Raw genomic sequence first — 141,856 nt, 5'->3', positions numbered from 1 at the left:
ATTTCAAATAATACTGTCTTTATCAGGGATGAGCTGTCATCCATAATGCTGTATTTTACAATGGCTTTGACTCAGTTTTCACAGCATTTCAATGTGCTAAAGTCTTAACACAAAATGTTACACTAATCATTTTACCCCCCAAAATTACATCTTTTTAAAATCTGGTATCAGAGCATCACAGTATTGTGTTTGTCACTGAATTGTCATCATTATATTTTAAAATAAAACGGTTCATATCAAATATCGTCAAACAAAAGGTTTTCCATGGTAATTCCGTTAATATTATACAAAAAGGAATAAAAAAAATAAAACGTGCAATAGTCATTGACTTGAACATTATGTATTTATTTAATATAATATCAGTAATAATCTTTATTTATACAACTTTTAAAAAGCAAAATCAACAAATTATGAAATTATAGTTTTATACTGTAACAGATAACACTAGATCTAATTATGTACAATATGCTGCGTTACTGTAAATATAAATAAAGAAGTCTAGAGTCTTTACACCCCAGTAAATCTCTCATTCTTATAAGTCAAAATAATGATTGTGATTTCACTGCATCACTTTACTTTCTCACCTAAACCACAATTTACACAACTGTAACAGACACTCAGATTGAGATTTAAAAAGTAAATATCTAAATAAGGAGGAGAGCATGTGATTTAGTGTTTCCCACCTTGTATGTGAGGACAACATTGCAGCGTTGTGAAAACTGAGCCAAAGAAATCAGACGATACTGTAAATGCAAACACTCAAAATGATTTTGTTTTATCATATCTGTTCCACTACTGATGGCTAGTACAGTGTGCTGTTAATATGTGGGAGATAAGTTGGGTTTTTATCTTGAATTTATCCTTTTTTATTCCTTATTGTAGAGATGACATTTCTTCAAGTTGAGACCAGAGTTGTTGGGTCTGTGTGCCTTTTTTGTTTCAATCGTATTTGTTTATTTGTTGGTATTTATTAGTGTCATTACTTTTTAAACATGCTAAACAAAGTTGCTAATGAAAGATAATGGAGAACACTGTACACGGAAGCTCTTGATGCACATTAGAATCAGTTCAGCTTACACCCCAGGTCTTTCTTACTTCACTTCATCCCTAGAGAATCGGTGCCCAAGTTTCAGCCATTTTACTTCATCAAAAACTGCTTTTGAAGCTACATGAAATAATGTTGTTGGCCTTTGGTCCCCCACCCACGCACACTTTTTTTTTTAGGATATTCAATCTTCATCCTGGGTTTTCATTCATTCTTTATCTTAAACCTTTATTGTCCAACTGTAATGTTTACAAGAGGTTTAAACGCTGCCTGATGTGTTTAGATACGATTTGGTGCTTTGGAGACTGAAATGGTAACAATGGAGTGTTTTAATCATACTTTTCATGGTGGGCCAAACAAATGTAAAGATATTCTGTCAAAGAGCAAATTCTGATTTTGTTGAAATGTCTCCTTCTACTTTACAAAAGTAGCCAGTTTGACAGAATGTGATATGCAATCAAAAATGCATTACTTATAATTGATGGTTTGAGTTTGAAGATTGTTTTAAAGTGTGAGGTCTGGAGTGCTCCACTGAAGTGATCTTGCCTTTAAAGAAAAAACCCTAAAAGAACACATTTTCCTCTCCATGTTGAACATTAAACTGTGACGGTGCTGGAAGGTTTGTAGGTGCTGATGAAGACATTTCATAAAACTTAGTGAGGTGTGAGGAAAGCTGGTGAGGCCCATAACGTGTCAGACATTGTTTCCTGAGGAATGGCTTGTTGAACAGAACAGTACACATTTATTTTAGGTTGCAACACAATGGAAGCACTGAGTCTGGGGTCATTTAATTTGCACAAGCATGCTGTTAATGTGTTCAATTAATCCAGTGCTGTCAGGAAGGATGTGGAGGACTGATGAGTGCGGCTTTTGTTATTATTATTATTATTCATTATTATTTTATTTTATTTTTTGTTTTCTTGATTTAGAATTGGATTTATGGTGTCAAGGGAATGGTCCTGTGCCATTTTGTACTCCATATATAATGTTTATATATTAACAATCCCTCAGCCAACCACTTCAGATTTAAAAAAAAAGAAAAAAAAGAATGAAATTGCACTCTCATAGATTATACTTGATACATTCCCAGTGGGTCCATAAGAGAGGTTTGATGTGTGGCCAAAACTGTAAATGAAAGTGTCAGTGCAAAGTTTACTCTCAATAAAAAGAGCTGAAAGTGTGAGATTTTTAAGTGCTCGCTTACAATGATTTCCATCTCAACAAAATTTGGCTAAAGAAAGAATAGGCTGCTGCTGCTAACACTGAAAAGGGTAATACTTAATACTGCAGCGGGGAAAATACCTAATTAAATGAATCTTTAGCTACATCTACTGGCAGCCAGTAGAAACTACAACAACCCCAGCAAACGTGGATGTTGGCACAATACTTACTGGGGCACTTGAATACAACAGAGCCATTGTTGGAGTTATTAGTAACACCGGTGCTTTTCCTGCTGTGAGATAAAAGGTAGTTATAGTTTTCAAGTGCTCACCACATGAGTTTATTTACTGATTTATCTGAATACATGGAAACATACTTTATCAGGGAAACTATCACATTCATATAAATAATGCAGTGTGGTTTAATGTATACCTGTAGTGCAGCTTTAAAATAGATAGAAACCTTAAGACACTGTGAGACACATTTGATATTTTCTCTTCTTTCCCTGTTTTAAATACTGTTCCTGTTCACAAATATGGAGCTGCTATATGTTTTTATTGTGCACTGCAGACGTGTGTCCACTGTTATACATTTTATGTTATAGCAATAAAGTTTGGGGAAATATAAGTTAATTAGATTACTAATTAAAGTTGAAACTATAGCTTGTGTATACGGGGTTATCTTATATACAATCACTATAGACTATAAAAGTTACATACAGTGTGTTTTAAACTTGATAAACCTGTTCATTACTCCACCGTCAGGGGGCGATGTTGCCATTAGCGACGTTTCCGCTTTACTGTCGCTCATTTAATGACGTCGCATAAGTGCGACAGAAACGTACACCGTACACCAGCGGCCTGTGTTTTCACTCGATCGCTGTAATTTTTTCTCTTTGGTGGAGGATTCCTCTCTGCAGTCCGTCGCCATCATGAAACTAGTCCGGTAAGTGTTTGTTAGAAGTCCCGGTCTGTGGATGTCGGTGATCTGAGCTGATGAAGATGACGCGAGGTTGAAGGATGGATAGAGATATAAACGGAGAGACTGACGATGATGATGATGATGATGATGATGAGGCGGGAACCCGTGAATGAAATGAATGGAGGCTGTCCGGTGTTACAATGAGCGGACGGCCGGCTCGGAGATATTATTATATTATATTATATTATTATATTATATTGTTATTAAAGGTTGATTAGTGCATTATCTGTATTATTTCTCCAGGTTTTATAACCGAGCGGTTTTTACTGATCGCAGAAACAAACGTACCGAGGTGAATGTTAGCTTTACTCACAGGCCCTGTCTGTGTTTCATCTTCTCTCTAGTTAAATTCACTTTGATTCAGGCTGCAGCCACTAATGTTCTCATTCATTTATTGTTGTTTACACTTTAAAGTTGATGGGGGGGGCTTTACGTTGTTTTTGTTTTGGTCCTGAAAGCTGCACAACTTCTAGCTAACAATTGGCTAGCTAGCTAACTTGAGGCTAATCCTAACTTTCTTCGATATGTAACGTTGCTGTTGAAACATTATCATTATTAGGAAAGGATGAGCTCAAAGAGAGATGTTTACACTGCAGGGTTGTTTGGTATTCGCAGGTTTTTGATGAAACTCAGCCATGAGACGGTCACCATTGAACTGAAGAATGGGACCCAGGTCCATGGCACCATCACAGGTAAGAGCCAGCTGGTGCTTTATTAAAGTTACTGATCTCTCTCTACTAGTGACACATCTGTTCTTCAAAGTTCATGTTCAGATTGCATCCACAGATGATACCAGATGTCCTGTTGGGAGCCAGTTTATTAGGTTGACCTAGTTAAAAGCTAATGTAGCCTAAAAGAGCTCTGCAATAAGTAATCTCCTCATAAAGATTGTAATCAATTGTTTTAACAGTTTTGAGGTGTAATTCTTCTTAATTTACATTTTTAGGCTTTAGTTTGTTCCTATTCAATTAAATAAAATTAAATTGTTTTGAATGGTGTATCACTCTATTCTCTACCAATACATCTCTTGTGTTTTCTTGTTTTTACTCCTCTTCCAATTGGGGAAAAGTGAACTTGTGATTTAATAGTCATTTATACATTTTTACTTGGAATGAGAGTAAAACAATAATTTCATCACAAATCTTTGATGCCTTGTAACCATGTGACTCCTGTGCCGAGACGTCCTTGAAATCACCATTTTAGATTTGTAAAGTTATCATAGAGCTTAATGAACACACCTATACTGATCAGAGAGAGATTTATGCAACTCAGACTGCTCGACATGTTTGGTTGCGTTCTGAATTGTGCTTTGTTGCACCATTAAGAGATTCTACGGGGAGGATCAGCAAAGACGGGATTTTCATGGTGGTAATTTTTTATATTTTTCATCTCCTGTTTCTTTTCTCTTTCAGGTGTTGATGTGAGCATGAACACCCACCTGAAGGCAGTGAAAATGACCCTGAAAAACAGGGAGCCCACTCAGCTGGAGTCACTGAGTATCCGTGGCAACAACATTCGCTACTTTATCCTTCCCGACAGCCTTCCCCTGGACACCTTGCTGGTTGACATCGAGCCGAAGGTCAAGTCCAAGAAGAGGGAAGCAGGTGAGACATACATCCAGGTGTTCTGCAGAGGAGGGACCATAATACAGCACACTAGTGATATGTGGCTTCCTCTTGTTGTATTGGACAGTATATTTTGTGCCAGAGCATTTCGGCAGTTTATTATAGAGTTTTATATCAGTGCATGGACATTAAAAAGTTTGGGAGGGGGTTTGTTTGAATCCTTTCTTGGTAGTGAAACCTTGGTGGTTTTTATGTCTTTGTGCTGGTGATAGACATAGCCACAAGCTTTATGTTCTTGGGTTGTCTGTCCGTCCCATTCCTGTGAACCTGATATCTAAGCCTCACCCCCAACACCTGGAGGGAGCCTCCTCTTGGACTCAAGGATGAACTGAGTAGAATTTGGTGGTCAAAGGTTAAGGTCATGTGACCAGTGCTGGAAATTAAGAACGTTTTTATCAGAATTGATAATGGTATTGAAGCACAGCTGTCATGGTGAAAAAAAATTCCCTTACATTGATTTAGGATGGTATGCAGTTTTTTTTGTTTTCCTAATTACTTTGAAAGGGGTACGGTGAGATAATGTTTGATCTCAGTACCTGCTTGTACTAATCATCTGCACTCTCCCTCCTCCTGCCACCCGGGTCTGTGACCCTAATTAACTTTTAGCAAAATAAAGTCGCCAATTGGTTAACATGTTCAGCAGAAAGTTTCCAGTTAACAGGGTCACTCATCAAACCGACACACGACCGAGTTGCGGAACACAAACACCAAAGCTGTGGCAAATTGGGAAAATTAGTAAACCAGTTGGAGTTTCCAGTTCAGGGGTTTTTTCAGAGCGATTGAGACTTTGTCCTCTGTGGTATTGTAATCCTGGGCTGTGAACAGCACTGTGTTTGATACAGCACTACTGCTGGAACAAGTCTCTTCAGTCTTGGTGCCCTGTTGCCTATCATTTAAACATACTAAACATGACTTGATGTGTTAACACCTGGTTGTGGTTGTAGCTTGGCATCTCCTCAGCTGGCTTGTACAAAGCTTGGTATTATATTACTTTTCAAAATAAAACTCCCAATTGTAGAAACAGACAAAATGAAACTATTTAGTTACGTAGCCTACTTCAACTATGGTAGAAGCAAATAAATCAAGGGAAAGGGATCAAGTCAACAAAATCTGGCCTCTGACTTACGGATCTATGCGGAGGTCGACGTGGGGCAGTGGAGCCATGCCTGGTGAAATCACGGCCTTACAGTTGACAGTGATGCAGGTTGAATAGGATACATGTATCTTGCTCAGGTTTTAGTAAAACCTTTTTGTTTCCATTTGGAACCTACACATTGGTTTGTACTTAAAATAATTTCTTTACCTTCATGTGTAGCAGGGATTTGTGTACTTTTAGAAAGTGACCTCACTAGTGTAGGACTGTGGTATTCTGTGTGAATGTTGCTAACTATCACCCGTCTGTCTTCTCAGTGGCTGGACGGGGACGAGGCAGAGGACGAGGTCGTGGCAGAGGAAGAGGACGAGGCCGGGGCGGCCCGAGGAGATGATTGCCAGGCCGCACGTTTTCAGGCTACCACCTCACTGTTTGTACAGGATTTTTTTTTTTTTTTTTTTTCTCAGAGGAAACATTTTGTGAATTTCCATGTGTTTTTGTTCAAGTTTTTTTTGTTTTTCCTTATTTTGTACATTAAAAACCTTATGAAGAGGATACATTTGACTCTGTGTATTATTAACAACGTTAACTGGGTTTGTTTGTCACTTTGTTAACTTAACATTGTTTTTATTACATGGCTGAATTTAAATAAAGTGGGCCTCTAAAAATTAAATGAGGGTGGGGTTGTCATAAGGACTCAAGGAGAGCCTGCTCTACCAGGTGAGCTCCTAAGGCAATGCGAAGCATATATAGTTTTAATTAATAAATAATACTAATAAAATGTCTCCATTTGGTACATGTCATATAATACTACCATAGACTACCTTAAATTGCAGTTTCCATAAAACTGACAGTTTGGTTAAAAATCTGTTTTGGCAAATAAATTATATATAAAACCAGAGCTTATCTAACCTTTACAGGTAACTGGGGACTGTAAAATACATTTCATCTTTAGATTAAGAACATTTTAAAGGCATTAAGGGTTGTTGTGTCAGCACTAGACTTCCAGAAGAGACCGCAAAAGATCAGCATTTGACCCGGAAGTAAATAAAAAAAAACCCACCCACACAAATATTAACGTTACTTAACTGAATCATCAAATATTTGTTAAAGAGAGTCGCAACGTCTGTATATTTCCTCACCGTGTATATGATGGTTACAGTGGGTAAAGTGGTCGGTTAGCCCTTAGCTCTGGTTAATGCCCGCCTGTGCTTTCAAACAGCTGGTTAGTAAAAACGCTGCAGTCAACAAGAGCGGCAGCCGCCTGTAACCTTTCCTCAATATCTGAGTTTGAACTAGCAGCCAAGACGAGACGAAGACAGCCTGTGGGCAGCGTTTGGATCCCACACATCAAAATCAACCCGCAAATATCAATCAGGGTTTAAGATCACGGTGAGCTCCTATGTGTCTATATCAAGAGATGTCTGGTGCTGCCGTCGGTCGCTTCATGTACTTCGCTTTCGGAAGCAACTTATTGAAGGAGAGACTGCAGCTGGCAAACCCCTCGGCGACATTTTACTCCACCGGCCGACTGAAGGTAACGAATCACTTTGTACAATGAACCGGCTTTATTTTGTAGTTCCCCCCCCAACTTTAATAACTCAAACCGCGTTCCGGTCCTGTGAAACAAACCAAACGCACCCAGGTGGTGTTGAGCTAACGTTACTTTAGTGTAAATATGAGACACATTGATACATTTTAAACATTCATTCATTGAGTTAACTCACCTACACTTACCTGTCGGGACGGTGAGTCGAGACAATCGTTACGTTAGCATTTCCTAGCTTAGCACCATGGTGTCAACGACGGAGCATTAAACAGAATAAGCTAGCTCGGTGTAAACACTGTTGGCCGTGGATGTATCAGACTAGCCCGGTTACTTTAGGTGTAATGTAATTGTGGTGACATGGTTATATGGATATATTCGTTATTTTAGTCGCTTTCAGATGATTAACTAACGTTAGTTGTCTTAAAGAGCAAAAACAAACCCGGGACATCTCTGACGGTCCACCGTCAGCGGATGGTAACCATAGTGACAGCGCGTATGCTTAATACCGGTCCTTCTTAAAGTGGCCTCATAATGTGTGGACAACATTACATTATCATATTACTCCATCTAAATGACTACAGTCAGGGTTGGGAGGCTTTACGATTACTCATTTAAAATGTAGTCTGTAACTTAATCCAACTTGATTACTTTCCCGTGACTTCCGGATTACCTCAACGCCAAATATGCAAATAAAGATAAAATAAATATCATTAAGATGACTTTTAAGACCACAGAACTATTTAACCGTAGATAAGAAAATGTAAATAAAGATGTGACTTCTGCTCAGTGTATTTAAGAACCCGTTTAATAGAGCAAATTCAGGCAGCAGCCTACAGGACATTAATAAAGCTGCTCTGTACTGTTAAAGACAAAATAATGGCAACATTTCTATCCAGTAAAAGTATTTTTACTGGAGGCCATGATAATGAATTGGGCAACTGTAAGATTAGATATAGTTTCACTCAGTGGTGGTGTGAGATTTGTAATGTGTATGCACATGCACAGTAATATATCATTCTCAAATTTTAAATGTATTTGATAATTGTAATCCTGCTAAAAATCCCCATTTTAACGAAATGTAACTGTAATCTGATTACATATTTTTTCCCCCTGTAAGCGTAACATTCGTTACCTTTTGTTTTTGTATCCTGTGCTACATGTAATCTGTTACTCCCCGAGCTCGACCACAGTGAAGCTTTAGCACCTCCACTCCAGAACCAGCTGTAACAACAGGGGAGCGTACTGATGACCAACAGTAAACAGGCTCGCTGGGGACACTGCTGAAAACACAAACACAGCAACCCCTCTTCATGTCATACTGAAATAAAAGCCATTTTGTTTCAAATGCACAATGCCTCTTTTCACCTTTTGTCCTTTACCCCCTACCCGCATCACCACCCGCTGTTTGTGTGTTCATACAGGACTATGAGTTGAACTTCGGCCTCTGGGAGAAAAATGCACACACCACTTGGCATGGCGGCGTGGCCACCATTGAGTCCCATCCAGGGGAAGAAGTGTGGGGGGTAGTCTGGACTTTGAGCGACGAAAACCTCACAAGCCTAGACAAGTGAGTCCCCTAAATGCATCACCGTTAATGAACCAAGCAGTTAATGTTTGTCGTTTTTAACCAACACAGCGGTTGTTCTGTATGTGTCCTCAGCCAGGAAGGTGTGAGCACGGGGAAGTATTCTCCTCTTGAGGTTTCAGTGGAGACCGATAAAGGACCGATGCTCTGCAGGACTTATCAGATGAACAATTTCCATGCCTGTCCTCCCTCTCCACAATACAAACAGGTGTGTACATGTAAACAATGGTCCAAAGACAATGCAGGACTATAAGGAAAATAACTTGTTTTCTGTGGCTAAATGTTAATTCTGTCTCAATTCTGTGTCTTATATAAGGTGGTGTGTCTGGGTGCAGAGCAGAACGGACTCCCAGTGGGGTACCTGAAGAGGCTGGAGGCCATTCAAACCAACGACTACAGTGGCCCCTCAATCCTCGATCAAATCAGAATGAAGTAGAGACTGAAAGTTCACATTACTGACTTTGGAAACATCAGTTGACGAAACAACCTCACCACAGGGTCCATTTAGTCGTTGTTCAAAATACATGAAGAGCGAGAAATAGCTACTAAGTTGACCTTTGGGTGGTTACCTTGTGCAGTTTCTGGGGCTTCAACCACATTTCTGTCAGTTATTACTTTAATCAGTAGTATTATAGTATGATTACAATGAAATGGTACTAATGTAATGGTAATGAAGACTGAGACTCAGTTAACAGAAAGTGGAAAAACGAACTAGGTAGTTAAGACAGTAAATTGGCACCACTGTGTGGCCCGAAGTGAATAAGGCATGCATTTGATAATGAGACATTTAAATGGGCTCAACACATCCCTGATCTTTTATTTTGAGCTGCTATTAAGGAAGTAATTTGAGAAATACGTTGACTGATAAATTTCAGCTGAAGACTAAATGTGGCTGGTAGAAAATTGTTTAATTCCATTATTTCTCAGGGGAATATTAAACACTAATGGAACTTTTATTGTGACATTATCTTCTATTCCTGCTGATAAAAGGAAGAAAAGGTGGCCAGAAGTCTTTTCAGTTACACATGAAAGAAATGAAATACCTTGAAGTGCTTTCACACAGCTTGATTTAAAGTTAAATTCTTTATTATGAAATGAAAAATAAAAATGAATCATTTACGTAAAAGGAAACCACTTTATTTTATTTTTTTTACAACACAGTGGCCTTGGACAGAATGAGCATTTGTACCTCTCCCAACATTTTTGATCCTCTAGGAATTATAGAAAATACATGTATAGTACAAAAAAACAGCTGTCAGGAGAACAGAAGATATATTATATGTTGAACACCCAGTAACATGTTTTGTGTTATGTTGAATCTCTAGGTAAATTTCCACAAGTCTATGCAAATATGTAGACTTCACAATGGCACAAATCATAATTTCACCTGACAATAAAACAAAGGCTCATGCAAGCAACATGGTCATAGATTTATAATAATCAAGTGTTTCATTAACTCTGGGAATTGATCAAACCTGTCAACTCAAACATTTTGTACATTCTTAATAATTTGGCTTCAAAACTGCAAAATGAACATTCGGCTAAATTGTCTGCAGAAGTTGGTGAGCAAGAAACATTTTTTTCCCCTTAAAGTGTCTAAATGTGGAGGGAGGAGTGATGTGAACAGTCTGAAAAATAAAAATAAAAACAATGAGAAAACAACAAAAAAAGCTGTGTGCATGAATCAAATAGGTCCAAATATGCAAAACAAAACACCAATTTATAAAGGAAAGCCTAACATAATCAAGTCTACGTTGAAGTGTGCACTTATGTCTTGATATTAGACAAGCAATGGTGTAGGAATCACAATTTTGTACAGATGGGTTTAAATAAAAGCAGCTACCAGGAGTAAATCCGTGCTTAAACCGTCAGAAGCCACCATTGAATGAGAGATTGTAACCAGCTAAATAAATACTGTTGCAGCTCAACCGTCTGACACCATAATATCTCACAGACAAATACATCTGCAGCTTCATTATTACGTTCTAAATGAGCATTGCAACGTGGCTCCGCCTTTATCTGGAAATCAGGGTTACTGACAACATACCGTCAAACGAAGCACTATTAATGAAGGCTACATTGAGAATCTGCCCTCGCTAACTTGTATGTTAGGAAATGCTTTGTATGCACTGCATGATGAACTCTAGTAACTGTTAAAAGGCCATTATTAAAGTATCTGTGTTTTATTCTGTTTTTAAATCAGGTTTAACATCTGCATTTGCATTGTTTGCCGTTTTCAGGTTGTTCTATTTTCACACATTTCAGAGCTCATTCCATCTGCTCCACCGGTTCCCCGTCCGTAACTTTCTCATTTCCACTTTCATCCATCGGCTCTGGTCCGTCCTCGCTGTTTACCATCTGCTCTGTCGAGTCAGCAGGTGGCTGCTCCGCGGTGTCCGCGGCCTGATGTTCTGGGATGTCGAGATTGTGCTTGACTTTGCTCAGTTCTGTCATGTTGAAGCCGAGCAGAACGGCAGTTGTGCTCCTCTTGAGACTCTTCATGCACTTGCTGCGCTTCTTGCTGAAGTGGGCCGCCAGCTCTGCTTTGGTGAGGGACAGCCTCCTGCACAGCTCGTCAGTCTCGGCTTTGGTCGCGTAGGGGTTCCGGTTGAAGTACTTGGATATGAAGTCTTTGCGCTCCTCGCCGCTGCGGCGCTCAACTGGGGTGGGTTCCAACACCAGCTTCACCGCAGGGTCGGCCTGAATCACAGGCTCGGGCGGGGGCAAGAACTTTTGCTGCTCTCGCTTCTTGCGCATGGCCGCTTTTTGTTCCCGCTCTCGTGTGTTGGCCTCGATGACCTGCCTCCACGCAGCCTCCAGCCTCTTCTTAGACTGCAGCTCTGCTTCTGTTTCTGCAGGCTTTGCGGTGGGTGCAGCTGAAATCACACGAGCTGGAGCTAACGTTTGTTTTATAGTCAGCCCTTGTGGCACTTGGAGGAAGTAGAGTCCGGATGGCTGACTGAGCTGCTGAGCGGGTTTTGGCGGCTGCTGCGGTGCTGCCGTAGGTTTCTGGGGCTGTGGTTGTTTTGGTGAACACCGGCATCGCTGAATGTGAAGCATCACCGCCTGCTGGGTGACCTTTCCTGTGTACACACCATTACAGTATATGCACTTGAAAGCCTCGGTCTTGAGGATGGCATGAATGGTGGGTGCTACAAAGTGTTTTTGTCTCAGGTGCTGAAGGTGTTTGGAATCATTCTGAAACTTTTCATCACAGAAGGGACAGTACGAACTGTTGATTTTCACAGGGGCTGGGCAGATTTCCGGTTGGCTGCTGGGCTGCAACTTAAAGAAGATCAGATCGAGGGAATTCGTGACCAGGGCAAGATTGACCTCGGTATCTCCTAGGACCTCTTTCGGTGCTGTGGTGTGGACATCAAAATAAGGAAACAGGATTCCCCCAACACCTTTTGAGTAGACCCTGTACTTCTGTCTCAAAAAATCACAGTATGCCTTACTTGTGGGATTGTGCTGCTTTACATGCTCAGCAAGTTGTTTGATTGAAAAGAACAAAGCTGAGCAGTACAAACAATTCAGGCCATGCAGCAGGTGCTGGAAGACGCTTTTTTCTGATAGAAGAATTTTGCATGTTAGACATTTGACAGTTTTGTCTGGCATTTTCTTCAAGAACGCTGCTCGTGCCGCCACACTTTCTGACTTGGTTGTGTTGGATTTTGTCTGGTGAGCAACCTCCGTGTGCATGTCAAAGACATTCGAAGGGAAAAGTTCATTGCAGAGGGGACATGTAATCCATTTCTTAGTTTGTGGTGAAGAGTTACTTGTTTGCTCAACGGCCTTGAGAGGGGTGCTTGTGCTCTGAGAGGCCGGCACTGCTACTTGCAGTGGAGCAAATGTATATGTGGGCATGCCATTCATCTTGTTGCCAGTTGGGATCAGGTGACTTAGCAGTGATTGTGAAGTCAGCATGGTACCTTGTAGGGTGATTTGGTTTGTTGACGCGTTTTGTGTAACCACAGCAGGCTTAGATACAGTTCCAGGTCCAGCTGCCATGTTGGCCTGCACTCCTGATGGAAGAAGCATTTGCTGCGCTTGTGGAGTCTGTTGTGGCTGAGCAGAAGCAGGAGACAGAGCCACTGGTGCCTGTTTCAGAGACATATTAGACACCGTGGGGAGCTGGACCATAGACGGTCCATGGGGCAAAGCACTTCGGAGGGCTATCGTGGCACCAGGCTGGAGCAAACCTTTAGCTTCAGCGCTAGCTAGCTGAACTAGCGCGGATGCTTGCGGGGGCAGAAAAGCTTGGTTGGTTCCAGGTGCACATATCAAAGTAGTACTGTTTGTAGTTCCTTGTAACTGCTGTAATGCCACCACAGTCCCAGCATGTTGGCCATTACTTGGTAAAACCAAGGACTTACTGTTGAACATTTGAGGTTGCTGTGGTTTGGGAGCAATACTTGGGAATGTCACAAATAGTCCGTTGCCATTGGGTGTTGTTTTAATGGTGTAGTTCTTGTTCTCATAAATCATACTCTGCACCTGTGTGCTGACTGAATAGTGCGATGGCTCAACCAGCATGTGATGCAGCATTTGGTCTAGGTTTCCAGTGTTCACCCTACACACCTTGCAGCAGTGGACCTTTACAGATGTGGTGCCTTGAAGGTGTAATCTGTAACCAATATACTGTTCCGCCAAACTTTCCAGGTGCTTGAGAATGATGTGCTTCTTCATCGCGAAGATAGAAGAGGCCGGGAATCCGCATCTTCGACAGTGATACCTCTCGTTTCCCCGATGGGTGGGCGCCAACCCTTCCCTTTGAGGTTGTATGTGGGTGGAGAGTTTAGCGTGGAAGAACAGCATGTGCTTCTTGACAACCTTGGGGTGGCCAATGAAGAGGCACTGGGAACAGGGGGCCAGCGCACAGAATGACTGCACATATCCATGGCAGCGAGAGACGTGGCTCCTGAAGTTGTAGATGTTTTGGGAAGAGTACTTGCACAGGTTACAGCACAGAGCTCGAGACCGATAAGGCCACTGAATAGAAAAAGAGAAAGGAAAAAAAAACATGTATTTCAGTGAACTAAGTTACATTTTGCACTCGGTGTGTACAGATTATATAAGATTCATACCAACCTACGTATTATAAACAATGTGAAATGACTAGTCTCGTATAGGTTAATAGGTCAGTAAAAATGTTTTATTATTTAACAAACACTTAAACCAGCAAATAAACTCTTTTGTTATTAGGTGCTTATTATTACAAATTGTTAACAGGAGTTCAGTGTCATAGTCACCTTTTTCTGTAGTCTGCCGTTGTATGCGAAATCAACCCACTCAGTTTCCTCAAAGGCTTCATCTTCATCTGAGTTTTTCTCAGAGGTTTCATTGAGATTCTGCAAAATAAACAACACAAAAACAAATAAATCTGCAGTATTTGAAACAGTACCACAATGTAGATGTGTCCATTAAAACTCAGTTTTTTTTTTAAATTAATAAGGAATAGTATAATAGAAATATAATAGAAATACAACATGATGTACTGATGGTAAAATGGTAAGCAAGCAGTTTAAACAACAAAGCATCATACAGCATGAACTGATCCTGTTTGCATTTGCCAATTTATAACATGTACTTATCTAAAATGAATGCAGTGTAATTTAAAGTATAATTACCCTGCAATAAGTCCTACCTTCATGAAGGTTACAGTGTTCAGTTTTTGTAGAAACAGTTTTAGAGGGCAGCTGATTCAACTGTATGCTCAGTTTGGAGGCCACATTATGCTGAGAGGTGTGTTGTATAAATTAAATAAAAAGCACCTCTTTGTATATTGCAATACTATTCAGCACTACCACAAACTACAGCATCCAAAAGTGACGTTTAAGTTGAATAAACACCTCTATAAAAACAACTTCCACAAAATCTTCATGAAGTCAGAATTATTTGCATTAGTGGATGTACCTGATCGACAAATATCAAAATAAAATCAACAACAGAGTGCAGGTTTCACATAAACCTTTAATCTAAAGAGTTAATAGCAATTACAGACATTGTTATGGTGCAGTAAAAAGTTGTGCTTTCTTCTTAAACGTAGAAGTATAAAGTCACATGAAATGGGTACCAGCTCCTTCACCTCTGTGTAAAAACTTGTGTGCTCATAGATGCAGTGTAACTGACAAATAGTTGACACAAGTACTGAGTTTCTAAATTTTAAACTAAGCCACAAGCTACCAGAGTCAAGTATAAGATCGCTGCAATCTCAATAAAACAAATCAGGTGTAGTAGTGAGGTAATGCATTTATGCAAACACAACAAACTAAGCTGGGCTGTGGTCAATGAATCTGTTTCACTTGTTGCTATGAGCGGAGGTTGAGATAAAATATTCAAATATTCAAACATGAAAATCAAGCTGCATCATCACATTAATGGAAAAAAAAAAAATCAGTGCCATAAAGCAGTCCTGCTCACAGATTTGCAACATTATCCCAACAATCACAGAAAATCAGTAGACATGACATCATATAGTCCAACCCCACTTGTTGCCATAACAACCAAAGAAAAAAATAACCCTGTGAATGTCATTCTTCCAATGTGACCATCATCATATCACATTCCTGCCCAGGGCAGAAAATAGCAGTGTGCTAAAACCTGGTACATCACATCTCTGCTTGTTTCTTATAAAGTTAATGTTCTCTGTAATGTTGTCCAAATAAAGACATTCAGATATGATTATAATATGTTTTTAACATGGCTGTATTAACATGTTTATACCTCCTACTTTAATAAACTGTATTTACCCATAAACTGTATATAATTGTTCAACGTCATTGCATTCGTCAGCATGAACATGACGGATATTTTCACCTTTAAATCAGTATTAATGATTAGTTAATTAGAACAGGTGACAGACTCCAATTCCTGACCCATGTCTTGCACGCTGCTATTATTGTCGTGTTTATCATGTTTGTTGTTTTTAAACTCTAAAGTATGCCTTTAGTGTAAACAAACTATTAGCATTGGATCAACAAGCAGAGTGGGAAGGTTGGGACAGCACTGATTATATACATAAATCATCGAAAAGACTCTTGATGAGAATAGTGTTTGTAACGTTTTCAGCTATTGGGAAAAAAAACCCAAAAAAGAGTGAGCTACCATAAACATATAATACAGTAAGTGAGCTTATTGAAATGGTTTAGTTTATGCGAAGCATTAAGTACCCTTATATACCAGCTTTAGATAAGACCCAAATCTTAAAAAGGCATCTTCAGTTGTTTTACAAGATAAAACGTACCTTCAGCAGGTTCTGGCAGTCTTCCAAGCCGATCTCACTTAAGATGTTTTTCACTGTCTTACGTGCCTTTCGGATCTTCTCAATACTTCCAACTGGAACCTGATACATTATTCCCCAGAAGCCTTGTAAAAGAAAACAAGTTCTAATGTCATGGACCATCAACACAAAACACGAGATAAAACCTTAAAACTGAATCTTTTATTCCACGTATTTAGAGTATATTCAAATATAAGTCACAATCCTGTCACAACATTTCCCAGCCAACGCCTAAAAAGAACCCACAATGGGAGTAAAATACTCTACTGCTGCTTCAAACACAGTTGTTTGGTGAAGGGAGACTGCCTAAATGAAACACAGCAAACAGAAAATGGCAAATACTGAGAGGAAAGGCAAACATAATCATATATATATATACACACATATACACACACGTGTATGCATATGTACATGTAAACCACCAAGCCAGCATGAATGTCAACAAGCCTGCCATCTAACTCTTAATAATAAATTAATAAATGTATCAAACGCTTAAGGTGTGCCATTTTATAACGACATACTGCATACAAACACAAAACTTAGAATAAAGGTTGATTGAACATCCCAGTAGTGAGAATAACACTAACAAATTAAACTGCAGAATAAAGATAACATCCCTGCACTTAATGATGCTTTGTTATAAACAACAACAACAACAACAACAACAACAACAAGCATCACTGTATCTGGATATATATATATATATATATATATATATATATATATATATATATATATATATATATATATATAAGCATTGTGTTAATACACATAAATAAGATAACACTACTGTGCAACAGCTGATTTCATCCACACTGCGAGTAAGTCTCTATGTTAATAATATATGATTACTAAGCCATGAACTGTCGGGCATGGAAAAACTTTGCGTGTTCAGTGTGTGTTTTAATTTTTAAACTGAAAATATGTCCCTTCACACAAATTGCCATCCATGCTAACCCTCAATGTGTGTGTCTGTGTGTGTCAGTGTGTGTGTCAGTGTGTGTGTCAGTGTGTGTGTGGTGCCCACACTGGAGTGATTATAAAGCCCCTGGTAGCACGCTGACAGCGACAAGCCGGGTCACTAAGTCGGCCACGCCGCTTCTTCCTACTTGAGGATGCCCACAGCTTCCTCCCAGATATTTACCTCGTCCAATATTCAGTGTAGGTTAACGTTAGTTGTCGCTGTGCCACCTCCGACAAGGGCTAACGTTTTCCACTTCCACCGGCCCTCAACTGTGTGTCGGTGAGCTGCGTGTGATCCCGGAGCTGCACACAGATCCTCATCCGAGCAGCATCCCGTGTCTGCACGCGCCGCTGTGGGAATAATCTAGTCAAATACGAGAGGTGATGTTTGCGAACCTCCTCTGGTGATAAGTTATTTTTGGTCCAGCTTTTGTCCCTTTCTTCCCCTGTTGAGGAAAAAATGGCGCTCAAGTTCAGGATCTGACGTAACGCTCCTAATTTGCATACTGAACGAACCGACCAATGGGAGCCCGTCTGAGCCTAAAAACTGAAAAGCTTTTTTATTCTCTCACCAAGACTGTCGGCCATTGTTAAAGAGAGTCCGGGTGGTCGATATTATAATTATGTTTTTTAATTTCATGTAATAACTGCCTTGTTAATTGGACTTCTCTGTCCCACAGCAGATAGCTAGGTCGAGGAGGGGGGCGTGGCTACTGCAACCTGGCAGTCATGTGGTACAGGCCAACCAATGAGCTGTCGAGAAAATGAGCTAAATGGGCGGTCCTTGTCGCGTGACGTCACATCATGCTACTTTTTTTAACCAATTAACTTGGACCACCATTTTGAAAAGGGGTCTGAGTGAAAGTGATAGGTTAGATGTGTTTTAGCTAGCCTAGCGTAAAGTGTTGGGAGTTTTTAATATGCTCCACGATTACAGGAGGCCCACAAGGCTAGCTACCAGCGTATAGCGATTTATGCCAATAACGAGGCTTAATCTCAGATTTTTATGCTCATAACCCACTTGTAAAAGTCGGTTCAAACCTTTTTCAGTCAAACAATCTTTTGTTTCCGACTGCCGACTTGAAAACAAGTCACCTGTCTGAATTTACGACCTAGCAAATAACCTTTACGAACAAACGTTGGGTTTGTTTGGAGACGAATCGACAGTTCACCAAGGTGTCAGTGTGACGTTACTCCGGGCTAAAGCTTGTTCGTGATGAACTCGTGACGTATAATTTCTCACGTTGTTTGACTACACAATCATTTTAGTAGCTATTTCACAGTATTTATCCACGGCCCCTTCATGTTGTAATGGGCCATTGCAGTTCCCATATGACAGTTTCTCATCTGTCAAAATCTTGACTTTTGTTGACATGAAGCAGTTGTGATCTAAGTTAAAATGTGACTAACACGATCATAACTAGCGCGCTCGCCCTCCGGTCAGGCAACGTAAACCAGGAATGATGTAATATTTCTGGGGCAAACAGTGGAACAACATGAGGAACAAGAGTAAAGTGTCAACATCCATGTTGGACTGCAGCATTTCTTACCAAAGCAGAGCAGTCATATCCCGAAAGTAAGACTGCTGAAGGACGACTCAGTTATATGACATCATCTTTAAACCCAAAGAAGGGAAAGAGGTTTATTTTTTGACTGTGAGATTCCCAGCATGTCAAACCAATACAGTGTCAATTAAACCAATCAGTGAGCCACCAATCAGAATCAACCACTTTCATTCATGCTTTCTCAGTCACACTGAACAGGCTGTGAATCAACAGGAATTACTCCTCAGGCATATCATTTCTGATCTATCACCTCAGTGTTGTAACCTTGAAATTGCAAAGTCTGTGTGTGTGTGTGTGTGTGTGTGTGTAGTGTCACTTTGTGTGTGCTTTGTTGCTGACAGACTAATAATGCTCTACTATGTTATTATCATCATAGCTTCCACCACTGTCAAACACACCATGACCATATCGTCTACATGCCCTCTCTAACATGCAGTGAGCGGTGTTTGAAGCTCCGCTGATCTATTAGTCTTATTTTGAATCTCATTAAGATGCAGCCACCTCTAATAAACATTTTATCATGAAACGCTCAATCGGAGCTATAATGCCTCCCCTCAGAGCAATGTTTCCCTTCACTTGGTAACCTCCTCTCACATACAACACCAAGGAAATATTCCAGTGGCTGTAATTCATTTTGAAGCAAGGTTCTCCAGAGGAAATCAATGACGTGTGTACATTCATCTTTCCTTGTTACTCTAATGATGCTGAGGCTCAGTGAGTAATGGCTAAAGCTAACTGCTACAATATTTGCCATTGGTAACATATGAATATCAGCACTGAAATCATACTTTATAAACAATAATTGGGCAAAGATCTTATTGAGAGCTACGTAGAGCACACAGGCAGGTGAGAGTGTCTTGTTCAGGGAAGATAACGTAAGTACAGTGAATCATATTACCAACAATTCACTTTTATTCTAGAGGAAAGGCAACCTGATCTGAATGTTCACCTCTAAATGTCTTTAATTACTGACTTTAAAGATAATAAATACATACTATAATGTACAGTGGCAACTGTACATTCTGAGCTCTTTAATCGTTAAACTGTGATTGAAGCATATATTGTCATTGAAGCCCACGAGCATTTAGTTTTCATTGAAACAAAACACAGCAGCAGCTGGCTTCACTGATTAAATACTCTAAGATGATGCTGTAGTGCTCGCCTGTAAACTGATGTCTACTTCAAGATGGATTCAAATTTTCTCTTTGAGACAAGATCCTTTCATCAAAACACATGGAAATACTCTGCTAGTACACTACTAGGATGATAATGCTTTTCAATTAAAGTTCAATTAAAAGCCATATGAACTGTTACATCCATCAACGTGGAAACAGAATACCTCTCTGGTTTTATTTAGCTATGTCGGGCTGAGGAGAGCTAGTGGTGTCTGGGTAAAGGGAATTAATAAATAACATCACCTTAATTTAATGATTATGTGATGTTGAAGTAGTAATAGATTGCAAAGGTTTGCACATGACAACATCTACTATTTTTACTGGTTACAGCAGGAAGTAGGATCTCATGCCTGGCTGCAAAATACTGAGCCTAAGCAGCCCTAAATCTGGATTACAGATTGTTTCTAGGACATTCAACAAAGAAACAAAGAAACATGTGGTTCTTAAATACGTTGGAAACTGTTTCAAAGATCACACATACACAAGATAGATAATTTCAGTCAGAAATGTATTAAATTAATCACTTTCATTACTTTAACAAGCACAATTTACAGTCAAAAACAGGCTATGGTCCATTAGTGCCTTAGACAAGCAAGTAATTAATACATTAGTCGTTTGTAACACAGGAGGGCAGGATTCTTTAAAAACTGCAGTTAAGTCAGGTCATCTTTAATATTATTAGACGTGAGACATTTAGCTGTACATGAGACTGTGCATTATGCCCCTCATAACTTTAGAGAGGCATGAGGAAAAGTCTGGCATGTTATTTGTCATTTGCGCGGCCTCGGAGAGGTCTGTGTACAACGAACACGTCTTTCACTTGAGAGAGATACGGATGTGTATGTCCACATCCACCACGCACAGATCATTTATGTTAGAGAGCACTCTTCAGAAATAGTTCCTGTGTTGGATTTTTCAGATCCTGGGAGAACGAGGACCAATCCCTTGGTGAGAGACACCAATGTGAAGATCTGAAAAATCCAGGGCTGCGTTGCTAAATGTCACAGTATTTCTTTAACCTACAAAACATTTTGTGCATTTTAAACCAGATTAACCTCCGTCTATCACAGGCGAGGAGTGCATTAGGGTGTATTCATGCCTTTCGAGTAAAGGGAAACCACTGAGGTCACAAATGGCAATCACAGCACACTTAATCCAGGTAGCGTTAAAAAACACATCAATATCTTATCAGGAAAACACTGTTAGATGGGCAAAACACACTTAAAGATGGAGCTTTAAATATGCCCCAGTAATATCTGAATCCAATAAATAAAAATGCATTGAAGTGAGCTGCAATAAAGAAAGAGGTTACATCATTGTCATAATTTCATTTAAACTATGCAAAGTGAGGGGTCTGAAGTACAGAATCCACATGAGGCATTGATTCTTTTAAAACAAAATCATCTACAGACAAAATGTATTGGTGTTGAACAGATACAGGATTTACACGACTGTCAACAGGTAATTAATAGATAACATGATTTAAATCAATTGTACATTTTGTAAACTGGATTTGATTTAGGAAACAAACCACCCCAAACATGTTGGGGGGGCGCCATCTCCAAAGAGTCGTCCATTTTGTTGCATAATGTCATTTGAGCTTGGGCCAGAGTTCTTTTAGCTGACAGATTTGTTTTTGAGTCCATCAGAGGGAGGAGCAAAAAAATGAAGATCTTCCAGATAAAATTTTTGACAACTGAAGTATTGAACAACCAATTGTTTCTAATTTCGAGAGGTAAAAAAAGTCGAATTCCTGGAAGAAATAATAGGACACTGCATTTTCCAAGGTGGCTGGAATGTTGACCGCATTAAGCCCCTCGTCCCAAATACCTCACTGACCCCTCCTCTCACATGGTGAAAGCAGAGGCTAAGGAGGATCTGTGCAATATAATACGGGACAGGGGCGGAGTGCAGTTACACACTGTACTGGACCATGGAGAAATTCTTCATGGCACTGTCCAGTGCCACACCCGCCTCCTGCATTTCGTACCTGTGGGCAACACCAAGAGTCAGAGTCAGTTTTCTCTAAATCATATTCTTACTACATTTGTATTAGTGGCAAACATTCACATGCTAACTCGCTCCACACTCACCAGTCAGAGGTGGAGACAGTGTAGTAGATGGGCAGCTGGGAGGAGCTGAACTCCTCCAGGCCGCACGCACCCATGTTGGAGAAGAGAAGCCAGTCTCCCACGCTGAGCTCAGGCAACAGGCAGCGCTCCACCACATGGTCCAGCTGGTCCAGTGAAGGGCCCCACAGGCTGCTGGGATATACCGCCTCCTCAGCACACAGCACATGCTGGAGAGAGGAAACAGTGTCATCAAAATAGGAAACATTCAGAAATGTCACTGACGGCTCTTCTTCTGATCAAGACCTTCTGTTACAGTTAATGACATCCCCACGGCACATGTAAAATTATACCCTGCATGTGAAGTGCAAGATAGTAGAAGAGCAACAGGATTACAGTCTGCAACTCAAGATATTATACACCGTAAAAATAACTGATGCATCATCGTCTACAAACTGTATTATATTATTAAATTATAATGGAAATCCAAACATCTATTACTTATTAGCTAGCAAGCAACCTAAAACTGGATAGTCATTATGAACCAACTAATATATGGTCACAGCCTAAAACTGCACCAGGGGTCTGGTGTGTATGGAATAGATAACAGTCCTGAAACAGCCCTGTTAATTTTTATTATTTTTATCATATTAGTAACTTCAGCTCCAGTTTTACTTAATGTTGTGTAATTCATGTCACTTTTGAGATAAACAGCATAGAAGAGGAATTGCATCATTAACTGTCACTGATGAGTGACCCAGAAGGGTTTTACGATGGACAATAATAAATCAGTATCTGAAACAATTCTGATCCTACTTCCTTAAAATACTCATAATGCATGACCCTTTTCCCCCCATCTCAACTAGAGCTGCAATCAGACGCTTCATTCAGTCCTGAATGGGGTTGACTCTCTTGGGTGGAGCCCTACTAACCTTGTGCACTGACGGGGCAGCGATTGAGTTTCCCAGCAGCTTGCGGCTGAACGGGCCATAAACACCTTCATTCATGTAGTACAGGAACTCGGAATCTTCATTGTTCTCACCTGTGTAAATATAGTGGGTCAGACACATACAAACTGTATTATGTACAAACTGGGGACTTGGAATAGGATGGTATGTAATAATTATCCAACACACAAACTATTCTTTCTTTTCTAAGACAGCATATGATTATCTGCACATATTTACAGCCAGGGTGCAGAGACAACGGGTATTTCAGTCAGATTTAACTGGATTACAGAGTACAAAAAGAACCTCGGAGAGAATTAAGTTACTCACCTTGAGCGAGGCTGTCCCAGTGGCGGGTCACTACTTTTTTGCCAATCACGTTGACAGCCAGGCTGAAAGCTGAGGCCACGTAGAAGCTGCCTGGCTGGGCCAACACTTGCACACCAGACAATGGGCTGAAGTAAGCATCCAGCAGCGGCCTGACTGCAGACTCAACCTGCACACACAAAGTTACAGCAAATACGCATTCAGAGGGGGTTTCCAGAAACACAACAAGTATGTGCAAGAACTTAGATTTTAAAGTGGAAAATTACTGGATGTGTGCTGTTGGTGACAGGCAACTGATGTGACTTTTGAGTTACAAACATCCAGAGTTACACTTGTACTGGCTGTTTACATCGCTGTCTAGCTAGGTGAACGAAAATGTCCTTGAATAAACTGGTCATGTCTTCGATCACGTGTTGATGGCTAAAGAGAATAAAGTAGCATATAACTACAGTAATATTAAAAGTGAAGTTCTGTAGTTTCACTTGTATTTTTCAGTTAGGTTCAGATTGTTTTAAGGCAAGTCTTTGCAGAACATATACAATGTTATTGTTTCTGATTTGACAGGCTCTCTAAAGGTTTCAATTAAATTTGATGGAAACCACAGGCATGAGCAAAACTGGTTCAGCTCTAAAGGCTGATTGAAGCACCCACAGTCATATCACAGCTGTTGACTACTTACTTGTTGGAGCTGAAACTCTGAGCCAGTAAATCCACCACCAATGTCCAGGATGTTCATGTTAAAGCCCAGATCCACCTGAACAGAAACAGCAAACAGTCATTTATTACCCTTAATGAAAAAGAAAGTGTACAAAATAAAAAGGTATTTAGGACACAGAAAAAACCAAATTCCTACTGATTTATAATTTTTATAACTAAAGATATTTTCTTACCCCCATGTCAAACACACAGCGGGCATCTGACAGTGCATGGGTGTAGGCCTCTTGCAGGTCTTGGCAGGAGCTGGGGATGTGGAACGTCACCCCAACCACCTGGACTCCCAGATCCTTGGCCGCTTCCAGCAGGTGCCGGCAACTCTTCAGAGAGAAGCCAAAAGCCATGCTGGTCTCAGCCGCGTGGGCCTGGGTGGTCAACTGCAGCAGCAACCTAGAACAGACAATAACATGAATGAAACATCCATCTAAGCGAGATTATTAAGTTTTTGACATTAGCCAAGCCTCTCCCAATCTTCTGCAGCCAAACATGAAATGTAAAGCACTTCCCTATAAACAGTAATTACAGTGACACAATCTTCAGTTTTATAGAGGTGTGTGAGGATTCAAAATATGAAAGGAAAAAGTTTTGCTACTTAATTGATATCTTACTTCGCATTAGGGTGCAGCCGGGAAATCTTAGACAACTCTGCCTCGTTTTCGCACACAAGATGCTGGATGTTGTTCTTGGCAGCGTGCTTGATGTGTGCCAGCTGCTTACAAACACCTGACAGAATGATGCTTTCTGGTGGCACGCCGTGCTCCAGCACCAGGCTCACTTCCGCCTGGGAGAAAGAGAACACACATTAGAGAAATTAATGCCACAAAGTCCAAAAGCCCCATCAAAACAATCAAAAAGGTACCAAGTGTGTTGCATAAGTTGAAAGGATAGCAGTCATTAGACTAGCAATCAATTGAGTGCTTGTAATGAAATTGCCCCCAAATGTCAAGTGCTTTCAGTACAAAATTAAGCACTGTGACTTATAAATATAAAAATCCAAGCTACCTGAATGTGATTATGTGAAGTTTGAAGCCTACCTTGTTGGCACAAACGAAGCCCAGGCCCAAGGAGGCCATCACCTCTATGACAGCGGGGCTGCTGTTGCACTTGACTGGGTAGTAGGGCTGCAGCTGTGGCACTACACTCTGCCAGCACACATGCTGCCGCATCAGGGCACCGAGGTCCCCCACCACGAATGCACTCTTCTCCACCTGGGAGCACCAGAAGATTTAAAATCAGTAAAATCACTACAATAACAGTACCACTGACTTACAGCCTAACAGATAAAAGTGAAAGCAATTTGTAGCATTTGGGGAATTTCTTCCACCGCAGACTGAAGCTATTTACAGGCCCTACCAGCTGAACTGACCTGAGCCTGCTCGCAGATGTGTCCGTCAATGACATCTTCAATGGTCACTCCTCCCTCCAGGAGTTCAATGATGTAGCTGGGTTTGTCAACGAGTCCTTTCATCTCAACCGTATTCCGCTAAGCCGACAATCATAAAGAACAGATAAGCAAGTCAAGGGGTCACGACTGAGCCAATGGGGTCCTGCCGGTATGCAACAAACTGGAAAAAGAGTGAGACAGACTGTTAATACCACCACAACACGCTTTTTTACAGTAATTTAAGCAGATGAAATACACAAGCATAGCGTTGATGAACTTCTAAGATTAACAGCTACACATGTGAATGTAATCCTCTTGAACAAACATATCCTACTATCTGTGAACCCAAGACTTAACTCTTATTTCAATCATGATCTGAATTCTTTCTAAACAAACTGCAAGAAAACACAACTTTCTTTCTTGTATATTAATAGGTATGAACTCCTCTATGAGCTTTTGTTTAAATATACTGACTTCCTATGAATCTAAAAAGAAAAAGAAGAAAAAAAACACATCAAACATCACACCCCGGTTTGCATGCCAAAGTCTACCCACAACTTATCCTGAACTTTGCTACAGGTGTGTGTCACACTAGTCACTCACATGGACAAGTCAGGAGATGGACCTGTCCCGCTATCAGCTAGGATCCCAAGGTGGCTCAGCGTTGAAGTCAAAGTGCTCCCGGTAAAGAGCCGCCCCTAGGCCCCCTGGGTAGCGCTCATACACCTGTACAGAGACAGGGGAGCCCTGAGGGACAAACACACACAACATTAGACATATATACATATATATAAATGAAAGAAACTGTACCATGCGTTTATCACAAGCGAAATCACATGAAAAGCAGCGCCCGTGGACAGGCTTGACAGTCACTTTAAATCGTATGGCACTACAAAGTGAACCGCTATTATCTATGGATTCACATTTGTTGTCACTGTGGTCAAAATTTCACCGACATAATCGATATGTTGAGTCTTTTAACCCAATAAACCAAATCAGCCGCCTGATTTTAAACACTATTAGTCAACATGACGCGCTGATTGTCTATATAGCGGCCGACTCAATAGCGTCACAACAAATTAAAAATCACTGTTAATGCGTCACCAAAACAAACCATGAAACCCTGACGCTACGCCACACGTATGTGATTTACTGTCATATATTTAACGATAAAAAGTGCGGCGGCATTTGAACATAGGAAGCGCCATTGCGAGGAAACTGCGCCGCTGAGAGATTCCTGGCAGTGAGAGCTGCTCACGTAGAGCCGCCGAATGCACGTCGAAGGAAGAAGCTTCAGTTAGCTCTGTATTTTGTTAATAACCCCCAAAAACAACCCTCAAAACTGATACAACACGGGGATAAACACAAGACGAAGGTGCTAAAATATCTTAATAATCTACTAATACCGTTAAATGTAACATTTAGACACGTTAAAACCACTGAATTAAATGAATCGAGTCTGTCATGTGCGGCAAGAAGGCAGAAAGACCAGCCCGCCATGTTACGTCCGCTTGCTGAATCCAAGGAACTCAAACCGAAGAGTTTCGCTGTACTTACGTGAGATAACGGCCAGAATGTTTTGGAAAATCGTCTTCTCTTTTTCGGCGGAATTTTTAAAGAGTAGTGGGCACAACGATATAAGAAAGAAAGAGGGCTGTTTTGGCCATATGTGTAGCGGAGGGACGGGCTGTCGGTTGAGTTGCGTCTTCTCTGTCGGCTGATGGGTGGAGGACTACTGAAGCCGAGCAGGGGAAGTGGAAAAGGTAATCAACCGCCCGTGGGCGGGGCCTAACGTTCAGTTCCACCAATGAGCGTTCAGCATTTTTGAGAACGCACCAAATATGTATTTCCGTCTATCGCACAGGCCGCAGTAGGTCTGTGATGTTACATAACTGTAAATTTTCCGTAAATGGCCACTCGCTTCAGTCAGCCAGGCCGAAGGACCTGCGCCGCTCCTGTTTAACACGGGACGATACACTTGTACAATTCCAGCTGCTATTATATATATATATATATATATATATATATATATATATATATTACTTACAGCTATACCGTTGGTTGTAATTCACCCACAGCAACAAAGTTAGTAACTGTGCCAAGTAACCAGATGTCCTGTGACAAAATTAAAAAACAAAATCTGTTAAATAAAGCAGATATTTCGCCATAGAAATCCACATTTTTGTATGAACTTGCCTTTGTAGACTTTTAAGATGCACTCAACAGGCAACGCGTCCAAGTGGGTCCCGCATGAGTCTGCTGGCTGCTAGACTGAAATTCCTAGAAAGGCTCATACATTGGCCTTAATCAGGTGATATTTGTAACACTTCATTGCCTGGATATCTGGTCATGTATTTATTCATTTGTTAATGTGTGTTTGTTTGTTTGTTTTCTCTTAAATTATTTACAATTTATTTATTCACCCCCATGCAGTGGGGGTTCTTGTTTGTTCTGTGAAGAAAAAGTTGCTTGTAAGGGTTTAATTTCGACTCAAATGTTTGTCCATCCTAACTTTAGAACAAATACAGATAATTAAATAATAATAATAACAATAATTGTTGTTGTTTCATTGTTGTTTAATCTTCTTCCCAAGTCTGTCTGTGAATGCAAGCAGACTTTTGTCCCTGCTTTAAGTCACATGTCATTCACACTGTTTCCTCAATAACATTGCCCTGCGCCCACCATATGTTCATAGACATCTTTACATTTAGTGAACGCAAGGCCAATATTGTCATCCCTGATTTTTCTTTTTCTTTGTTTTTCAAACAACATTCATGTGCATTTGAAGACATTTCTCAGCATAAGCACAGGCCTCATGGCTAGGGAAGTTACGAGGTTGAGAAAGTCATGGATCAAAAAGCCTTCTGTTTATTAGAGTCACAGTCAATTACATGCTATTACTGTTTTTTTACAACCTTACTGAACTCAGCACATGATATAACACCTTTTTCTGGATATTCCCAGAGACCTTAATCAATTTTAAAACAACGGCGTGGCACTGACATTCACAGCACAGGGAAGACAAAACAAAATATGCCCGTCGAGTTAGTGGATATTTTGACATTCACTCTGTTCCTGTTTGTGTCTCATGGAATTTGGGGGATTATTGAGATTCAAGAGCTTATTGAATATTTTGTTGATTAGTCCTTAAGCCTTTGTCACACTCACTTCTAGCCTGATTTCCACTCTGAAAAGGGAATGTTTTATGCAATTCAGGAAGAAATTCATTTTGCAAAATTTATCTCATTAAGCATGGTGGTCAGGAGTTCAGTACAACGCTGAATGACTGGCAAGATGAGCACAAAACTCAGCCTGCAGCCACCTTAGTCGTATGACTTGTGTTGTAGGACCGGAGCACTGGAACAACACACTGCATGGCTTCATCTGTGTGTCTATAGCTTTCTGGTTGTCCTATATTATCTTGGTTTTATGACAGCCAGTCCAAGGGACACTGTGTTCACAAAACAACATGGCCTAGAAAACATTGGCTTCCAAACAACAAGGAAAGTCCTATATGGAAGCATTCTGGCACTGATCATCTGAAGCTGGCCGACAGTCTCTAAACTATGTTTATAGACCAATAGACTGAATTAAATGTGTAGATTCATGCTGTAAGGACATGCTAATGGCCCCTGAGGTACAGACTACAGGAACAGCTAATCAAATTGGGCCATGAACTCCTCATTTTTGAGAAATAAAGTATGTCTGGGAACTTGTAACTGGCTTCTAAATCTATTTGGGACTAGTGGGACAATAAAGTCAAGGTTTATTTTTAAAGTAATTGTGTGCAATATACAAGATAAAGTGACATATACTGTAGATGATAATAAAAACAAGGGGTTCAGGCAAGCTAAATGTCAATAAAATTAGATTCATTATAATGATATCTTAATGTTTTGTTACAACAATCCAGTGTTTGTCAGAGTAATGTTTGCATTCTTTCTGGTTTTAGTGAACAGATAACAGAGGTTCAGATTACGACTGTACAATTATAGCACTCACTGGTGAAAATTAACGCTTTGCTAAGGATTTTAAATGAATACAATGCTGTTTTCTTTAATACCGTCACAATATTCTATCAAAACTCTAACAAAGGGTAAAATAAAAAGTTGAATTGGGGCCAAAAAAGTATGTAACTATGTGCTTCAAGGTTCACTTCAGGGTCCACGAGGACAGGAGTAAATTAGATTTTGCACTTTAGTTCCACTGAGTTCAGTTAAATGCCTTCACTGTCCTCAGGAAGGAAATTTAATTTGCAGCTAGAAGTAAAAGATATAAACAAACAACAGTATAAATAGACTATTCTTAATACACCCAGCATTCCCACAAAGCCTAAATAAAACATTTTCCAAACTATGACTAGTTAAGTAAGATAACTTATGTAAGTGTGAAATATTAGAGTTGCTGTGAAGTTGCTGTAACAATAAATATCAGTAAGGAAATTCCCCAAATATATCAGTACTGACATTTAATAACTGCTTTTTTTCAATGGTAAAATTTCCCACATAGCACATGTGTTGTTCACAATAGGGCTTTTTTACCGCACACTTTAGGACTGGAGAAAAGCACAGGTGCTGCTATTAACAATGAGTATGTTCAATTCAAGTGTCCCAGTAAGCACAATACCAGGACTCTGAAACTGAAGCAGCTAAATGGAATTCAACCATCATCCATTTTATGATTTACACATTGAAATGACAAAATATCTTCACTGAGAAGTTTTTGTATAAATAAAATATATTTAAAAACTCTCAAATATCAGTCTAAAATCCATCACAGGTCAGACTCTAGTATAGTAAATAAAGTAGTACTAACTATAATGATAACACTACAGAAGTACACGTGAAGATGTAATCAAGTGAAACTCTCTATCTTTATACTTTTACTTTAGGATGACAGTTGGAGCTGATGGAAATATAAGATCATAATGTGGCTTTAAGGACTAATGTCCATTCGTTTCTATCAGGATAATGGGCAGGGTTGTTGAGGAATTACGAATAGATGAATCAGTCCACTCTGATGAAATCTATGGTTTATTTACTGCCACCTTGAGGCAGTTAACGTAATAGTAATGTAGTAGTTGCATCTTACCAGAAGAGGTCGATGTTGAGAGGTACTGACTGAGAACAAACACAACATGCTGCCTTTAGGTACTATCGGAAATACAGCGATTACTTATTTGACAAAAATAATGCAGCTGAAATGAATCATAATTTCCAGCAACGTGAGATAATTATAACGAGTGGAGAGCAAGTAATCACATAATAGGTGGTAAAGCCTCTTTTCAATGATGTATCCTCTACTTGTAGCTAACTATCTCAACTAATCATGTTAACATTACTTTTAGCCAATTCATCTAGGCACTATCCCGGCATGTATACTAGCTAGTGTTATGGTAACATTGCTCTGCTAACTAATTTAAGCACACTATGTGGATATATAAATATGTTTTGTTTTTTAAAGAAACAAAATCAACTCCTTCCAGCCACTCAACAGATGCTGTTTCTGATTTTAAACTTTATTAAGTCTCAAATAACAAACAGGCATCATCAATGGATATGGATCCTAAGCATACCTAACAATGAATCCATCCAAGCAGCATAATATTAACAGAAAAGAGAGATAAAAGGGAAAAGGAGATAAAAAAAACAAATAACCAAAACAAAATAAACAAACAAAAAACATTTAAAATATAAGTTAATTTGTTTAACTTACAGGGGCTTTATTTAATATATTTATATATTTATATATTTATATATATAAAGCCGTTTAGAAAGTGTTACGGAACTTGTCTTTTCCAGTTATCTTCAGGATTTAAAGGAAATCTTCCAGTCATTTATAAATGCCACTAAGCTTTTTCTGATTTTACATCCGGACACTGAACCCAACGAGAACTCGTCGGTCATGTGAAGGCAGTGTAGTGCGCAGCAGCTTGTGCGCAGACGCACATCTACTGTCCTGATCAGCTGACTGTGAGCGAGATGCTGTGTTGAAGGAGCGTTGAGTCTAAAAACCCGCTATTATCCGAGCTATGTATGGAAAGCTGCGACCATTTAACTGAACTACACCGTGTGGACCAAACACTGCAGCCGCTGAACACGTCGGTAAGTACGGAAATTCACCGATTACTTACGTCGTGACAGCGCGAGACTGCAACGCAAACAAGCTCGTGCCAGCTGCAAGCTAACACTGAATTTAACCATGTAAGAACCAGCTTTATATTGCGGTCTGTCAGTGGGGTTTTATTAGAAACTGTTAAATAAAGCGGACCCAAAGAGCTGCAGCCTGTAGTCGTGCAGTGTTCCTGGTGTTCAGTTCAGAGGATGATCAGTATTTAGCAGAACAGAAACTGATCATATGACAGTCAATCAGCAGACATGGAGACTGTCTCTGTCTCTGCTGTGCTTTACTGATGCAGTGTGTGTGTGTGTGTGTGTGTGTGTGTGTGTGTGTGTGTGTGTGTGTGTGTGTTACAATATGTGTATGATTCCTGCAGGAAGACTTACACCCCTGTTGTGCAAAAGTAATAATAGCATAATGTGAAAATACTCAATTATATGTATAGTTATGCATTTAAAATGTTATTAAAATAAATGTGCCAAAGTACTGTCAGCAAAATAAACTAAAGTACTAATTTCACTGGATTGTTTAGTATAATATATACAGTATATATATATATATATATATACTGTATATATGTTATGTGATTATCATTACTGTTGCATTAACATATAGGCAATAGTTTAATGTCAACAGTTGAGTAGTTGAGTACCAATAAGTTGGTCATGTGTTCTGCTTAAAATGTGCTACACATCCAAAGTTACTAGCAGCTGTAATTGTTGGATAAGTATAGTGGAGTAAAAAGTATAAACCTTTGAAATGTGGTGGTGTGTAGTCGAGTATTTAGTAGCATAAAATGGAAATACTTCCTCAAACCTGTGCTTATGTTGCCACAGAAGAGTTTTATGAGTTGCAAACATGTTTGTTTATCTACAAAAGTGAGTCAGTAATGAGCAGTGTAAACATGTCTGTAACAAAGCAGAAAGGAGAGAGGGAGAGGGACGCTCTTCTGTGGACAGTTGAACCACACCCGGCCCAGGTGTTCCCAGTGGTTGGGTAAATGTAGTCCTACGTATGGCTGCTGTTATGACTGAAGATGTGCAGCCTGCATGTGTGAGATGAAACATTTGGCTTTAATTAAAGGGTCTACCTTCTGACGTTTTCCGCTTTGTTTTTGGCAAATCCAGCAAATGAAATGCTCGACGATTTAAAGTACTTCATGATATTGATGCAATAATCATAGAAAATACAATAGAGCTCTACTAATACTCTCCCTCATGCTCCACCTTCAGTGACTTCCTCACATCAAAGGCCCGGTGGACGAACCTCTTACCAGCAGCCATGGCAGAATTCTGGTTGATCTCCGCTCCGGGGGAGAAGACGTGCCAGCAGACCTGGGACAAGCTGATGGTGGCCACCGCACGCACCAACAACCTGTCCGTTAACAACAAGTTCAACATCCCTGATCTCAAGGTTAAACGTTCATCTGTATTCCCTACAACAGAGGATCCACGCTCACATAGTCGGAGTAGTTAATATCTTTGTGTGTTTTGTCTTTAAACAGGTTGGAACACTAGATGTCTTAGTGGGTCTGTCGGATGAACTCGCAAAACTGGACACTTTTGTGGAAAGGTAAACTTTGGAAATACCAAGATCTACATCTATGTGTGACTTCTAAGTTGAAAGAGTTTGTATTTGAGACTCATGAGTTTAGTTTTGTGAACAAACAACCCGTTTTAGTGAAATTCTCTCTCTTGTTGACCCGTGTTGTGTGTCAGTGTGGTGAAGAAGGTCGCTCAGTACATGGCCGATGTTCTGGAGGACAGCAGAGACAAAGTCCAGGAGAACCTACTTGCTAATGGAGGTAATCACCGTTAATCATGGATTACTGTATTCAGATATACAATCATTATAAATACAAAGCCGATGGAAAGGTGCCGATTAATGCTGACGACTTTAATCTGTTTGTTTTTACTCTCTACAGTTGATCTTGTCACCTATATCACCAGATTTCAGTGGGACATGGCTAAGTATCCAATCAAACAGTCGCTGAAAAACATCTCCGAGATCGTCTCCAAGGTGTGTTGGGATGTTTGATTATTGTCCTGCTTTTGTATATATTGTTTTTATTTTAATAAGGCAATATCATTGACATTAAGATCGTGTTTGCAAAAGAGACAACGTAAAACAAAAATCACCTACAGAGATCTAACATAGCCAGTAACACTAAAGTACATACACAAACAGCATCATGAACAGATCACATATAGACATTATATATTAATCTATTTTATTATCTCCTATTTCCAGCAAGCGACTCAGATAGACAATGACCTGAAGGCCAGAGCGTCAGCCTACAATAACCTGAAGGGAAACCTGCAGAACCTGGAGAGGAAGAATGCGTGAGTACTCTAACTATAACATTAATATTTGCTATTTTTATACTCTAATTTGATTACCGGAGCAATGTCTAAAGCCAGATACTGTAGCACTTTTTTTTTAGCTTGATCACACACAATTAGCTTGTATTTGATCTATTAGTTGTCTTCCCATAAAAGAGAATGATGTGAACCCTCGAGCACGAGAAAGTTTTGGATCTTAAAACGACAGAAATCTTGGACAGAGATCTTTTTCTGTTTCCTGTGAAAAGCTGTTTCTCTCTCCTCCGCTCACTAGGGAGTAAAAACTCACATTACGTTGCTTCCTCAATAATATACATTTTAGACCTCATCCACTTCCTCTCTCCATGATTTCTTCGTGTAGCTTCTAGACTTCTTACATGACTTCCTCTTACCAAATTGTAGATGTATAACATTTTGCAGCCTCCCTTGGATAATGTCACATCTCTGCGTATCACTAAAGAAGATGTGATTTGTACAGTACTCCTGTATTTGGACTCAAGTAGCCTGCCACTGAACTGCATATGTCGTCCTTTAGGGGGAGCTTGTTGACCAGGAGTTTGGCTGACATAGTGAAGAAAGAGGACTTTGTATTGGACTCAGAGTACCTGATTACCATGCTGGTGGTTGTCCCAAAGTAAGTACACCTTCATCAGTATCTATATATCCAATATGCATTTATTTTGTATATGATTTATTTTTTACTTATTTATTAGAAAGTACACTTTTAAAGGTGTAATATGAGCTATATGCGGTTGTTCACTCCCAGTTCAGTGCTCCAGAAGCTCCTTCACCCTCATAACTGAATACATTTTATCCATGGAAACAGTTAAATTGTAATTGTAATGAATTTCAAAACATCAGTATTGGAGTCAGTCTTAAAATGTAAATTTTTTTTTTATATAAAATACATTGCTGTTCTCTTTCCCTTTCCACCCTCACCAGGACAAGTTACACAGACTGGCAGAAGACGTATGAAACCCTGTCAGAAATGGTGGTGCCACGCTCCACTAAGTAAGGCGAACCAGAATTTACGAATGATCAAACATAGGAAGACGACCGTTTGTACTCTGTAATGTCTCTGGATTTAACAGCGTTAATGTCAGTATGCCACATACAGACAGAGAGATATAGGACACTTTAATGTTGCCAGTGCAGCCCAGTGTTCGTAGGTATCTTTTTTATGTATAGACTGTAGTTTGTGTACGTTTAAGTCTTATTTCCTTGAAAAGTGTCTCAGACCAGACAGTTTGCCTCACGTTGTCACTTTGTCACCTCTACAGGGGGTTTAGCCTTTTGCTCGACTCTGATTAGAACTGGAAACATTTCATGATTTGACCTGTAAAAAGCAACTGACTCAGAATAGAATAGGAAACATTATGTGATTGACCTGTAGAAAGCAATTGACCTTTTGCCAATGAGGCCAGATGATCTGAGGCATCGTGTTCAGGCCTTTGGACGGACACAGCTCAGTGTGGTGTGGTAACCTAGCAACCTCTATTTCCAGAACAGATATGGAGCACTATCTGCTGATGTGACCTGGAAACGGGAAGCAGCTACAGCCGTGGAGGTTGTCCTTAACCGAGAATTTTTAATGATCGTTTCATTGCTCATTCGTTGCATTCAAAGCCCGGGACAGATCGAGTGCTTTGGTAATGCAGATTTGTTCTCTAAGTGCAGATACTTTCTTTATAATATCTATAAATGGTGGTCCAGCAAACACGGTTGGTTTGTGTTTATTACAACAACCAAAGTTTTTGTGAGGGGGAAGCCAGTGAGGGATCATGTCCTAGCCCTGCATTAGTGACTGATACTGAGAAGAAGTAGCTGGTCACACCATGTGCACTAAAGAAAAACTAACTTAATTTTCAGTGGAATCAGCACAAACAGCAGATCTGGAAAATGGAGTAAGCTATCATATGTGACCTTGCTCTACAGGAGTATAAACTGCTCCACACGAGAGACGAGGCATGGTCCGTTGTGGGACAACAGTGGATTGTCCAAATATGTTAGAGTTAATAAACTTTGTCAGCCTATTATCAGAGGTAGGCGAGGGCACTGTGATGATATGTAGTGCATATAAGTTTGTGAACCAGTAGAGATTTTGCCATACTCTTCATGTGGTTGTAGTGATCTCTCTGTGTTTTGGGCCATTATAGGAAAAATTGCTAAATCGATAACTATTTTAACGATGTTATATATGCTTCATTATGATTAATTACTATGGCAACCAGCATCAGACTTCCCCATGTGGTTATTTTGTATATAAATGTAATGGCAGAATAATATACATTGGATTATTGGTTTATAATTATTGATGCATAAATGTGTAAGGAGCACTAATGTTACTAAAGGTGGGGCTAATTCTAACTGCTTTATATACTGCTGGGTAGCTCAATCAATACATCATAATTTATTATCTGATTGCATTCTGCATTAATAATCTGAATCTTTAACTGGTAAATAAAGCTGTCAAATAAATGTAGTTCAATAGTATAAAGTAGCATGAAAAATACAATTACATGAGTAAGTCTACTTCTGCTACTGGTGACAAGAACCACAGTACAGTGGAAACTGAGGAGAAAAGAAAATGTTATTGTTTGTTATTTATGTTCTTCTTTATATTAAATGGCTCCCGCTGACGGCATTGTAGTAGGTAGAGAAAGGAAGTTCTGTGATGGTGAAACTCAAATTTCTTTCACAAGGAAATCCTTTTAAAAACCTGCTGAAATGTGTCAAACATGCTGTTTGTGTCCTGCTCTCATCGCTGATCTTGTGTCCTCTCCTCCAGACTGCTGTTTGAAGACCACGACAGCGGCCTGTTCAGTGTCACTCTCTTCAGGAAGGCTATAGATGACTTCAAGCACAAGGCCAGAGAAAACAAGTAAAATATTCCATTTTGGTTTTATCATACAACAAATGAATTTGAATTGCAGATTATGGTTTTTTTTTGTGTGTGTGTTTTCTATGAATGATGTTCGTTTCTCCTTTTAGGAAATCAACCTCATATAAATAGTAGTAATGATACCTCGTGGCTGAAGTGGGCTACCTATTTGTAAACTAGCTTGTTAAGCTCTAAAAACAGATTCTATAATAAACACAATTTTGTCAGCACTCGGTGGTCTCTCCAATTAGCACGACAGAGGGATCTCATTATGTGTGTTTATATGAATGTGTGTGTGTGTTTGTATCTAGGCCATTTTCAGGAGTGCTCTTGAGTGTGTGTGTGTGTGTGTGTGTGTGTGTGTGTGTGTGTGTGTGTGTGTGTGTGTGTGTGTGTGTGTGTGTGTGTGTGTGTGTGTGTGTGTGTGTGTGTGTGTGTGTGTGTGTGTGTGTGTGTGTGCTGACTGCTGACTGCTGATTGCCAGCTCTCTGCTGTGTGTCCTGACCTAGGTTTACAGTGCGTGATTTCCAGTACAATGAGGAGGAGATGAAGGCAGACAAAGAAGAGATGACACGTCTGTCCACTGACAAGAAGAAACAGTTTGTATGTTTTTCATAACAAACAGTACTGCTCGCTAAGTAGGGAGGGAAGTTAATGGACCTGTGCAGGGTGGTGAGAGGAGGGGTTAAGAAGCTAAGAATGTTATGCTTTATAGATATTTGGCTGCAGCTGTATGTTTATTCCTTATTCAGTGTATAATTGAGCACACACAGCCCTGCAGCTAGCCTTAAATAAAAGCTGAAAGACTGATACCATTGATAAAATATGCTTGCTGGTAAACATCCAGAATGGCAATGCTCCATTTCAGCAAGTTTACAGGTATGTTATCTGTTTTAGAAATTCTTTAAAATGCTGTTTCTATCCACGCAGGGGCCTTTGGTACGATGGCTGAAAGTGAATTTCAGTGAAGCCTTCATTGCGTGGATTCACATAAAAGCGCTGCGTGTGTTTGTGGAGTCAGTATTGAGGTGAGCAAGTCGAGACTCAGCAGTAAAGTCATCATTCTGCTACTCTTTCTGTACTTTGGTAACAACAAAAGTTTCCCCATTCATCTGTCCAAGTGCGTTTTTCCGGATACGGATGGCCTGACAGACTTGTTGTGTTTCATAGATATGGGCTGCCTGTGAACTTCCAGGCAATGCTGCTCCAGCCCAACAAGAAGAACATGAAGAAGCTGAGGGAGGTGCTGTATGACTTGTACAAGCACCTGGACAGCAGTGCTGCCATCATTGATGTAAGTGTACAATTATTGGAGGACGTCAGGACCAGCTCTGTGACATTTATCATTATATACAGGTTCTTAGGAAGACTTAAGCTATCCTGGTATGTCCTGTGGTATTTACTTAAGGATTATTTACTGATGCCACAGATTGATTTTCTCCAAAAGTGCACTTTTTGTAAACAGACATGAGTGAAAATCAAAAGATTAGGGAAACAAATAAGCCCTGTAGCTTTGTAAATCTACTGGTTATTCAAAGTATCTTTAAAATATGGATACAACCACGAATTATATGTGTGTGTAATTCGGTATCTTCTGTCTTTCCTGCAGGCCTCTATGGACATACCAGGGCTGAACCTGAGCCAGCAGGAGTATTACCCCTATGTTTACTACAAGATTGACTGCAACCTGCTGGAATTCAAAGTCTAGATACATTGCCATCATCATCATCATCATCATCATCTCTCGCAGTACGCAGTAGTGTTACGCTTTAATTTATTTCAACTCCCACCTTGTTTCTTCAGTTTTTTTCACCTTTGCGTTCTCATCCACATTCCTGGGTCCATACTGAATAAGTCGTTGAACTTCTGTTCTTATATCCTTCATAAATATGGGCCCCTCCTCTTTGTCGTCACTTCCTCTTTGCTGTAAAAGTGAATCGCTTCCCAGTTTGTTCCCACTGACACGGTTAACATTCCCTCATGCCATCAAAGGACGTGTAAAAATGCTGTATTTTTATTGTTGTTGGGGTTTTTTTTTTTTGTCACCCTACTTTATTTTAAGCAACAAAAACGGTATATATGTGGGTGAAATGGGGAGAAAAATAAATGTATGTTAAATATAGTATTTATTTAAAGCCTCTAAAAATCAGTGACTATGTTTTTGTGTGTTCAGTTTTTGAAGGTGATGTGTTTTTAGCTCCATGTAAGAAATGTCTGTTTACAAGTAGATGTTGACCATTGTTTCCCCAACTAAAGCTATAATCCTGTGAAATACTGAGACAAGGTCATTTTACAGTATATAGAAGCAATATGTTTGCTGATTGTATGCTCCTATAATTTCTGTATATTAAGCAGTTTGAGAACAATAATGATAGGTCTATGTGCAAATACTGTATTGTCAGTTTGAAAACCGAACCACATATTTAAGATAAATGTGAAAAATAAATACTCTATGTGAAATATACTTGACTGGGCTGACTGTGCTTTTTAACTTTTTAACTTTGTATAAATAACTGGATATATGGATTAATTAATTAATTAATTAATTAATTAATTATCTGTTCTGTTCTATGTATGTGTAGCATGAAGGATCTAAAACATTTTCTTTGTGCAACCTTGGGTTGTATAATGGTAAAATAAAAGGCCTTGTACCTTATAAAAAAAGATATAAGCCTTTTAATTAAATAAGAATAGAAACTAAATTCTGCTGGACGCCATTCATAATAGACTTTTTTCTCTTTGTGCTCTGTGTATCTCAATGATTCTCCACTAGATACTTATTAATAGTGTTGTTACCCCTTTCTGATAAAGCTCCCTTTATAAGTTCTAACTAATGGTTTTATTAATTAGCAAATTATTTAGAACGAGTTACCTAAAAGCTATTAATATGAACAATTTTGCAATTGTATCCTCCATGCTTGCTTTGGTCTTTTCAGAAGGACTGCTCCAATGGATCAATAAGGAGAAATGTTTTAAAAACATCTTAACCAAAATACATTTCTAACAGCTTAATATTCACAACTACATGATGAAAACGGTAAGATTCCTTTGAACCAACCAACCAGAGCTCAGACAGACAATTAAATGTTGAGTCTCACTCCCAGGGTGTCAAATTTAGGATCCTGGGAATGAGACTCATCTATCAACTATCTTTAAACCACCAACAAAAAGTTATTTTCATAAAAGTTACCTACTGCAGCTGTAAGTACATTTAATCAATCATTCTTACATACTAAAGTTACTATCAGGTTTTAAATAGGCCTACAAGACTTTTACTTGTAGTGGAGTAAGGATCTGAATATATCTTCCATCCCTGCACACAGTCCTGCTGTAAGTACAGACTGGAGTATAAGCAGATAGTAAATGAGAATATAGTAAAACACAGTTGTTATAATATAAAACGTGTCTTCAAGTCATAACTATTGACAAATCACTGATACACATTTTAAAATGTCCTTATATCTGCGTACAACTACATTATAGTGTAAGTTTTAACACTATAATGTAGTTGTACTCTTGTATTATTCTTAAATTGGATCCTCATTAGCGTTCACAAAGTGGCTGCTATAGTCTTCCTGGGGTCCACACAGAAACAATAACAATACAAACAAACAGCAATAAGACAGGAAAATGGAAAGCAAGGTAAATGTAAACCTCAGAAACTAAGTAAAACGATTCTACACATGACATAATAAACAAGGAAAAACAAAACGAAACTATTTATTATACGTTCCTATACAGAATACTAAATAATAAGTGTCCCATGATTTTAATTGGTACCATTGCATATTTGTATGATGATGATGCTGATTTCCCTCCCAGCCAATCAGCGGTCAGCCTGGATGCAGGTTTCACTCCCCCCTCTCCCCTCCCCTCCGGGTGACGCAGATACCTCCGGTGTGTGTTAATGTTGGTCAGCTGCTGTCTGTGGAGAGCAGCATCACCCTCCAGCAGCAGCAGCAGCAGCAGCAGCAGCAGAGACTGATGATGGAAACGGAAACACGGTTGGAGCTGCAGTAGAGATCCGGAGAGGAGGATGCTGCGGCGGTTGTGAGGCAGTCCGAGCCGTGTTTAGCCCGTGTCAGCTGCACCTGCCGTGGATGATTTTCCCGATGGGTTGTGGGGGGAGTCGGGCGGACGCGATCATCGAGCCGAGGTACCATGAGAGCTGGACCAGAGAAACGGAATCGACGTGGCTTACCAACACGGACGTAGAGACCTCTTTACCAGTAGCCACCAGTAAGAGCATCCGTCGCCTTCATTTGTCTGTTTTAACCAGAAAATGCATGTATCTAAGGCCAAATTACATCCAAAATGTACACAAAAATGATAGATTACAACAAATAGGGCTCATAAAGAAGCTAAAGGATCCACTCAAAACACATCTACTAGCTGTCAACTCCCTGACATAGCAGTGGTTTTTTATATTTGTCATTGTTTTATTGATTCAGGACCAGAATCTGGTTTTAAAGTGATAACCAAAGCCTTTATCTGTCCTCCGAAAGGTAAAGCTCTGGAGGCCAGCCTGAGGGAGAAGAGGATGGTGACCACAGGCACCCAGTGTGGGAAGCAGGCCCTCACATCCACTGGCTCCAACCACCAGAGGAGACCCAGACGCTCCCTGACTGATGTAGGTGTCAATGGTAGCAGGTATTGGCATGTCTGACTACTAAATATGAGCACCAGCAGCCTATCTTTACTTCTTATGTGCAGTCTGTGCAAGTCCTTCTGTCAGACTCCGGTTGTCAGTAGTTCTCAGTGTAGTTACAGTGAGTGCAGGGAACAGCAGGTAAGTCAAACAAATCAAAATCAGGCAACAATTAAAACAACAAGTTGAAAAATGATACTTAGAAGGAGGAAGGACAGATAAGCAGATATGTCTTGTGATCTGAGACGATACCAGCAAGATTAACTCCATGAAATAAGTCTGTAGAGATACGATTGAAGTTTGCCCAGAATGGCTTTAATACATTTACAGGCAACATTTAAATACACATATAGACATTCACAGACAAAGATAAGCAACAGTATTATCCTCAGGCTAGAGCTGATCAACCATACAGAGTGTGGATGGACATAACAGTGTCACTGTGTACACTGTATGCTATTAACTTGCACTATTATTGATGAAATGAGAGGATTTGCTACTTATATGGCAGGAAACTGGCTATATTTGGGTTTTTTTTCCCTGACATTTTGTTGACTAAACGATTAAAATAAACTGTAGATTCATCAAGAATGGAAAAAAAATATTAGTTGCAGCCTTATTCCAAAGTGTGTGGGCTGTCACAGCTTAGTCATTTAGTGAACTAAAGTGAATGTCTTTGTGTTTTGGCCTGATTACAAAGTAAAATTAATCGATAATAAAAAGAAATTGTGCATTTCTGAACGAATAGAGTATATGTACAAGCAGAATAGCGCTTTTTCCTAAATATCTTAAATATGGATGTATTTTTCAAGGACAGTGAACACAAAAGTGGAGAACAATTAGTAATATGAAAATGATTCTTCTTCTAACCATCTGCTTCCCTAATCTTTTATCTTGAGAGCTAACGTACACTGTTATATGCTCCGGATGTATAGACACTTTTCATCTGCATGTTTTAAATTCAGTTTACAATCTGTTACTGAGGGCTGGGTTTGTTGTTCTTTAAAAAATGTACTTAACATTTAAAAAGACCTGAAAAATCAATTCCTCTGTCCTAAGAAATTACATTTTCACGGACTCTGAGATATTGACTGTTGTGTTTTATATATTTAACCTTCCACTTATGGGCAGGGCTTCAGTGACTCAGGTCTCAGTTGGACATCTTTGCCCACTCGCTCTCCGTCCAGTGGGATGACATTTAAATGACGTGACATTCAAAAAAATCTTACATCTTTTCTCACAGCAGACCACTCGCGACTCCAAAAGGAGGGCATCAAAGGAGGCCGGTGCTCTGTCTAAGGATGGGCAGCCTGTCAGCATCAACAGCAGTGGAGACGCCGAACCTGGGAACGTGTGCGATGAAAGATGAAGACAAGCCAAGACTCTGTGAGGAGGAAGATGGCCGGAGCTGTGAGCGGTTCACCAAGAGGATGGGGATGGTGATTTTGCTGAAAGTGTGTGGATAATGTGTCTGCGAGTGACTTTTTTGCAAGATCTCGGTCGTCGATCTCAGCGATTTACAACATAAGCACCTGCGTATGTCTCCATCCAAAGATCTCGGGATGCTGCATCTTTGTCGTGCCATTGCAAATGCATGCGTGAAGCAGAGAGTGGGTCACAAACACGTGTTCGCGCTCTCCACCATGCTTTTCTCCCATGCTTATGGTGCCGGTCAGGGATTGTGTCACTGTGTTAAGCCATTTTTAAGAAAAACGAGAACAGACCGTCCCATATGCACATGATAATCACAATCTGCACATCAAATGTTTTTTCTGTGTGGGGCCTTCCTAAGGAATCTGCTTCAGTTCTTTGTGCAAGTATATTCCTTTTGTTGTGAATGAGAAACAATAGTGTGGGAACCAATGATAATGCTGTTTAACCTCAAGTCAATGCTGTAAATGATTTTAAGAAGACCCTGAAGTGCTGTTTAGAAACTGAGATTTTGGAGGTTTGAAGCTTAAAGGTGAAGGACTGTCTTTTCCAGCCTTTGCTGATAGATAAAGAAACAAACACACCCGCATGTGCCTACAACTCATCTTGATCTGAACTGCTCCTGTTTTTATTTGTTATTTTTTACTTTGTTCAGTATTATTATATCTCCTCCAGTTCTCTTACATCTTCTTTTATGTTATATGATGTTACCCTTTATTATGACGTGTCATTTGTGTGGCTTAAGACTGATCTGCATGTGTAAATCAGTCTCCAACTGATTCAGCTTTGGTGACCAAATCTCTGGCTAAATATAATCACAAGCAAGCTGTCTGAAATAAAACATTTATCCTACCTGGTACACATGGACATAGAAAGAACTGCACTAAGAAATACATTCAGGGGATAAATGCAGATGATGAGTTGGGGTATTGAACTATTTGAAGACATTAGCTATTGGCTATTTGAAGAAAACCATTCATTTAACTTGCTGGACAGTAATTGGAAGGCAATCTATATTAAATTCAGAGTCGGACCATTAAATGCTTGTGGTAACGTGTTGCTTGTCAAATGTGTACAGGCCAACTTTTGTGATGGAAAACAACATTTTAACATACAAGATCTGCCACATTTTCTTTCTTGTTTGAATTAAACAATTAAAATGAATTAAATTTGTTGTCAGCTTCTTAAATTGTGAAACCCAGGAAGGAGTGGTACGTGCAGTCATTTCTACAGCGGACTTAATTAACAATATCAATAGAGCAGTATCATCATGCTTAATGTAATTCTTTAATAATTCATGGATGTGTTTCTGTGAGTTAAACCTTTATTGATCTCCAGCGAGGGGAAATTATACTTTAAAGACCTGGTTTAATAGTTGTAGATATACAGTTCTCCCATTCTCATATAAGTTGATTACAGTAATTTTGTTTACTCACTATTATTGTGATTTAGTCCAAAATCCTTAAAGAACATATTAGAGTGACCATCTACACAAAATAGACTTTCATTATTTTCTCATTAAATAAAATACACCACCTAACAAAACCTTTATGAAATTCTAACCCTTATGTAATCATTTTGTTTAAATTGTTGCCCTTTTAGATATTAATAATTTGGGACTTAATCAGATCTATTAGCAGCCATTAGTCTGTAAACTCTGACTGATAATGTAATATGATAAGATAAATAGTTCATGGTATATTCTGTAGTAAAAGAAGCAGCCCACTTTCGAAAGTGATAAGCACAATGTGATATTAATAACAGGCAATGGTGAAAGAAATATATGTATTTTATATATTATTGTTGGGCTACTCAATTCTAAGTAAAGTCTCTTTAAAAGTAAATTATCCTTATTATGCAGAATTGCCCCTTTCCCAGAATGTAATTAATAGGTGCATTGATCACAACCTTTGTTCTTCTACACATTAAATTCTTTATTATTATTCCATACTATGTTTTTGTCACTTAACTACTGTAAAACTTATAATATATAATATAACAATAATAGCCCTGGCGTTTATTTGCTTAAATCACTGAACTCCCCCTGCCTTTATTTGGGACAGGCGTTTCATTCCTTCCTTTAACTAAACTAACTGCTGCTTCTCTTGAGATTTTGTTCAGCAAATTTGACAACTAACATGATGATTGTGATCGCTTCAGAGGTATTTTTCCTTCTTTCTTGTTTACCATGTAAGTCAGAATGAATTAACGTTATACTTTGTTGTTGATCGTTTTCGTAAAATATAGTGAGCAATTGAATTGTAGAGAATCTATAACTGATCTAATGATGTGCAGCATGTACATATTGACAGAAGTTTAAACATTTATATTTGTGTAGGAGATTGAAACGACTTAAAACTCGCTCAAGCGCGCGACCCGTTGGGTTTTAAGAGGTTTTATACATCAAAATAATTTCTATAAAATCCAGACCTTTGGATTGGTTTATTTGTCAAAACGTGTAGCCACACCAGGCTTTTAAATGGGACCCGCGTCTATTAGGGACCCTGCTTTTATTGGAAGTTTTACGGAATTTCTACATTTTTCAACGTAGAAACCAGAAACTAAATTTAAACAAAAACATTCAGATCAATTAGTACTTTTCTGCTAGCATTCAGATTTTTGATAATTCTCATACTTTCCGAAATATTCCATGTTTTCCAGAAATTCTTCCTTATTTAATGGCCTATTTTCAGCTACTCGGCTGTGGCTCAGGAGATAGAGTGGGTCGTCCCCTAATCAGAAGGTTTGTGGTTCGATCCCCAGCTGCTCCTCCTCGTTGAGCAAGATACTGAACCTGAAAATGCTTCCAGTCGCTGTATGAATAAATATCAGTTTCTGTTGGTGATGGGGTTTACTGTCACCGGGTGAATGTGGCATGTAGTGTGAAAGTGCTTTGAGTGGGCAGACTAAAAAGTTGTGAAACCCTAGAAAGGTGATATACAAGTACAGTAGCAATTAATACTTTCAGGTAGAAACTCCATTCAAATGTTCCACACCTTTCCTTTATTTATCGTATTATTCAACTGTTATTATCTGTTAAAACTGCTAAAACGACAGTTATACATTCATTCACACACTTACTCACATTATCTGAGACTCCCATGTTAGTGTTTATGATGTGGAATGAGTTGAGCTAGAGTGGGAGACGTAACAGTCAGTGGAGAGAAGATACTCATCTTAAATGTATATCTTATTAAAATACAGTATTTTCTTCCAGAACAGTGAGACGCATCATTTCACTCTCTGTGGTTCCTCATCATGGACTGAAGGAAGGAGTCAAAGTTGGCCCACAGATGGCGCTCACACCACAATACTGACATCAGTTAGTTACCCACAACCACCCTGTGATAAACTAACAAACAATTAACAGCAGTTCTCAACAACAAATAACACATTTCCAAATGGAGTCTCATGATCAATCTGCAGCATCTGTAACGAAAGACAGAAGAAGAGACGATTGATTGAGTGTTCAATGTTTGTTTATCACATTAAACTCCAGCAATCTGCTTTCACTGAGTACATCTGCTATATGATATATGTGTGACTTCCTCTGTGGAAGCACGTCCCGGTTCCATAAAATATACTAACAATCAAAAGGAAACTGCACAAATGTTGAGAGTGCAGTTCCTAAACAAGAAATTGATGCATGAAATCACAAGTAGCAGGAGCCACAGGAACAATCATCCCTGTAGTCACACTCAATTTGGCCTTGGACAGACATGTCAGAATCAGAATCAGAATCAGAAATACTTTAATAATCCCGTGGGGAAATTACTTGTCTGCTATATCTAAATGAATATAGAGCTTTGGAAGAGCTGTAGAACATGTTCATGTTGTTGTGTAGTGTCCCACAGACCCCAGTGCTAAATCCATCCCTTCCCCCCAGCTCTGACTTACCATTTAAATCCATTAACACTCAAGTTTAAGTTGCTTTAATATCGGGAAAATCATCTCATTCCACCCTGTTTGACATCTTGTTCCATCTTTTCATTGGAGCTATATGATGTTTACACTAAGTTTAATAAAAAAAAAAAACAATTTCAGTCTGACATGTTTGGAATCTTTGGACACTTTGATAGCTCCATTAGAATTAATTTAAAGTTTACAAACCTACCTGTGCTAGGGCTGAACGATTAATCCTCTCTAAGTCACCATTCAAAAGAGAACAATTTTCAAATCACAAGCTGCCTTTTTAAACTGTAACTTACATACATTACACAATTGTAGGTGGTGGATCATTTTTGTAATTATTTATATCAGTGGTCATGGTGGGGTCGCAAGGCCTTCTTGATTTTAAGGCATGCTAGAAAACAAAAAAATATAAATGTAAATTGTCTAATACAACACTGGTCAGCTGTTAGGGACAAGAAAACACTTAATTTATGAAAAAATAAGTATACATGACTGTTAAAAAGGACAAAAAGAATTAACGTTATACTAATAATGTGGCCCTTTGCTGTGTTATATATATATATATCCTTTTTATACAATTGTATAAAAACGAAAATAATTTGCTCAAAAGAAATCTAAATCACTCCTGTCACACAAACGTCCTGCTGCTTTGAGTTCACTATTTGGGTTAATTGTACAGTTTTTATGTAATATCTATAAAATACGTCACTTATACGGAGATCGTCAACTTATTCAATGATAGAAAAATGATTTCTTAAGGAAAAAGGTAGGGAACACACCTGAGGGCGGAAGCTCTGTGGCGCATAAAATGACGATTTCCGCATGAAATTTAAATTGATGGACAGACTCAGCCTCTCTTTTTCTTTTTTTTTATTCCTCGACGAGCCTCAGCCGGTCATGCGCAGTTAACCGGCGGGCAGTGAGACCACGCGGAACGTGCTGTGTGTTGGCTGTCTCGCGCTGGAGCCGTTGGTGCTCTCCGTTCTCACCGGAGATTAAAGCAGTTGATTGGGAGGTTAACGTCTGACCGTGTCGCTGAGTGACTCTCAACATATCACCCGACAAATTCGCTTTTTTGGGGGGTTTTTTATATTTTTTTCCTTTACGTTATGTGGTTATAATGAGGTGAGGATGGCTAAACGACCGGGGACTGACGACGGGATGTTGACTTCGCCGACCATTCTCCGGGATTTCGCCGCCGATGTGAACGCCGGGGACGTGAACATGGACTGCGGCGACGGAGCCGTTGGGGTCTCCCTGGAAGAAATCCTGAAACTGTACAGCCAGCCGATAAACGAGGAGCAGGCGTGGGCCGTGTGTTATCAGTGTTGTCGGACTTTAGCGCAGAAACATAGGAGGAAAAGCTCCAAGTCCGCCGGTGCTTCGGCTGTCGACTATCCGAGGAGGATTGAGGGACCCGCGGATGTGATGATGTGGAGAGACGGGACTGTCAAACTGCACTTTGAAGGCAGCACAGGTAAACGAACCGAGCCCCTAGCCAGGTGTTTGGATCCACTAAAAACATCTGTCTGGTTGTGAGAGGCTGCGCAGCTGAACGACAGAGACCGATATCTCAACAGGCTGTCAACAATGAAGCATTTTTTCCCTTCACACCACTCACAGGCCAAACCGATGGAGCATCCTTACACAGAGGCCATATTGTTGTGGCTGTCTGCCTCCAGCCATGTGGTGAATTTGTTTACAGACGCCCGATGCGGTTGTTAATAATACATCATAGATCACTGCATAGCTGCTGGGGGGGATCAAAGACCTATGAAGCCGTGTTATCAATTATTAACAGACAGGGTTTGTTCTCACGACAGAATCCAATATTTGCATTATAAACACGGCTCATATTATTGCTTCAATCAGACGGGGTGTGTTAGCAGGGTTGCATCAGAGCGGCTCGCTTTCGGGGGGTTTGAATACTTTGAATTAGGCTCCTGCAGCGGTCAGTTAGCTACAGTAAACAATAAAACCATGTGATGCATTCAAACTGCAGAGCACCTTGGGTCCAGTCCAGAGTAAAGCTATACAGCGAGCATCGCGGCTACACTGAATAAGTGGCACAAAGCCAGACACAGATGAGTCATATTGCTGCTAACTGCCCCATTATTTTGTGTTGTGACATTTAGATAAAGGCACAGATTAATGTGGGAGGAGGGTCCCTTAGTACATAGCAGGTGCTATGCGTGTAGGCTGTATGCACCTGAGGTACATTAGGAAACACGGTTTAATGTAGATTAGTTAAAATAGTAAGGTATAGTAGAGCCACTCTATTGTGGTCTGCAAGGTCCACTATCATGCAGGTTTGTGGTCCACCTTCACTATTTACCTCAGAGCTGAAACATTTATAGATTCATTGTTAGATCAGTTGATTAAAAGGAAATTAATAATCAACAATTTTGAGCCTTTTGAAAGGATTTTAAAATCCCTTAAACAAACATGCCAAAATTACACTGAAACTAGTTTCTCAAATGTCAACATCTTGTATGACATTAAGTTGAAAACCCTTTTGAGCAAAACAATATGAAGATGTCACCTTTGCCACTATATTCTGACATTTTATAGACTTATTGATTAATTGTTAATGAGAGGAATAGGCAGTTTATTGACTCTATTAAAAGAGTCCAGTCCAAATGACTTAGCCCTTGCTGTCTTTTAATATTATAGCCTAGCATAGATTTACTCTTGGGATTCGAGTTAAAAGCAATCAACTGCTGGAAAGACTACCATTGTTCACGGCCCCAAGGACCGCTTGGTAACTCTGGTGTAAAATGATTCTAGATTAGATGTCAGGACTGAGAACTACAACTGAGGCCGTGTAGTGTATTTTTTTTATTTTCTTTTTTTTCAGAGCACATTTTCTATTCAAAGGGGCTTCCAGCAAAGCTTGTTTCAGAACCCAGAGTGTGTAGACAGATGTACAGAGTGTCTCAACGCCTTGTACCCTTAACTGCATGCCATTAATATGTGAGAGATATAGCTGGGAGGAAGAGGAGGAGGTGGAGGAGGAGGTGTGGCTGTCAGCATAGCTTCAGGCTCTGAGGTTATATCCTATCTCTCCTGGGAACTTTATTAGCCACCTTTCTCCTTATTTTCCCCTCCACCAGCACCGATCTCGCTTCTAAACTAACCCCTCAGTCCAGCTTTCCTCCATCTCAGCATATTTAGTTTGGTGTGTGTGTGTGTGTGTAAATCACACAATCGGTACAAACACATTCAGCCAGTTCTGCTGAGAACCTTGGCACAGCCAGAAATAGAACAAACGTGATGATTAGATCCACAGACTTTAGAAGTCTGACTGCAGATGAGTTTGTAGATTATGGGGAGAGTCCTTTGCTGCTCTTCTGGCTAGCGGCTGGGGTATTTTTGTACAGCTGTCCTGATTCTCATTAGGCCCAGCGATGAGAGAGACGTGAGACCTATTAAGCTTTCGGTAGCCCAGCGATAAGAGGTTTCTCCCCCAACAGAAAATCAATGCTTTTGCAACCTACGTATGGTCTGCACATGAGTCAGGGACCAGGTGGTCCAACACTGAGCCCTTCGAGCTCCCATGGCCGATTCTTGCTGCTTCCTCCCGTCTTGCTGCTTGTATCAAGATGTTGTCTAGAGCCACACACTGCTGCGGTGGTCAGCTAGCAAGGAATCTGAGCCATCAGAATCAGGCTAATAAGCAGCACGGAGTCCAGGTCGAGTGTTATTTAAGAGGCTGAGTGTTATTTAAGGCTCAATTGATGTGAGATTCCCGCTGCTGCTGCCGCTAGATCAATTCACATGGAGCATAGGGAAGAATATATTTACTCCCACTCCAAGTTGCCTAGAGAAGGGCCGAGCCTGAATGCTGCATCAAGATGAGACACTTGTTTGCCCCAAGATGTTCAATGATTCATACCTACAGTATAGAACAGAGGAATTTGGCGCATGCAGTATTTTAACTGGAATGTTATTCATACAGTTGATTTGGTTAATTGTGTCGTTGAATAGGTTTAAATAAGGCTGGAACTCCTCCTCTTTTTTTTTATTTATGAATGTGTTTGGAGGCCAGGGATGGGTAAAAGTTAAAACATTGCAAAGTTTAATCTGGCAGAAAAGTGCACATCTACCCATCCGTCTCTGACTCTCTGTGAAACCCTTTCAGCAGCACAGAGGTTGATGTTTCTGTTAACAGGATAGTCTGGGTGACACCGCCGGCTGCTCCAAATATGCCCTCTGTGACTTACTTTCCCTAGGACGGACAAGGGCCCTGGCCAAGCCATCTCTCCTTGGCTGCCTGGGACAAACAGAGGACCTAGTGTTTCTCAGATGAGTGTTGGTGGATGACTGTTTTTTTTCCCCCTCACGTATGTTAGCTTTAGCTCATAGTGACCTGCAACGAATTGAGCCACGCTATGAAACAAGTATTTTCCGTGAATGTCTCGCGTGCAACTACGACAGAGTAGTCCTATTTAATTGGAAATGACTCAGCACTTCCTCAATTGATGGAATTTAAACTGAAATGGCACTTGTAGTATCATTCAGATATGGCCCATCTGATCTTATCCATATGCAGTGAGCTAATTTTATACTCTGGACTGGTGATAAAGTCTGCAGATCTATCAGTCTATTTGTACTTTGACCCCTGACGTTACTCTAACCGGCACTTACCCTTTGTTCCAATCACTATTTGCAAGTCAAAGGTTAAAGTAAACTCTGTATGTAACAAATGTAATATTGTTCAGCTGGGAACTGAAAATGATTCAGTGTGGGAAAGAGATGTAATCTGTGTACTTTTGAACTCTTACATGGAAATCTAGATTTACAGATATGTTGAAAAGCCAGCAAAAGAACAAGAGATAAGATTATCAGAGCTTTTGTTTTTTTTCTTTTGTCCAATAATCGAAAGAGAAAGTTGAGGTTTTCCATCCATTTAGGTTCCTGTTAATTGTTGCATAGTTGAGAAAAGGCGTATCGTGAACTGCAAAGAATAATCAATCAAACGATCAAGGTTGAGTTGTTTCCTCCTTTATTTTAACCTTTCATTTCGAGAGGGGCTTCATGGAAATAAATGAAATGAGTGCGATGGTTAGATGTTTTTCTTCCAATTATGAATGAACAGTCACATTACTGTAACCGGCCCCTAGTGGCTAGTTCTGACACCTCAATTTGCCTCGAGCACTGTGCGGTATCTGCAGAGAAAACATAATCATTTATTCACTCGCTGGTTTTACAGTCACGTTTTAGTGCTGTCGGGTAATCATGCTTTTAAATTTAGCATTCCATTCACACTCCTGGTATGTGAAGTTTAATATTTCATGTTCTGTAACACTGTGTGAGGCATGTGTTTTCTCTGTTCACTTTAAAGATGTTTTGCATAGCTGTACAGAACACGCACATAAAAAATAATTAAGAGGGTGTGTGCGCATTGCTGATGTCTGTTAGAAACAACCACTTGCACACTAATAAGTATCCACAGTGTTTATGGGTGTGAATAACTCTCTCTCTGTTGTGTCATTGCAGAAAAATATGGATCAGCCCCTACGTCATTAGAGGTAAGTTTCACATCACAGTTGCCTTAGTCACTCTACAGTTCCAGCTGTTCTATTACACTAAGGATAGAATATGCTGTTTTTTTTACTCTTGAAAGTTTGGGATCACTTATCATGGTAACACAGACGAAACTATTTCAGAAACTGTTTCCACAGCTTGCCCACCACTGACGCTATTGGTGAGCAATTACACCACAAGTAGGATGGTGCTGCCACTGTGTCGCAATATTGTTGACTTTAGCCTTGTGAAAAACATTTTCTCTATATCGAGCCACATGGAAGAAGATATTTAGATCATTAACCATCAATGCTGGGGAAAGGTCGTGATATTTTCTTGTGCGTAGGGGCCTATTTTCTCTTCAGATCCTAGTTGGAACCTGCTCAGCAGGTACAGATGGCAGCAGGATGTGCTTTCTTGGATTATCTGTGTGTGTAGACATGCACACACAAAATAAACTTACCTCTTAATAAAAACAAACATAATTGCAGCACCTGCACAGAAAGTTGTATCCATGACAAAATATTTTTATTTGTGGGTGACGGCGGCATCCTATAAGTTAACATTTATCCAAATATAACAACATGCATTACATCTGTCCAGTGCTTTGTCCCAGAAATTGAGCCCTGACCTGTGATGCACCAAACACGAGTGAGTAGGAGTGAGCTCTGCACAAATGGTGCTCTTTATTCTGTAGTTATTGTGTGTGCCACTCTCTAATGCAGAAGGACCCTTAAAAGAGAGCACGTCTTTGTTCTTCTATTTTCGTTCATAAATGCATTACTTTTTATAATATTATACACTCAAACATCATCACCAAAACCATGTGAAGAGGACATGTGGCCAGTATCTGTTTGGTCAAGCAAGGTAGATTGTAAAACACTGGGAGCAGTCATTATGTGTACACAGACTAATTACACAGAGAGTCCTCTGTCAACTACGATCCGTCTGATCATCCTTCATGTTTGTCTTGTAGTTCATGTGATCATAGGCATGCACAGTATGTGTGTGTGTTTTTGCGTGGCTTAGTTGGAAACAGAATTCCTCTGCCTCAGCTGACAGAACCTGGATGAAATCTCATGGTTGAACAGTGGGCTGCTCAGCCTAAATCTAAGCCATTGCTTATAGCACCTTACTACGGATAAACAGGGTGTGTCTGCCTTGTTGGTTCTTTGGTAATGCATAACACAATGGTTATTTTAGTGCATTAGCGTGACAGTCTTCCAGAATCGACCATGCGGCTACACCTTGAGGCCACTCCCTTGTTTTAAAAAATGTATTTATTATTTTTTAGGCTCACTGATTGATAGGTGAAGTACAGATATAATCACTTGTCACTTGTGTGAGCTCTGTGTTAGTGTCTTTGGCTTGTTTTTCCAAATCAGATTTTGGTCACGTGTTAAAAAAACAATGGCAATGTTTGTTTCAGACTGAAATGTCTACTGTCAGCTACTAGTACAACTCAAAGTGCCCATGGCCTTAATTATGTATAACTTTAAACCTTAATATAATTTAAATGTGTGAGTTTATTTCTGCTGTAAAGTTACGGAGGTTGATCACTTCTGTAATCTGCCTCAAGTGGTCGTTGGAGGAACTGCAGTTTTTCTTCTGTGTTGGCTTCATTTGCCAGCCATGGAGGTTGCCGCTTGGTTATAATTAGCAAATGTTAGCATGCTAACATGCTAAACCAAGATTGTAAACATTATACCTGCTAAACATAGGCATGTCAGCATTGTCATTGTGAATATATTAGCATGCCAAAGTCAGCATTTAGCTGTCTATAAATACAGCAGAGAAGCTAGCAGCTCCAGCTAACAGCTATAGTCTTGTTTCAGCTGTTCTGTTTGATTTGTTTTGAATTTTGTTAGTTCTTAATGTAATTTTATGTTCTGAGAAGCTGTTGACTTTAACTGGAGCTAGAAATTTGCACGGGTGCTTCTCCTTGACCATATTATCTCCTGGTCATTTGGGGTAATTTCATTAAGTGCACACAACAACTCACACATATCACCCTTTTTAATTGATGATACACAGCAATAATCTCTCACTTTTTGGCCACAGTCCTTTGTCCCTCGTGTTTTGGCCTTTGACCAGTACCACTCTCTCTCTCACACACTACTGTGCTTCTACACACTTGAGTCTTTTGGAGCTAATCAGTAGCTTGTATTGAGTTGACCCACTTTCCCTCACTTGCACCATTGACGCTTTGTTAGGATGATCATCAGTAATGTCAAACAAGATACTGATTTGTTACTTTACATTAAAACTCTTCATGAGTTGGCTTTTCTCTTGGTGGTCGAGTATTGTCATTTTCATGGTTGGTAGTAAATATTCAGAGGACAAGAATTTGTGTGAGACGTGCACCTTCTGTTGTAGCCCTGAGGACAAGCTTAACCCACTTTGTCCTCATTTGAAGATTAAGGTGAGATTAGTTGTAGTTCGTATCCTATTACAGGTTCTCCTGTTTGTGTTTGTGTCTGCTCAGGTCTCTGTAGCTCAATTTTGGGCCAAGACAGTTAGTTTGCCAGCATCATGCACAAGGCGAAGCCTTGGATTTTAAATGGATCCTAATAGATTGATTTTAAGTTAAGGTAATCAGCAAATGACAGTTAAGGTGTTATGATCTCATTCTCCAAATAATATGGACAGATAACACCCCCAAGTTTGAAGCATTCACTCCCAGACCTGTTTTTTCTTGTTTGAAACTTACTTTCCAGATTTATATTCTTGTTATCTTCCTTCCAGATGGTTAGAGCTTACATATGTGGTTGTTTGGCTCAGATTCAGTGGAGTAGTGCATATTTTTGCATGTAAACAGTGTACAGTACGGTACTGGCTTCCACGCTGCAGCTGGTTGAACCCCTGTTCAACCAGCTGCCTGTGAGGCTTCTGTGTTTTAATGCGTGCGGGTGTGTAGAGCCTATACCAGTCACTGCAGGCAATGAGCATCATCTCTACAAAGACCGTTTCTTACTCTTGTCAGCTCTGATGTCGGACTACACATTTTAAGAGGGAGAGACGTAATTTTTTTAAACATAATTTTTAAAAATGGATTTGGAATTTTAGTAAAGATTTTTCTGAATGTGTGTTTTCACTTTTATGTAAATAAGTACATAAGTACATTGTCTGTGGCTTTTGAATTCAGACCAGTCCCCTGAAGTGACAGACTGGCACCCAGTTTGATCCCTGCGTGCCTGTTTTTACCAGTGACCTCATTGTTACATCCTGCTTTTATCCTAATCAATCAATTGATTTTTGTGACATTGACAGCTTCACTTAAAAGCACCCGTGCGGCTCATATTACAACCCAGAGGTTCAATTTCTGTCGATGCAGGGATATTCACAGCAAGCACAAAACCACAGGAATGAATTTATTAGTAGTCTAGGGCTATTTGAGTCAGGGTATTCTATTTATATCCATCACAGAAATATATTTCTCATTTCTGTGGTTCAGTCAGGCCTGAGAGATGAATTTAGTTTCCTCTTCAGACTGTCAGTTTATGATGTTGTCAGATATTTTGTCACAGATATTTTTTAGTAGCTGCTAGAAAGTCCCTGTGTGGTTTTTGGAATAAGACAAATGGGATTTTTGTGATGAGCCAGTACTTTCATGGAAGCTGCCAATCAGATTTGTGTGGCTTTTAGAGCCACTGTGGGGACTCTGACAACATTTTAGGCCAAACTCAGTTGGAGGAACTGTAAGTTACAGACGATGAAAACAAGACTATAGGTTTGATTTTGGCACATACAATAACTGTCGTCTGCACTATGTGTTGCTAAGGCTATTTATAGGCTTTTTATTTTTATTTTTTTGTAGTATCACATGTTCTCAGTGTTGAGAAGGCAGACAATTTCTCAGTTTTATCAGTTGTGATGCTTCTTATTTTAAATAACATTCTCTGTCTTACCTGCATCCACAGTGTCAGCTTTTATGTCTGTCACCCTGATACCGTGAGATTATGACACATATTTTCAGTGATGGCGCTTCAATCCAGAGGGGCATTTTATCTGTCCTCAGCATTTTCCAGTTGACTTCATAGATAAATGCAGACTTGACAGTTTTTGACCAGCAGATATGAAAGAGAAGCATCATGTTCTGTCCTGCTATGAACTCTGGCATTGATGCAGCAGACTGGAGGAGGCTGAGCATCCGCTCCTGTGGTGAAGACCTCTAGATTTTTAGCTCTGCTTATGTAACTGTCTGTGTTGTGATGGCTTTGCTCTACTACTGCAGTGAATGCTGAAGGCTGCTTAGCTGACTGCTTTGAGAACTCAGATAACCACAGTGATGCCTTGGGCTGAGTGTTAACTCGGAGCCAAAAATTATGCCAGGTCACTTGCTGTAGTCTGTGAGAACACAGGCCTTTGTTTTCAAATGAATAGTGATATTACTTTAACTGTAACTCTATCTTAAATCTCCCTTGCTATTAACTCATGAGCTATATTAGAATTTTCCATATCCATATGTCAACTGATGTGAATTGACAATTCAGTAATTCATTCATTATAAACTGACCTGCGTGCCAGAAGACTCAACTGCACATAAGCCTGACTTCTTCCTCTCTTGTGTGTTTGTGTGAGTGGTAATGGTGCTCTTCAACACAATCCACTCATTCTTTGCCATCTGCGTACTGGTTGACTCACTGATGCTCTCCCCATCATGGTAGCTCCTCTTGTACAGCTTATATAACAGAATATGTATATGTCAGTTTTTCTGCCTAGTCTTGTTTTCTAAGATGATTTGTCCTTGTCCTGTTTTATCCCATATGAATCAACCTGACAGTTTATATGAGCTTTTTGGTTTTTGTCCTCAGTGATGGAAAATAACAGTTAGTTCCAAGTAAAACATGCAGTGCATAGGAAAAGAGGAAAAATATTTTACTTTATTTATTTGACCATCATCTAACCAGGGGTAGTCACATTGAGAATGAATCACTTTTCCACCAAGCAAGTTCTGGTCAAGAAAGCAGCACATGCAGTGAAACTCCGCCAAACAGTAGCACGCAGCCATGGGGCCGAAATCACCAGCGACAGCAGCATTTATACTCGTGAGTGACCAAACTTGGTTCCCTGTCTGAGCTGTTTGGCCCGAAAGGAGACCAAGCAGATGTTTTTAATTATGTGTCCCTCTCATTTTTTATTTATTTTTTTGGTTGTCAAAAGGCCAGTGTTTACTAATTGTAGAGCTTGGCCCATTTTAACTGGCTAAGTGGTAAAACTACTTTTAATTTTGTTGTGTGGCACATAGCTTTACCAAGGCCATGTTTTGAAGAAAAAAGGTTCCCTTCAGGCACAAGGATTTTCTTACTATTATTTATTAACTGCTAACTGTGCTTATTGGGAACTAGCTCAGTCAATGATGTTCAAGATTTGATATGAAACACTGCGTTCCTGCAGGAGACAAAGGTTAATCATGAAGAGAAGAAGAAATTCACTTTGTATTCATCATTGATTGTCAAGATTATGCCCCTGACACTGGTCTTAATGGGAGAAGGAGGTTCTCTAGTATAAAATAACTCATTGTTGGAAAACGAGCCTGAAGCACTTCTTTCCCAGGCAATGATGTCATGCAAGAGCTCAGTATCGCTATTTGTTTGTGGAGTGTGAGAAAAGTTGATTCTGAAGGAAAACCATTCTGAATGGATTTTTTGTGTTACACACTGGTTGTGATATTTGTGTATTTAGTAAACGGTACATGTGTCAGTAATGCCCAAACACTAAAGCTGCATTAAATCTCTGTGATACTATGTTTTTTTTCGACACCCAGATGACTCATCTTGCTGCATTTCCTAAGGAGCATTTGGAAGCGTAGGTGGTTTCCTGCGTTACCTGTAGTTGGCTAAGACCACAGCGTTAGGAACATACTGTATGTGGGTTTCATCAACCATGGCAGACTTCCAACTATCCTGGGTGGAGCCTGGTTTCAATTAGCGGTTTGCTACCAAACATTTCTGCCCATGCCTGAAACCCTGCAGTGGATTTTCTGGCTGTCTTTCCAAACTGTTTATTTGCATACTTGATCCCCCTCCTTCCTCCTTCCTTGTTCTTTGCTTTGCATCCTTGCCTCATTCCTTTTGATTCACAAGTGTTCAAAAAAGATAGTGATGTCTAATTACAAAACGTAGCTGTCTTCTTTTTCTTTTTCCTCTTTCCTGTTCTGCCTCTCAGTCAGTCTGGGTACTGGCTACGGACACCTAAGATGCCTCTTCCCCGTTCCATCTGACTTAAACTCATAGGGGACTTCATTCAGTTCCTTCTGCCTTCCCTTGGATTTTTTTCTACCTATTTATGTCGATTTAATTATGTCTACCTATTTAAATTGAGTCCAAGCGGTCATTGTTTATAATCTTGAGCGGCTAAATCTCGGATAACATAAACCAGATCATTGCACTGAGTGCTTTAATTAATGATGCATTGCACAGCAAGCCTTTCAGTGCTAGCTACTGTTGAACCACTGGCCAGTTAATTATTACAAGCCAGTTTGTGTTGGAAGGGAAATTGGATTTAAACAATAACTGTTAAATCTACTCCTGCCTTGCCAGAATGGCAAATGTCCCTCAATTGGAAATCTAGTCTAATGCTGAAATTAGACATTGGTACAAGAGGATTTTCCACACTTGACTGATGATGTTAGTTTAGTATACATGGTTTAATGTAAACCTTTGCGTTCCTGTTGCCCATGAATGAGACCCTCTGTTATTCCGGCATTCCCTCGTATCTCCGCCCACTACAGTGCATGTTGTCCTACAGATGGATTATAAGGTTACATAATGAGACGCTAAGGAATAGGATATTTATTTAAGCCCTGGAACAGGATTATCAGCTGCACACACACAGATGGTTGATAAATGATAGTGGTACGACACCGCAAACTGATCTTTCTCCAGGAAAGAATAGGATCAATAGGTTAATGGAATATTCAGAATAGAGGCTGTTTAAGTGGTGATATTTTTATTTATAGACACTGAATAGGAATCTGACACAAACTGACAGTTCAGGGATTTTATCCATAAAGAAGAAAGTTAAATTAAACTTTTCAATGGAATAGCCCCACGTTTTCGCTGTGAAAATAATGAAAGGGTTTGAAAACCCATTGTATTAGATGAAAAAACATTGTCAGAAAACTAAAAACACAGGTTTTTATTACCTCATGAAAAGATGACATTTTTGAGATACATGATTTTCACAGGACAGCGACGTCATGCTTCTCAAAGTCTCAAGAACAAACTACAGACAGACATCTTTGTGGGGTTTCGTCCAAATGTGAGGGCTGCACTTCGACTCTATATTGCATGTCAGTTACATTATGTCAGTAATGATTATTCACCTCGGTTGCTGAAGTCAATGAGCCCAAACATTCTCAGTCAACACCCTTCCCTTCTGTGCGCTACACTCCCAGACACCACAGCCAGGTACTGTTCCCTGGCAATTCTCCCAAACACAGCCAGCCATGCCCGTCAACACCCGCTTCACCCACATCAACCTTCTGCTTTATTTGGACACCTCCCTTTTTCAACAATGTCGCTCCATTCCTTTCTGGATGAGAACATACAGTACAATAATGACTCAGTATTGAGCACTTAGAAGCACAGTTAGCTGATCATTTTATTACCTTAACTAAGCCATTTCAAAGTAGCTTTGAGGTGTTGCTTGTTGTTACCACATTTAGACCTGCAGTGCTGCCATCTTATTCAAAGAGATGGTAGAATGCAGCTTAACTTGACAAGTAGTGATACAATTATCTTAATATTAAAGATCTGCTGGAATTGCTATCAGGGCTAATAATGCCATTTTTTAAAATGGATTAGCATTGGTTGTAGTATAAATTAAATTCTAAGTCTATTCAGATCCATTGTTTATTGCCATTGCATTGTTTTGTGGCCATGCTCTGTTGTTCTCTATAAAAACACTGCAACCTGTTCCACATTGTAAACACAGAAACTTAGTTCACCACAGAATGGCACAAGCAGATTGCAGCCAGCAGTTACTATGTCCACATCCATGGCAGCTGTACACTAACACTGGATGCTGGATATTCTAGAAAACAATGGAGAGCACTCTACAAAAATCTGAATATATTTCTTTGGAGCCTGAGAGTGCAATGTAGAGCTGTATTACTGTATGTTGAAAATACAATTATAAAACATAAAACAACTAATATTGGGGTCACAGGCAAACAAACTTCACAGCCTAAGTTAGTGTGATATCAGACGTGATTCTCATTTCTACTTATGTCAACTGACCAAATGGTTGTGCCACAAAAAAAACACCAATCAAATTATGAACTACAAAATGCTTTTCTCAAGAAAATGATTGTCTGCTTGCTCCTGACGATTTACATTTGAAACATTTGAAATGTGGATGTTGAATTGGCAATTAAAATGTAAATGCTGAAGGAGAAATCATGTTTCATTTAAAGTTTGAGCTAAGTTGAAGCTCAAAGTTTCAGTTAAAGTGAAAGTCCTGAAGGAGATTACTTTTATTATTTCATTATTAATTAGCTGAACATTATATTCAACAAAGGCCCTAATGACTGAAACGTGTACAACTCTAGACACTCCTTTGTAATCATATTTTAAAAGGTGCTATCCAGAATCCAGGTTTAGTGCTTTATTGTCAGAATGTGTCCTTCCTCACTGAGCTCTGGTTGAAACCAGTTGTCCTACAGATATGAGGCTTCCAAAGGTTGTTGCAGGTCTGCTGAATCTTGAGCTCATTTTGCTTCCAAACACTTGTTGATCAGAGAGCACTGGTTAGATTAAGTTGTCTGGAGAGGACATGGGACAGCAGAGCCAACTGTACATGCTGCAGTGAAAGAACAACTTTGTCTCATCGCAGCCCGGGGGTGGTTTGAGACATTAAGATGAGTTGGAACAAGCTGCAAAAAAAGATAGGTCATACTCTACTTATTAATGAGGGGAAGCAGTGATGAAATAAAATCATGCCCAGATTATGGTAATAACCACGCCGTTTGGAGGAACACTGTGGCCTCGTTTCACATCTGGTTTGAGGACACAAACTGTCTTCTTGTCTGCTCAGGTGAATTGAGTTTGTTGTGGATAGTTGTTTATCTAACTAAGATAGGGGTGCAATGAAATTGGGTCTCATCCAGGAGGATGTGCTTGTGTGCCATTAATCATAGAGCAGCAGGGGCAGAGAAAACATAATGTGGCGTGTAGTCTGTCAGCTGGAAAGAACACATCACAGCAAGTAAACAAATCAATGATAGTGGACAGGGAAATACTACTACCATAGTAGTCCCTCAAATTGGAACATATTTACTTAATTGTCAAGGTGAAGAAGAGTTAATGTTGTATGTGCACCTTAATGACATTTATGAATTCACTGTTTTATTCACCATGCTTGCACCAAAGCAACAAAATGGCAAAAATGGCACTGAGCAGGTATGACAGTAAAAAATTGTAATGATATTTATATTTTGTTATTCTTTGTGTATTTCATGTCTAACTTAGAAGAAAAAGATCTGATATGGTGGAAGGCAGTGAATGTCAAGCCAAATGTCAGTATCGTGACAATATGTGTGAACGCGTGAATCCCTTCGAGACTATAAATGTGATGAAAGGCTCCTATTAAAAAAAACTAAACACAATCCTAAACTGTTCTTTTTTGTTTTTCTTTTTTTAGAAACTCAAATAAAAGGAACTATTTTGAAGCCTAGGAACGTCTATAAAACAGATTTATTTTCCAGTGCACAGTAATATTCTTCAACATCCCATTTGTCCATTGTCCCACAGGTTATTGACTCACTGGGTGTCATGATCTACAAAGCTCTGGACTACGGCCTCAAAGAAAACGAGGAGCGTGAACTCAGCCCGCCTCTGGAGCGCCTCATCGACATGATGACCAACACCGAAGAAACTGAGAGCGACCCTTGTCCCGACGAAGGCTACGAAGCCACGGAGGAGGAGGATGAGTGTGAGGAGGAAGAAGAGGAGGAAGAGGAACCTGTCCCCGCTACCACCAGCTCAGTCAGCAGCATTCGCAGCTATCGAGATGTCATCACGGTAGGCTGTCGGGGAGATTGCAGAGCATGTCATGAATTCTTAAATTTTGTGTTTTTCCCATTGAAGCTGGTTAAAGATGCACACAGAGCTCGGCTGGAGGTCAACAGTGCAGATGGCAATAGTTGAATCCTCACACACTATTTGCTGCAGTGTTTCAATCAGTCATGTTCGAGGGATCACGCTGATCCATGACGGATCGAAGAGGCATAGCAAATTATTGAAGTTATCTTGGGCGTATTGAATGCACAGATTTTTCTTTTGCTTTTAATATCTTCTCCTTTATCCAGCATGTTATATATGCACATTTTCCCCCACATTTTTACATCAGGTCTGTTAACAGAGCAACGCATCCACACATCATCATCACTTCAGCTCCAAACAAATTCCCCCAAGTGGCTTCTGAATATGAGACTGATAATTATAGCTGTGTAAACACACTGGTATTTGGGGAATAGGCTTAGAAACTTTCACAGCCCGTTCCCTCCATATAATGAACCCGGTGTATGACACAAATGTTGGGTCTGTTGCTGCCAGTGCGTGTCTAGCCTGGCCCCTAATTCCTCCAACAATCATTCTCTTGAGTGTAAACTGCAATATGTCGGTATGACTTCGCTAGATTGGATAACTGCACATTCCTGACAGACCTCCTTCCTTTACTTGTACTCTGCTCTTCTGTCAGGCAGTGGTGGGTTGGGTCGATTAGGGTTCAGTGAGACGAAAAGCTGACAAAAGAGGACCGGACTCTCCAGTGAAGCATCTCACAAAGAAACTAATAGTTAGACGCTGAATGTGCTGGATAGGTTTCCTCATTGCTTGAGTGAAATGAAGTGAAGTGAGGAGTGGCTTCATGAGCATCCTCTTACCAAAGCTGTCAATCTGGAGTTTGGATTGTCGTTCATTATTCAACATTAAATCTCCAAACTATGACATTGCCGTACTTGTATAATTTAATTATCTGCCAGTAGTTTCTGTGGCAACTAACTTTTGCACTAAATAAGGTCTTCGTGCCCGATACAGATCATTGTTTTTAGTAGAAACAGTGCAAGCCACTGATGCAGCAGTATTTTAAAAATGGTGGTAAAGACTCTCACTACTCACTCAGGTGTAAATTGTGGAATTTCCCTTCAGTCGACGAGGAAAACAACACTTTCTGCTGTCTCAGACATTCCTGTGGCTAGCCAAGCCCATCAGGAGAACATGAAAATATGTCATTGGTCTGGTTTCCTCTTTTGTGTCACTGGAGATAATTTGACAACACATCCATTACTCAGGCAGGCAGCCTGTTATCATTACAATCACAGTCAAATACCTTAAGGGTCAGAGCTTAAAATGGTGCATTAGGTGATGCTAGTTAGGCAGTGTCACAACAGGACAATCAGGTTCATGCTGTTAATAGTTCTGGTTTACACAGTTTCACATTTTTAGCCACGCCATGACTCTGTGGGAATGTCTGTTGGACCACCGCTTTAAAATACCCAGAAGAACTATATTGGATGGATTGACATGAGATTTTCTACAGACAATCATGGTCCCAAGAGAGTCACGCCTACTGACTTTTTAATGATGCCCTGACATTTCTTCTAGCACCACCATGAGGCAGACTTTTATTTTGAATTTTGTTTTTTAAATGTGTCAAAAACTCTGGATGAATTATGCACAGACATTAATATCACCCTTTAGGATGAACTGTAATAACTTGGGTTTTCCATTTCCACTTTCCATTAAGTGCATTCATTTGTTTTGAACAAATACTTCCAAAACCAATGACATTCCCATCAACTGTACTTTGTGGTTTTAGTGCTAATTAACAAATGCTGCATTGCATTATTAAAAGAAAAACAAACCCAGAAAGGAAAGCTATTGGATAAGAAATATGCAACACAAAAGCAGCTTAAATTGCCTCAGAAGTGTTGTCCTCTCTTCAACTGTATGTCTTTATTTTGTGTGTTTGTTTTTGCCTTTTTTTCTTTTTCTCTTGATGTTGGAAAATAATTGGCTCTGTGTAGATGATTTCTTGATATTTACATTATTTCCAAATGTAATAAATAATTGGTCACAATAGAAAATCGTCTTTCTTTAACTACATAAGAGATCTTGTATGCCCTACTTATACCGGATACTACTGTGCTTTATGTTGGCCATGTTTAATTAATGATTATGAAGTATCCATATATATATATATATATATATAACCCATTCCTTCCCTTTTTTCCTGTACAGCTATGTTCTTCCCACCTGCCCAGCCCATCAGACGCCCCCAACCATTACAAAGCCGTGTGTCGTGCTCTCTATGCCGAGACCAGGGAACTACGCACCTTTCTGGAGAAGATCAAGAGTGCGAAGGAGGTAAGACACTCGTGCATTTGACATCTGTGAGTTCTTGATAAATCACCATAACAATTGATGATACACTTACATATGAAGTGAGTCGATTAAATCTCTTTTAGAAATATTGAGTCACTTCCTACACTCACCTATGTCACCCATCCACATTCCCAAAGTGGAGTAATTTTGACTCATACCTAAAACATTTGAGTCATTTGCACGTCACAAACCTATCAAAATATAAAATAAATTGAAAAGGATTAAGATTGGAGTCACAGAACAGATAAGAGGATAAGAGAAAGTACCAAACTCTCTTGTCCCTGGGATTTACCACTCCGCTTCAGTATGTGGATTTACTGTGTAGAATTCATTTGGTTGAATTAGGATGTTAGGCCAACAGGCTCGCTAATGCTGGGAAAGGAAAATACCAGTGTGGTGCCCAGAAACTGCACAATAGCAACTAACAGCCCACAGAGTGGTAATGGTCCAGAAGGATTGAGACTGCGTGGTTGTCCCTATCTGACCTCCTTGTCAGGCCAGTTGAGAACTGAACATTGGTTACACTATTTGGCATGAATTTAACTCTACACGGACATGATCTGGCATCCTGTTTCTCATGTCGGTGTGTGTACGACCTTATTGGCAGATTTATTTCTGTAAGTGGAGTATTGGTGTTGCAGTAATTGAGTATTAGATTAGTGAGGGACTCCAGAGCTTGTAGAGACAGACTGTTAACCATCTGGTAACCAAAATGTGCTGGAATGTACATAAAAATCATTAATTGATCATTGTTAGCATGAAAACATACCATGAAAGAAATACAGCATGGAAGATTTCATAAGCAGCTTGAGCAGACTCTGATAAAACAGATGTATCGTCACAAAGTTCACAGTTTGTTTTAGGCATTATTGACACAAAACCATGGACTCTTTTCTTAAAATGAGAGTTCCACAACTTCTGACAATAAACCTCCCGCTATACCTTTTTGCACCTGACAGTAATAATGGAATGCATACATTTTGATGAAAAGAAGAAAGACTTTGTGTAAAGTATAGCAGAGAGCTGGTGGAAAAACATTTCCCCAACCCAACTCAAGCATTTAAGATAAACATCAAGTGGAACTTTTTTGTTCCCTCATTGAGTTTTAGAGAAGATGTAGCCACGTGACGGCTTGTCAGACAGCGTAACTTTACTGTACAGTATGTACGCACTCGTTTGCTAAGTGCTGGCTGTGACTTCTGCAGGAGACATGATTCATGCAAACAGTCTTATGTAATATATGGTTATAGAATCAAGTTTAACCTTATTACAGCAGTTTAAGCAGCTTACAGGAGGGCACCGCCAGGCTATAGGGGCCGCTTTGCACTTCCTGTAGCACTGAATGTTACCGGATAATTGCTAATGAGTAACCATACACAGTACCACTCATCACACATGCTTACAAATTAGGAGGTTGGTCAATGAGTCTTTCTTTCAGTGTCTCTCACTGTTGTTGTTTTTCTCTCTTCTCTGTCAGTGTCTATCGGCTTCTCTCGTCTAGAAATAAACTGAACCCGTAGTTTGTTCTGGAAAGTGTCAATGAACGACAAGTTAACTGTCATGGTTTATAAAAGGAGGGAATCCTTGCTAATGAAGATGATTTGCAGCCAAAATGCATTTGGATATTAGAAGAGAAAGTTCAGATCAGCAGAAAAATAGATTGGGTTGAAGGAATGTGTTTCAGCAGTAAACACGGGTGTGGATGAATAAGATGTGTGGATGATAAGAAGGAAAGCAGCTGCAGCTGTCAGCAGGAGCCTTTAGGCGTTCTTTCTCTGATCTAAGGCTGATATGGTAGATCATGTTATATATATGTTAATTTAGCCTGAAACAACTTTTGATTAACAAGAACTTAACTTGAACCTCTTAGATTTTTATTTATTATAAGTGAGTATATGAGTATAAGGGCTGCACAATTAATCAAAATATCCAATCTCAATATGGCCGAGTGCAATATGCAAATCGCACAAGCTTCAATTTTTTCATAAAGGTAAAAATATGTGACAAAACAGTATTAACTGAAGTACTGTAGTGCTAGAATATTTGACACATGCAGCTGTCTTACAGTAATCAATATAAAAAAATATGTCAACTCCAGTCCAATCCTCAACCATACTCAGTTTGACATTTGAACTAGTCACCCAAAACTTTCAGTAACTAGCTTGTGCAGTGAGGGTTCGGCAGACAGACAATAATAGCAGCCATTAGTTGACTATTGGGTTCTTTAATTCTTTCTGGGACGCTGTCAATATAGGGCGAGACAGATATTGACATGGTCATGTGAAACAACATCCATCGATTCATTAACCAGACTGTGTTGACATTATGAGCAGTTTGCCATAGACCTCAACTTTATTTCAACCATGGCTGTGAGTGCAGTTGTGCAACTACTGAACATCATGACATTAGGATTTTTTTTTCTATTTTTTTCCTACTTTTTAACGTTTTTCCCATCCCTTTTTAGAACCTTCGGAAAATGGAAGGTGACACTCGGGAACCTGTGAAAGACCTCGATGAGCTGCAAAATTCAGATTGGGTAAGAACTACAGCTGCTACTACACTGCTATATTTTAGCTCTGTGACCATGTGTTGTAATTCTATAATATGCTGTCTGATCATAACTGCATTAAATATGAAATTCAGCCTTTTTGTCGTCCCCAACAGGCGCGGTTCTGGGTGCAGGTGATGCGAGATCTACGGGATGGTGTTAAGTTGAAGAAGGTTCAGGAGCGTCAGTACAACCCGCTGCCCATTGAATACCAACTTACACCATATGAAATGCTGATGGACGACATCCGCTCCAAACGCTACAAACTACGAAAAGTCATGGTGAGAATTTTACTAACCTGCACAGACACACCATAATCATATATTTCTGTTTAGCTGTTGTTGATCTGATCTGATAATGGTAGCTTCCCACCATCCTCTTAAGTGCTGTTTTTTTTTTCTTTCTTAAAATCATGATCCACATTAAGTTTAATGTTGTCATTCCAGGTGAATGGGAACATCCCACCAAAGTTAAAGAAGAGTGCTCACGAGATCATTCTTGAATTCATCAGGTCGCGACCACCTCTCAACCCTGTGAGTAGCATACAACATGGTGTCAGTAATCTGTCAGAGGATACATTCACATTGTTGAACAATTTAAGTCTTCAATAAGTTTGTATGGAGAGAACTTCACAATTTTAGTCCAAACAGTAGTTAGTATACAAGTACTGATATCTGCATTTCCATCAGAGTGAAATTTCAGTTTGGCAACATTTAGAGAATGGCTGATATGATAATTATCATCCGTATTCAGCCGGGTTGGGAAAACAATATTTCGTTGTCAGTTGTTAAATGAGAACACAGACATTCACAGTAGAAGCCAAATGACTGGGTGTGAATGATGGGCAACATAATGTCACAGGCATGCCCATCATCACATGGTGGTATTGTTAACAAAGTGATAAACTAACAGAATAGTTGGATCATTTCATGCAATTAGAAAGCACGCACTCAGAGGTATGAGGGGAAAATTTCACTTTGGTCTCCATGGTGATGGCAGTCATGTGCTAACTTGTGCGGATGTCATGTCAGGTCTCAGCCCGTAAACTGAAACCCCACCCGCCACGTCCCCGGAGTCTCCACGAGCGACTGCTGGAAGACATCAAAGCTGAAAGGAAGCTCAGGCCCGTCTCACCAGACATGATCCGCAGAAGCCGCCTAGGTAAGCCGCTGACAGTTGCACACACGTACTGATGTTTGCATGCTTACATACATGCAGAAATGTCCAAAAATGTGCAATGATCTCCTGGGCATAACGCACACAATGCATTGGATGATTTGTTCAAACTATTAAACTAAACTTTTCTGGTTTTCTCTGAAGAAATCCTTCGACTGTAAATTTACTGCATGACTGCTCTTTATGAGCCCAACAACCCCTCCACTCAGGACAAAAACCATTAACCATGACTTAATCATTCTTAACCACATCCATCATGTTTACTGTTAACAGCCCTCTTCCTACATTGATCTGTTCACTTAACCGGGAGTATCTTAGTGTTTAAACAAGGATCACTTTGACTGCAGCTGTGAGCCTGCAGGTGTTTGCTAGACCTGCTAAAGTAACTGTTGTGGTTACTTACAAATGTTCTCTTCGACTGATAAGTTCTTTGGTTTAAACTGAATGGACATTCTTAATATGATTCCAGTATGTAATGCCGCCCTCCGTGGTTAGCTTTATAAATAGAGGTAGATAATCCTTTTGATCTACAGTTGTTGTAATTGGCCAATTGGATATAATGTTTCAAACCATTTAAGACTTTAATCAGATCAAAACAGCAAATATTTTGTCAGTCTATACCATACAGTGCTCATATGCCATTTACACAAAATGCCTTTTGTTAAGGGATTTAGGAGGTTAACATGGAGCAGCTGTTGCATAACCACACATATGGCAGGCTATACGGGTTCTCTGAACTGTTGCTAAAAATAATATGGTCCTTTTTTATAATCTTTTCAAGATTTTCAGAATATGTTTTATCAAATCGGATGATTCAACAACTTTAAAATCCATTTTAACTCACATGGATTTCTTTTTCTCCTATTTGCTTCTATTTCCTTTTTTTCTCCAAACACGGGCATATCTGTCAGTCATGCGACCTCTTAGCATGTCTTACAGTTTTGACTCATCAGGTAAAGTTTCACGTCACCTATTGTGTTCCTATTGTCGTACCTTGTGTTTCATTCCAGGCTATTTTAGGATCCTGATTTAAACACAAACCTACCCTCTTCTTTTTCATGCTGGTGACACAGTATTGTCACTTACCTACAGCTACTGTCCCTGAGGAAGAGATGGGTCTACACAGTGCAACCTAATCTCAGGCTGTGAAATGGTCACCTTAATGTTTTTTGCTGGGAGGTGGAATAAAAACTGCTTCAGGGCAGGAATTCTATATTTTAGGTATGTTATGAAAGAATGATACAAGTTTAACAGGGTGCCCTGGATATAGTAGTTAGTCAAAAGCACTGTCTGTGGTCTAGGTGATGAGGGATAGCCATTGAGCCAGAGCCAGTAGGATGAGATTACAGATCATCGCTCTGCCTCTGCTGCCAGTTTTCCCTGCTTGTCACCCTAATCCGCTGTCACTGTGGAATATGGAAAATTACATAACACTCGTATCAGCAGCCTACCTCAGATAAATAGTTTAATGGCAGATGACGGTCTGAATGTAGCCCTGGATTCTCACAGGATGACCATAATCCAGATGAATGTACGGGAATAACCTTTTGCACTGTGGCTGCACACATTGTCTTTCTCTGCTTCCCTGGCACTCCCCTTCACTCTCCCGTCCCCTATGTGTGAATGTAACCCACTATTACACACCACCCCCTCAATTCACACCTGGTCTGACAGATGCTTGTTGCTGTCAAGTCCTCCCTGTGGTAGCAGTTTGGTGTTAGGGATGGAAATCAATAAATTAGTAAATAATGTGTGTGGGCCTACTGAAAGTTATATTTCTTTAATTCCTTTACAGGTGCAGGGAAAAGCATCAGCACTCCTCAGGACTTGTTCCGCAGCTCAGGTAAAGCACTAATGAAGCATCAGTGGTGTGATCTTTTGTTTTGGCCTCTGTCACAAAATACATATAAGAATTTTCAGTCAATTTTTCCCTTAATTAAATGATTGAGGACAGAATCTGTAACATAAGCATATGTTTGGGGCTTATCTTGGTCGCCATGTGGTCCGCGTAGACTCTGGCTGTGTGATGCAGCAACAATACAAGACACCCATAATTTACACAGGAGACATGATGGCCAGCTGTTAAGATAAGGAGACAGGTCATGATCATTTATGGTTCACTTGTAATACAACACTGTTCATAACCAAAATCGTATCGTTCACCCGCAGACACTCCTGATGCACCCAGGAAGTTGGCTGTCAGCACCCAGTCTCTGGCCAGTGGCACCATGGGACCCAATCAAGGTGGAGCGCAGCCCCTCAGCCAGAGGAAGAGGCTGCTCAGAGCGCCCACGCTGGCTGAGCTCGACAGCTCTGAATCTGATGTAAGATGTCTGACTCTGAATGGCTGTACTCATAAAATGATCATTGATCCAATTACACTGGACTGGATTTTGTTTTGCCACGCAATATTTAAAGTAATTTAAAGCTCAGTATCACCTAACTAAATATGCGTTCTGATTGACAGGAGGAGGCCACACGGAGCAGCTCCAGTATGTCCACATCTTTGATAGAGGACACGTCACCAGAATCTGTCATAGGGAAGAAGGGTAAGGGCTCACCTGGAACACCTTTTGACCATTGCAAAACATAATTCACCAGATCTTCACCAAATTTACTCTTTAGCTGTCTTTTCATGTGTTGTTCTCCTTTTGTCTTGTGTTTCCAGCTCCTCCAAATTTCCTGCCCGTCTCTGCCACCCCTCAGCCAGAAAAGCGTCAGTCTCCACAGAGGCGGCACTCTATCGAGAAGGAGGCCCCCACCAGTGTCCACCCCTTTGCACCTCCATCCAGACAGACCTCCAAGTCTTTGGTACGTCAACTGTAGAAGCTATTTCTATTGGATTATTTATTAAGGCCTGTTAATGGATGAATTAAATCTTTAAAGTTGAAGACAGATTTCTAACATCCCAACTTTTTATAAACATTATATTACTTCCATAACAGATACTACTATGTCAATTATAAATACACTTACATTAGTGATTAAGATTAGATTAAGATGATATATCATGTTCTTTATCGATATAATTATGATTATTCTCCTTAAATGCCATCAGGATCTCTAATGAGTAAGATGTTAATCAGTCTGAACAATCGTAAAAATATAGTAGTTCAAAGAATTTAGTTCAAAGTACAAAGAATTTGTAGAGTAACAAATCATACAAATGGACTTGATAGTTTAAATGAACTCCGGCTGAATCTACAAACAACCTTGGACATACAATAATATAGCTGTTGAATTTACTCCCGTCCTGTGACTGGTCATTTGTCTTCCATGAGGTCATTGGTTGGTGACTCTGTGTCGGTCGTATGATTCCAGGCAGCGAGGTTGATGGATGTAATTGAAACCACAGGACAGGCCGCTGTATGAAGGGATTTAGATGGAATTGGTTCATTCTCACCACTTGCGAGTTTAATAGCAGACTTCTGGCGCCAAACCGGTTCTCCTTGTTCCAACCACCCAAAGATTGTCAAATCAGAAAAAATGCAGTTAAAATCCTGGAGGAGATGGCTCTCCGGGGATAGGTTTACATTATTCTTTTACAGTATCTCCCTCTTAAAATTAGCCACCATTTCTCTTATGTTTCTATTTTAATGACCAAAGGAAAGTTAATACTGAGTATATCAATCGGATATTGCTGATTATTCACTTTGAAAGCAATAGCATTATTTATTAAAAGTAACATTTTTAAGTTATTGACTGTCCTTTATGCATTTCATGTTAGTGATTACTTCCTGTCTTGTTTTCTAATAATTAGAATAAAAATGTCTGTCCGATTGAAGTAATCAAAAGCAACATTCACAGTTTTCTAGTCCTTTTCATAATAAAATCAAATAATAATTTATTTCACCAGGAGCCGTGTTTCTTTTCCTTTTTTAATACAAGCACATGTTCAAACATGAGCTTCTCTTGTAGATGTAAAACAGTAAGATCCTTGTTGCAGTTCCCCTCCCTTTCTGGTACTCATGTATGTTATATCTTATTAAAATGTTTAAACTAGTCAGCTGTCTTATACCAAAGACTTACTTTCCATCACTTCCTGTTTTTATATAATGCTGCAGCTGATTGAGGAGCCCAGTGCCAAGGTAACTTGGTCAACCTTTTGTCTAACCATTACCATAAGCCCTTTTTTTTTTTTTTTTCTACATTTACCTTCATTATAGCATTTCTTCTGGGACAGATTATGGGAGACACAGGAAGCAGTGATGTGTAAGATGTAGGTGTGCACCATCAGTAGACACCAGCTGTGATCTTTTGTGACTGTGAGAGAGAAGACAGAATGAAATCACGAAATGAGGAAAGCTGCCATCTCAATGAACGACCCCTTTTGAGAAGGATGCTGTCAGATGATTTTTCTGTCATGGGACTTCCTGTTATGAAGTTCTGCTTTAATGGATGAATACACACAAGATGAAATAACAGTTAATTAATGTTATGACCTATGAGAGAGTTTGTGAAATAATGTATGAACTCTTGTAACTCTTCCAAAACCTTAGTAAACATTTATTTTTTGCTCAGTTGTTAATACCAGATTTATCATTTGACATTTGTCAGTCTCTCAAAATGTCCTCTAACAGATGTAGTTCTTGTATTAAATGATATCAAGCGTACTGCATGTGATTAGCTTGTTGGAATATAAGGTCCTGCTTCTGTTTGAATGTCCTGTTCCCTCTGTCTGCTGGTCAGGTGGAAGCTGCCAGTGGTGCTCAGGGCACGGTATGTCACTGTTACTGCTTATCATCAAAGGCACAGAACACTGTGTGGGGAACCCATCCAGAAAACTGTATAATTCAATAGACTTGTTTTAGATGACTGGGTCCATTTGTGTGAATGGGAGATCAGCGGCATAATGAAAATAGCTCAGGGAAGGTTAAGAAGAAGAAAAGAGTTGCAAAATGATCTGTAAACATTCACAGCAGAGTCTGACATTTTCTAATCCAGGCCTATGGAGATAAATGATTGGAGAAGAAGTTCCCTGAGCAATTTTCACTTCTGAGGAGTTTGACTTTGGGTCGATTGGCTCTAAAGTTGAGACAAAAGATAGATGATTATGTTGAAAGTGTAAGCTCCCAGCTATGTCACAGATCTCCTGCCGACAAAAGCTTGCACCATGATGGGGTCCACTTGCAAATTGGTTGAGTTGAAATAGTGATAAAACATTAATTTGTATGGAAAACAGTCATAGTATTGTTGAAGGTCCATTTAGTGTTGTTAAAATTAAACATGGTTCAATTCACCATGTTGAGCTGCCTGACTTCTAAATTTAGAAACAGTTATCTGTTGAAGCTGTTTTTTGTTAGTTTTTAATATGGACCTGTGGTCAGGAATAAGGAAAATAGAATAATTGAATGAAGTAAACTGACTGCCAAAAGCTGTGGACCACCATCATGACGGGTGTGTTGCATCACCAGGATGCTGTGTATTTCACTGTTCATTGTCACGCTGTCATGTTGACGGGAAACATCACATGACGTGGGTCACAGAAAGCAAAGAATACCCGTGTTTTCACCTTCACAACCTCATCGCATGCTTGGTATTTTGGTAAAGTGGTGTACAGTGGTTGTTTTTATTTTGGTGAAGTCAGTATGACTGCATTGCTTGGACTGCGCATTTAGTCACATTAACACCTTGTTAGTCTCGTTGGCAGCAGGTCTCATCACTTCTTGCTGTTGCACGGTTTTGGGTTATCCGTATCCTGATCTGCATATGTGAGGGTTGGTGTGTTGATGTGTTTTTTTTCTCCAGGAGGAGTTCTGTTACCCGGTGGAGTGTCTGGCTCTGACGGTGGAGGAGGTGATGCACATCAGGCAGGTTCTGGTCAAGGCCGAGCTGGAGAAGTTTCAGCAGTACAAAGACATCTACACAGCCCTCAAGAAAGGAAAGGTACACACAGCATGAAGGGTTTTTGTTATCAGTGAGACAGTTTTCCTCACAATTTCTTATTTAATATTATTCTGTGCACCTCATTCACCTCAACTCCTGCTCTCCTCTTTAGCTTTGTTTTTCGTGTCGGACCAAGAGGTTCTCTCTCTTTACCTGGTCCTACACCTGCCAGTTCTGCAAAAGGTAAATTCAGTCTCTGTTACTAGAACTTTTCAATTTAAAGGCTTTGATAAGGAAGATAAACACATGGAATAAAAAAAGTTATGTTTTATGTTAAACTGTCCATCATGAGTCAAACTATGCACTAGAAGTACAATGCTAAATTGGTGCAGTACAGTTTTAAATATAGCATCTGTTAATTTTTATCTTCTCCAGGCCTGTGTGTTCGCAGTGCTCTAAAAAGGTAGGAAGCTCTTCGCTCACATTTAACACACTTTTAAACGCTCACTTTAGAATTGTTGACACTCTTGACACCTGTATGCTGCACCACGTGCACCCACAGGTGCTTCATAAACTACATATACTGTACAGTTTGTTTTTAACCATTTTGTGTATCTTTTTTACCTTAGATGCGGCTGCCGTCTAAGCCCTACTCCACATTGCCCATCTATTCTTTGGGCCCCAGTGCTGCGGCTAAAGAAGAGGCGAGTGGAGCGTCTGCCCCTGCTGAACCAGAGAAGCACCCGTTTGGGTCCGGACATAGCCGACACAGCCTACGCAGAAGTGTTTACAAGTATGTTATTGTAGAACAGTTTTTTTCTGTTTCTTTTTATTGTTTGTTTACACAATAATACAAGTCAAAATACATACACGAAATATAAGAACGGAAGGAACCTCGAAAGGCTTATTCAGGGTCCTCCCTAAAACCGAAAAAACACATAGCACAAACATTCTCTATATATACGACATAGACAAGCATAAATGTAATGTAAAAGAAAATGTACATAGTTAAACTGAGGAAATATGGTCAAAATGCTTTATCAGATCAGTTTATTCATTCTTTCTTTCTGTCCTCAGGTTGTCTAAGCACAGTAGTAGCAGTAAAGAAGGCCGCTCACAGGATGAGCCAGAGCTGCCCAAAGAGCTTACTGAGGACTGGGTCACCATGGAGATCTGTGTAGACTGCAAAAAGTTCATCACGGAGATCATCTCCTCCAGCAAGCGCAGCCTGTGCGTGGCTACCAAGCGCGCCCGCCTCAATCGCAAAACCCAATCCTTCTACATGTCCTCATCTAACTCTGTCAACTTCAGGCCCTCTGAGCGCACCATCAATGAGGTGTAGAACGTAGAACTGCCTTGTCGTCCACGCTTCCTTTAGAGCTTAGTCGTTCAATGGGAAAAAAAAAATCCCCTCTTAGTCTCGTTTTGACACGAACTGGTTCACTGTGAAGATGAAGCCAGGCCCATCCCAAAGTTAGAAAGGGGTTCTTATATCTTACCCCCCCCGTCTCAGGAAAAGTTGGCATGCTATGATTGGTCATGACTGGTCAGGACTCGAGAGTAGTTGCCAGATAACAAAGGAAAGCCATGTTTCTATGAGTCAATGATAATTCAGGATACGCTCGGTAAAATGAACAAATTAAGCTGCTGATGTCACTGTTGCGAGCCAGGTAGGAGAATGTATATGTGACAAGAAGAGCGGGATCGGATGACAGAAAGCCAAAAGCTGCGGTGATGGCGTGTAAATAGTAAAAAGGCCCATCCCCAATCTTAGCTATCAATACATTTTCCAGTTCCTGTTTACTTCTAGCACTCAGGAAGAACAACAGATTGTCGTTGTGACAGAAATGCACTGTAGATCCTGCTATCGGGTCTGTTGGGGTAGATCTCTGCCACTCCCCTGCCCCCCTCTTTTTCTTCCAGCAACAATTATGCCAAATGTTACATGTTTTTTTTTTTTTTCTTTTCTTTTTTTTAGCCAGTTTAAATGTATATAATACTGTTCTCTTATGTTATAGGGATGACACATTGAGGGGTGAGAATGGCCAGATTATTTCTCTGGGTGGGTTTTAGCTATTAGTTGTATATTCAATTCTGTGCCTGGTGCCAAAATGTAATTTCTTTCTTTGAATGCCTTTGTAGTTACGGACCTATTGTACATATGTGTGATAAACTCAATGGGAGACATTTTAGGGTAATCCAAGGTTTGGTTTCTTGCCCTTCCATGTTCCAAGATGGGCAATAGAAGCACAGAAATGTTGGGTTACAAATGTGTACATGTTGTATATCTTAATTGTTCCAAATTTAATATAAAAAATCCTAACTAAGTAGAAGTATAATTTTACCATGTTTTAAGATTTCTGCCTCTGGAGTTTATTTGAAATTCATCTCTGAAAACTTTATTGTTAGTGTTATTTGAATTTAATATTAAGATTTTATTTCTATTGTATAGTTTATGAACTCAGTGTTAAAATACTCCTAAATCACAAATCGCACTTTTATTGGACCAATTTATTGTTTATGTTGGGTTTTTGTCTTAATTAATAATAATTGTCTGTTTAATAATATAAGTCTTCGTTTGTCAGCTCTCGGGGGGGTCTATAGTGCCATTTCCCAGGGTTCCTCGTGAATGAAAGTGTGTTTGAATGGCTGCTGGTTGTTTGTTAAAATGCAATAATGGCCAAAACAAAACACTCCATTGAATTGAATGTAGGCATTTTAACATGTGGAACTGTCATTGAATATGCTTTATGAACTTTTATTCCTGTTCAAAAGACACACACACACACACACACACCAAGTGAACACAAAGCCTAACCAGCCTGTTAAATACTGATGCCATGTTCCAGTGAAACCATACATATGACCAGTTTAATTTTGTCCTCCTGTAAGGAATGTATGCATGCTGTGCTATGATCTGTTTGTTTTTATCAAAGGAATTATAATAAAATCATCATGATTCTTAAAGTTGACTCAAGTATCCTATTGCAAAGAATTTAACCTGGGGTTACACAAATGTGCCATGTAAGAGCACACAAGTGCAAAGTCACATTAGACGACAGCAGAGGGCGGTAGAGGTACAATGAAATGAAATCTTTGTTGCACTTCACATCAGCCTGTGGTGTCGAGGACATCAGGTGGTGGAAGCTGTGCATTGCAGGTATCTTAAGTTACACTGAGAAATTTGTTGTCTAGCAAAAACTCTTAACTCAATCGACAAGCTGCAATCATTTTAGAAATGGTTATATTTTCTATAATATTATATATTTTTAAATATATATTAAGTATTACTCTAGTATTCCAGTAAATAAAAATAAACCATGCACAATATCAAAATAAATTTAATCTGTTGCTTGTTTTCCTACTGCTACTGTAGGAATAGTCCATCTAGCTTTGTAGCTTTAAGAATTAAGAGTGCTGAACGTTTGAGTGTATATACTGTCTGCACTTATTGTCTAAACCATATCAAACAGAACCATTAGTTGTAGCATAGTTGTATATTTCCAAATATATGCTGTAACTAAACAGGGTTGTCTATCTAGTCTCAGTAGGAGTATGAATGAAAAAGGTATAATCTCTCAGCATTTGGGGGGGCTTTTATTAATGGATAGTGACAGCTGGCAAGAGAGGGAGGATAACACGCAGCAAAGGGCCACAGGTCAGATTCGAGCCCTGAGCCACTGCAGCAGGGTCTCAACCGGGGTACATGGGATCCCAGCTCTATCAGGTGGCTATCAGGGTGCCCCATCTCTTGGCATTTCCACTCCACCTCTGAGTGTATAGGTGTAAACCTTTTTAATCCCCCTATCCATCACATTAACACCGGCGGGTGTAGTGTTACAGACTGGCAATAGGCCCTCTCACATGACACAGCAGGGAAACCCCTCAATTAGTATTTTACACTTCTTAAAACAGATGCACCCGGATGTTGTCGTTTCTTGAACATGAACTATCTGTATAAGGGTCTTTAAAACTTGTTTTTAGAAAGGAGAAATTAATATTACTGATTGATTTTACATTGTGTTTCATGGTTTTACTGTGTAAAAGCTGACAAATTATTCAGACTTTGCCTGATAAAGCACATAGGGGCTTGTTTAAAACCCCCCACAAGGTTTATGTAGGGTAAGGTTTATACTGGTGGCTCCATATGCATATAGTTCCTCTAACCACAATTGCTGTATGTGTGTGTCTGTGCACACAGACACACACACACCCAGAGAATGGGCTAGCAATGAAATGCTATCCCTTGATGGGTTAGTAACAGACACTGAAAATAACCTGCCAGGCCACAGCCTCCCTGAAGGGTGACCCTCACACACTGGTTTCTATGGAAAGACAGCAAGCAAACAGACAGTCAATAAACAGTCTGAAGAGGCTGTGTATTTAGCAGCAGCTCAATAAAAAGTTTCACAACGTGTTGTTCTGAAATGCTGCTCTGGCTAACTGAGTCAAGCATATGACATCTGACTCAGCTGATGGCAAATAATTCTTAATGGTCACAGTCATTGTTTATGGGTTCAAACTTGAAGGTTTCAAGTCTGTGTTTAGACATTCTGCTGGATGTTATGTACTAGTGTGTGTGTGTGTGTGTGTGTGTGTGTGTGTGTGTGTGTGTGTGTGTGTGTGTGTGTTGATAATAATTAGGTATCAGGTATTAAATCCTCACACATACACAGAGGGGTATTTTGAGGCATTCAGAGTGACCAGGCTAACAAGGAGCCATTTAACTCACTGACAGTCTGGGCTTGCTAATGTGCAGTGTGATGAAATTCCCATTTGGTTGCTGATCCTGGGCAAGTTTCAATGTTTCCCCACTAATGGGCAGGGATTAAAATGTAAGAGTGAAATCTGATCTTGCATCTCTTCCCCTAAGGTCAACTTCAGCGGAGGGCTGCATACAAGTAGGCCATACCATACAAACAGTGAGCCTCTCAGGGGGGAAACTGGTAACTAGATATTTAGTCTACATGTGGAGCTCCTCTTGCCAGACGCTCTTTATGATGAGAATGTGGCCTGAAGGGTCAAGAGGTTGGCCCATGTCAGTCGTACTGTAACGTAAAGCTACGTATTCATTAAATGCCAGACAAACTATCATTATCCCTAAAATATTACACCCAAGTTAAATATAATGCAGTATTTCTGTGGACTTAATGATGTATGGAGAACAAATGTGTTACCTGATAGCCAGCGAACATGTTTCTGTGTCCGTGTCAACAATGTTCCCTTGAGTATGAAGGGAACATGACTCAGCCAGTCCGCAGACAAATGGAGAACCATTTAAATCGGCAACAAGTTCAACTAAAGACAGTCCAGTAAAACAATGACAAAACCAGTACCGCTGTCCAAAACAGAGTCTGTAATTTGTTCTTGTGTGCAGAGAAATTCAAAGCAATAAATTAGAAATGGGATTTTCTTTGCAGTATCACCACATACATAAAGATAAATAACAGTGTTCCTTTATAAACCAAACAGAGAAAACAATATCCAAAATATAAGCATATTGTACAGAAGGAAATAAAACAATTTAAAGAAAAAATATGCAAGAGAAAGTCAATTGTGCAAGTAGCAGCGACACATTTTGCATCATGCAGTTGATCAGAGATGCAGTCTTCCAATGAAAGACTCACTACAGGGATGCATGCCATGGATAATCCAATGGGGTGATAATAGGGTTGCCATGGCAATTGTTACCATGGGCAGGGGATGGAGCACAACAGTGAATGTGTGCTCCTTAAGGGTCAAGAGGGTTACAGTGGCAAGACAGAGGTAACAGTAATGGCCTGTAATGATGGTTCCACAGTGTCACTGTCTGACATCTTCCTCTGATATGTTACTGTTTTTGTTCTCTTTGACTATTTCCTCAGATAAACAGAAGATTTATTTCAGATCAGTGAATATGTTAGTGAGAAACCACCAGCAGGATACATGTGTACATGCAGGCTCACGTTGGCTACAAACCCTGAAAAACCCCGTCCCCATTTCCAGTCATAGTTGCCCTTGGAAAGTCACTGCATCCCTGCCACGCACTTGCCCTCAAAGGCAGCGTTGTCACATGTCCTTACATCAACATAGCTGCCTGTGAAGCCATTTTCTTCATCTAACAATTGTACACAGTGAAATTAGAAGTAAACCGCCTCTGAACTACTCAACTATTTGTGTTTTCAGTGCTTCAACTCATCTCAAACATGTATTTTTATGCTACTCCATATTAAATACACTGCACTATGTTGCAAGCAAAGACACGCATGAATCAATGCAGATCATGCTTTGTTGGGGGTTGCAGGAACAATTCTCAGGCCAGATAAACTGGAATTAAGTTGGCCCAGATAATTTCATTTAAGTAAAATTGTGCTTCTCAGCAAACATGATAGATTATTTTGCAGGGGAAGCTTGTCCACAACTCTGTGTGACTCTGTCACAATTGTTCTCATCAACAAGTGCACTCTGATAGAAACATGTGGGTCAATGAGGAATGTATTTTCTATAAAGTGCAAATTTATTAGCTGTCTGTTCTGTCACTTTCAGTTTTACATGACAAGCACAGAGTTAATAAGCAGCCACAGATGTAATTCCCTATGTATTTAATTGTCACAGGGAAGTCAGCTGCAGCTGCCAGCCAGTGATATGCAGTGTATAAATGTCTGGGAAATTAAAGCATTAACACTTTTAGTTACCATCAAACGAGTGCAGCCATCTGCAGAAACAGCTTTTTGGATTACTTATGTGTCTGAACAGCTGCTTGTTGTGTAAGTATTTTCTGCCTCTCGTCATCTCTTGGGTTCTCAGTTCAGTTCCCCTCCAGGTGCCTTAGACACGACACCTCTGCTCGTCAGCTGAGCTCTCCTTTGATTCAGAGGAAACCCTGCCTGGCCTAACATGCCGCTAAGTTGTGGCAAAGACTGAGCTGCGTGAAGGAATGCAGTCAGTTTGAAATGGTTTCCCATTTGTGTAGGTAGAGGCCAATAAATCATGGCAAAGGGGAGGTGAAGAACACGTAGCAAAGCATTCACCCAAGTGGCTGGTTGGGTGGTGGGTCATGGTGGGTTGGGTCTGTTGGAAACGCAGACCAGCGGCAGGGAGCCGTGGTCAAATAGCTTGTAGGGCAAAGAACCTTTTGAGGTCCAAATGTCAGTCTTGGGGTCGTAACACTCGAAGCAGTCCGAGTCCTCGATGACATCGTGGCCGTTGAGAATGCGTCCACCGGTGACGTAGAGCTTGTTGTTGATCACTGTAGCGCTGTGATGCATCCGCCGCTCCTTTAGGTTCTCACACTTAACAAATTTGTTGGCTTTGGTGTCGTAGGCAATCATTCGCCTGGTGTATCCTGGAGATTGAGAGTTTGTATTCAGCCAATGTTAACTTTAATTATATGATATCTTATAATGTCCTCATTATCAACAAATCCAATTATAAAAACCAGCAATGAATTGACAGCAAGTGTCGTTTGTGTATCAAAGCTTGATTTAGCTCATTCCTCTGTGCCATAGAGCTCTATTGTTGTCCAAAATCTATTAAAAACACCTCCCTGAGCCACATGTTGCAGTGGGTGTGACAGTGAACTTGGGCACTGTAATTAGAGTCATTCCCACATACATCGTCCTGATGCTGGAAATACTTACTAGAGCACCAAATGTGTAATAATCTGCAACTGAAATAGGTCCAAAACAAATGCTCTATTTATTCCTGTCTGAGTAACGTTTGCTAAAAACTGCAGCGCCCAGCTGTTTTATGAAAATACTTAGCCATTTGTGAGGTGTTATTTTTAAAGATTTACATCTTCAGTATCGAGAGACAGGCTACTTGATCTAAAAATCAATTAAAATTCACACCTACTGTAAAGATGTTAATGACTACATTTGTAAAATAAAACTACGTAACAGCTGGGGAAAAGCATTCATTGAGCTCACCTCCTATGATGTAGATCTTGTCTTCGATGACAGCAGCAGGAGCACAAACGTTTTTCACCGTCCTTGTCTCTAGTCTGGACCACAAGTTGCGAGATATGTGATAAACCTGGTGACACACCACAAACATCAACAGACAGTCAACCCGTTCACTACAGCATCAACAATTGTAGTTTGCTGTCTGCTTGTGTGACATCCTAGAGTTTCTGAAGACTTTTGATTTAAAATGTTCTATCTGCAAATACTGACAATGAATTCTGTTTAAGGCCATGTTTGTATTTGAGTGGCAACAAAACAGGAATTGGACTTGAATTGATTTAGAACTGCTAAAATGAGGAGTCTTCTCTACCTGTATCAGCCTGACCGGATTCTGCATGGCGTCCTCCCCTCCAAAAACATAGATCCTCTGATCGCTGGCTGCAACAGCTGGATGTAGCACCGCTGTGGGCATTGGTGCCATGGCCTCCCATTGATTAAACATACTGTTATATCTCTCTACTGACTGAGAGATTTTCTTGTCTACCCCAATGCCTCCCAACACAAAAATAAAGTGCAGATAGGACACACTTTGGTGGGCATATCGTGGCTCCAACATGGGCTCAGCAGTCCGCCATTGGTTGGTCTTAAGGGAGAGTGTGTAAACTGTGGCGCTGACTGAGCTGTCACCAGATGTCATGCAGAGGCTGAGGCCGCCAAGCACATAGAGGATGCTATGAATACACACATACGCGGCTTTATAGAGGCGCAGAGGGAGCTTAGCCAACCACTGCCAACGATGAGTCCTTTCATCATATAGCAGGGCTTCTCGTGAGGTCTGTTCATTGTTTTTGCGTCCTCCAACCACCACCAGCGTTTCTCTGCAGGTGTAACGACGTGGTGTGGTCCAGAGTGGCTTGAGCTCTCGGCTACACTTCGTACTGACTGTAAGCATGAGGCGGCGCACTGACTCGATTATCTCAGTACAGAGGGTGGAGGACTGCACCAGTGGGTCATTGGCAATAAACTGGAAGAGGTAAGTTGGATGGATGTAGCGAAGACGGACTTTCTTGAAGAGATCATGGATTGCACCACGTCGTGAGAAGGGGTCGTGGTGGATCCATGCCAGGAGGGTCTCAAACACTTGCTCCTCCTCAGCACAAAGTCGGTCGTCTTCGAGGTAACACATGAGCTCAGGAAGTGACAACTCACAGAAGTCCTCTGTCGCAGCTACATCAGAGAAACACCTCACGGCCATCTCCTTTGCCCTCTCCCTCAAACTCTCACAGTGAAGGATCTCAGACAGCCGTATCATGCTCAGACAGTTTTCTGGACTCAGCTGCTCCTGAAGGAACATGGAACAGGCCTCAAAGAGACCTCCGTAGTGAAGCATGGATGCAGCCTGCATGAGTGGGAGCACAATCTCCATGGTGATAGTGATGCAGCCGGTGTAGACATAGTCCACGATGCCGCTGAGGACATTTGAAGAGATTCCCTTCAGATTCACTCGGGCCTGACTGCTCTCTAGAAAGTTGCTGCAGAACATGGCACGGAAGTATGGGCTGCTGGACACCAGGACGTTCCTGTGGCAGGGGACCTCCTGGTGCTCCGTGCAGAGCAGGACGTCTGTCAGGATTCGCTCCTGCCGGAGGATGTTGAGCTGGGCAAGTAAGTGGGAGGGAAGTTCTGAGTCTTTGAAAAAGAAAGCTTCTCGTGGTTTACAGGCCATTCTGTGGAAAGGGTGAAGAGAGAAATAAAAGACTCCATCATTATAGTGTTGTCTTTCTATTGTCAATTAGAAAGAGATGGTTGACAAAAACATGACATTACATAGTTATATTATACTATAGTGATAACCTGATAACTTAGATGTTGTAATCAGAAAAGTTTTATAGGGGAGGTATGTTGTTGAAGTTCAGTTACTGTATATATACCTCTTTTTAAAAAAATTGCTTGACATTTTAGGAAATATACTTCATTCATTTTCTTATGAAGAATCAGAGAAGACAATCTATACCACTCCGATGTCTGTATGTTAGGAGGCTACAGCTAGGAGACAGTTAGCCTAGCTTAGCATAAGGGCTGGAAACGGGGGAAACAGCTTGGTGGCTCTGACCAAAGGTAGCCGCTCACTGAAAAATACATTGTATCTCATTTGTTTAATTTGTAAGAAAAATGAAGTATCAAAACAACATGTTGTGGTTTTAAAGGAGGTTATGTGCCGGACTCTTTCTTGACCAGGCAAGTCTCACTGTGAGGTTGCCAGGTAAAAAAAGGAGCAGACTCCAGGAAGTCATGATGTATTTCCTAAACTTTCAAACTTACAGGAATGTAAGGACCAAAAATACATAGTGACTGAACAGAAATTGATTAGTATAAGCATTTAAATAAATATATATCTACAACACAGCATACTCTGTGGAATTACCTGATAATGCATGGTGGCACAGTTTCATTTCATTTTGTCTTTCTTCCATTTGACATTTTAACTGTCTTTCACCTTTGCCCTCAGACTAACTATGCAGATTCCTCTGATAGCAAACTCTTTCATTTATTAGCCCTCTCTTAAACTCTTAAAACTCCTGCAGAGCAGCTGTCCTTAATGTAGCGATTACTGACTCACAGATTTCTATTTTTACCCCTTCTAAGTTATCTTGATGCATCCATGTAGCATTAGGCCACAACTCCCTTATCAGGCAGTCCATCACTGCTAACATTAACAGAACTGTGTCAACACACCATCTGTGTTTGTCTCTCCATCCCCCTGAATTTCTCTCTCTGGACCTTTCGCTTTCTTGCTCTCTCTGTCGTTACATATATGTTATGTATTTCCTCCACCATATTCCTCATCTCTCATAGTCTCAGTCTGCCTCTCCTTGGCTGCAGGGTTTGTGGCGATCCTGCTGTTTAAAGAGTGGGAATTTCATTGGGCTATTAGCAACACTAAGTCTTCTAATCACCCCTGCGACAGCTACTGATTCACTCCCACTTATGGGGCCCAGCCTGTCTGATATATTTGGACCTCTGATCATTATTGTATGTTATGATATGCCAATGACTGTGAGAGACATTTTCATAACTCAGTTTCCCCTCAAGTTTAAAACAAGAAACCAAGAGTTACTCGTGATATATTGCATCAGATATAAAAACTTGAGTTATGGATAAACTATATTCAATCACTTTCTTGTTCATCAATAATGTTTCTGAACATTTATCATGTAACCAATATGGCTTTGTGTGCTCTTTTGTGACAGATCATAAATTTTTTCAAACTCCTATTCATACTGTAACAAAAAGCCAAAGCAAATATAAATATAGTATCACAAAATATTCCAGTAATAATTAAGTAATTGTAAATGTGGCACAGCTGGATTTAATTGACAGTGTCTGACTTCCTTAAACCTGAAAGTAAGCATTCAAGATCAAAATGAACTAAAATAAGGTACAGTTAAAGTAGATACTGAAGCTATTGCTGAACAAATCCAACTTTTGTGCTGTTACACAATAAGAACTAAAACACTTAAATATCATATTTGTGTCAAACGTCTGGCTGATGAACTGCCTACAGGTTCATCAGAAACATCTGTGACTGAGTGAATCCTTACCTCCTGCCCTCAGAAAATCAATAATATCCAAAAGGTCTGGTGGGTCTGGTCAGAAAAAATATCAGTTCCAATCAAAAGAAAACCAAAACAATATCCCGAGAGAAAGTGTGTAGAGTAGTCAGGGAGAGAAAAGGAGCATGACACAGAGAAACGACGAGGCTCTCCAGTTAGGCACTGCGGAGCTCGCCATGAGGCCACTGTATACATTCCTGCAGCTAAGAATAGTATCCTGGGCCACTGTGACTTCAGCCAGGCCTCTCATGTGACACAGAGCTGTTTGGTACCCAGTTGCCGGCTTAACAGCTCTGCCAGGGTCCAGTGGAGAGAGTGTTTACAATAGCCAGAGGAGGGAGAATCATCACAGGGTCCTGACTCAGCCATCGAGCCCACCCAGGCTGGTGTTTAATCAAAGTGTCCCCGAGCTGCTAACCCTTGTCCACCTTCCTGTGTCGTTTAAGCCCTCCTCTACCTCCTCCCTCTGTGTGTAACCCAGGATGAAGGTAAATATAGACCAGTGCTGATGGGCAAACTTGATCAGGAGAAACAGCTGTAAGAACTTGACTCAAGTCTGCCTCAAGATGTGCTGGTGTTTCTGTGTGTCGTCTGTGAGTATGTACAACTGGAGATGTTACTACTACTACTGACTGGTCTCAGTTACCTTGTAGCGATGTGTGTCTCATGTTGCCATAGCATCCAATACCCTCAATCTTGGATGTATTGGAGATATACGTACTGTGGTCTCAGTGGCACATTTGTCCTAATAAAATCTAGTTTCTGACTGTCTATGAGTCCATACTTTAAGGTTCATGATATTTTTTACTACAGTATACAACATTCAAAAATATTACCCAATTAAAATGGAGTAATATTGTGGAGAACTCATTGGATTATAGAGTAACGGGGGTCCCAAGCTAAATGTGGTTTCTGCTGCTGTGTTTCAGCAGTTGAACATGTTTAATGTGAACTAGCAGCTGGAGGAAATGTTCAGTTACATTATGATTAGTAATGCAACTTAATATAACTCTGATAAGGTGTTAAAGGACCAGTATGATTTAAAAGCATCGAGCAGTGAAGGTATCGATTGCAACTAACTGAACACTGCTTATGTCTACATTTGAAAAACAGGAAAAGGCCCTATAGCCAGTGTTTGGTTTGTTCCTTCTGGGCCACTGTAGAAACATGGCGGACTCCATGGAAGGTGACCCACGGCATCTATCAATAAAACGGCTCATTCTAAGATAATGAAAACACAACAATTCCTATATTCAGGTGATGATTATTATACACTAATGAAAATACGCCAATCATATTCCATTTCTACTAATAGATCCTCCTTACACACTGGACCTTTAAGAGAGTGAGTGAGCTTATATCAATAAGATAAAATTACAATTACATTATTTTTTTTCTGTGAATCCGTTGTACGTATTTGAATCCAGGTTGTCAATGGCGGACTCCACCACTAACAATGAAAACTACCCTATTAAGAGTCGTTACAGAATGTGAATGTAAAAAATATTTATACCTGTTTCAGTTTATGTTTTTTCCTCATTACACAACATGCCTTCTTTTTTTCATGTTTTTAGGATTTAATAATAGCCTTGATGATATGATGGAGATGTTTAACAGTGTTATCCTGACAAAATTATGTTTTTCTTTTATGACTTATTTTTCTAATTAATCAATTCAGGTCTCTATAAAGCCTTCAGAGAAGGAAACTGCTCACGTGTCCACATCGAAACCAAAGCCTTTGACAAGAGGTGACAAGCAGACATTGCTTTACTTTAAGGGGTCACAAACCAACAAAAACTTCAAAACAGAAGAACAAGCAGTAGATTCTCAAACCTTACTGAGATATAAAAATGAATCTGAACAGAATCTCTTGATTCTCTGATGGGCAAGATTAAAAGAGAAATTGTTTCCACTCATACTTTCTGGAGACAGATATAGTTCTTGGGTATTTGTGCCTCCTTTTCCTCTCAGCTGATATCTCTAAGTTGTCATTCCTGTATCTCACGAGGGGGCCTTATCTCGCACTTCTACTCCTTGCAGCGCCGGAGGTAGTGAGATGAATTATTGTCATGTTTGTTTAGTAGCACATGACAAGGAACTGGAGTTACATCTGGACAGATTGAATGACATAGCTGCAAGAAAGTGAGCTGTCAGCAAGTCAGACATCATGACATGTGAGCAGACGCAGCTTTGGTGGACTTTGTCACACAGTGAAATCCTACACTCTGTTACCAGTTACCAAGTGACAGCTTCATGCTCACAGGTCATGGTGTGTACGAAAGACTCCTACAGGGGCGAAGCTGAAAATCGGACATAAACCAGTTTGTTAAAGAAATGCAGGCTGAGGTAAAATATGAAGATTAGAATATCTCACTTTCACTTCATCTGGCTCAAAACCTTCTTGATCCAGTGATATTTCTAATATAATAAGATAAAATTGGATTTACTGGAAGCTGTTTAAAAAGCCAAATGAAAAGGGAATTTCTGTTTCAATGAAATTTAATAATGTGTAACAATAAGTACTCAAATTCTGCCGAAACATTTCTTTATTGCAAACATGAGGCTTTATTCTGGTAGGAATGTATGATAAATATGGTTCAGTTAAGAGCATGACGGGGCAACATCAGGTTGACAACCCCACCGTGTTTTGAAGTAACACTGCAGAATTTTTTTATGTGAGAGCTCCTCAGCCTTGGGACCAGTACAACAAGGGGGGGGGTCAAAGAATATGTAAACAGGATTTGATGCTTTTCTTGATGCTTTTATGTTTTGAATTATGTTTTGTCAGTGAATAAATCAAAATTAACTTGAAACCTGACCTTGACAATTTGAATAATAATTTCCATATTAGCAATTTCTATATAAAATAAAAAATTCCTCCATGCTCTTGAAAAGAGAGCACCTGCTTTGTTGACTTTTTTTGGCCCTGAATTTTTCCTGTTAAAATCTAAGTTTTAGGAACTTAATCATTTCAGTTTTGTGCTTATACGGTAAGTTGCACAATCTTAAATTTATGTTTAATCCAATTAATGATAACACAGTAAAATGGGCCAGGGTAATGTTATTTCACAACATACAAACTGTACACATTACATAGTGAGGGAGAAATAAAGTCTTTTATACTTTAATTTTTGTCAATAAATCCCATTAAAAGACGAAAACCAAGTGATCCTATATTGTTTGTGTATCCAACGCAATATATCTTATTCCTCTGAGAACTCCCTTGTTATCCTGAAACTATTAAATGCTCATCACTGATGTACACTGTTGCACTGGGAGACATGAACATACTAGAGTTTATTTGGAGTCAATCACACATACGCTGTCCTGCTGTAAATACTCATAGAGCACCAAAAGGTGCAATAATTCATGGGTGAAAAAAACCCAACAAATACACTTTTGTTTGGGTAATGTTTTACTAAAAACTACAATGATCTGCAGTTTTTTGGATATTCCATAGTTTAAAAAATATATAAAGAAGCCTAAGTATTAATGGCCTGTTTTCAGGAATTATTAGGATCAGTGCCTTAACCTCAAACATATTTAAGACAGGGAGTAGAATAAAAAGTTCCCTAAAATTATCAGGAAAACTTTTTATGAAATTCTGCTCAAAAATGAATGCAAATCACTTGTTTTACACACATTTCCTGCAGTTATCATGTTCACTATTTGTTTTTATTGTATAGTTTATTAGTTGTTTATTAGTTTGTTATTATTATGCATTGCATATATTATGTAATATCCATACAATATGTCACTCTAGTCAGGGGCCATCAGTTTACTCAATTATAGAAAAGGAGTTCCCTTAAGGAGAAAGGTTGGGAGCCACTGGACTAACACACTGTAGTTTTCTCATTAGATTTGTTAATAAGAAACATATAGACTAAAACCTGATTAAAACCTATCCTTTGATAGGGGCCCCGCAGCTAACGTTGGCCCCCAAGGGCCTCCCGCAGGTCAATCCTTCCATGAATCTCAACACATCTTTCTCAGTAGGGCTGGGCATGCCTGTGTTTGTCTCGATAACAAACACAATGTTTTAAGGTTAAACACCATTGACCATGACACCCAGATCAGCCTCTTATAATCCCACCGTTTCCCATTTGTCTCCCAGCTCTCGAGCTCCATTCACAGCGACGGTCACGCCTCGACAGGAAGTGACGAATGTGGCCACGAGCGTGACGAACGGCTCGTTCGAAAATACAACAAGGAAGTGGCCGTTAATTGTAAAAGGAAAATAACCACCGGACAAAAACATCTCTTCAAACCGGGGGGTCGGCCTCGCTCGGTTGTTGGGTGTCGGGGGGGTAAAGTCACCGTGGACTTGCCCGAGAGCCCGTTTCTGATCATCTCGAGGGATTCTGCTTTTAGCCAGCTAGCTAGCTAGCGATGAACACGGACGTGGAATTTCACATCAGGCAGAATTACCCGTGGAACAAACTCCCAGCTAATGTCAAACAGGTACTGTGTCTTAACGTTTCCACAGGGGCAGGGTGAGAGGGGAGTACCGCTGTGTCCTGTGTGTGTGTGTGTGTGTGTGTGTGCGGTGGGGTGAACCTGTCAATGTCACCGCGGTGCACTCTGTCATACAGGCAGCTGTCAGGGTCGCACGACTCGCTGTAACCTCCTCTGCTAAAGGTTTCAGCATTCAGCCGGAGCCATAGCGGACCGTCGGTACATTACAGCCATTGCGAGCTACGCCGCCTCTGCTTGACTCCACTGGCGTCACATGACTGATGGTTTGATAGGTGGCACCACATGATGCTAGCGCGTGCATGTGCCCTGCAAGTATTGCAGTCACATCTTTTGGTGCACAGTGTGTAAAATACATGCAGTGTCGGGAAAGAACAACATCTGAGGGGGGGGAGATGTATTTTTTTTGTACTATTAATAGTCTGCGTGAATCCCTCCTCCTGCATACACGTTGTGTCATTACGCCAACATGTCGTGGTGGAGTGGAGGCGGGTGTTTGTACATACAGTAGCTTTGTGCTGATGTGTGTGCTGCCTGCACCCCTGTGCATCCTCACCAAAGACAGAACCAGAACCCCAGACCTGCAGGTGCCTCCAGACCCCTTCCTGTGCCTGTATGTCAACTGGTTTGTGCAAATATAATTAGAAAGTTTTTCTCTCCTGATGCAGACAAGATGTCAGTGTTGTTGTCCCTTAAATTGAAAATCTGTATTACTCACTCTTTGGATGTAAGTTCCAGATAATAGATGTTGCTGTGGCTCTGAAAACTGAGTCGCTGGCCTGCTGCGGCTGAATGAACTGATAACAAAAACAGTTAATTTAATAACACTGACAAATTGAATTTAATGTGCACTGGCCACATCATGGCCGATACCTGATCCCCCTAATGTGGTTGGTATTGTTGCTCGCACTGAATTCAGTTGGTGCATTCTTAGGAAATTAGTTTGTAAGTAGAACAATATCAAGAGCCTTAAGGTGGGACCTGCTTTATTACCTGAACTTAAAGACCTGTGTTGGTGCCTGTACCAAAATCTAGTTTTAAGACCTTCATTGTTTTAGTTTTTGTTGCATATTCCCAAACTGATGTGTTTGATTAAATTCCCACACAGTAAATTTGGGGCAAGGAAATCTTTCATCAAGTATAGAAGTGACATAGACAGTGGGAGGATAGATGGGAGGTAAGAGGGGTAGCTCAGGATAATCTTGCCATGGTCCTCACCTGTGTGCTGTGTCTTTTCCTCTGCAGAGTTTGGGGAACTCTCAGCGTGAGTATGAAAAGCATGTGCTGCTGTACAGCATCCGCAACCAGCTGCGATTCCGCAATAACCTAGGTGAGCTTTTTTGTTCCTCACACCAGTGCTAAACATACACCATGTGAAACACATCAAGATTTGGTGCAAGATTAAAAGACAAAGGCCAAACAAATCCTCTTGAATTTTATAGCTTAACAATAAGAGAATGTGTGTAAGTTTCTGGACTGGCCGAAAGTACCCTCAGTTTCCGGTTTATTGGGTACATTTAGCTAAAAGGAATGCAATCTAATACAACAGCCCTGCAATAAATCCTGCTGCCAGGATGGTTGGGTAAATCTCAATATTTTCACTGCGTTGGCTTTAGCTAGGTGTATCTAAAAAGTGGCAACTTAGTGTAAACTATAACTGCACCAGGGCTGGTCAGCTTGCAGACAAACATATTGTATCACAGGTACATTCCTGGAGTCACAGTAATACTTGATCTGTATGAACGAGTAAGATTGAGTGATATCGACTCTATTCTTAAGCAGGCTTGTCTTCAATGACCAAGAAAGTGGTTGTACTACCAGTTAAGTAATATGTATAATAGTCTCGAAATAGCTCTGTAATAATAAACACTTAATGTAATCAATTTTATTGCTTCCCTTGTGACCTTGTTGAGCTTGTCAGTACTCTCAATTTACCCTGGATTGATGTATACTGGTATAGATTTAGAATCAGTTAGTGTATGAACACTCACCCCTGGCTGTGACCTGACTGCTGTTTGTGTTTTTTTTATTTTTTATGAGCAGTGCGCCACGTGAGGAAGGATGAGCGCAAGTATTATGAGGAGCTCCTGAAGTACAGCCGGGAACACCTGATGCTGTACCCCTACCATCTGTCTGACATCATGGTGAAAGGCCTGCGAGTCACTCCTTTCTCATATTACATAGGAATCATGGAGGTGAGCAACTACTGCTGCATTGCACAACACAATAGGCGAGATGGGTGTCTGATGTTTCCTTTTATCAATAATCTCGGTAAGCAGCTTCTCATACACCTGAATACCTATCTGAAAAGCTCTGGCTGATTCACTAGCGTTTCTTCCCTCTAAGAAAACCCACGACAATAACGTGGTGATTTCATAACTTCATCTGCATCTCAACAATGAGCTGGATAAACTCAAAGGCACAGAGCGGGGAGCCTTATTGTGCTGTGGCAAAGATTCCCTAATTGGTTTGGAAACATCCAGTCGCTCTTAATTTAAATTGAACAATGTCTTCAATTTTAGCATCCCTGGAAACCGGTGCAGAAATGGCAGTTCCCAACTAAACAGGAAATCCAAGAGAACCTTTTATAATAAGAAGGATCCAAGCTTTTCACAACTCCCTGCCATCGTGTGTCATATGCTCTCTGTCACCTGGGTAATTGAAATGCACCATATTATATGGTACATCTAAATAGATTAACTGAAAAGGTATCCAATATTTCTTATATATACGTGCATCATTGGCTAGCATGAGTGAGCCATGCACTTGAACTTACATATCATTTGCATCTAAAAAAAAGAGGGAACATGTTAGAAGAGCATATGGCTCAATGTATTTCCTATGGTGAGAGACTTGGCATCAGTCAGGCACTAGGTGTCAGTCAGTGTCTAGTGAAGCCTCGTGTACCGGCTCAGGGAGACACAGAGGACTGATCCCAGGACAAACACGCCCAGAGAAAATCTTTGCTGTTTGCTCTGCAGTCAGTTTGGGCTTGGTCCGCATGACGGCTCCCTCTCACTGATAAAGCTCAGCGTGTTGTTTGAGGCTGGCACAGCCGGGCTCGCAGAGAACCAGTCACAGTCTGTCGGGAGACTTTGACCAGCCGGGTTCTCCTTGACTTCTGACACTCTCAATTAGATTACAAAGACTGAGCCCATGTGTTCACCTGGCTGGAAGTGCTGCTTTTGAAAAGTTATTCATACTACATAATAATAATATAATGTACAGATAATAATTATGATTTCTTCATGAAAGTGATGCACCTGTAATCTGTTGTGTTGCACTTGAAGCTGATTACTGATATATTCACCGCATTATTTCCCTGCATAACGCCCTCACATGTATTTCCATTACTTCACAGCCCCGTGTGTTTACATAGAGAGAGTGTGTGCAGATGCTAGCTGCCACATTTCATTCTTCCACATTTAGCATACTTCCCATTTCATCAGAAGTAAGACGCCGGTGTTCTCTTTCATGACATAACCTATAAACATGAATAAAGACGAAGCATTTAGTTTTCAGCTCACACGCTTTCCTATGCGTGCTAAACTAAACTGGACTGAGCTTTAATTGTGGCCACTAAATTGCCGAAGGCTATGTCATATTCTGATAATCCTTGTTAAGCACTTAATGAAAATGGGGAGTAGAAATTAGCACGGCCGCACAGATCTGCTAATCCTGTTATTAATCAGAGGCAGGGGGACATAGAAAGAGGGAGAGGAAAAATGAGTTTAATTCTTCTTTTTCTGTGTCCTTTCTTTTTTTTTTTGCACCTCCAGGATATCATGAACAGTGAGAAGAGTTACGACTCCTTGCCCAACTTCACTGCTGCTGACTGTGAGTTTTTTGTTTCTTTTTACCCACTTTTTCCTCCGCTTCTCTCCCACACTGTTCAAATGACATTACTGGGGTTCTGTAGCTCCCACTCCTGCTTTCTCTGCGTCTCTGGTCTGTCTTCGCTACTCTTGTTGTTAACAGGCTGTCAGTGTGTGAGGTGGTAGAACAGTCACAGTGAAAAGATGCAAGTTTTCAGGAAGCTTAGGGATTTAAATGAGGGTCATGAGGTCGCTGGAGGGGCGCTTTACACTTCAAGTTTTTCCACTTGTCAGAATCATCTGTTTTATTCTGTGTTTTATATCATTATAAAATTTATATCTTTGGGTTTTGGACTGTTGGTTGGACAAAACAAGCAATTTAAAGACGTCTCCTTCAGCTATTTTCCCTATCAATTGTGAAGATAATTGGCAGATTAATGTACTTAATGTAATGTTTTTTTCTGTTTTCTAACACAAATGACTATTTACTGCTTTGGTTCAATGTATGACATAAATCCAAAGTTTTCTAAATGTCATTTTAGGAAGTGGGGCTATTTTTTTGTGTTGACAAAGATGAAGATTGGCACCTGGATGCCAGCCTGTTGTGTAGCATATGTCTGTAACAGTGATTTTGATTTGCTTCTGTGTTGCAACACTGGAGGTATCATTTTTCTCAGAAAGCCCAATACTACTACTACCACTGCTACTACTAATCCCTCACTGGTTTTGATGGTTTATGAGAGAAATGGTTTTCCAAACTCACTGACAGGCATTACTAATAAGCATGAAATATTTCTTTGTATTTCTATATAATAATAGTAATTGCCAACTGGTTTTTGGATCGGCTTATATAAATCCCATTTCATGGTGAGTCAAAATTGCTTTAAAAAAAACAAAACGATACAAAACATTGCTTTTCCGATATGTTACTGAATCACTGAGGAGCTGTATTCCACAGAAATTATTGCAAAATCAGATTAAGATTGCATCAAAACTGAAAGTCAAGTGTACAGGCAGCTGTAGCATTCTTTGACTTTGCGCTGTCGAGTGAACTGGGCTTTGGCCTTGGCCTGTGAGTGACTGAGTCCTGGCAGTACAGGACCTTCATGCTGTGGAGGCAGAAGGCTGCCGGCAGGCTGCCGTGCTCGCAGGGGCCTCTCTCCTCTAATCTCCCTGGAGGAGCTTTGGAAGTGTGTCATGCAGAAGTGGGTGGATGGAGAGGCAGTGAGAGAGAGTTTTTACGTGGGCGGATATTTGTGTGTTGTGTCTGTGTCTAGGTGAAACGGCATGATAGGCGTGTAGGATTCTGCTGCGTTAGGAGGCAGAGATGATAACATCCCTCACTAGTCCTTGTGTTCATTGGCAGCGGTCCCAGCACATTTTGCTCTGTCCCCTTACAGGCCTGTACATCATGGGCTAGAGGAGGTGACAAGGTGGCATTCGGAGCCCCAAATCTTATACCTTTCTACTATTAAGTCCATAAAAATGTTGCTATATGGCCCATTTTCATTTCAGAATATATGTGTTTATTTGAATGCTCACTCTTTTTAGAATATCCTGTTTGTATATTAGTGGATGGATTAGTAGTGGTTTCGCGTGCGTGTGTGCGTGTGTGCGTGTGTGCGTGTGTGTGTGTGTGTGTGTGTGTGTGTGTGTGTGTGTGTGTGTGTGTGTGTGTGTGTGTAAGGGGATTGTCTCAGTGGGGGTGTGTAAGTATTTGTGTGGACATACTCCCTCAGCAGAGTTTGGATGAGTCACTTGTGAAGCTCCTTCTTTCTCCGGAGTAAAATGTTTACTTTACTTTGCTTCTTGCTGTAATTGTCTCTCCTTTTGTTCTTGTAAAGCCTCAGAGGCTGTAATTGAAAAATGCCAGAGACACTTTTGCAGCTGCAATACTTCCAGATTTATTTGCCATAATATTAATGTTCAGCGATTACAAGTTCATGGCCACTTACTGAGGAATGATTAACTAATACACATCAAAATTACTAACTTATTTCTCATCCAACAGGTCTGCGGCTGCTTGGTATCGGGAGAAACCAGTACATTGACCTGATGAACCAATGCAGGTCTTCCAAAGTAAGACATGTTTATAATAAAGCTGGTTTAAATGGTCTTTTATAGAACTTATAGATTTGTTCATGTTAGCACATTTAGTGGCAATACTGAATATTTAATATTTATCCAACTGCATCTCCCCCTGCTTGACTGGCCACCAACAAACTGCATAGCAATACTCAATATGCAGACACATGAATCAACTGTAATAGCCATAAAAGAACCCTGCAAGCTAAAACAAAAAATATTGCATATATTTGAAATGTATTTTTACACCATTGTCTTCAAAATGTTTTTGAGCACTTAACAGCCATCTATATCAGGCTTTAGTGACCATTTCACCTCACCTGCATCCCCGTCTGTTTCCCCCTTCTCAGAAATTCTTCCGCAGGAAGTCAGCGCGGGACCTGCTACCAGCCAAACCAGTGGAAATCTCTGTGGAGCCGTGGTGGGTGGCGCAGACAGGCTACATCACTGAGGATGACATCAGGGTGAGCTTTGCTTCTTCTTTTCCACTTTGGTGCGAGGAGAGAGGACAATGAGACATTCTTGTGTTGATGTACCGTATTTGATTTCTTTAATCTTTCATTTTATGGACATTATATGTGTCATTGATCTACAAGATAAGTGAGAGAATGACACCAAACTGTGGGATTTTTTTAACTTGAGCTTTCATTGAAATTCATACACATTACCCACCAAGCTACAATTGTTCATCCCATGAGCCCCTTCACTGCATGTGGAGAACTCACCTGACTAAAAATAAATACCTGCCAAGTTCCCAACAGGTCCCCATCCAAAAAAAGAAAAAAAAGAAACACTGGAAAACAGTCTAGGAATCCACATTGTTATAATATGCAAATGTATTCATCCTGCCAGAGACTGCACTACCACTGTTTTGACATCCATGGGAAAAAAACCCACATGTACAGTTATGCTTTAATGTTGTGTGTCTGTTGTGTATAATTACAGATCTGTTCTCCAGCAGAGAAGAAAGCCATTGATAAGATGATAGATTCTGGTCCTCAGCTGGCTGGATCAATGGAGTACAATGTGGTGTTAAGTGAGTATCTGCCACATGTTATGTTCTCATTTAAAACAACTGTAACTACATACATGTTAAAGAGTTCGGTCTAGACCTGCTCTATTTGAAAAGTGTCCTGAGATAACTTCTGTTATGAATTGGCGCTATACAAATAAAATTGAATTGAATTGAATTGAATTGAATTGAATTGAATCAAAGATTTAACAAATTATAATGTATTGTGTAATATTGTATACACCTTTTTTTCTAATTCTAGTCCTAATAAAAAAAACATTTACTATTGTAATACTGTGCCTATTGGGAAAGAACAGCCAAAATACATTTTTTATTTATTTACCTCTAGGAAATCTGTCCTCATCACGTATGTTAATTGAGGTGGACTGAAACACCAGTCCTAAATAAAATACCTTTAACGTCACACATGGGATTATGTGGATTTCCTCAGTCTTCCTTTTTCCCAAAGTGATCTCCTTTTGCATTTATGATCCTTGTGCAACAGCATCTTGAAATAGACTATTATTCAATATATTTGCTCTTATAATATTATTATTATTTAAAGTCTGCTGGTTTTATTGGTTTGACTTCTTGAACTAACACCTAAAGCTTTGCTTATAGGAATATAATAGTATATAATATGTGATTTTTATAGAAAATACAAGAAACGTGGAGGTTGATACTAATTGCAGTTTAAGGGCTCTTATCAGCGTCCTGGTGTGAATTTCAGAGATGAAGCACAGGGACTGAGGTTGTGTCCACGCAGTTTAAATGTTAATTAGAGAACAGTTCGACGGTGATGAACCTCTGCCTCTAGAGTGCTGGTGACTGAGTGGGAACAAATACAATTAAATACAGCAGACGCGGGACAATTGAATACAAGTAGCTGCTTAAATGAGGTTTGATTGGCTTGAATTTTTCCACCACTCTCATACATACATACGTACAATTTTCTGTTCTTCACAGAAGAAGTTCAATAACTAGGGAGTTTGTATTGTAAGATTTGTTTTTCTAAACGTGGTAGCAACAATGCTAAGTATTATTATTATGTTTTTGTGCACCAGGCTTGTACAACCGGGGATTCATCTACTTGGATGTTCCCATATCTGATGACAGCTGCATCGCAGGTACATCAGTGTGTCTGTGTGTCTGTGTGTGTGTGTGTGTGTGTGTGTGTGTGTTTAAACATCCTATTATTATCCTCCCCTGAGTGATTAAACACTGTATGTACCTAAAGTACAGCTGTGGGAACATAAACGAGCATTATGGGTAATGGACTCGCACTGATCAGAAACAAATGCCTAATAGTGTCATTACAGATATATGCAGTATTTAAAAAGAGGGCAGCGAAACAATATATTAAAAAAAACTATGTAAAAAAAATCATTTGTTCCTCTCCCTCTGTGCCTTTCAGTGCCCCCGCTGGAAGGCTTTGTCATGAACCGCGTCCAGGGCGATTACTTTGAAACACTTCTCTACAAAATCTTTGTGTCCATTGATGAGCAGACGAATGTTGCAGAGGTAGGCTTTAGAAATGTGTTTTATTGTGCTCGCCTGCTGTGCTCATTGAATGTAATATGACTGTGTGTGTGTGTATGTGCGTGTGTGTGTATTGATCAACTTCTCAACCGAGTCCTATTTCCCCCCCCCCCTCTCTCTCTCCTGATCCTTCCTCCCCATGTGCCTCTCAGCTGGCGAACGTGTTGGAGATTGACTTGGACTTAGTGAAGGTGGGTATCCACTTGCTGCAGAATGTGAGAGTCCAATTGTAATGTATAAACTAAAGAACTGTTTTTCACAAGAGGAAGGGAAAAAAATGGTAGATCTAGAGAATGTGGCCCTGCTCTCAAAATTGACACTGACAAAACGGGGAGGTAATTTTCTCTGGCTCCACTGTGATTTTGAAGACATTCTGAGACATGCTTGTTGTCTCTCTGTATGCTTTCAGAACCGCAGTGTAACTGTGTAAAGAAATAACAACCTGTTGTGTTTTTTGCTAATTTATGATTTTGAGTCAAATATTAAGATTTAAGTTTGGTATCAAATCGGAGAGATTAAAACCATTTTTCAGTAATATTTGCTCCCGGCTCCTTTGAGTTGGCCTTCCAAAGGTATGCTGTTATTAAATTTGGGTTCTGGTTTGTTGTTGCAAAACTTATATTATCTCATTTTATTACAGTAGTTCATTGGCATTGCTGTCTGGTATGCAAATCAGTGAGAGAGGCAAGGATATTATGTAGCTTAGAATGTAGATATTTCTGCACAATTTGGCTGTTTCATTCTGCATTTATATTCACGTAGACGTACACCTGAGAGGTAGACTGTGAAACACACACACACAAAAGACTACCAGAGGGCTGAGCAGTGCCATTCCAGTTGAATTGGTGCTCGAGTTTGACCCAGTTTCCCCGAGTTTCCTATTCACTCGCTATCAGACACGGAGCCAAACTCCCTCTCAGTGTTATGACCTGCAGCGTGAAGAGCTGAACTCGCCCTGTCCCTCTGTCTCATCTCATTCTCACCGCTGAAAAGCGGCACTCATGAGAAGTGGTTGAAGGCAGCGGTTGCAGCGATTCTCCAGGAGAAAACCCTGTAACTTCAGAGACGATTGAGATGTCTGAGAGGTCTCCTTTGTGCAGAACTTTTCCCATCTGACTTGAGTTTAACTTTCTCTTGTGTAATGAGTACCTCATGGTCTGAGACATGTGAAAAAAAAATCCTTGCTGTGCTTCTTTTGATATGATAAGAGGGTGGCTAAGGGTTGACCTCAGCTTGCACTGGGGCATTAAGGCATAGAAAGCAATCAAGCCCACTATACTTGACTGAGGTGGCCTGTTCAAGATTAACTGGCAAAGCAAGTTGATGACTGTATAAAATAAGGAAATAATGAAAAAGCCAGCCAACTGTTTAGTGGAAAGTACACAGTGTTACCTTTTTATATTGCCTTTTTTATTGTTGGTCTTGAGAGAAAAAGAGTATTGAGGTAGTTTTTAAGCTCCTTTAGCCTGCCACAAGTCAACATTGATGTCTGTGGTACAGAAGCAATCTTCTTATAACCTTTTTTTTTTGGTCTGCACATTCATCCGTCCTTCACATTGTATAGATAGTGCTGAAATGGTCAACCTTTTGCACAATACAGTGAATCTTTTGTGTTCTCCTCGAGTCCTGGAAGCAGGTAAAATGGCTGTTTTATTGCAGTGTGAAATATTAAGAGAGTAGTTAAATAAAATAATATTCTAATGTCTGTTCATACCTGACTAAAATGTAGTTATTTTCACTGCAGAGTAGTATGGAGTTCTTCATTGCTCTTTTTCATTGTCTGTCCCCACCTAAAGTCTAACTCACCAACTAAAGGTCCAGGAGGGTGACATATGATATTTAACAGTGATCAGACTAACGCTATCAGAAATGGATCAAATGTTATCTGACTGTGTTTTTACTGCGTTTTATCAGAATGCCGTTTCTATGTACTGTCGCCTTGGCTTCGCTGTAAAGAAAGGTCATGTGTTCAACTCAGACCAGCTCCATCCCACCTGGAAGAACGCCCCGTCTGTCAACAGACTCAAGTATGTGCTGGCTTTGCATCCTGGAATGGCTGTGGTGCCTTGTGTTGAACCATGTTTGTCCCATTAACTTGCATCATTTTACATTTTTAGACAAAATCTCTAAATGTTGAAATATTCAAATGATCTCATCTTCAGATCTTAATAAACCACCACACTTGGTTTGATTGTGATGGTGGTCCTCTTTCATTCAATCACTGTGACTTCGCCCTTTGTGTTAGGAGCACCATGGATCCTCAGAAGATGCTGCTGTCCTGGGAGCAGGGCAGTCCTGTCATGGAGGGAGGCTCCTCAGCCACTGACACCGACACTACTAGTCTGGAAGACCAAGGTCTGACTGGTCACACACATATACACAAACTGCTGTGTATGCAGATACATACACATCCTGATGTATGCACACAAAGCACTTTGTGAACATGACTTCAGAAGTTTTGAAGCAGCGGTGCTAATTAATCCCTAAGAAAGCTCAGTCGTGCTTCTGAAAGTTATTCTCACATTAATAAGTGTTTGTCTGAAATGGTCTCATTTTTGGTCTAATTTTAACTTTGTTATGCATTGTTGCTCAGTCTAACAAATTGCATATTAACAAAGTGGTTGTTCATCAGCCACATTTACATGTTAATCAATGAAAATAAAGAAATTAGAGAAAGAGACGTGGTTTGGGTTGGTCCTTGTAAACACATGTCATTTTGAGAAAATCTCAAGCTCATATCCTCAATTAAAGAATTATGCAGTTGTGCTATTACATTAATTAATGTGTCTGTAATGTTTCTGTAGCAGACACAGCCAGCGTAAGCAGCCTGAGCATCCCAGCCGCACCCACAAAGAGGATTGCCTTCCTCTTTGACTCCACCCTTACAGCCTTCCTCATGATGGGCAACCTGTCTCCGGTTAGTGACTGCACGTGAACACACAGACAGAAGTCTTTTCATCACAATAAAAATGGACATTGACTCGATTCCTCTGTTTTCGTTCTTCTGTCAGAACCTGAAGAGTCATGCAGTGACCATGTTTGAGGTGGGTAAGCTGTCCGATGAGACTCTCGACAGCTTCCTGGCTGAGTTGGAGAAGGTGAGACTTTACTGGTGTGTTTAGTAAAGCATCTCTCATGAAACACTAGAGGTTACTAAATCGATGTAGCAAAACATTTATAGCTCGATGTGTACATGTTCACAACACTCTAACTTATTTCCTGGTTTCTGTCTCCAGGTGGAGAGCACAGCAGAGGGCGAGGCCCAGCGTTACTTTGACCACGCTTTGACCCTGAAAAATACCATCCTTTTCCTGCGCTACAACAAAGAACTCACTCAGGACCAGGGACCTGATATCCCAAATATAGGTAATTGTACAGTTATACCCTATTTGTTATCCGCTTTATGGGTAACTGCATGCAATATCCAGACATTATACACCTGTATATGTTTATAAATTTGGTAAATGGACAGCTTACAGCTTGTTTTTGTGTATTCTTACACAGCTGGCATGCTGACTTTGGTTTTAAGTTTGTTCCTAGCCTCAACTGAAAGCTAGTAGAATAGAAACTCATGTTTTTGATGATGATATGTTATTTTCTGCACATAGTTCCCTCTGTGCTTCATCTGTGTTGTTTTGTAGTTTGGTTTCTGCCAACAGTTGACATTATCTGTGATAAAGATGCAGTAGACATTTTGTAATCACTTTCAAAACTGCACATAGTCCATCAGACAGAAAGTGAGAGCTGGGAGGTGGTGGTGCAGAGTGGATGTGGTTGAAGTTGAGTATGTGTGTCAATGTGTGTATGATTCAAAGCACAACACAAATGGCTCATTATTTCCAGTGAAAAACAGAAATGTATCTATTGATGTAAGTAATAAATATTTATGTGAAATAAAAAGAGGTAAAAAAAAGAGTAATGCAAAAATCTGGGTAAAGATGAGTGTTAACTGAGGCTAATGTTCAGCAAATCAGCAGCTCTTTTACAGTTACTTTTCATCTTCACTCTATTATTGAGAAGAAATTACCACAGTTGGGGCAAATAACTACTTGTAACTGACTCCCATGCAACTACTTAAACTTAGAAAATAAATAACTAATGCAGCATTTAAAAGTTATTTTCATGTTAATGTTCTGGAAAACTATTATTACTAAACTAATTATGCTGCTTTTGGCAAATGTTTGCGTAACTCTCGGCTGTCTGTTTCACCCCTCACCTCTGTTTGAGTAGTTCTTCTTGAATGTGGTCACATATTTCTGGATTCACAGGCATACAATGAGAGTGAAGCTGTATTGTTCTACTTGTGACTCTAGGGGGAGCAACAGAGTGAGTCCTCCAAAGACAGCACTTGCCATGTAGCTACTGTTGTGCCACCAGATGCTGTTTGTTTGCTTTGGCTGCGTGCCTCACTTCTGATTGTCTTATCTCTCAGTCCTCTTCAGCTGCTGCTCCAGGCGTCTGCTGAGGAGCGAGCACTGAAAGCCTGCTGTTGGAAGCTAAACTAAGCCCTCAATGATACAAGAGTCTAGCAATGATCCTGATGATTGTTCATTTAGGAAGTGGGGAAAATTTCTCCTGCCAACAAATACCTCAACAGACTAGACTCATCTTTGCTGCAACTCTTGCTGCTCGACATAGCAATAGAAAGCTGAATTCTGATTGACAGCATAGAGGCTAGGGACATGAGACAGCATCAGGCTCTTAGAGAGTGAATGGCAGACAAAAACCAACATCCAATCCTCCTTTAGACAATAAAGTGTGAAACATCATTCCTGTTGCTTATTGTAACTGACTTTTGTAAGGCATTATTTATGTTCAGTTCTTTAAGTTACATTTGCCTCTGCCAAACTCGACTCTCATACTGATTTATCTGTTAATTATCTCAGGAGTTCATAGACACCTCTTGTCTCTTAGATTTATATTTAGGTAACTATTAAATCCAACAATGTCAAAGTGATGCTTGTGTCCTTCTGAGAGTCACCTCGAAAAGAGAGCACACTTCTTAACACCACGGCCAGAAAGAAAGAAAGAAAGAAAGAAAGGAAATCTTTACTGTGCATTCCAATGTGAGCCACTGCCCTTCAACCTACTTTACTGTCTGATTAATCCACACTTGGCAGATGAACTTCCAGGAGCTTTATTTGTCCTTATTCGTCTGCTTCTTTTCATTTAAAGGAATAGTTTGTTATTTTTGCTTATTTGCTTTATTGCTTAGAGTTAGATAAGAAGATTAATACCACTCTCATATTTGTGTATTTAAATTTAAAGTAAGCCTGCAGCCAGCAGCTGATTAATTTAGCTTAGCATAAAGACTTGAAACGGGGGAAACAGCTAGCCAAAATGTTGTACTGTTGCTTCAACACACCTATTTTATTCATGCAGAAACAAGAATGCAAACTGCATGCATACACCTAATCACTCGGACTTGGCTTCCACCTTATTCTGTACAGAATTTGTGACTCTTCCTTATTTACTTATTTTCCCAACTAGGTTTCCCCTTGGACATGCTGCGCTGTGAGAGCCTGCTGGGTCTGGACCAGGCCACCTGCAGCCGTGTCCTCAACAAGAACTACAAGCTGCTGGTCTCAATGGCGCCGCTAAGCAACGAGATCAGACCCATCAGCAGCTGCACGCCTCAGGTATGACACCTGGAGGGAGGGAGAGCTGAGGGGATACTATGTGGCATGCAGGGTTGTTGGATCAAATGTTGGTTAGCGTTTGTGTTTTTTTTGACAGTCTGTGTGTGTATGTGTGCTCTGTTTGGTTGTATTTGCCCTCTTGCTGTGTGTACACACTTGTGTGCCTGCGGTGATTTGTGACTGTGTGAGCATGCTTTGTGGGCGCTCAGCCTGCAGTTGCCCCCAACAACAAAACTACACAAAGAGAGCGAGGGAGAGGAAGGGAGGCGAGGCTCATGAGTAATTCCTCTGCCTGGCCACAGTCCAGCTTTCTAGCTGAGCTCGGAGAGAAAGAGGGAAAGAAGTTAAACTCTTGTTGTGCCATTCACGCTGCTGTTTATTCTCACACTGCTGGGACTCGGCGAAGTGGAAGTCACTGAATTCTTTTCTTTGTTTTATGCTCACATCTCTAATAGCAGCTTCAATTTCTGCTTCTCTGACAAAAGAACAACACAGACACAATTATTCTCCTTTGTCTCTGTTACTTTTTTGTTCATTTGAAATGTTTATGTAAGAAATAAAATGGGGAAACGATGTCTGAGGATGTTGTTCTCTCCTGTACACTTATGTATGTCTCCATGTTTGTTTCTCCCTGCAGCACATTGGCCCAGCCATCCCCGAGGTGAGCTCCATCTGGTTCAAGCTGTACCTGTACCATGTGACCGGCCAAGGCCCGCCGTCTCTGCTGCTCTCCAAAGGCTCCAGGCTCCGCAAACTGCCGGACATATTCCAGGTTAGCCAAAACTAATAATTAATCAAGTGTAGGTACACGGTTGAGTAAGTAAATGTATGCCGGTACGGATACGGTACAAGCAAAAGAAACATTGTTGAAGTCAGATAAGAAAAGCCCCCATGTTTGACAAGACAAACAATAGTTTGAGCCAAATCAAAGATGAGATTGGACGCTTTCTTCTTCCTCTTTGACACCTACCCTTTTTTAAATTTGACCTTGCCGTTTCAGTTGGAGGAATAAGTAATGAGAGCACTGGAGGTAAAATTCAAGGGCGTCCCCCTTCGTCAACCTTCATTTCGGAACAAAGCATCTGGTGCATCGCAGTCACAGTTGTACCATGCCGTGCACCTGAATTTTCCTCCTCCAAGGCTTCCTAGTGGTCTTGGAATTTTTTAACTATCCTGGGAATGAGACAGGGGGACAAAGGAGAATTTGATGCTGTAAATTCTCATGGGAGGACAGCTAATATCATGCAAATGGGTCACTTACATAGCAGCATGTATTTTTCTACTTGTTGTCTATGCCTGAGTTTATTCACCATGAACTGTAGTAACACACAGTTTACTCCTTCACTGCATTTAGAGCTGAAAATAATAAACAACACGGAAAAGAATAACACCTTAATTTCATGGAGAAACTCTGACTCAGGGAAAAACATGCACAAATCATGGCATGTAAATTCAGCAGCAGGATTGGAGGTTTAATTATTTGAATCAGTTAACATTTGGTGTAGCAGAACGTCGACAAGTTGACATGTCAGTAAGAACGGAAGAGTGATGTTTACTTTCCTTCAGCTTACTTCCTAGATGAAACCACTGGTACTTTAAATAGCACTTGTGAGATTATGCATTGCATGTAGAAACGTAGAAATGTCATTACTGTTGTAGAGGATAGAGATACTTAAACATGTCTTTTTACTTGTGCGAGCTTATCCTTTCTTTTGCTCTTATTCTCTGTTATTCCCGCTACCTTCAGTCAAGACTCTCTATTATGTAAAATGCATTCTTATTATTATTCATCATTACTCAGTATGGTGAGTAATGAGCTGTTAGAGGAAAATGTCCTCCCATGATGCTTCACACCATCATACCACAGTCCTGATGATTTCACTGATTAGCTGTGGAAGGATCCTTTGTTGACCTGTTTGTCCTTCCTCTGTCCAGGTCTACGACAGGTTGTTGATCACCTCCTGGGGTCACGACCCTGGAGTCGTCCCTACGTCTAACGTGCTGACCATGCTCAACGACGCCCTCACACACTCTGCTGTACTAATCCAGGTGAACACACACACGCACACAAGCCCCAATTTTACAATGAGGTTGTTTCAGAACACTGCATCCACTAGTGTTATGTATCTACTCTTTGTGTGTTGTCACTGATAACAGATTTGGTACCATGTCTCACAGTGTGGATATATAAACTGCTGTGTGTGTGTGTGTGTGTGTGTGTGTGTGTGTGTGTGTGTGTGTGTGTGTGTGTGTGTGTGTGTGTGTGTGTGTGTGTGTGTGTGTGTGTGTGTGTGTGTGTGTGTGTGTGTGTGTGTGTGTGCCTTCAGGGTCATGGTATGCATGGCCATGGAGAAACAGTTCACATCCCGTTCCCCTTTGATGAGGAAGATCTGAAAGCAGGTGAGTTATTATTATATTATATATATTGACATTATACAGCCTATTTGTTATGTTGACACAGCTGTCAATGTAAGGAAGAATAATTCAGCCTTCATGCTGCTTTTATTTTATTTGCAACGTCTTTTGAGAAACATTATGTTACTGAACGGGATTAAATTATTAACTGATAATATTATAATCATACACTAATAATATCAATATCAGTATATTGTCACTGCTATATTGCGTTTGAATGATTAACATGACCTCAGTCAAGCTGCTGTCGATTCAGTTTTTGGCTTTGAGGGTTTTAAGTCGTCAAACGTCAGAAGGATTTGAATCCTCTGAAATCCACTTAAGACTAACACTGAAGTCTCATCCCCTTAAATACATTTGCTTTCAGAATATTCTGTCCTCTGGAGAAACATGTTTTAATGAATGCCACGATATGCAGATATTAATAGAGGTGTGTATGTGCTGTACTTGAAGCATCACTCCCGTCGTTTGTGTTGTCGCTGTCCTCCTTGTGCAGAGTTCTCCTACTCCAACATGTGTACGCACAAGGCGCTGCAGAAGCTGAAGGAGCAAGTGGACCTGGAGCACCAGTGTGGCTACATCACCATGCTCAACTCCAACAACAGGCACCGTCGCAGGGCCAGCGACAGTACTGAGTGCAGAGGTAGGGCCGCTAATGCAAATGTGTGTGCGTGAGCATTTGAGAGACCCGGCATATAGTTGAATTAGTAACAATGTCCTTGCATCTGATGGCCATTGGCACTGATGGTGCAAATTAGATAAAGATTGCTCACAGTCCAGTTTAATTATACTGTTTGTCTGCATAATTGGGTCCCTTATCGTGATAGCCTTTGCTAATGGACGTGGATCGAACAGCATTAGCCTTTACTTTGAGATTTACTGATTGAATCTTGCTGATGTAAGTGATCACAGATTTTGTTTGACATAGATATTCATGTACATAACAGTGTCCAGTTCATGGCAAGTCATAGTTATTCAGCAAAAAGGAAGTTATTTCAGAAGTTTAATGAAACTTCTTAACTGAGGGGCATTCAAGCTGTAATCTAGCTGTGATCAGTTTCCCAGAAACAAGCTTAATGCTGATGGAGATTTGGTACTTTTCTTCAAGGTGACACTCATCTAGGTGGAGGCCTGGAGACCAACGGCAGCACTGAGTCCTTTGAGCTTGTGACAGACGAAAACAACGGGGAAGGCAAAGCAAAGACAGAAAGTAGGTCTACTTTTTATCTTGAAGTAACTTTGAGAAAGTTGGAAAAGACGACAAAGATGGTAAATTGTGACAAAGGTTCCCGTGTTAATGCTATGTGTCTCATGTTGTAATGCATGTTTCTTTCAGGCCTTTCATCTGAAGATGAATGGGTCCCTCTTGAACTGTGCTTCGGCATGCCCCTCTTCAGCTCCGAGCTCAACCGCAAAGTGTGTCGAAAAATCGCCTCGCACAAACTGTGCAGCAACGAAAGGTAAAAAAAACAAAAAAATACCCAGCATCCTCAAAAATGTCATTTTTGTTTAAAACATTGAGAAAAGATGTGTGTGGCGGCTCTCAACTTTAGCTTTATTGTTTCGTTTTTTTCAGCCTTCAAGAGCTACTTCACTCAAGCCGAAAGCTGTCGCTGAAGGTGTTGAGCTTCGTTCAGTCATTCCAGGTAAAAACACTTCTGTTTCTTCATGTCGCCACCTGTGAATACTCACAGAAAATAAAATAAATAACAGTGTCGAGTGAAAATATCAGCCATCAGGACGTTAATCTTACAGATTGAGTCAAGAACGAGACTAATGATGATTAATTATTTATAAATATATTTAATAGAGTGAATCTAATTTTGATACAACAGTACAGTACTGTGTCGTGTAGCTTTTACAGAATTTGGGGTTTTTAGTCACAGTGTGAGGTACACAGTGGGTTATCTTAAGATATTCAAGCCATGAATTTGAGTAAGGACTGTTTCACATGAAAAAACAATATAATTAAATCTTTCATTTGGAAAAACAGGCTAAAAGACCACATATGAACAGCACTAAATTGTGTTTTGGATCTTGAGATAATGAGATAATTAAGTCATGATTTTGATATAATAGGTTTTAAACAATTATCAGGAACCGTGACTACTCCTGTCAGCAATTTCATTAAAACCTTTTGTTTTGGTTTGGTTAAATAATAAAGTATTCTTTCACCAATCAGTTTGTATTTATTTAGAAGGCATCTTAATAAATGAGTCATACCCATAAAGATGTTGTTCTCATGAAGTGACCCACCGCCAGTTTAAGAATAGACTTCTAACTGAAGGCAAATATAGTGGCCAAAGTGTTTTATTTTATTGAAAGATGCAAGACAAAGCATTAACATACCAAATGTGAAGTTCTATGTATTGTACTTGTCGAAACCAAAGAAAGAAACAAACAAAAACAAAATTATCATAGTTGAAATTGAGTGCAGTAACATGAGTTGTGTGAGAAATGGGTTGAGATAAAAATGAGGTATTGTTTTGATTTAGAAATGTTTCGGTGTGTGAGGGTGAAGGGGAGGAAAAAAAAGAAAACAAGATTTGAGAGAAAAACAATCTAATAGAAATTGGAAGAGCATGGTGAACATGTAGTTCTAGTTCAAAATGTGAACATCTTGTCTCTCCTGTGTGCTGTCTGCCCATGCCACAGACCTCACTGATGTAACTGAGCCTCTTGACCCTGTCTGCATATTTTATACACAAATTCTCAGGCATGATTTAGACTTTGAAAGTTTTCTAAAATGATCATTCTGCCTAGCCTTTACTCACTTTTGTATCCTTGTCCCACATATCTCATCCGCTCTTCCTGGTGTTCTGATCTGTGACATTTGCCCCTGTGTTGGCAGGACGGCGTCCAGCCCTCTGACCTAGACAGCGGCGTGTCAAACCCTCTCAGTCAGCCCCCGGCGGAGTCCGGTGTCCCCCTGCCCGCCCTCAACCTCCTCTTCAAGGACGGGCAGCTGAAGGAGTGGAGCGGGCGGGCCCCTCCTCCTCTGGACATCTCAGCGCTGCAGAAGGACCAACCCACATAAGCCCCTCAAAACTTCCAGATTTGAGGAAATTCTTATCCGAGGTTCAAACCCTGCATCGTCACCACAAGGAAACACTGTCATTAAATAAGCCTCGCCCTCTTGTCCATCAGCATCCACTCATGGGAAAAATTAGCCCCGCCAGCACTTTGTCATTTACCTACTGTATGAGGAATCATCCTTCTGACAGTGTTGCCAACACTAGTTCAAACCCCCCCCCCGCTGTTCCCCTCTGTGATTCCTCGTATTCGTAGCAAGGCAGTGTTATCTGTTGGAGTGGTGCTATTATCACATTATATAACAGTGGTGCAGGTAAACGGCATTTAACCTGGAACACCATTTAACTGGAAACACAAGCGCTGTTCTCCACTGACTAGCCCCCCGCCCAGCCCTTCAAATCAATGGATGTTGTGTGATCCTTGAGAGCGGAGTGTAAAGTGGTTGATATTGTTTAGATGTTCTAAAAAAAACGACCCACAAAATAAAGTGTTGAACAGACTTCTTCAGGAATCATTTGACAATATGCATAATCTAGGACCAAGTCTTTGGACTGGAGTCCAGACCCCGCTGCCTCCCTCTGTTGTCTCATGTTAAGTGATCTGATGCATGATACCGTTGCACAACTCGTACCATTAAAAAAAAAAAAAACTTTCCTCTTTACTTGTAATCAATATTGGGGACATTTATTATTTGCACTGTGCAGGATTTCTTCAAACCTGTGGATGAAGTAATGTCATGTAATTTTTATGTTAGATCTGTTGTAGTGCGCATATGATTTTAGAGCTCACGTTTACCATGAGAAAGTGTTTCCTCCTGGAAGGGTTAGGAATTGACTGGGCATCATCCTTCGTTATCATTCTTTCTCAGTACAAGCGTACACCAAAGACCATTTTCTTTTCCTGTATAAAGATTATTTTTTTTTAAATCTTTAATCTGTTGTACTGTCTTTCCTTTTATTTTGCTGCCTTATCACTGTCAGCCAATCAAACGCTACCAGGTCGTTGATCAAATCTCTGGATTTGATTTGCTTATGTTTAGTTTTTTTTCGGTTTGTTTACCTTTTTGTTTAGATTTTACAAATGATGATTTCAGATGATTCATGTGCATTTCTGTATATAACCAATAAAAGCAACAACATTGGGTCACAATACCAACCCTTACCCCTGTTCAAGAATTTGATAAGATTAACCAAGTGTACCTAATTGCATAGAACGAGAACAGTCAGGTCTGTGTGTTTGACCCAGGCCTGTCGCCACTGTTGCCTGCCAGTATCTCTCCTTGGACTGACTCCAGTTTGTGTGCAGTGCAGTGCACTCTTGGCCAGCCACCATATTCTCCATGGGATTCTGTTTACACCATGTTCTAAAAAATGGGGTTTGTAGTGTAGAGAGGAGACGGCTGCCTCAGACCCTGGGGATGGAAATGCTAATGCTTTGCCCAGCGTCTCAGAGATGTGATGGCCCAAAAAGTGTGTGAAGTCTGTCATGAATTTTCAGCGTGGCTCCAAGAATACTCGCTATTGCACTTAGAATGATAACCCATTTTGTTGAGTTTTTCTTTTCTTTTTTTTTTTTGAAGGAATCTGCCTTCTGCAGTTTTTGACCCACTTGTGGTTGTTGTTTCTAATAACGTGATGCTGAAATAGACAAAAAAAAAAAAAAAAACTAACATGAGGTCCCGTTGAAGCATGATGACTGTGTAGAACTGTTGTGTGTATGTTGTGTATGCGTGCGTATTGTACACCTCACTCTTGGTGTGTTTTCATACACACCCTTTCACAATAAGAACCCCCCCCCCTTCTCCAATCCTGCCTGCCTATTATCTAGTTGCAGTACTCGGCCATCCTAGATATACCCCATCCTCTTCCAGAGATACATCCACCACAGTGTTTAAAAAAAAAATGCTAGTTTTATATGTCAGCCTATATTTTAGGAAATCTTTGTTGTAGCTTGTTTAATGGGACTGTGAATATCATTGACTGAGTTAATAATGATGCTCTTGTAATTAAATGGGTTAAAAAAAAGAAGAAAGTGACATTCCTTCAACATGCTCTTCCTCCATCGTTGCTCCATCTCCCCTCTGCTCCAGATACATATTATTATTACAAATAAATATGTAAAAAGTATATAAAAATATAAATAAATATGTAATAACTTTTTCCTCCCTGAAAATGTCTCCTGGTGTTGTTTTTCCTGATCTATACTTTGTGGTTTGGTGTCATCGATTCCAACCCCTACTGGCTCTGAATTGTAGCCAATCACATTACATGATATTAAGCCGTCCTCGGTGGATGTTTTCCTAGCCAGGTGGAACAGATGGTGCGCAAGACGCAGCGGTCCGGATGCTGTGTCCATCTGCCTCAAGTACACACTTGTTCACCTATCCTTGTAGATTTAAATGGACGCTGAGCTGAGAAACAATGCCTGATACGTCCATGTGAAGCCTTTTCAAAAGCTATGAAAAACCCACATTTTTGGGAGGAAGATTAAGGTGTCAGTCTGTGGCTGGCTGTGCCCCCAGTGGACAGGTGGAGCCCCCACCTAATTGACTATGTCTCCCAGGCCTCCCTGCTCCAGTAATTTCCCAGCACCACAAATTACAGTGTGTCACCAGGGGGGCACCAGGGGCGTAAACTGGGTCATGCCATCCGGGGATAAGAAGCTCCAAGAAGCGGTCAAATGGGCTGCATGTCACCACTAACTGTTTCATTTCTCTCCTAACACTGCCAGCCCTGCACGGATGCTCGAGGAAGGTGAGATACATCTGCTGAATTCATTCTGCAGATTTGTTATTTTTGACTTCCATCATGTGCGTTGTCAAACTGGGACTGCTGCAAGGCTCCAGGCTGAAATGGGAGAAAAGCCGGGAATAGAATAAAGACAAAGAAAAGTTGTGCGCATTTAGACAGTACATTTAAAAACTTGAGCCAAAGCTGATGAAAGGGCAGTGAAGGTGATGGCGAAATGGTACCGGCCTCTTAAACATTGCATTGTGGTGCTTTATCATTATATCTAATTTCAAAGGAAGTACAACATCTTTGATAATGTTCCCTTGAATAGTGTTGCATCATCATCTATGCTGTCACTATTGTATTGAACTTATCTAAACTCCAAGCATACTCATAAATAGCTTATCTGTAAGAAGACCACACAGCCGTGCTAACAGCTCGCTGAGGTTTAACAGTATGTTTAACATGGTAACAATCTTAGTTTAGTATACTAGTGTTAAACCTTTGTTCAGAAGATGGTGCTAATTAAAAAGTCAGGGGATCATCAAAGTCACCAAACTTCATAGCAATTCACCCATTAGAAATTTTACTCTGAGTCACAAATGTCAAACTCATATTGGTGCTAGTGGAAAAGTCATTATCATCTGAGAAAAACAAATGTCCGTACAAACTCCATAAATGAGATAAGTTGCAAAATTTCCACGGATGAGTTAAAGTTTTGACATTCTGGTGTTGCTACAGGAAATATCAGAGGATAAAAAACGTCTTTAGGATTCATCCTTTGGGGACCATGAATGTCTGTTCAAAGTTTCACAGTTTTCCATCCTGTAGTTGTGGACCAACAGACAGACCTCAGAGTCACGCTGCTAGTGTGCTAATATCATCTAATGTTGGTTCCACCTGGGCCTGGAAACCTGCATGAAGAATGTGATTTGAACCCTGTGACCCAGGTTGAACCTTACTGAACAGGGAAAACATTCAATCTGGATTATACAAGGTTGGAAATCACACACTGTGATCCTGTGCAGCTTTAAGAAAGCTTAGTCTCTTAAGGAGTGCTGCCCAAAGGCCTCCATGCTAATCTGCTGAGTCCACTGTGGCCAATGAGGCCATTCTGCCCGTTTAAAGATGACTGGATATGAAAGAGTGTATTTCTTTCTGTGGAGACACGTCCTCTATCATATCTACTGTACTGGATGACTTTGCAGTCAGTTTGTAATCCGTCCCTCCAGTGGGTACCAAGCCCAGCACTGGGGTCAAACTCAGGTTAATCTGCTGTGTGAAAGTTTGCATCTGTCTGTCTGTCTCTCTTCTTTACAGAGATGCACATTTGTTTCTCTTTACAGCCCGTCAAACATCCTCACACCCCTTAGCATCCCTCCCCGTCTCCCACTCGCAGCTATAACATTTCCAGGGCAGGTGTTTTCACACAGAGGCTGCTGCAGTGTGTGCCATTTTTGGGGCATACTGAGCACATTCCCCTTGCCTGTGGGATACAGTGTTGAGAAAATAGCCCATAACTGAGAGCAAGTCTAGCAGGCCACAAGCCACTACAAACGTAATGGAGACATTATGGTCCCACCAGGAGATGGAGAGGGAGCAAATGACTGCGCAGCTTCAGTTCATTCAAGGACAGACAGGTGGTCCAAACTGTAAAATACCCGCAGATGTTGAACCCCTCACAGTCCTCCTTACTGTACAGATTTGTAATTTGTAATAGGGCCACAGTCGGCCACTAAACCCAGGATGAAGGTTTTGCCTACTCTGCATTTTTGCTGTACAGTGTGTTTTTGATCACAGAGTGCAAAAAATAATGAAGAACAACTAACAAAATGAACAAATAGAACAAAATAAGATAAAAATGACTAAAAATCAGTGAATGAGTGAAATATAAAATAAGATTGAAAAATAATATTAAGATAAATAAACAAATAAATGGCTGTACAATAAAGATAACCAACTAAAATAAAATAAAAATAACTACAAGGTGAAGCAAATATAATACATAAACATTTAATACAACGTTTTTCAAAGTTTGTGTCACAATTGAACCTAAAATATAAAAAGCTCCACGGTTAAACCTTTATTTCAAACACCGTGGAAGTTGTCTGTAAACGTGGAGCGGACATCAAAAGGTGCCGTGATGAGAAATTACGCGCACTTCCGCTTTAAAAGCAGAGCTGTGGGTAGATGGAGAGAGCCGCTGAGGCGATGCCGAGCCACAGATCAGTTCACCGCGGGCCGGATCTCTGCTGCACATTGCGCAGTGTATGCGCCGTCAGCACAGTGGACTAGTTTGTCTGCGGTGAAGACAAACACACTGAGCGGGTCCTGCGTGACGAGGATTTGGATTTTTAACTCTCGTTGTTTCCTGTGTGACCGCCGCCGGACGGAACTTTTACGCAGGGGGGAAACAGCAGGTGAGTCTATACGAGGCTACACCTGAGGGATCGTTCTGATCGCTGAATTTGAAACCAGTTTGTATTCTCCTCCCAACTCCACTTGTTGATGGGGCACAGACAGGCTGTATCCCGGCAGTCACATCGCGGAGATATTCTTATGCGTAATTTGGATAAAAAACTAAACAAACCCTGTCCGACGGCAGGGAGGCGGAAGTTTTAACCTGTGAGGTTTTGTAACAGATGGTGGTGATGTTTGGCGACCGGTAACAGCTCCTCGGCATCAGATCGTATTACACAAGCTGCCGCCAGGTGAGCAGCGGCATGGGGAACCAGATGGACAAGCTGTCACATTTAAGTTACGCAGAAGTTCCCACGGTGGACCCTAACGGCGTGGACACGGAAGAAGGTCCGCGGATCGGCGTCTCTTACATATTTTCTAACGACGATGACGAGCTGGAGGACGGCTGTGCGGTCGATGGCACCGCCAGGGACCCGAATCAGGAAGAGAAACAGTACGACCAGCGCGACGAGGTGGAGTGCGCCGTGTACTACAGAGATGAATGCATTTACGAGAAGAGCGCCAAGTCCGCCAGCCTGGAGGTCTACTCCCCGGAGAATCTGCTCAACAAATGTAAAGCGGGGGACTTGGTGGAGTTTGTGGCCACCGGGCAGTACCCGCACTGGGCTGTGTACGTGGGGGACTTCCAGGTGGTGCACCTGCACAGAGCCGAGGTGAAAAACAGCTTCTTGACTGACGCGAGTCAAGGGAGGAGGTGTCGGATCGTGAACGACTTTTACAAATTCAAAGCTCTGAGTCCGGACATGGTGGTGCAGAACGCCATGGAGCAAGTGGGCTTGAAGGACCGAGAGCTGAGCTGGAGGAACTCCGAGTGCTTCGCAGCCTGGTGCATGTTCGGCAAGAGGGAGTTCAAAATGGGTGGGGAGATACGGATAGGCAAGCAGCCGTACAGGTTGAAAATACTCATGTCCGACAAACACTCGCACGTGTTGGAGTTTCAGAGTTTGGAGGACATGATCATGGAGAAGAGGAGGAACGATCACTTGGGCAGGACAGCCGTGTTGCAGGAGCTGGCCACTCATTTTAGCAGCGTGGAGGAGATAAAAAGTGAGCCCGGTGCTGACTGATGTCTACCCCCCCCCCCGACCACCACCTCCTCTTTGATGCGCTTTAGATTAATTGCTTTGCGAGTAGAGAAGCCTTGACCAAACATAAACTGTTACACCCTGCTTTCATCTATAGCAAGCCTTCATTTTAGTTTCCACTGGCACACACATGCCATCCCTTTCTCTTTTTTAAATTAAGGTCCCATGTTTTTCCACTTGAGTCTATAACAATGTTATTGCCTTAAATCCACAATCCTCAACCTACTCTGATGCTTAATGGCCTTAGCAATTATGAATTCAATTATCTGAGAGAAAATGAATTGATTGAATTAGCTGATAGGCTTTGTTTTGTAGCTCCAACGGCCCCTCCACACAGAATGTCTAGATTTTTATAAGAGCTTTACCCATCTGTCTTAAACTGTCACGATTCTGTAAGTAGAGTGTTTCGCCTATTCACAGTGTGTCCTGTTACTTGATCCTTGTGTGGTTTTAACTTTATCCCTCAGCTCACCCAGACAGCAAAGTGTCTGAGCTGCTCTCTGAATACAAGAAGGATTCTTTCTGCCTTTAAGGGTAATTCTCACACCAGCACATCTGAAGAAAATGTTGTGGAGCTGGTCTGTGTTACACTGATCAAAGTCTGTCTTAACTGTACCCAAAGGTCGAGTAAACCATCCTTGTCTCTTTTCGAAATGAGTCATCTGTCGTTCTGTTTTACTTACACGCAACAAGAATGAGATTTAGCTCCTGGAACACATAATTCTCTGTTTAGTCAATTAACACTGACTGTTTTGTGTGTCATCTTCAAGTGTTTAACAAATTAGTGTAATTTTCTGTGTTTATTATTTGACCTGCTGCAGAAGACATTTTTTCTTAATTGTAGTCCAAACAGAGAAAATTTGATTTTATTTATTTTTTTCTCTATAGACAACTTTTTGAACATTAGAGCTCAGTTTGTTAATTTTTTTCATTTGCCTGTAATTCCTATGAGGTGTTTTTTTACAACCACAGTCACCACAGCTAATGGTAAAACAAATATATATATATATATATATATATATATATATATATATATATATATATATATATATATATATATATATATATATGTATATGTATATTAGCTGATATGCAGGAAAGTCCCTGTGACTTCGAAGTAAGTGGTAGGTAGTTTTTTACTTTATTTGTATGACTATAACAGAACCACTTTCTCCAACCTGTAACCTACCACAAAACTGGAGTGCGCAAACCAAGGTTTATGGGAGAGCTAACTTAACTTAATCGTTAAAAAATAGACAATCAGTTGATTAGTCGATAGACAGAAACATAACACTGTGGATAAAATTAGCATTAAATTAAAAAGGACAAGTGTTGAAGGGAAAATATGATGCAGAATTAACTGTGGATGAAAAGTGTTTTACAGAATGACAGAAATACACCTCCATGATTGTTTATATCAGAAAAAGTATTTTAGACCATCTGCAGCCTTTAGTATTAAACTAGGGCTTGAAACAAATGGCAGGTGGCAAGTTGACCATAACAGCAATAAACTAAGTTTGTTGTTTCATATAAATCCCACTGCATAATTTTTGTAGGATTCCCGACTGTTTTCACTACAGTCCTGGAGAGCACGAGGAAACATTGTTACTCTGAGTGTTTTTACAGCGTCAGTGTGATGAAACAACGTTGCATCAGTGGAAAGAGTGCTCATTGTGTCCTGATGATGGCAGTGATAGGTTTATAGCTGTAAAGGTCTATTATACTATCTGCAGTTTCCACCACAAAGGCTTAAAGCCTTTGCATCAAACTGTTGTTTTTCTTATATTTATTTATTTTAATAATTTATTATTTTGTGAGAGAACTGAAATTTATGGAAGCCCAGAGAGGCAAGTGAGAAAAAAAGATTCTGGTGATCAATTTTCTAAGTCTGAGCTGAACCTTTTTTCTCTCCTGTGTTTATGACTTATAGGTGAGGTCAGTAATTCTGGAGAAAGATATTGATGCTTTGGGTTGTGAAAGCCACCTTTTAAGAAGAGGGGGAGAAAAAAAAAAAGTTTTTTCAAGGACAATCTTTGTACGTTTATTGTGCACTGATGATGGCTAATAGCATTAATGTTTTCTTCCAGGTGAGTTGTAACTGAACATATTGAGCCAAAAGAAACAAAACAGTAATGTTACATAATTTTCTAGGTGGTGTTTACAGTGCATGGACAAATTAAAACTCACCTGGAAGAAAACATGAATGATTTTAGTCCTGCTTAGAATAGTGGGTGGTGGTTCACTTCAGCCTCTTGTGGCCGAAATTAGTATTACAACAACAAACACTTTTATTACAAAAACATCCAGTTTTTTCAACCTGTTTCAGAGATTATAAAATAACTAAGGAACTTAGAAAGATTATCTTGGGCAAAACCCCTATTCACCACATCGTAAATCATAAACACAAAAAAAAATTCAGATCGGATTTTCTTTTCCTCATTTGCCTCTCACGGCTTCTGTAGGTTTTCTACTCTGATTTCCATCTCAGAGCTTGTCCTGTCAGTTGAAGTGAAACGGAGAATCTAAAAAACATAAAAAAAAACATAAAAAAAGCAAATGTTTTCACTTCACCTACAAAAGAATAAAAGTTTATTGTGTCCAGACTTATGTGGTGAGAGTCAGCACCATTGCCACAGGAGGAGAATATCGACCTTCAACAAGTATAGACAGCTAAGGTGGAGTGGACTCACATCCTCCGCAACTCTTTGTCCGCTCCTTTGTGCCTCAGCAATGTTTCAAACTGTGATTGCAGTTTTTAATTCAGAACGACAGAACATAGTTGATTTGTAATTTGATTTCACTTACTTATTAGCAGAATTTGTCTGCATCCAAAGACGTACGCAGTTTCACATAAATACCAAAACACAACATTTGACCAAACAACAAAGCAAAGACTACAACGTATATTACCACAAGCTTAAGAATAAGTGGCTCCATCAATTCAATTACTTTAACACAGACACTGAGGCCTATCTGACAAACTGAGGAACAAGCGTTTTATTTCCATCCACTTCCGCCCACTACCACAAACAGTGCGACTATTCACAACTGCACAGTGAAGATTTTGTGTCTTATCCTGTCCTGCAGGTGAAAAGAATTATTTTACTGTGCCACAACAACTGAATGCCAGACTTGCCTTGATTTGATTTTGTTTTGTAAAGACCCGCTTTAATCTTCTTTTCAATGAGGATACAATAAAACTAGAGCCTAAAACCTGTAGCTGTCTAACCTACAATTTCAAATAAGACTGTTTAACTTGAAATCATCTACGGCAGTCTGTCAAATCTCTGAATATTATTTCATAAGTCAAGTCAGACTTGAATGTTATGCTATATACAGCACATACAGTATGGTACACTAGAACTGCTTTAGTCCTTATGTGCTGCATTTTCCCAGCAGTTGCTTTAATGTTCCTTGTGGCACTGTAATCAAATTAAGTCACGGTAACTCCTCCTTAGGGTCTTGTAAAGTTCAGCCTTTCCTAAGTCTGTGAGACAATTTTATATTGAACCAGGAGTAATTTAACAAGACAGGAGTGCAGCTGTGCAGATGTTACTGTTGTAGGAACATCCTGTACTGTATGTGAGGTGCAGTAGTTGAGCTGTGCTTCCAGGTCTTATTTCTTGAGATGTTTGGCTTAAATTTGAATTTTAAGAGGGGTGAACTTCAGTGTGGGGATGCCAGGTTAGTGCTTGGTCCTCTCTGTGTGGAGTTTGTTTCCTCCGTTTTGTTTTCAAGCTTCTGGATACAATAATGCTGTATTGCTCATCCTTTTGTCTTGTGACCCCTTAAAATGTTCACCCTTGCAGGTTCTGTCCCCAGTGTGGACATAAGCAGTGAGGAATTGTTTCTTTCTCCGGCTGTTCAATTTGAAGGCCAGAAGAGCTAAAAGTATCCACTAGCAAAAGGAAAGGCAGATAAAAAAAGAAAATGTTTTACTTTTTTACTTTCACACCAAGATTACATTACAACTCTATTTAATCAAGGCATTTCTGTATATCATTAAATCCTTAAGGTACATAGAAAGTTTCAATCTATTTCCATTAGAAGATAGAAAGAGACGAGAGTGTCTGTGTCTTAAAGGAAAGAATAAAGTTAGTTGCTGCACTAAATAAAATAAATTTGATTTAAGAACAAAAGAAACAAGTTGAAATGTTCTCACTGCACTGGTAGATTGTTTCACTTGTTTTAAGAAGAGTAAAGTTTATAAGCAGCTATAACTGACATTTTTATAATAACAGTGTATCAAATGACAGTTTTAGCTCATTGTTTAGCTGTCAGGCACACAACTCTACTGTTTTATTTCACTCTCACCGCTCGCTCATCGTCGTTTTTGGCCGCAGGGGGCAGTTTTTGTAAAAAAAAAGCTCTAAAAAACTCAACTAGATATTTCCCTGAGGAGATGGTGGAGACCAAAAACAGAGCTAAAAACACAGTGAATGTGAATATTGGACTTACATTTGTCAGTTGGAGAAAAAGGTGGATGTGTAAATAAGCAACTATTGGCCAACAAGCCAGACTCTAAACTCACCTGACTGACTTTCTGATAGTCAACACTCAAACTAAAAACTTTGTTTTACTGTTGTTGTGGTCTCTAAAACAGTCTTCTGAGATATAAGGTCAGCCGGCAGTATTCAAGTGTAAAATGTCGTCTAAACGTGTTCTCGGACAGACAGGGTTTTCATTGACTTTGTGTGTGTATCTCTTGGTCTTATGCTGTGTTTTTTATTGACTCGGGAAGCACTCGATGATTGATATAGAAAGGTTCTTTAGAAATAAGCTGTCTGATACATGCAAGTCAGGTAGATGGAGGATTAAATTGCTCATGTATGAATGTGTGAGTGACATCCTGGGTGCTTCCCTGCCTCCCGCTGCATGCCGGTATGGGCTGCACCAATTTAATATCACTTAATTTAATTTGTATACAGACCATTCCTCTATACTGGAAGGGTGTGCTATGCTCCTGCAGCTCTTACAGTGAAGCAGCAGTGATCTAGCATTGACTATCTCCCAGGCCGTTCCTCTTGATGGGATGTGAAAGCTCGGACATAGCAGAGGCAACCCAATTATAATCAACTGTCAGCGCTTGCCTACAGGTACCTCGGCCTGCTGCTGCTACTTTGTAGGTTTTGTGTCCGTAGGATGCTGATGAAATGATAAGATTAGTTGCATTATAAGGGAGCGAGAAATTGGTATTCCTGTTCCACTGTGAAATATAAAAAATAATTTTCTGTACATGTGAGGGATATACAGTGGATGAGGATGGAAAGCAGCTTTAACGAGCCTTGTTTTCATAATCATAAGAGTCAAAAACAATTTGCCTCCCATCTGTTTGCTGTCTTCACACGTATTGTACATGCAGATAAGTGGATGCACATTAACAGCCAAAAACAGAAGTTTATAAACCTGTTCGAGAGGCTCCTCTTCAGGTGGCAACTTTCTCGTTCTCACTTCACAGGTGATATTTGGCTTTGTAAAAAAAAGGAAATGCTAACACTAACAAAAGACTTTAGAAAAAGATCATTAGAGACCAAACCATACTTGAGATGTTTTTTTTTTTTCACAAAAAGCCCCAAAAGGCTTTTAATACAATGTCCAAGAGACTGTTTATATTGTCAATGTTTGAGCTCAGGGTTTTCTATTCGGATTTACTTAATTTACATTATGGTGAAGCAAGACAATATGCTCCTTTTCCATCTGTAAGACAAAGCCTTATTATTATTGTGCCTGAAAACAATTAACATTAACATTACAGTCAATAAGTCACGCCACTTATTGACTGTAATGTTAATGTTAATTGTTTTCAGGCACAATATGGGAAATATATGGAATACGCTTAATTGTTTTCTTGCTGAGAGTTAAGTGAAAAGAGTGATATCACTCTCACGTCTGCTAAATATGAAGCAGGAGCCAGTAGCTGGGTAGCTTAATCAGAACCAGTAACTTCCTGATGTTTCCACAGGTTACCTGGCAACAGCTCCCGACCAAGAAACAGTCCAGCACATTACCCCGCGTAACATGGTGAATTTGTTACGCTTTATTTTTTGCACGGATTAAACAAATGAGATATATCAAGTTGATTAGGGAGCTTCAAAGGTGCTGGTAAGTGGATTTTACTCCCTGCAGAACTAGGTTATCTGTTTCCTGTTGTTTCTAGTCTCTGTGTTAAATTAAGCTCACTGGCTGCTGCCTCATATTTATGGTATAGATGTGAGAGTTGATCCTCTAATCTAACTCTTGGCTACAAAGCGAATAACTGTATTTCCCAAAATAGTGAACTATTCTACTAATGAGCAAGAAAAAAACATAATAAATTTACGCTGTTGTTATTTGCTGTACTTTTTAAAATACCTACCTTACCTTTTGTTGCAACCTTATCGATACATCCCAATAAATTTGGTGAAAAATGCACACACACAGACATAAAAGTACAAAGAAAGACTTTTGGGCATAGCCTGGGGCCCATCCTGGGTTTCTTTCCTAACAAAAAATAATAAAGTGCGAATAAGCTCATTAAAAAGTGTAACCCTCCTGTTGTGCTCTGTTCCAAATTTGACTGCGTTTTCTCTCAGAAAACTGTAATTAAATCGGATTGTCATAAGGTCCCATGACATTGTCCACACAGGGCATCTGAACACACATATTTTGGGTATTTTATTTAACCTTCGTACACCAGTGTCAGAAGTTGAAGACAACACAAAATGAGCATCATGTGCCATTAATTGCAGTGCATATATTTGCAAGGCACATGCAACAACAGCCACTATGTATTGTCCATCATGAGAACACAAAATGTAGACATTGACAGATTATTAACTTTTTGTTGTTGTGAGTTACACTGTTATTCTTACTGTTCTTTAATGTGCTCAGACATCACATTTTGTAATATGGTAATAAGTTTTCATGTGTATTTTTGATGATTTCTTTATTGGTATTACGTTGTTTTTTTTGTTTTTTTGTCAAAATAATCTATACCTTATACACAAACAGTTGTATGAGCCCAGGTCCTTGATTAGCAAATAAAAGTTAAAAACTGGACACAGACACAGGAAAACACACACACACACCCACACACACACACACACACACACACACACACACACACACACACACACACACACACACGCAAATGTTTTAGGATTCAAGTCCCGTTCTCTTGGTGTCATGAACTGTCTGGACAAACAGAGAGGATGTTGGGAAAAGTTGTGTGATTACACCTGCCATGCTGGGAGTGAGTAATAGCCATCCACAATAGCAACACAGCCTCTCTTTGTGTGTTAGAGCCCTGCCAGGAAAGGTCCCCAATGCCTCTGGGACAATTATTATAATGTGATGTCATACTTTTCCCAGTAGGTTGAAAACACTTCCACTGACACTGACTGACATTTTTTTTTTTTTGCTTTAACCAACAAAATCATTGAAATGCGGAGTAGCAAAACAAAAGTATTAATCACTGACATGGTGAATAATGTGAAATCTGTGAGGTGGTCATTTGGAAATTTATCCAAAAGTCCATTTTAGAGCAAGACGATCTAACCTTTGCTTAAGAGCAGCCACTGTGGCCACAAGGGTTACAGGGTAAAAGATAAAACAACAGTGGCACAAATAGAGAGTCTAAAGTCAATGATCTGACCTAAACAGCGATATCTATCTAAAGCTTATGTTAGTTATGATAAGCTAGTGGTCATATGAGACCAAATAAGGCCGTAGCACTTAAACCTCTGAGTGTATTTAGCTTTTCATTTGTAAGATTGTGTTCTTCCTTCAAAAGTTAGTCAAAATGTCTTTGAGCTAACAGGGTCTCTAGCCTTCAAGTTAAGGATTCATAAACATTCATTCATTCGTGACCAGTGAGCTGCCCACAGCCTCTGACACATTGACAACACTTCAATTTGTCTTCCTCCAAACTTTTCCATTTGCCATTACTGGGAGGGCTGCCGAGTATTTTGCCCAGAATGTTGCCTGAAGCTGTGGTCCTTCATTTGAGGTCCACAGTCAAGTGGCACAGCTGAGCGGCTTGAAATGCCGAAGAGGCAGGTGGCTTCTTTGTTTGCCCGGGCTTTGTTTATCCCCGCTGTTGTCTTTCCCATGGCAGCCCTCGCTGGCTGTGTTCTTTGAACTGGTCATTTTGAGATGATAGGGCTTTGTGTTTGCTGGGGGGCACCCAAGTCACATTAATTGAGTTGTTTTAAATAATCCAAATTGGCTTCAAGGTCATTTGCATCAGCTTAGTAAACACAAGCTATTAGAGTTGAGTTTGTGTGAAACTTTAAGCAAACAGGGTTGTTAAAGCTGAACGCCTTTAACAAACACGAGCTGTAGATGCCTCAGTATCTCTATGTTAGCAGTTATATGCAGTCATGTTATGGAACACTTGACTTGAAAGTCACTTTGCTGTGTGACGTGAATCCTAAGCAAATTTACATACTGTAACCCAACAGTAAAGGTTTTTCTATTCAGTGTTAATGCACCATTAAGTTGCTAAATTGAAGGACACAAGAGCAGAGTGTGTGAGTCAAAGGACGTGGTAGCCAGCCACTTTCTTCTTATCCCTCTCTTATCTGTTTATACAGCTGTGTATATGCAGGCAGAGATCCACTTCGAAAGGGAAGAATGCCAAAACAAATTAGACAAACTCTTTAGTATGAACGGATCTCATTATTTATCCATTACATTTGTGTATTTTACAAGGACACCAGGCTTTTCCCCTCATCAATTCAATTTTCAGCTCCTATCTGAACATCTGGATGGTTATATGATTTAATTTGGCAATCATTTCCCATTTATGGCTTAATGACTTTGCAGTTGTGTCAAGTTATTGAGTACCGGCGTCTTCTGTTCACCTTATTTCTAATTACCCCTGTTTGCAGAGTCCTCCATTCACTCAGTGTCTCTTTAGCTTGCTCAAGCCATGTGTAAAATTGTGACAGACGTAAGATAGTCGGTAATTCTCCTACTAACATGTAAGTATGAGCTCATCCAGTAAAAGCTTGAAGTCTAAACTGAAACATTTACATGCTGCTGGTGCTGAATAGCACCTAAAATGAATCAAAGCTCTGAATCATTAACCGGTGTTTTGCATAAATTCCAGACTGTGTGAAGTGAAGGTGCATTGAGCGTGCTGTCTCTGTCCCACATAAAAATCTCTGAGATCAGAACGGTCATCATTGTGTGAATTATATATAAATACGCAATATGTTAGTGCGTCTGCCAGATCTTGGGGACATATTACAGCTGAACTATGCTGCTCTGGCTCCATCCCTGCATTTACATCCTCGTTGTGTGACAGCCTCTGCACAGACTGTGTTGGTTTGAATCCCTCCTGGCCACAGTTGTTCCTCTGTCTAAAATAATCAGCCTTTTTTTAGAGTCTTCAGAGGCCGTTTAACGGAAGGAAAGCTCCAAAAAAGGGTAATGAGCAGGAAGGAGGTACTCCTAAATCGATTTGCATTCTGCCTCTCCTCCTTGAGCCACTATAATTTCCCCTTAACAAATAAATTAACAGCAAGTTTCACGAGGCTGCCCGAGTAATTACTTGTTCAAAGTGTGATGCTCTTGAAAGCACAGAAAATTGTACTGCACCACATTGCCAATTTTCACATTAGTTATGAATGCATGTGAGACTTTGTAATCACTGTCATCTGCTCGCTCACATTTACAAACAAAAGGTAATAGTCAGAGTTTTTGGTTATCATCAACTGGCTTTTGGCTATTTGCAAAAATGATGATGGATGTCTGTATACACTGATTAAACTCTTGATCTAACATAGAATTTCATTGTTCCTCTACATATGCAGTCTTTTTTGTGTTTTTCAAGGTTATTACCCGATTGTTACCCTGCTTTCTTCAGACATTCTGTATTATTGGATTGGAAGAGCACATGATGCAAATAGGCCATAATGGCATATTCTCCTGAGCCTCCGCTGAAACGAAGCATATTGGTCATATAATTTTGATGGCGGATGGCGTGTAGTAGACGGGGAGATTGCTGAGCGACAGCCCCTCTCTGCCGGGCTGCTGCCGACAGCTGAGGGCACACTCTAACTGGCACATGCCATCTGTCTGGAGATCTGGGGACCAAGGTGTTGCTCCAAATGCGTGTCACTGTCATCTTCATTGTGAATTCAGAGCAGGACGGTGATCGATCACTCTCAGAAGCTGATCTCTGGTCTTTTTGTTGTTGTTTTTTTTACTTCAGCAGTTGAGGTCAGGATTCAGGGAAGCTGAGATGACCCGAAGACTGATGGTATATAGAAAGAGGAGAATTTGAATTTAAGGCTTGAGAATCAGCTGGGATTTGGGTGCCCCTGGTGACTTAATCAGCTTCAGGAGCTGGCAGTCTTGTCTCTTTCCACAGAGTTAAGGGCTTTTCCTTACCTGTCTCTTCAGAGAGGCTATTTGTTCAGATAGAGTGTCAGTATGCTGAGCCTCTTCTGCTAATGATTCCACAGGCGGTCGAGGTGCTGTCACTAACAGCTTTGCCAAAAGAGAGAATTGACTCCTCTGGTATGGTACACAATTCTGCCGAGTTGTGACTGCAGGGAGGTCAGCCAGCGTGTTACATGGCATATCAGTATTCATGAAATTTTACCCTCTCCTGTTTAAACCCCTTGGCTCCGTCTTCCTTGATCTGGTCGCGTCTGGGGAGTGCATTAGGCCAAATGAGCATCCGTGTACTCATTGCTGCTCATTTGCATAAATGTGTGGTTTCCAGATGCCAGGAATGTGGCAATTAGGGATAACAGCTGGCTGAGTCACCTCTCCGACATGTGTGGGTGAACTCTGACCTCCATTGTGGCTCCAATACTATGTGTGAAATTTCATTTATTTAAATCCCTCACTTTGAATCAGCTAAAATTTATGTTTTCATAACAACAAAGAATTAAATTACAGTTAATAGCTGTAAGTTAACAGTTAGCAGGTGAATATAGTGGAGTACTAAGAAGCTCAAGAGAGTTGGTCGTGACTGAAAATTGATCTAAAACAGAGGGAGTTTTGGACTTACTTTCTTCATCAGCTAGCCAGAATCACAACTCCACATGAGCTAATGTTGCTGTGTTACTGCTGGATGTGTAAATAGGCAACCGTAAGGCAACCCAAAAAGTGATAATAGAACAATGTGTTTACATCTTTTTTCCGCTGCTCCCAAGTGGCCAAAAAAAATACCTATTGTAGTTTTAAAGGTTCAGTGTGTAGGATTCAGTGGTATCTAGCAGTGTAGTTGCAGTTTGCACCTCACTCGCTTCACCCTCCCCTTCCAAGCGAAAGGGGGGAAATAACGGTGGCCAAAAATGTTAACTGTCCTTTCTTGAGCCAGTGTTTGGTTTGTCCGTTCAGGGCTACTGTAGAAACATGGTAGTTCAACATGGCGGCCTCCACAGAAGGCGACCCGCAGCCTGTTCTAAGGTAACAAAAACACAACTATTCTTATATTCAAGTGATTATACACTAATAACACACCTATGAATATTATATTAAATTTCTGCCAATAGATCCACACCACACACTGGACTTTAAATCTCTTTTATCATCTCTGGATGATATGAGAAGCGTGCACCTCATTATTTCATAATCCAAACTTTGTTAAGAGAGCGAGGGTAGAGGATAAATTTACAAAGACACTGTTCCAGGTTCTTGCCTCTGGTGCTCACCATGTGGTTCAGCTCTTGCACTGTAGTTGCTGCCAGACAGGTGCAGATCCATTTTTAAATCCTAACCTTGAAATACAATACTAACTCAAGGCTGGAGAAAATAAATCTGACAATCATGCTTAAACCTGGAGAAAATATCAATATCTGCAGGTCACTGCTGAAATAACAATGTACTTGATGAAAGGAAATTACAAGCTCAAATTTAGAGGTATTGAAAGAAAGTGAAGTAATGCAACATTCAGAATAAGATATAAGTCTTAGTATTCTTTATTCTATCAATTCTTCTTTGAACTAAAGAGCCAGACAATCCTTTAATGCCCCCCCACCTGTTCCTGTGAACATCAGGGGGTGTTTGGTTGTTGAAAAGACATTATTAATGGAAATTGACAAGTTCAAATATCCAATATTTAAGATGGTTTCTGTTCACAGCAAAATACGGGCCATCAATAAATTGAAGATGAGGATTATAAAACAGTGGTAAAGTAAGAAGCAAAGCAATCACACTGTAATCTTTGCAGTTATTCTCTGGAAAGGGAACAAACCCAAAGAACCTCGGTTACCCAGCAAATCAACTATAATTCACTTTGGTATTTACCAGAGGTGAGGTACCCAGGTACGTTCACTCTGTATTTGTATTCACAGTGTGTGTAAAGCCGAGAATAATGAGCTCACACTCATGAGGTGCATTTTCATCACTCTCTGCCTGGTGGGTCAGCCAAAGCAGAGGAAATTCCAGTGCTTCCAGAGGCTTGATTACGATAATAACTGCAGAAAACAAAGGATCAAGTCAGTTGCGTGGGGAGTGTAAGGCTCGAGAGCGCTATTCTGATTAACACAAGAGTGTTTTAGCAGCATGTAATATCAGGGGGAATGTTAATACCAGCATGAAGAGTCACGCAGTGCCACAATTTGAAAAACAACAAAAGTGTGCTCCAATTACACTGCCAAGTGCATAAAGTTCATATGAGTTTATTTAGATGTTACATGCTCGAGTGTTTTTTGGCAACAACTGGACATTAATGTTGATATTGGGCCTACTGAGGGGTTTTTTGGCTGTTGAGGGGGGTAACTGTTGTACTTTTATATTCACTTGCCATCTCATGGAAGCACATTAGTGGAGTCATATCTACTTCATCAGAAAACACAAGGGAGCCTGCAAGGTTACAGAGTACACACTCAGTCATCTACATTGTTGGGAAGAAAAAGGAAATGTCCTGTTATTGTTTGCTTTGTTGATATTGAGGCTTGCTTGTTTAATTCCTGTAATTTGGTTCAGTTTTATGAGAAGCAGTCTGCAATGTTTGTTTTTATAACTACTACCGTATAAATAAACGTCATTATTGTGGTATTATTATGGGCCTCACACATATCTACAACAAATCAGTCTTCACATTCAGTGTCTCTTATCACAGGAAAGTTGCATTCACGTCTCACAGCTCAGTGAGGACAGCCGAGCTTGCGAGCCCAGCAGGAAGCAGGTTACAAAACGCTATCCTTTAGGGGGGGGGGAATCGTTATTATATATATATATATATGTGTGTGTGTGTGTGTGCATAGGGATGCGTTTGCTGGGGTCTTACAGATCGATGCCATCAAGGTAATTTTTCTGTCCTCATCTGCCTCAGGCTTGTACTGTACAGGATGCAATCTGAGAATAAGCCTTGCGTCCTCCATACCCGCACCTCAACCCATCAACCTCTCCCTTCAACAGCAAGCGTATGTGTCAACCAAGAGAAGGTCCTCATGTTTGCTGAGGTCAAAGTCATCTGTCAGACTGGCGAGACGGCTGGCTGGCTCTGCGGAGGTAATTGGTAGCATTGCTGCCTTCTAGGAGAAGCTTGACAAAAATCTTGCCATGTGTCAGGGAAGTTCGTTCGAGGAGCGCAGGCTCTTGCTCCTCTGATGGCTGGCTATATACGCTGAAAAGCGAATGCACACACTGAACGCGACAGCACATGAAAGAGACACACAGCTGCAATCAGGCACGGTGGCAATCAAAGGCTGTTGACAATTTAGCTCGAGATGATATAACCACTACACACAATAAGCTTTTATCTGCCATCCGAATGCCCAGAGAAGTCAACAGTGGCGATGTAAATTGTGGGTATAATAATGGGTGTTTAAAGGAAGGCCAGGCCTGGAGTTTTATTGCTGTTAACAATGGATATGTATGACTCAAGAGATGTTTGAAATGTGACATATTTGTGTCTTAGAAATCTCCCCTGGAGATGTTTTAGCTCCAGGCCAGGGATAACTTCCAATCACATTACAAGGCCGATTCTATGGTTGCCAGGATACGGACCTTCATATAAGGAGTGGTTCTACTCAGGCTTTATGAATAGACAGCTGAGCCAAGTAGTGAAAATCAGGGAGCTAGTTAAGCGTTTTCCTTCTAATTCTCCTGTTTTAACTCTGGCAAGGAGGTTATGTTTCCTGTCCGTTTTGTCTGTTTGCTTCCTTGAAAGTCAGCAGGAGATATTAGAACAGATTTTCATAAAATGTGGTGGAAAGTTGGGTTGATGGCCAAGGTAAAATGGATTCATGTGTGGTATTGATGATGCCACAGTGCGGCCATTTATAAAGCCTGTTACCCACACTGATTAGTTTGATGTGTGATATTGTTGCACAGAGTCTGTAGAAAGTTGTATCCAGATGTGAAGCTGCAAAATTCTTGACAAACTGCCTTAATGTGATGTCATTTGACTACAAGACTACAAGTTTGAAAATTAAAAAAAAAAAAAAAAAAAAAGTTGCCTCTGTAACCCCTCCTCATCTCTGAACTGCCGGTCGCATTGTATACAAACAGACACACTGTATCACATTAGATGCATGACATGGAAAAAAAGAGTGACAAGATATATCTCAGTTTGTGCTGCATCGATTTTGATTATTTTTTAAAACTATGCTGCTTGTGTCTGACAATGTTATGGAAGCACAACGCTTTGCTTTGCAATATGGTGGAGTACTCTTTTAAGATTAGAGAATTATGGTCTAACCCAGATTACCTCAGCTGTATGTGAGTGTTTCAGGGTCTTTCTGTTTATTGTTTTGGCTTTATAATTGAAACTTCACTCTCACCGCTCCTATCTCCTCAGGCAGCTGTTTTTGCCAAAAAAGTTCTAATAAAACCCGTCTGCCCAAACTATAGACAGACATCAACTAGCTGGCCCTAAAAACCCATAAATGTCCCTCAGGAGTTGGTAGAGACAAAAGAGTCAATACTGATAAATTGAGCAAATTTAACTGAATTATTTGTGTTGAACTAAACCCATGACTTTTTTTTGTAAATATTGTTTACTTCAATAATAACCAAACCTGTGTGTCTCACTTTTCCAGCTAGACCTCTTAGTCCTGAACCTTTTAATCCTCACAGTGGTGTTTGCTCAGTGGTAAAATGGCCTCAAGGTGCACAGAGAAACTCACATTTCTCTGTCCCTTTTAAAACTCTGCTAAAGGGAATGCAAATTGTCTTTATAAAGTGGTAGTGACTGACTTACACAGACTTTCTGTCCTACGATACAAAACCTTGAAGTCATAACTATTAACCAACCTCATCTTTGTCTCGTAGTGGGGGGTTTTGGCTGGCAGAATGAAATTAAGATCTGTCCATCATCGCATCCCCGCTGTGTCCCTGAAAGAGTGTGTCGTCTGCAGTCGGACTTTAAGAACTATTATTGAGTCAGCTAGACACAAGGTCACAATATCCAGGGCCTGTAGCTGGTGAATTGTGTGTAAATGTAAACATGAAACAAATTATATATTTTGTTGTAAGATAATGTTGAATCTTAAGCATCTGGTAGTTGTTACATTAGAGGAGTTTACTTTTCAAATAGAGTGTCAGTGTGTCATGTAACCCTGCTGCTAATGTATCCTCCAACGGTCCTCTCTCTGCAGGACTCTGACAGGTTATTCCACTTTTTTCTTTGTTATTCATCACTCTCTTTATAATCTTTATTTCTTATGACTTTACTTGACCTGTATCGGGTGAAAAAGAACACAAAAAGGCCTCACAGACAGATATTAGGTTGGTCCAGTACCCTGCAGAGATGTTTCTTAGTATTGCTCTTGACAGATGCACAACAAGCTGAGAATCTTTTGACTTTGGTGCGGTTGAAGGTCTGTCCCAGCTCTTTTGATTTTTCTCAGCAGGCAGGTGCTGGACTGCAAGATGAGAATGGGGCTCAGAGGCCCTAAGCAGCTGTGTGCAATGGCTTGGAAAGGTGCGACCTTCAGACAAATGCAGGAAACGGTGGGCATGTGGGATGTGGACACTCTGAGGTTGGCTGCCTGGCTGGACAACACTTCAATAGACACCTGCAGCTCTCTTCATGCTATCTCATTCCCCCTTTTTTGGTTCAGTGGAGAGTGATTGCATGAGAGAGAGAGAGAGAGAGAGAGAGAGAGAGAGAGAGAGAGAGAGAGAGAGAGAGAGAGAGAGAGAGAGAGAGAGAGAGAGAGAGAGAGAGATGTGGATGGGGGGGGGTAACAAAGATCACAGACACAGGGGATGTAGGGAACGACCAGAGAGATGGACATAAAAGATGCAAAGAAAGGTTAGACAGTCTAAAAAGAGATAGGACAAAGGACATGAGTTGAGATTTGAGGCTGCAGTAACGCTTAGTCACGTCAAGTCAATTTAGAGTACATGCAGATGAAGCATCAACAGCAATGGTAGCGGCTCTGTAAGGTTGTAGAACTTAGGCACAGCAGTGTTTTGAGCTGCCGTTGGCATGCTAACATGCTCACAATGAAAACACATTGATGTTTAGCAGCGATAATGTTTTTCATCTTAGTTCAATATGTTACATTTTATGTTTAATGCTAAACACAAAGTACAGCTGAGGATGATGGGAATGTCATTAGTTTGATGTTCCACATCCTAGGATTAGCAATGGAAAATCATCTTTGGACTACGAGAGAGATCTGAGAGGATACAAGGGGCCTGAGAGAGGTGATGACATACAGTAAGGGGCCACAGGTTGGAGTCAAACCTATGGGCGCTCCAGCAAGGACTCAGCCTCGGGGCATGGGGTGCCAGCACTACCAGGTGAACTACCAGGTGAAGTACCAGGGCGCCCTGCTTCACCCAGTTTTAATTGGAAATATAGCTGCATGTCGTCAATGTAGAAACGATAAATTCCAAATTAATTAAAAGTAATTATAAAAATAGACCCCAGTGAAAGCAGGTGTAATGCAAATAAAGTAGGGCCTAAAATGTAACCTTGGGGTACATCACAAGTTATACAAGTTGCAAAAGAGGATCAGATTTCTCAATCATTACTGAAACTGATCTATGTTGTAGAAGAGAAATACCACACTTGAAGGCCTTACTTTGGATGCCAAATGTTTTAGAAGATCCAGAAGTAGGAATGGTTGGCTCTTTCAAACACAGTAAAAAGGTTCCAACAACGTAGTAAGTAGTAATTCACTGCCCTTAGAAGAGATGACTCAGTAAAGTGGTGCATCCTAAAACCTGTTTGGAATTTGTCCAAAACTTTGTTGGACCTCAAATAAAATGACAATTTGAGATTGGATTGAAGTTGTAGCATTAAGAACAGTCCAAGGTTGAATGACAGCATGCTTGAATGAGGATGGGAAAGAGAAAATCATTGAGAGAATGTGGACTTGCGAATAAAGAAGTAAAGAGTTTTCTAAAAGGTGGGAGTCACGAAGGTTGGGGAGTCACAGTGCAGCACCTGGGAAACAGACCAACACCTTGCATCCATGAGGCCCAGTCATGGTGACCATGGGGACAGCTGTGTTTAACAGGAAACAAGTGTCTTATTCTCACCTTCTAGGCTGTTGTTCATTATGTCACCACTACATTGCTTACACAGTGGAGGGCGTTGGATGTGTGAGGCAGTGCTTCCCTTTGTTAGAAGGAACATTATTTGTAGTTTTATCGTGTCACAATGGCTGGATGACTGGGTGCTTTATTGTGCTGTCTCATTATGAATCATTACACATATTTTCGCAAATAAGTTCCTGTTTTTTAAGCCGTCTGTTTGCAAGTCAGCCTCGAAAACTGACCTGCTATCAACCTAAACCTCCAGAGAATAGATGGACAGATTACACGTCAAATACATTAATAACATTAATGCAGTTTATGTATGTACTGGCCTTAACCTTTGAATTCCTCTGCACCATGCAGTTCAAGCCCGTAAAGATGGAGAGCCCTTGAGTAATGGCTTTGTAAGCTTTTTGACGTGCTGAGATGCTCTCCAGCACAAACATAATTACGGCCTGACAGCGGGCAGAGGCCCTCACAAAGGCCCGATAATCAGAGGCTGGTGATCGGTGCATGCAGCTCATGACCAGAGGAGGCAGTGACGCCGAAAAGTAATTAAAGTCACCCGCAGAGTGAAGCAATGCGAACTGTACTCCCAGCTTGCTGCAACACCCCTTCTTGACTTCTTGCTGTTCTATTATTCTCTCTCTTACCTTTTCTCTCCCCATTCTTGTTTCATTTTTTCACATAATGCTGCTGCTGCATTTCTTTCTGTTGCCTCCCTCCCAACCCTCGGCTATCTCCCTCTAAACTCCTGTCTTGCTTTTCTTTCCATCTGTCCATCATTCCTCCAGCCTATGACTGTTTTTTTTCTCCTCTCCATCCATCACCCGCTGACTCATAAACGCAGCAGCAGTGAATAAATGGACCACAGCATCCTCAACCCTGTGCCAAACACACACGCACACACACATCTATGTTCCAAAACAGAGCGAGTTAAATCAGATTTACCTGAGGCTTTTACTTTACATTGCACTTTAGCAAGTCATGTCAGTTTTTAAATGCCATGTAGCTCAAATGCAAAGAAAACACTTGTTGTGTCTATTCCATGTGTATTCCTGTTTCTCTGCATATATAATTTATTGGCTTATGTACATTCTGTCAGACCTCTCTGATGTGTGACCAACTTTCCTTTTAAAACGAGCAGCGTCTATCTATTACTTGCCGTGCCTGCTGGAAAGTGTGAGTTTATCTCCAGCTAAGCTTTTATGCTATGCAAAGGAGCGAAAGATTACCCCTTTCACTGCTCCCCTGTTCATAGCCCCCTGGATCACCCGTGGGGAGCTCAGAGTAAATGGAGAAAAGGGAGGCGGCCATTGTGAAACTATGTGGATTGGTGACTTAATCCCCTCTTCAACATTTCATGTTTGGCACTGTTCAGGTTCTGTACATAGACTAGTATGTGTGTGCTTGTTTTTAACTCAAGCACACACATACTCACAATTTCTCCAGCCAATGAGCAGGGACACGACATGCTGATGAGCCAAAAGAACGAGCATCAGCAGCACATTAAATGAGAGTGTAGACAGGATGTCAGGGGGACGTGTGTGTTTAATCCCTCCCCCGAGGATCATTGAAGTTCAGTTCAATTAAACACAGCATGCTTGTCATATTGTCAGACTCAAATTATGTTCACAATGGTGAAAGAAGTCTTCAGATTCTTAAGTACAAGTTGAAATTGGAATTTTGGTTCACTCTCACCTCTCCCATCCATCTTCAGGCAGCTGGAGAACATGGTGGAGCATTTAGCAACACAAGAGACACATATTTCCCTTAGCTGGAGACCGAAAAAGGATTTACATTTGCCTGGTGGCCAAAACACAACTGTGAGTGAATGCTAATGTTGCTCTGGATCTGCTTTTTATGTGTGTTATTATCTTCACCATATCAACTTTATAAGGTGATGATTATTCAGTACTGTGTTTTCCCCCAAATGGCCAAATACAAGTAAAAATATAACTAGTACTAGTAGTTGCTGAAAGTACTTATAGCCAAAGAAACTTAAAGTACCAAAAGTTAAACTACTCATTAAGCAGAATGATCTCTATCAGTGTGTTACATGATTATTATATTAATATAATTATCGTCATTATTAATCTATCAATGTGTAAGCAGTATTAAAATTCACATCCACATCAAACAGTTGTAGCTGGCTGATATGGAGCTTATTTTAACTTTTTCATACACTGTTGGGAAGTTCAATCACTTATCCTTTAAAATGTACTTAATTATTAGTTAAACGTTGTATCACATTTGCAGACATTTTGTACATAAAATCCTATTTCTATAAGTATTTTGAGAAAAACCTAACCTGCAAAGTAACTAGTAAACAGCGGTAGAGTAAAAAGTACAATATATTTTTCATACGAATTGTAGTATTGTTGATGAATAAAGTGTCATAAAATTTAGATATTAGTACAGGGGCACAGGAGGCTCTTTTCCTCATGCATACAGTTTTGGATGCCACTATAAAGGCAGGACAAGGGTTAATGCTGCTGCTGGGTACAACTGATCTGTGTATTTTCTCTGGTGTACAATGGGACCTATGTACTCAACATCTTATCCACTGGCTTGAAGTTAGCAGCAAGTTGGCTAATGAGCATTTTTAGAGAATAAGAATCATTAAAAAGCTCAGTGGCATGAAGGGCCACAAAGGCTGCAGCCATAGCCTCTATATTCTCATTTAGTCAACATGGCCCTGTGTGGCAGAGCAAATCCCCTTACACTGTGCTCTTTGTTTAGTTTTGAGCTAATCTCTTTGGCCTGTGCGCTTTTTTCTCTCTACCACCAGTGAGGAAAAGTGCTGATCTATCATTTTAGAGGGGGTTAGGAATTAAGCAGCTTATACATGTATACTGTACACCCACAACCTACAATTCAAATGTCAGGTCTCCCTAAACTGGTTTAGTATTTGCACAGTTCCGATCTGGGTTTTCCTCCTCATGGCTTTCATATTTTGGATGATCTTTTTACCTTCCTAAAAGAAATAATCAACTCTTGGCTGGGTCAAATTCCAATTCATACCATGGATGATGAAAATCACAAAGTCGCCTAATATCTATTCTCCTCACAGAGGTGGGTCTATTGCAGAGAGATTGGCGGTGATTGTGTTCAAGCACTCAGGTCTGTAGGGGGAAACTAAAAAGTCAGGAATTAGGTAGCTTGACACTGTGCTTTTTGAACAAGGCAGCCCTGAAAGCACAAGCTACCATGTGCCCCTTGAAGCATGAGTGACATGCAAGAGAGGGTATTTTTTGAGTAAAAACACTCCACAGGATGACAGCAGAGTACTGCTTTATTTTAATATTTCCCAGAAGAGAAAAATACCAAAAAGTACTTGAGAAGAGGACTAAAACATTCTGTTTTGCCTTGCCGTTTCTGTCTATATCAGTCTTTAATTAACCATAATAAACTTTAATATTCAACGTATCTGCAGAGTTCCTTTTGGTGTCACTGTGGTAAGCTTCACTGGAAGAAAGATTGTAATCTTGTTTTTTCCTGTGGGGAGTTTGGATGCCTTTCTTCTTTTTTGCATCCAGGTTTCTTTCACAGTCAAAAGATTTAGTCAGATCATAATGTGTGAAATTGTTTATCTGTGCTATAGTCTTGTGACGGTTTTGCAGCTTGTTTTCTTATGCTTCCTCGCCTTCCGCCGAGTGTAAATATTCCGAATTGGCACAATAAATACAGCATATATGAATCTAAAAAGTCCATATTACTCAGAACTGTCTGTCTGTACGGTCTTATGAATGACACAAAGCTTTCAGAGAATGCTGTGGTTCACTCCATTGGCCCCATTAGCAGCAGCCGTGAGTCAGTGATGTCAGTGGTAACGCTGCAGTGCTGAGTGCACAAAGCCGGTGGCAGAATAACACATTTCTAGGAAACTGCAGCGAAAAACATACAGTGGAACTCATAGATGAAATGACATGCAGTCTATCTCTGGGTCTACTGCAGCTATTAGAGACAAATGGATGTAATAGTGAGCTTATATGGGATGTAGAGCACATGGTGTATGTTTGATAGTTGTTGAGACATTTATCTTAAACAAACAAGCTCAGTAATCAATGTCTGAGAAATAAACTGTATAATACACATAGTTCAAAATTCACATCATTCAATCCAAGCAGGGGTATGTTTTAACTCCTGGTATGTGAGAATTGATGGACAAAATTTTTTTGTTGTTGTTGAGAATTTAGTGACTATAGTATACAGAGCAGATATTTGTTGTCAAATCAAATATCAAGTCATTTGAGGGAAAATCTCATAGAAATTTACTAGAGATCATTCTTAGTATTGTTTATGCGCTCTGCCGGTAGAATAAACATTAATTCAACTCATCTGACATTAAGGTCTTCGTCAAGGCTAAGTTGAGGAGCTGCTATGAAACTGTAAAACGTAGATGTTCATATAAAAGTCATCCTTGAATTACTCTACAAGTTCCTGTGCACTAGCAGAAGGCTTTTAGATGCCACTGAGACTAATTCAAATATTTCACATTCCAAGCTTTAACAGCCAACGGGTGTTTTTTACTCTGATTGGCTAATTTGGGCGACATCTTTAACAGTCAGGCCAGGAAAGGCCGATTAGTTCCACAGACAGATGGACGATTTTACAACCAAACAGTTTAAACAACTCTGGTCTGCTGCTGTTTAAGACCTCATAAAACCCAAATCTAAGGGTTGTTTCATGTTGTTCGCCTCAAATAAAAATATGGGTGTGAACGCATGAGTATGGGACTTTCTATTGTTTAGGCAACAATGACAGCCAAATGGTGTATTATGATGAAAATCTCAGTGATCAGATGTTCTTTAGTTATGTAGATTTCATCAGAAGCATTGTCCCCATCCTGATAGCACTTGCATATTAATCTGTTAAAAAGACAAATAATATCCTGTTTGATCTAATTTCTTGTCTTCAGCACTTTTATTAACACTGAGACCGATAACCTTTGATCCACCTGTTCCTTGTGCTAAAGAGTTTATTCACAAAGGTGAAGCATAACCTGGACAGGCGCATGAAAACACTGCCCTCTCCTGGACTTTAGTTGTCATTACGTGCTCTAACAGGTCATCATAGTGTTAATCCATAAAACACAAGATAAAGTAATCCTAAACCTTATTTAACGTGTGCCTTTCCTATTTGAGAAAGCTCTAACTAAAAGGATATAAGAATCAATGAAAACACATTTATAAACTTGAAAGGAACCAGCTTGTGCTAGTGTCACTTACTGTATTGGATTTAGAGCTCAGGAACAGGTGACCTTGCCAACAATTATGCTAATTGTCAAACTGATCAAGATTATGGTGCAGTAGTTATTTCCAGCCTGAAGAGTCCTTGTCAGAGAAGATTCTTGCCTTTGATTCACAAACATTTACACCAGTCAGGGAAGTCATGATAAACAAACCCTGTAAATCAGGCCACCCCGGGCCATGTCATCAGCATATTTGAATATCTTAACAATGTTTTTCTCTTTCACTTTATCTATCTGAATAGAAAACAATCATGGTGATAACGCAGAGCCCCAAGGGGCCACTTTGCTTGAAATAACCTCATCAGAGAAACGCTCTTCATTCCCCTCCTGTCTGTGCTTAAGAGCCTGTTGACCCAGACAACACTCAAGGCTCCCATTTACCGCCAGTGGAGACTCATGCTGTTAGAGCGTGACGATCACTTTATTCCATGTTTTCTAGGGAAGTGTATTTGACTAGGCCTGCAACTAACGATTGTTTTCATTGCTGATTAATCTGAGGATTATTTTCTTGTTTAAAGGTGCCCTGTGGAGTTTTTTATCGCTTGACACAATACACACTACACATTCCTGCCAGTGGTTTCACACTATTCCACTGATCAACAGGTGGTGGTAATGTGCAAAGAAGCACAGCAATGTGTCGACAAAGGCGGCGAAGAAGAAGACAGATAGTTTTTATTCATCATGTTTGTTAGACTTAAAGGATTCACACAATGTGAGAAACATGGAATATATACATATATTTTGTCTGTTTACAAGAATACTCAGTTAACTTGTTGGTCTATTAGGAAAATAATGTGTTTCTGGAACCAGAGAATGTTCAGAATAACTGGGTTGTCTTTTGCAGCTGGCTGTTTCCCTAAAGCAGGTGTGTCCAAACTTTTCCCCTGGAGGGCCAAAGCTAATCTCAATAGGGGCCACAGGCCGACAGCAAACTATTGTATTCTAGTGTTAAAGTACAAAATGGCACTTTGATTTCAAACTTCTGTAATTGACTGTCAGTCCCCACCCACCATGCTCAGATTATGAAAAATAATGAATAATAATTAAAGCGACATTGTGTAGTATTTTAAGTATTTTATTAGCTAAAATCAATGTCTTCATTCATAAATGTGTCGTCATTGGTGTAAAATTACCTCTGCCAATGATCTGACTTATCCTCGTAAGCGAAGAATTTCTTATCTGTATATACATTGGACGGGCAAGTCCATGGAGGCTTCCATGTTGTTCCGCCATTTTGAAAAACTATAATGGCCGAGAGGGACATAAAGCAGTAGCCTACCTGTCTAGCTAATCCACAACGCGTTTTCGTTCAGAGCCAGCGTCACATGACTGAAACCAGCTATAACGGAGAAGGAGATCAGTGAGAGGCGCTTGTCACTGCCCCGGCACATTAGTTAATAATGGAGGGTCATACTTATGCCGAGCCACAGGAGAAGGAATCCTCGTCGCCAAAAAAAAGCGAAAAAGGGAATTAAAAAGGCAACGTGACCAGCGAATTAAAAAAACTAACTAATTAACATTAACATTAGTGACTGTCTACTGAGAAATTTAGTGAGTCCTTTTTTTTTAAGATTAAGATATTATTTGGGCTTTTATTGCCTTTATTTAAAAGTAGCAGCTGTGCAGAGACTGGAAAGTGGAGAAAGAGACAGAAGATGACAGACAGCTTCTCTACCAGGTGAGCAACCAGGTGCCCCAAGTTTTTATAACTTAAAAACAATCACAAATTTGCATAGGACCTTAGTTACACAACCTCCTTTCCACTTGTGTCTCACCTTACAAGGTCTGCAATTACAGCTGTTAGTGGTTCATTATTAAAGGGTTCTTCCATTACAATTATCTATAAAGTCTGGAGTTGTAATGTTAATAAATTGTTATTCTGGTACGTCTTATTATATAAAGGTAGCATGTTTTCCTTTAAGAAATAAAAACAATAGTTACAGTATTGTACCCATCAGGGACGTGTAAATCAGTACAGCTGCAGTTTGCCGTGGCTCCACAAGGGCGCAGCAGAGATCATAGTTTGACTTCGTTCAAATGAATTCCAGGTATGCCTTTGTGATTTAAGATGACAGTTGAAAATACCAGCCTTATTACAAGCATTCAAACTCCTCACTGATCTATGAACAACACACTACCTCACATTCCTTCAGGGATTTGTATTATGAAATAAATCAGGTCAGAGTCATTTAAACAGTGGAGGTAGTTTCCATTGCATCAAGGGAGTGCTTGCCCATGCCAAATAGTTCCAGGAAGAAGCACAATACTTAACATCATCTCAGAGCAGAGACAGGTGCTTTACAGTCCAATCTCAGATCTGCTTCTTCACTTCCTTGTGTGGCTTATGAGGGGAAAAACGGAGCAGGATGTAGCTCGATGTTACACCCTTTTCCTGTATGGTCCACATTCATCGTCAGAACCAACCCACACTGACATTCTCATCTCAAAAGTTTAAATGTTTGATAATTGATGATTAATGTTTTCTGCCTTAGTTTCAAACAATAGTTTCGAACATCAGAAACATCCCTTGAGATATACTCTCCCCTGTAATTTTATCAAATGAGGTCAAGGAAATATTTGATGACACTCCAGTGTATATGTGTGTGTGTGTGTGTGTGTGTGTGTGTGTGTGTGACATGCATCCAAGGAGGAAGTTGGAGAGGGCTGTTATTTAAAGGTTTACGTGGTTGGGAAACTTCAATGATCCCAGATCACAAGGAAGGATAAAGTTTACACTTGTGGCCAAGGGCCAGGATGAGATCACACAGACACACAATATACCTGAAGACATTTCCTAACACCTAACCTCAATCTACCGCTCACCACACGCACTTTTCTTTGTATCATAACCATTACTTTCAATGCTTCAAGGAATTGTTTTTATACAGTAAATATGCTTATTCACTTGCTGCTCTTGATGGTAAATATGAAGCTACTGCTAGCAGCTGGTTAGCTCAGCACAAAGACTGGTCACGGGGAAACTGCTGGCATGGCTCTGTCTGAAAGTAACAAAATTTGTGTCTAAAGCCAAGTTAAAAAGGACTAAATGGAAAACCTCATTTAAAATCCAGTTGATAAGTGTAATGATGCAAAAAA

The 141,856-nt window shown here is 40.2% G+C and overlaps 11 protein-coding genes and 1 long non-coding RNA gene across 20 annotated transcripts in view; 8 read left to right on the top strand and 4 right to left on the bottom strand.

Moving 5' to 3' along the window:
* LOC127358395 (ankyrin repeat and IBR domain-containing protein 1) overlaps window positions 1-2,228 on the top strand; it is a 20,088-nt gene extending 17,860 nt beyond the window's left edge. For both annotated transcript variants that reach the window (XM_051391442.1, XM_051391441.1), the window contains exon 21: window positions 1-2,228. This exon is cut by the window's left edge. The gene's annotated coding sequence lies outside the window, so the exon portion shown is untranslated.
* LOC127358400 (uncharacterized) overlaps window positions 1-7,903 on the bottom strand; it is a 17,726-nt gene extending 9,823 nt beyond the window's left edge. The window contains exon 1 of the long non-coding RNA XR_007882426.1: window positions 7,643-7,903. This is a non-coding gene — a long non-coding RNA (uncharacterized LOC127358400). The remainder of the gene's footprint in view (window positions 1-7,642) is intronic.
* snrpd1 (small nuclear ribonucleoprotein D1 polypeptide) lies at window positions 3,003-6,462 on the top strand. Its single transcript, XM_051391446.1, has 4 exons — window positions 3,003-3,151; window positions 3,803-3,879; window positions 4,600-4,791; window positions 6,223-6,462. Exons 1-4 carry the CDS (start codon window positions 3,138-3,140, stop codon window positions 6,297-6,299), a joined length of 360 nt encoding a protein of 119 aa, XP_051247406.1. The 5' UTR covers window positions 3,003-3,137; the 3' UTR covers window positions 6,300-6,462.
* On the top strand, window positions 6,963-10,170 carry ggcta (gamma-glutamylcyclotransferase a). Its single transcript, XM_051391444.1, has 4 exons — window positions 6,963-7,442; window positions 8,876-9,021; window positions 9,115-9,247; window positions 9,356-10,170. The coding sequence occupies exons 1-4, from the start codon at window positions 7,308-7,310 to the stop codon at window positions 9,473-9,475; spliced, it is 534 nt and encodes a 177-aa protein (XP_051247404.1). The 5' UTR covers window positions 6,963-7,307; the 3' UTR covers window positions 9,476-10,170.
* adnp2b (ADNP homeobox 2b) lies at window positions 10,155-17,773 on the bottom strand. Its single transcript, XM_051391443.1, has 4 exons — window positions 17,466-17,773; window positions 16,286-16,407; window positions 14,292-14,390; window positions 10,155-14,031 (listed from the first exon to the last, which is right to left on the bottom strand). Exons 2-4 carry the CDS (start codon window positions 16,391-16,393, stop codon window positions 11,308-11,310), a joined length of 2,931 nt encoding a protein of 976 aa, XP_051247403.1. The 5' UTR covers window positions 16,394-16,407; window positions 17,466-17,773; the 3' UTR covers window positions 10,155-11,307.
* Window positions 17,774-20,515: 2,742 nt separating this feature from the next.
* On the bottom strand, window positions 20,516-27,215 carry azin1b (antizyme inhibitor 1b). Its single transcript, XM_051391134.1, has 11 exons — window positions 27,023-27,215; window positions 26,069-26,212; window positions 25,448-25,646; window positions 25,116-25,289; window positions 24,690-24,862; window positions 24,258-24,471; window positions 24,047-24,121; window positions 23,371-23,536; window positions 23,026-23,135; window positions 22,118-22,323; window positions 20,516-22,014 (listed from the first exon to the last, which is right to left on the bottom strand). Exons 3-11 carry the CDS (start codon window positions 25,547-25,549, stop codon window positions 21,939-21,941), a joined length of 1,296 nt encoding a protein of 431 aa, XP_051247094.1. The 5' UTR covers window positions 25,550-25,646; window positions 26,069-26,212; window positions 27,023-27,215; the 3' UTR covers window positions 20,516-21,938.
* A 4,185-nt stretch (window positions 27,216-31,400) lies between these two features.
* atp6v1c1b (ATPase H+ transporting V1 subunit C1b) lies at window positions 31,401-39,272 on the top strand. Its single transcript, XM_051391135.1, has 13 exons — window positions 31,401-31,569; window positions 32,818-32,998; window positions 33,090-33,157; window positions 33,304-33,389; window positions 33,510-33,604; window positions 33,836-33,927; window positions 34,463-34,561; window positions 34,870-34,938; window positions 36,716-36,808; window positions 37,318-37,411; window positions 37,739-37,836; window positions 37,979-38,102; window positions 38,418-39,272. Exons 2-13 carry the CDS (start codon window positions 32,867-32,869, stop codon window positions 38,514-38,516), a joined length of 1,149 nt encoding a protein of 382 aa, XP_051247095.1. The 5' UTR covers window positions 31,401-31,569; window positions 32,818-32,866; the 3' UTR covers window positions 38,517-39,272.
* A 1,413-nt stretch (window positions 39,273-40,685) lies between these two features.
* Window positions 40,686-44,056, top strand: si:ch211-215i13.3 (brain and acute leukemia cytoplasmic protein). 3 transcript variants are annotated; one of them, XM_051391137.1, is made up of 3 exons: window positions 40,686-41,047; window positions 41,314-41,458; window positions 42,700-44,056. In XM_051391137.1, the coding sequence occupies exons 1-3, from the start codon at window positions 40,909-40,911 to the stop codon at window positions 42,920-42,922; spliced, it is 507 nt and encodes a 168-aa protein (XP_051247097.1). In that variant the 5' UTR covers window positions 40,686-40,908; the 3' UTR covers window positions 42,923-44,056. The 3 variants fall into 3 exon arrangements, with proteins under 3 accessions (XP_051247097.1, XP_051247099.1, XP_051247098.1); XM_051391139.1 differs by having other exon boundaries at window positions 41,314-41,438; window positions 42,703-42,912; XM_051391138.1 differs by having other exon boundaries at window positions 40,688-41,047; window positions 41,314-41,438; window positions 42,700-42,912.
* A 3,640-nt stretch (window positions 44,057-47,696) lies between these two features.
* On the top strand, window positions 47,697-77,231 carry spire1a (spire-type actin nucleation factor 1a). 4 transcript variants are annotated; one of them, XM_051391125.1, is made up of 20 exons: window positions 47,697-48,276; window positions 52,299-52,330; window positions 62,081-62,350; window positions 64,571-64,696; window positions 67,179-67,250; window positions 67,379-67,543; window positions 67,709-67,795; window positions 68,294-68,423; window positions 69,350-69,391; window positions 70,234-70,281; window positions 70,608-70,762; window positions 70,906-70,987; window positions 71,107-71,249; window positions 72,503-72,526; window positions 73,128-73,157; window positions 74,187-74,324; window positions 74,437-74,507; window positions 74,700-74,727; window positions 74,894-75,057; window positions 75,342-77,231. In XM_051391125.1, the coding sequence occupies exons 1-20, from the start codon at window positions 47,931-47,933 to the stop codon at window positions 75,604-75,606; spliced, it is 2,418 nt and encodes an 805-aa protein (XP_051247085.1). In that variant the 5' UTR covers window positions 47,697-47,930; the 3' UTR covers window positions 75,607-77,231. The 4 variants fall into 4 exon arrangements, with proteins under 4 accessions (XP_051247085.1, XP_051247087.1, XP_051247086.1 ...); XM_051391127.1 differs by lacking the exon at window positions 69,350-69,391 and having other exon boundaries at window positions 47,698-48,276; XM_051391126.1 differs by lacking the exon at window positions 72,503-72,526 and having other exon boundaries at window positions 47,698-48,276.
* A 2,425-nt stretch (window positions 77,232-79,656) lies between these two features.
* On the bottom strand, window positions 79,657-90,621 carry klhl38a (kelch-like family member 38a). Of its 2 annotated transcripts, none has more exons than XM_051391130.1 (4): window positions 90,319-90,621; window positions 82,518-83,874; window positions 82,172-82,277; window positions 79,657-81,588 (listed from the first exon to the last, which is right to left on the bottom strand). In XM_051391130.1, exons 2-4 carry the CDS (start codon window positions 83,871-83,873, stop codon window positions 81,299-81,301), a joined length of 1,752 nt encoding a protein of 583 aa, XP_051247090.1. In that variant the 5' UTR covers window position 83,874; window positions 90,319-90,621; the 3' UTR covers window positions 79,657-81,298. The 2 variants fall into 2 exon arrangements, with proteins under 2 accessions (XP_051247090.1, XP_051247089.1); XM_051391129.1 differs by lacking the exon at window positions 90,319-90,621 and adding an exon at window positions 85,750-86,642.
* Window positions 89,914-111,944, top strand: fam91a1 (family with sequence similarity 91 member A1). 2 transcript variants are annotated; one of them, XM_051391124.1, is made up of 24 exons: window positions 89,914-90,222; window positions 91,480-91,564; window positions 92,278-92,429; window positions 94,014-94,071; window positions 96,061-96,128; window positions 96,485-96,598; window positions 97,080-97,170; window positions 98,211-98,273; window positions 98,561-98,667; window positions 98,838-98,876; window positions 100,600-100,712; window positions 100,931-101,040; window positions 101,493-101,602; window positions 101,697-101,783; window positions 101,922-102,051; window positions 104,176-104,324; window positions 104,962-105,096; window positions 106,260-106,373; window positions 106,652-106,724; window positions 107,236-107,382; window positions 107,848-107,949; window positions 108,076-108,199; window positions 108,316-108,385; window positions 109,591-111,944. In XM_051391124.1, exons 1-24 carry the CDS (start codon window positions 90,151-90,153, stop codon window positions 109,774-109,776), a joined length of 2,499 nt encoding a protein of 832 aa, XP_051247084.1. In that variant the 5' UTR covers window positions 89,914-90,150; the 3' UTR covers window positions 109,777-111,944. The 2 variants fall into 2 exon arrangements, with proteins under 2 accessions (XP_051247084.1, XP_051247083.1); XM_051391123.1 differs by having other exon boundaries at window positions 101,490-101,602.
* Window positions 111,945-114,676: 2,732 nt separating this feature from the next.
* lratd2a (LRAT domain containing 2a) lies at window positions 114,677-116,721 on the top strand. Its single transcript, XM_051391136.1, has one exon. It carries the CDS (start codon window positions 115,225-115,227, stop codon window positions 116,047-116,049), a length of 825 nt encoding a protein of 274 aa, XP_051247096.1. The 5' UTR covers window positions 114,677-115,224; the 3' UTR covers window positions 116,050-116,721.
* Window positions 116,722-141,856: the final 25,135 nt, after the last annotated feature.

The sequence above is a fragment of the Dicentrarchus labrax genome, unplaced genomic scaffold (assembly GCF_905237075.1).
Source record: "Dicentrarchus labrax unplaced genomic scaffold, dlabrax2021, whole genome shotgun sequence".
NCBI lineage: Eukaryota > Metazoa > Chordata > Actinopteri > Moronidae > Dicentrarchus > Dicentrarchus labrax.
This window is presented reverse-complemented; position numbering and strand designations above follow the sequence as displayed.

Excerpts from the sequence above, each read along its gene's own strand:
- spire1a (XM_051391125.1), top strand. The coding sequence starts at position 47,931 with ATGGCTAAACGACCGGGGACTGACGACGGGATGTTGACTTCGCCGACC. Across the intron at positions 70,282-70,607 it reads GGACTTGTTCCGCAGCTCAG|ACACTCCTGATGCACCCAGG; the intron begins GTAAAGCACTAA and ends GTTCACCCGCAG. Across the intron at positions 73,158-74,186 it reads CCAGTGGTGCTCAGGGCACG|GAGGAGTTCTGTTACCCGGT; the intron begins GTATGTCACTGT and ends TTTTTTCTCCAG.
- si:ch211-215i13.3 (XM_051391137.1), top strand. The coding sequence starts at position 40,909 with ATGATTTTCCCGATGGGTTGTGGGGGGAGTCGGGCGGACGCGATCATC. Across the intron at positions 41,048-41,313 it reads CTCTTTACCAGTAGCCACCA|GTAAAGCTCTGGAGGCCAGC; the intron begins GTAAGAGCATCC and ends GTCCTCCGAAAG. Across the intron at positions 41,459-42,699 it reads GTAGGTGTCAATGGTAGCAG|CAGACCACTCGCGACTCCAA; the intron begins GTATTGGCATGT and ends CTTTTCTCACAG.
- azin1b (XM_051391134.1), bottom strand. The coding sequence starts at position 25,549 with ATGAAAGGACTCGTTGACAAACCCAGCTACATCATTGAACTCCTGGAG. Across the intron at positions 24,122-24,257 it reads GCTGTGTGTTTGACATGGGG|GTGGATCTGGGCTTTAACAT; the intron begins GTAAGAAAATAT and ends GTTTCTGTTCAG. Across the intron at positions 23,537-24,046 it reads CAGAGTTTCAGCTCCAACAA|GTTGAGTCTGCAGTCAGGCC; the intron begins GTAAGTAGTCAA and ends TTGTGTGTGCAG.
- snrpd1 (XM_051391446.1), top strand. Across the intron at positions 3,880-4,599 it reads GGTCCATGGCACCATCACAG|GTGTTGATGTGAGCATGAAC; the intron begins GTAAGAGCCAGC and ends TTTCTCTTTCAG. Across the intron at positions 4,792-6,222 it reads GTCCAAGAAGAGGGAAGCAG|TGGCTGGACGGGGACGAGGC; the intron begins GTGAGACATACA and ends CTGTCTTCTCAG.
- lratd2a (XM_051391136.1), top strand. The coding sequence starts at position 115,225 with ATGGGGAACCAGATGGACAAGCTGTCACATTTAAGTTACGCAGAAGTT.
- ggcta (XM_051391444.1), top strand. The coding sequence starts at position 7,308 with ATGTGTCTATATCAAGAGATGTCTGGTGCTGCCGTCGGTCGCTTCATG. Across the intron at positions 7,443-8,875 it reads ACTCCACCGGCCGACTGAAG|GACTATGAGTTGAACTTCGG; the intron begins GTAACGAATCAC and ends GTGTTCATACAG. Across the intron at positions 9,022-9,114 it reads AACCTCACAAGCCTAGACAA|CCAGGAAGGTGTGAGCACGG; the intron begins GTGAGTCCCCTA and ends ATGTGTCCTCAG.
- klhl38a (XM_051391130.1), bottom strand. The coding sequence starts at position 83,873 with ATGGCCTGTAAACCACGAGAAGCTTTCTTTTTCAAAGACTCAGAACTT. Across the intron at positions 82,278-82,517 it reads ATCCGGTCAGGCTGATACAG|GTTTATCACATATCTCGCAA; the intron begins GTAGAGAAGACT and ends GTGTGTCACCAG. Across the intron at positions 81,589-82,171 it reads CAAGATCTACATCATAGGAG|GATACACCAGGCGAATGATT; the intron begins GTGAGCTCAATG and ends CTCAATCTCCAG.
- fam91a1 (XM_051391123.1), top strand. The coding sequence starts at position 90,151 with ATGAACACGGACGTGGAATTTCACATCAGGCAGAATTACCCGTGGAAC. Across the intron at positions 106,374-106,651 it reads ACTCTGCTGTACTAATCCAG|GGTCATGGTATGCATGGCCA; the intron begins GTGAACACACAC and ends GTGTGCCTTCAG. Across the intron at positions 108,386-109,590 it reads GCTTCGTTCAGTCATTCCAG|GACGGCGTCCAGCCCTCTGA; the intron begins GTAAAAACACTT and ends CTGTGTTGGCAG.
- atp6v1c1b (XM_051391135.1), top strand. The coding sequence starts at position 32,867 with ATGGCAGAATTCTGGTTGATCTCCGCTCCGGGGGAGAAGACGTGCCAG. Across the intron at positions 34,939-36,715 it reads GTGGTGCCACGCTCCACTAA|ACTGCTGTTTGAAGACCACG; the intron begins GTAAGGCGAACC and ends CCTCTCCTCCAG. Across the intron at positions 37,837-37,978 it reads TTTGTGGAGTCAGTATTGAG|ATATGGGCTGCCTGTGAACT; the intron begins GTGAGCAAGTCG and ends TGTGTTTCATAG.
- adnp2b (XM_051391443.1), bottom strand. The coding sequence starts at position 16,393 with ATGTATCAGGTTCCAGTTGGAAGTATTGAGAAGATCCGAAAGGCACGT. Across the intron at positions 14,391-16,285 it reads ACTGCCAGAACCTGCTGAAG|AATCTCAATGAAACCTCTGA; the intron begins GTACGTTTTATC and ends TTTATTTTGCAG. Across the intron at positions 14,032-14,291 it reads ACGGCAGACTACAGAAAAAG|TGGCCTTATCGGTCTCGAGC; the intron begins GTGACTATGACA and ends TTTTCTATTCAG.